Here is a 121,896-nt window from a genome sequence, read left to right as displayed (position 1 = left end):
GTCAAGAGGGCAACACCATGGCTCTGCCCCACCAGACAGGCCAGCCAGGGCTGCAGTGGCTATGCATTTGAATTGGGTGCTATCATGTATAAGGAAGTTCTTTTCTACAAGCATCTCTGGAACAGAGGTCGGCAAGGCTTACCGGGCATGGGTTGGATCACTCCCGCGGAGAACCTCCATGGGCCAGACCGGCGCAGTGCGATGCCGGAAATTGTGTCTGCGGATGTCCGTGGTGCCAGAAATTGCTTCTGTACATGCCTAGATGCCGAAAATCACACCAGTGCAGAAGTGATTTTCAGCGCCACGGACATGTGCAGATGCGATTTCCAGAGCCGTGGAAGAGAGTCCCCATGCTGCACTACGCCGGTCTAGCCTTAGGTTGCCGACCTCTGCCCTGGAACAGCCTCTCTCCTCCTTTTACTCTGTAGGTCGGCTTATACAATCAGCAAGATCAAATGGTAAAGCTGGGGTTGCTGACATTTTGGAGCCCACGGGTACATCTGCAAGCAGAAGAAATCATCATGGGCATCACACACACACGGCAGCCAAGCACGCAACACAAGCTATTAGATTGGCTACAACAGAATGCATCTTCCAAGTCTCTTTTCAGTGGAGCAGGGGGGGACTGGAACCCTGGAGGTGCCAGAGAAAGTCTTAGTGTTCAGATTGGCGACCCCCGATTTCCTGGCATATGTCATTCCAGGTTGCTGTGGCTTGGTGGGAAGGATCGTAGCTCAATGGTAGAATACCTGCTTTGCATGCAGAAGGTCCCAGATTCAATCTCCAGCATGTTGTCTGTCATTGTAGACAATATTGAGCCAGATGGACCTATGTCCCTGCTGGCTGGTTTAAATATTATTCAGTATTGAAGAGAAGCTCCATGAATGCAGAAATAAAAGGTATGTCATAGAGAAGGCTAGGATTGTTGGGCTAATGAAGAGCCCCAGGACAGAACTTCTCTTCTGCAATCTCAGACCACTCTGGGAACTTCCACATGGAGAAACTTGTGTGCACTGAGTGACATGGCTTCTTCCTATGTGAACACCACCAGAGCAAATAATTGCTTAAAGATGGCCAGGAAACATTCATATTTTTTTTTTAATTCACACCTGTAATAAAATTGCATTACATTTTTCATAAAATAAATGTTCCAGTTTATATACAGAAAAAACAGACTGTACAGAGCCCTCCCCCAAATACCCCCCCCAAAAACTCACGAACATACAGGCAATGCAGTGCTCAGCTAAGCAGGCACAACTGTACATCTAAAATTGTAACTGCTTTGTGTTGTGGGGAGGGGGGAAAATACTACAATGTATAGAGTCCTTTGTGGACTGAGAATTAAAAAAATATTGCAGGCAAGCTGACAGACGCCCTTCACTGCTAGTGCGGCTGAACGTCCATCCCACAGTGTTTCAGCAAAGCAGGGTTTGTTATTGAACTTGGGGCTCAAAGCTCCCGTTCAGCTGCCCCTCCTCATAGTCCATCTGACACAAGATCATGTTGTTCTTCAGGAAAAATTTGTCTCCCACGCAAAATCTAGAACACAGAAGAAAAAGAAGAGATCATTTACCTAAGGAAAGAAAAAATAAGAATCTCTTTTTCCTGACCTTGAGTAGGCAAGTAATGCATCATTTTTAAGGTCTTTATGTTTTATCTTCCATTGGCTTTTGAGAAAAACAGAAGTGGTTATGTTGTGCGTCTTTTTCCTCCCCACCTGAAAATATTTAATTTATTTACAAATACTTTTCTATTACCACCACATCAGGAATGAAAAACACTTCTCAAAGAGATGAACATATAATCAACACAAAAGCAAAAAGCTTTTTTTAAAAAAGGGGCAGTGGGAATCAGAAGAACACAAAACTGGGTCGTATGGCAGGGTAAGCTTGTATAGATAAAAATGCTCCACAAAGATAGATTCAGATCACTCTTTTTGAGCTGCTATGAGCTGATTAAGAAACCCAAGAAGGGGGATTGGCCCTAACATTAGGCGAAGTTAGATGATTTGGTTCAAATGGCAAGTTTTAAAGGGCATAAAATGATCACTAATTTGGCTTATGATCATATTTTTAAACACCAAAGTGAGGGGTAGGAGAGAAGAATGTCATTAAGATTTTCTGCCTCTAGCATCAAAAGGTCCAGAGGCCTTCAATTATAACTGTTAATTGGAAACGTAAAATTAACCTGGTGATCTCAGGGGCCACAAACCAGGCTTATTCAACTTTTTTGGCCCTGAGTTTGCAATGCATCAGACGCTTCTGGCAATCCTTTAATAAATCAGCCCCTTTATGTTTAGTTACACACACTCTCTCAGTGACCTATGAGAGGTCCAGTATCAGGCTGAGACCTGCAGGTGAGAACTGGAAGATTTGCCCAGGTAGTGGGCAGGTGGGGGAGCCAGGACCATGGACAGCTCATTGTGGAGCAGGATGGAATTCCGGCCCAATACAGATTCAGGTCAGATAGGGCACTTCCATACGGTAATTTATTGTGGACTCAGGGCTGCTCCTGCATGCAACTTTTGCACAGCATCCATATGACAGTGATCTCATAAAAAAATGATGTTCCATATAGTTTTTACAATTTAATCTGGATTTTCCATTTCTGTGGGAAATCTGATAAGTAAAAAAATAAAAGAATCACAAATAGTAAATGCAGAATAAATTAGGGAAGTGGGGAATGGGAGGGCATTTCGATAAGGATGACATTATGTGGCGGGTGAGAAAAGCTTGCAGCACAGGGTCCACAGTAAAAGGCTGTGTGGAAGCATCTTAACTTGTGTTATGGTGTTTTATGTCCAGCCTGACTATCATATTCTGCAGTGAGCTGTCCGTGGTCCTGGCCCTTTGCTTATATACCTGCTGAACACGTCCAGTGCTCACCTAAGGTCTCAACCTGGTACTGGATGTAGGTGGTGCCTTCTGCCTTTAAATGCAACTGGGTTCTGTGCACGCGCGCGTGCGCACACACACACACACGAGTCCCCATTCTTTGTATCACCCATCAAATTATAAAGGGTCCAACTTATGATCTCTAAAAGTGTAACCCCTCGCAAACACTCACACCTTCATTCCAAGTCTGCCATAAATCTGCAAACCCCTGTTGGTATTGAACCTAACTGAATTTGCTAAACCTTAAAAAGAAGGATCTCCACTATTACATTCACCTGATATGTAGTCTAGTTGACAGAAACAGTAGTCTGAAAGAGCCATGGCCTATGCCTAAGTTACCAAATGAGAACTTGCAATGGAACTGTCTCTTCTCTTAGCCTCTTCCCATCTTAAAACTTAATCCATGTCTAAAAGGTAAAGGTAAAGGACCTCTGACAGTTAAGTCCAGTCACGAATGACTCTGGGGTTGCGGCGCTCATCTCGCTTTACTGGCTGAGGGAGCCGACGTTTGTCCACAGACAGTTTTTCAGGGTCATGTGGCCAGCATCACTAAGCCACTTCTGGGGAAACCAGAGCAGTGCACAGAAATCTATGTCTAGGTAATTTTTTTCACATTATATATGGAATATTGAACCAACATAATATGAGCCATGTGCTATTTATTGACTGTGAGTCCTGGAAGACTCACTCCAGGTGCAGAAGCTGAGGCTGCTGACCATACTCTTGGGCTGGGGGTGCTGTTTATGTGGTTTTGCTGGGTGGGGGTTGTTGCCGTTATTGATATTAATTTTTTTGTATCTTTATTTTTGATGTGGAAATTGTTCTGTTTGGTTGTGTACTTTTTGATGTTTTATTTATTGTTTGACTACTTTTGTTATGTATGTGATTATGCATTTTTTTTTACATGTTGCAATTCCCCCTGAGCATGGTTCCAACTATGGAAAGCTGGCATACAAATAAAATGATGTATGTATGTATTTCCTTTGACATTCATGTTACTTTTGATGAATGATGAGTAAGAAATGCAGTCTCCCAAAGCACAATTCTCCCACCCACACATTAAGCAGAAATGCTGAAGGGAGAGCTGGATCATGGCAGCTAATCTTGTCCCTATAGGTGTACCTTATCCCCAGTGTCTTCACATTAAAAACAGGGCTATGCACACGTAGCAATGGCCACTTGTGAGATCATTTAGGTAAGGCTGAAATAACTTTGCCAGGCCTATAACAAAGACTAGCAGCTGAACTATGGGCACCAAGGCAAACTGTCTTCCTACTTCCTACTTTGCTGGGATGCAACACTTGATTGTATTCAGGGCTGTGCAAGAGGCATAATTTGAAAGGCAAGGCTAGAGAATACTTCATGCACGCCAAGTGTATGACTGGAGTGGAGGTGTCAGCCTTTGCACTTTGGTGGATACTTAATGCATTTTCTCTCAACCGAGGGACCACACTACAAGGGAACTTGTTCTCTGGCAGCAAGAAACTTGTTTATATCACCAGAGAGTCATGCTGCTAAGTTTTGGAAAATGAATTTGCAGTACTCAGAAGTAAGTCACACTGTGTTCAGTGTGGTTTACTCCCGAGAAAATGGACTTTGGATTGCAATTTTAGTTTCACTGGGACCTACTTAAACTTTGGGCTCAAGGAAGATTCACACATTTATCATCAAACACGTGTTGATGAGGGCTAGAATTATCCTGCACTATAAAGAAAAGTGAGGTGTCGTTCCATCAAAACACCTTCATGGAATGCATGCTTATTTTTCTCAGTCCTAGTGTGCACATGACTTCAAACGTTTGAGAGCTCCTGCTCAATAGTCCAGTCCCATTGCAATACAGATCGAGGTACCATATCCAGGAAGCAATAATCATGGTTCCTTCTCATTGAATATCACCTACTGAAAAGGGTAATGATCGTTCATCTGGCTTAATGTGGGAGACTCTGATCAGCATGTACGTGTGGACATCGGCATATATGCAGTTGAAGCAGCAAAAGAATGTCTTCCCCTTGTCCCCTGTCATCAGTTTCAAATAATGCCTAGGTCAGAAGTAGTCAACATGGTGGTCTGCAGATGTTGGGCTGCAACTCCCATACCCACAAGCAGCATGGCCAACAGTCAAGGACGATGTGGATTGAAATCCAACAAGCTCTGCAGGCCACCATGTTGGCTACCCTCAATCTGGATGTTGCTTGAGAAGGATGGAACCAGAGAGAGGCAAAGCAGTTTTCATGCTGCTGCAGAAAAAAATTATAGACTTCACAGAATAGGAAATTAAACCCTCCCGCAGCAAACTTGCACACTGGGGAAATACTGGTTCTACTTAGAACGATGAAGTATCAGCGGTCTTGGTGACAGCTAATTTTCTTCTGACCCTCAGGTTTGCTGGCAGCTTAATTTGACGACAATAGGCAAGAAGCTTATGGGTTCAATGGGGAAAGGGTTAATTAATAGATCAGGTAAGATTCAGTTTGGTGCCCTATATGTATTAGCCTTATGAGAATTTCAAAACTCCTTTCAATACTACTGAGCTCTATGATTTTTGGGTTTCTATCAAGGAGATATAGACAAAATAATTATCACACCAGCTAAAATCCGCACCTCAAAATCTGTTGTGAAAAGTGCAGGGCCTCTCCAAGCGTTTTGCTGAATTGGAAAGGTTTCCCTTGCTGACTGAAAAACAGACAGCTGCTGACTCGCTACATATTTTTGCCTTAAACCAAGAAGCAAAAAACTGAAGGAGTAGTAATGCAAAATGAAGATTAAAGTCTTGCCACCGGCACAAGTGCAGCGCGCTTGACAGCTGCCTCTTGCCAAATCAGCGGAGGTTTCGAGGAGCAGGGATGGAAGACCTCGCAAAGCATGGAGAAGAAATGTGTTATGTTTTAGAAATGACATTTTGGAAGCTCCCCGACTAGAATTTCAAAGTGGGGTCAAACTAGCCCCCCCCCCGGCAGCTGGGCTGTGTCATATATTACATGGCAGCAGATGTGGGTTGGACATGGGGAGGGGGAGAAATTCAGTCAGTTTGCATTTTTATGCAAATCTACCTAATTTTCACCTTCCAAACCGATGCACACTACTCTGAATTTTGCAATGTAGTTGTCCAACCCAAAAATACATACAAAAAAGGTGTATATTGGGGTAAAGTATGCACCAAAATGCAGGTCTTAATCAAAATCATATACAAAAATGCATTATATATGGGGACATTGCTGGTAAACACACACCAATGAGTTTATTTGGCATGTAACAACTCTGGATACTCAGTTATAGTGTAGTGTTGATAATGCCAAGGTTGCAGGTTCGATCCCCGTATGGGACAGCTGCATTTCCCTGCATTGCAGGGCGTTGGACTAGATGATCCTCAGGATCCCTTCCAACACTACAAATCTATGATTTCCACGGTATTCACTTAAATGGGTTCATTTGGAGAGAGTGCAGATTTTCATGCAGCCTGGGGCATCTATATCATGTGAGATAACTGGTGTGCCTGAGGACTTGGTGAAAGGAACCAGTACCAGATGCAATGAGTAACCATCCACTTTATATGCTTACTCAGAAGTTAGTCCCACTGAGTTCAGTGGGGCTTACTCCCATGTAAGTGGGTGCAGAAGTGCAGCCCGAATCACTTCAGAATCAATGACTTGGACCCTAACTGTCCATTCTGCAAATACACGGCTCCAGAATGGCATCTAGCTCTCTGGAGCAGCTTTTCAGAAAGTGCAGAAGGCAGGGAGAATCAGTAGAAATCATTTATTTTCATTCTGCTGGCATGAGCTTTTTTTTTTTAAAAAAATGAGGTGTCCCATTCGCAGTCACTTTAGGAACCAATGTTTAAATTTATAACATTTGTTTAAAGCAGCAGGTAAATTGCCTTCAGGATCCTTTTAAACACTGCCTACAATTCTTGAAATGAGGTTGAGGATTTAAAAGGATTTTTTTTAAAAAAACAACCCAAAAAACCCAACAACAAATAAACCGAACAAACCCAGCTCTCATCTAACAAATTGCAATAGAGTTATTGCCAGGAAATATTTTAGAAGTAACAGTTAACGCTGACAGTAACACTAACAGTGCACTGTGGAAGATAATTAATGGAAATAGAGTGCTGAAGTAGTTTTGAGTTTGTGGTTTTAAAAAAACAGTGTGCTAACAGCACAGACAAGTCATCTAAAATGAGTCTAACTTTTGATCATATATCTGGGTGACATATATTTTAGGAAACCGGGGGGGGGGGGGGGGACCTCTTCCATGACACACTTTTTGACATTTCTCAAGCACTGGAGTTGTGGGGTGTGTGTGTCACGGGTGTGTGTGTGTGTAAAGGCTATGACTTAAGAGAGGGGTGGGAGATCTCTGGCCCACCAAATGTTGCTTGACCATTGGCCAGTGTGCCTGGGACTGATGGAAGTTTGAGTCCAACAATATCTGGAGGGCCAGGGGCCACCCACCTCTAACTTAACGCCCTAGAAGTAACATTCATTCATTTAATTTATGAAGCGCTTCCCATGAAACAAACTTGAGGAAATTAACAACCAAAGCATCTTAAAAAATGATTATTAAAAACAACACCATCAATAAAAACACATATAAAAACAATTTCAAATCCAATTGACAAGGTAGTATCTGATTTTGTTTCCATCCCTTCAGGTCTAAGGAACTTCATTATTATGTGCTTATCTCCCCCTTCCCTTCCAAACTTTGGAAAATATGCTCCACATCCAGGTTTGGATCTACTTATGAACTGGTTTTTAATTGTTTTTTTTTTTTTAAAAAAAAAAGAATTGTTTTCAATGCTTTACATACATGGAATTGCTTATATGGTTCTTTCACTTCCAGATGCAATTAAGAAATGGAATCAAATAAATACAGAAATAAACATTAACCTAGCCTTTTCTTCATTCAGTAGCACCGAGAAACTACAAAGTATGGTTGCTGGGGTGTTGGTCTTGGACTGGGGAGAGCTGGGTTCAAATCCAGAAGAGCTATGCTAAATCCTCTGCAGGTGGGCCACTGTTGCTTACTGCATGCTGCAGACCTGGCTCCTCCCCAGCCGGGTCAGCAGGAGCACTAGATTGGTGCTGCTGGCACATTTGCACCCCACTGACCTACCTGCCCCTCCCTCTCCCCATTTAAGCAACAGTGACTGGGGCGCTAGCATGGCTCCACCCTAACCAGCAAGCTCCTTCTGCTCAAATCTCTGATGAACCATCTTTGAAGATAGGGGATATCATAATCATTGAATGAAGGGTTGCTATGAGGATAAAACAGAATAGCTCCATGAATGCTTGGAAGGAGACGATATAATTTTACAAATAAATAAATAAATGGAGGATTGTGATGCTTAAGGCTGAAGCTGCAGTGACTGTGAGTACAAGTCTATGTCTGGGAAAGTCGGAAAAACTTCAGCTTTGCCTTATTTCATAGAATGTCCAGACCATCAACTCAGCCAACTTTTCTCTTCATTTTTAATTAGGGTTGCTAAAGCTTTGTGAACAAGCCTCAGAAACTCCACTGTGTACTAAAAAGGTCTGCTGCGATGAAAGAAAGTATTTTTGTTACCATCATAGTACTAAAAAAACAGTCAATACGTTTTCCTCACACAACTTTGGTAAAGGCCCCACAAACACATTTAAAGTCGGGGCAGACAGTAAGATCCTACAACATTCTAGCATTTTTCAACAAAGGTGGACACAGAAATGGGGATATCTATCTGAACCCACTAGATGTCACTAGAACCTCAGTGGAATAGCCTATCAAATGGGACAGCTTGATTTATTGAGCCTGCTTCTTTCATACAGAAAGGCAGTCTACTCCAAACAAATAATGCCAGCTTCGTGCTTGATGCAGCCTTTTCAATAACAGCCACCCAAAACGACAGAATTCCTGATACTCTTAACTTCGGGTATGTTCTGTTCCCCGCACCTTTCCGTCAGGGGAAACTACACTGACTTCACCGAAAAGCTAAATTATTTCATAGAAATGGTTGAGAAGAAATGCACTGGGTTTGCACTCAAGGGAGCCTGCATGGATGTGGAGCCAAGGGGTTTTGAGTAAAGTGAATGGATTCATCATGATAATGATGTTCTTTATGGCTGATCCACATGCCCACTGGTCACTGCTTTTAATATGATGTGGCCAAAAGGTGAGCACCCTTCACTTATTAATCTGGCGAGGGTGTTTCCATGGGATTACCAGGGAGCAGGGCCGTGCTGCTGTCTCTGCTCCCTGACTGTTCACCGATTGGTGTGGACACCTGCACTGTCAAAGCCTATGTGTGACTGGTTGCTTATGCGCAGGTGCCCATGTGATTTGGGCTCTGGAACACATGGAAGCATACATGAAAGGAGCTACTTTGACAGTGCAGGTGTCTATGCCAACATGTGGACATCCAGAGGGCCAGCAGTGCAGCTCTACTCACCGGTAATCCTGTGGAGACCTCTTTGTGCACGAAGGTCTGTTGTCCAAATGCTTCATCAAGCAAAAACGGATTGGGTTTGCTAATTCCAAACTTCCTTAGTGTGGTGAAGCAACAGCAGCAGTATGTCAAGCTGCCGATGAGCTGAGCTTTTTAGATTACCTGTTTGGCACATATAAGGCTTAGAGGTTTTTTAAAAAGTATATTAAGAGGTAGAAATACAGTTTATCTGGGTTAAAGTAAGGTATGCATATGGATTTGTTGTTTGAAAGCAAGCTTATGCTAGGATGCCAGCTGAGTGGTTTAATTGTGTGCAGGAAACAGGAAGTGCTCCCACTTCCTGTCCTTCAGGCTTCTTCTAAATGTCTCAAGTTTCAATTAGACATTCCCCTCTGTGATGAGATGTGCGTGTTTATAAATGTGTTGAAATTTGGGAGCCAGACTGAGATGCGCAACTTCTCTGTGATGCTCCTGCTCGCAACTCTGTAGGAGAAAGATACAAAAGTTACGAAGAACTGTAGCGATCAGGAAGCTTAAAAAAAATGTGCTTCCTTTCCCCTCTACATGGTGTAGTGTCTGGAACTATTCCAGGAGCACAATCCTATACATATCTATTCAGAAATAAATCCCATTGAATTAAACGGGACTTAAGCACAGGTAAGTAGGCATAAGAATGGCAGACTTAACATGGTTCCCAATTCCCAACACACTGATGTTCCCCTTTATTTAAAGCATTTTTATGGAAACTTGATTCTGAATTTCCAGTACTGCTACATTTGATATTGGACATTGTCAGATTCTGTTTCCTCACAGTTATCTGTACCAACCTGGTGGCCTCCTAATGTTGTGGACTACAATTTCCATAATTCCTGAGCACTGACCATGTTAGCTGGGGCTGAATGGAGTTGTAGTCCCAAACATATGTGGAGCACCAGGCTGGCTACCCTCATTTGCAATTTCTGTAATTTTGCAAGCAGCCCTGCCTAGATTGCATGCTGTCTTGCTCTTGAATTTGATCTAGCTTAAAGCCTAGACCAAACACCATCTTGAGTGCAAAGATCATCTGTGTGGCAAATCTCAATATGTACTACGAGGGTGTATATAGCAGGGCAGCATTGTTTGTAGCTGCTTCATAACTAACAGATTTCCCCCTTATCCTGCCTTTGGAAACTCACTGAAACCTGAATCTTTCCCAAAAGGGTTCTAAGACCAGGCTGGCCTTGTGTAGAGTTTGGAATTTTAATGTGACAGGACTCCTAGGTTTGATGGTTATATGTCATTGGGAAATATGGTTGTTATCTGAGAGAAAAGCTCCAGGCCCCAGCTAACCCTCCTCAAATTAAACCTTAAGTGGATACCCTCCGTGTACAACATACAAGTCGACCACGGTGCATTAAAAGCTGCAAGACACTTCAGTACAATGGTGATGCGAAGCACGCCAGAATAGCGACCGCACACTTCATTATATAGCCTCTCCTATTATAGCTTGCCTTTTAGGCACACATGATATGTCCCACTTAAAGCTGCGCTCTGAATAGACCCTCCCGACCGTGCGGCGAGCTGATGGGGCTCTGCGAGGAATTATTCTGAAGAGCTCTTTCCTTTGACTCTTCCCAGCCCGGCCTCCGAGCTTGTCAGATGCCCAACTTAAGTAACCTCGATTTAAAAAGTATTTATGCCAAGCCATCCTCATATCAATGGATGTGCAGCAGACCGACAAGAAGCTTGGCTTTGAAGCTGCTCATTCAGTTGCCTCGGTGCTGCTTAACACCACCTGCTAGCCTGCAGCACAGCACTCACTTTGTTTGTTTGTTTGCTCCTGCCACAATCCAACCTACCACCAATTCCGCATGTTGGCCTATCAGGGGAAAGGCTCCAGTGTTCCATTAGCAGGTAAAATGACTCACCCAGCAGTGGCAATTTGAAGGCCTGGGAGAAGGTGATGGATATCAAACCGTGAGCCAGACTTTCTTGTTCCACTGGGATCAGGGGTGGGTGGGGGGGTGGGGAATAACTTGCATTCTTTCTTTCTTTCTTTCTGTTCTGTTCATATAAAAGCCTCATGTCCTCACCTCTGGTTGCAAAGCTGGCAGGCAAAGCAGTCCAAATGGTAAACATTATCTCTGGCCCTCATCACCATCTCAAAGGCAGGGATCAGCTTACTGCAGGCAGCACAATTCCCCGTGGTCCCAAAGAGCCTGCCAAGGAAGCACAATCATTAGAAGCCGTTTTAATTAAATGGCGGAAGGACTAATTAAGTGTAATTAGCAGTATCAAATACTGTATTGCACCAATAAAGAGAAGTTGCCGTCCCTTATTTCGCTGACCAGCCAGTGTGGGGGAATGTGGGCTGAAATGGCACGGAGAAAAGAAAAAGGGAGAAGGAAAAGAAAGCTGGGCTCCTTTGCTCGGCTTCTGAGCCTCCTGCTAATTGACTGCCTAATAAAGAAATGCATTTTGCACACAGAGCACTATTTTGGGGCTTCCAACATCTTAGTCAAAGCAATCTAATTGCCCCCCCCTTATGCAAATTAAGAGCATCTTTGCAGAACATCTTTACAGGCCCCTCTTTCAGACCTTCCGCTTTCTAATTTGCTATTCTTTCATCAATTCCTACTGATTTGTTAGCTATACGGGTGTGTGTGTGTGTGTGTGTGTGTGTGCCGGGTATGTTTTTTTTTTTTTTTTTTTTTGAGCACTGGATGTAAACATGTTCCCTGTGGGCCACAATTTGCCTTTGTTATAGGCAGAAGTTGGGTGAAGTTAAGATACCTGGGAGGCAGAGAGAGCAAAGTTTATTCTACATGATACTTAATTTTTTCAGACTGGGGGTGGTGGTGTCGGTGGGGGCATTTTCATTCTAGAACTAAACACTGAAATAGGATCCTATGCTGATGGGACCCCAGGGTGATATCAATCAATGCAAGTTTGGTTTGGCTCAAAAAACGCATCTGAATGATTTCACATTCAGTCATTTAGTGCTGAATTGGAAATGCAAGTTGATCTTTCCAGTGCAGAACAGATCCCATGACTGCTTCCATGTGGATCAAGATTACTATCTACCACATCACTGGAGGATTTTCTAGGACGTGGAGGAGTTGTGATCTGAACATACATGGGCATTCGCAAAAGCTACTCAGCCCATCCATATCCACTGGAAGAGTCAAGTTGACTCCATGTAAACCATGTTTACGTGGCCCAAAGTCTCCCTCTGAGAAGAGTCCAATCTTCCCACAGTTAAAATGTTAAGAATCTTAATTGGAATCTCAACCTGGAAATGAATTTTGGCAAAAAATAGTGTTGCTTCCCTCTTACTCCTTTCTCTTCAATTTCTCAATGAAAGTAATTCTTCCTCTACATCAATTGGTTCCACCCCACCCCCACCCCTGGTCTTTGGAGATAGCTTTTGTGTCAACACGAATGCTTTGCCAACTTTGTTATCTGCTTCCACAGATACTGGCTGCTTTCAGAGCATGACACTCCAAGAAGTACGGTTTGCTCTTCCAGGCCCACCTACAAGTCCTTGAAGATCGCTGCAGCATCACCAGCACATGAAGAATGCATCACAACAACTCTTAAAAAGAGGCAGGGATCTCTTGACAAGTACGACACATGGGAAGTTCACCGTATCTCAGACGTAGACCACAAGTTTTGTACTCAGAAGGTCCTGTATTTTCAGGTGAAAGAACCATAAGTAGCAGGGCCTGCAACCTTGGGGAGCTATGGCAAGTCAAGAGTAGAAAATGTGGGACTAGATGGACCATTGGACAGACTCAATATAAAGCAACTTCATACCCGGTCAGATTAAGTTCCTCTTTAACAATAAATGTAGGCAATAAATAGCTTTATTTGAAAGGCAATAGGTTAGATCCTGATTGAGCGGGTTAAACTTTTAAAAATCAGTGGGATTCCACTCTTTCATGTCTCATTTTTCAGGCAGATTTCAATGGGGCCTAAGTACAACTAACTTACTCTAGATCCAATATGATTTATTATGTAATTACTACAGCGGTGTGGAAGACAGCATTCTGTTGCCTTTTCCAACACACAAGAGCTAAACCTCTGTAGTTTGCAAATGACTCCACTTCAAAGTTTGTATGACAATGGTGCCAATCAATTGCTAGCTACACTTTAAGTAAAAAATACTCAGTAAAAACTACAAAATACACAGTGTGCTGATTTAGTATGCGAGTATGAGTCTGTGATAAGGTCTCTCTTATGTGTTCAAAACCTGGGGAGATGCATCCGTCTCCTCCTTCATTGTCGACTTTCAGGAGGAATCGAAAAACATTCTTGTTCACCCTGGCTTTTGATGACTGAAAGATACTGGCCGTGGCAACCTTGAAATTAGCAGCTGTGATAGTTTGCCATTGTGTTTTTAGATGTTCTATATACTTTCAAATGTTTTAGTTGGTTTTAAAATCGGTTTTGTTTTAAATTGTATTGTTTCAACTTGTTCGTGTTTGCTGCTATAGAAATGTAACAATAATAACTGTAATTGATGCTTACATCTTTTATAGATGTAAGCTACCTTGAGGGGGAAGGCTCTTTAGGGCCAAATGAGTAGATAGAAATGCTTGTATATATAAATATTAATATGGGTCTAGTGCTATTGCTAATATTTGTGCTTTTAATCCTGAAGAGAAAATTTGCAATCTTCACTGCTTTCATCCTCACAACAGACTGGCAAGATGGTTCATTACTATTCTCATTTTACAGATGGGGAGCTGAATCTGAGATTTGTTGAAGGCCACACACAAGAAAGCTGTCACATGGATGCTACTTAAACCCAGATCTGGGTTCAGCTTTTCATCAACCGTGACGCATCCTTGCTTCCATTATAACTGAGCTCAGGCTGTAGTCTACCTCGACAGAGCCTTGAGAATCATGTTCCATCAGCGACTGGGTGCCGGAGTAAAAATATGCATCATAACCTTCTGATGACCTACTTCTATACGGTCTCATCATGAGGTGATGGGAAAAGTTACCACAAGGTCAGAGGAAAAACATTGTCTAGATCTGCGTGAAACCAGAGTTTCCTGTGCAGCCTGTTCTTGGAGAAGTGGGAGAGTATTTGAAGCTTTTGTCTCTTTCTCAAACAAAGTTAAGAGTATTTGTGCATGACTCTGAAGATCCAGAGTCTCTTTGTCCAGAGTTTTAGTGTCAGTCCTCTAACTTGCACTTTAAAATAGAACCAAGCAAAAATGGGGCAGCTGGTTCAGTGGTGGAGCAAGCTGATTGGGAGCCTGGAGAGGCGTGTGTACCCTGCACCCAGGGGCTGGGCCAGCCGCCTGTGGGGCAGGGAGAGCCAGGTCAGGATACTCCACAGGGTCTCTGAGGAGTCTGCCTGCCTCCTCCCACTTAGCTGCCCTACAGATGAGGCGGCGGGCGGACCGTTTGGGGCAGCATGGAGACTGTGGGCACCCAAGCCACCACATCACTCCCAGGAGAGACGCATGGCTTTGGCATGCTGCAGGCCTTGCAGTGAGTGCCGCCCGGCATTTTGTCACCCCCCTCAGTGGTGACACCCGGGGTGGCCTGCTCCCACCACATCCCCTTCCTCTGCCCCTGGGCTGGTTGGCACAACCTTTAGCTCTTTGAAAAGTCCTCCTCTGTTTCAGTAGTATTTCTTGGGGGAAGGGGCACACACATATGAATGGGACAAAATAGCACCTGGAGGACACTACACTGGTTACCCCTACCTAAAATATTTGAGAGATAGCCTTTTCTGATGCCCCAGCAGTGAAGCCATCACTATCTTCAAAGGTTAGATATGAAGATCAATCTACTGCATGTTTACTCAGAAATTCATCTGTGTTAGCTGGATTTAGGCCTTTGGAAGTGTGTTTCGAATTCCAGCCTAAGTCAATTGATATGAAAGGTCTTTATTCGCATTAGTTTGTTGTAATGACTACGTTGAATGGATTTTATCCTATTGTTACTTTACATTGTTTTAGCTCAAGCTGTTATCTAACTTAATGGCCGCTATAGTGAACAACAGCTTTAAGCAAACAAGTAGAAAGAGGCATTACCGGTAAATGAATTTTGCAATGAAAGGGAAACAAAGCCAGGAAATGACTATGCTGGCCATTTCACATCCCTCAAAAGTCATCCCACTGAAAAAGGAACCCCACAAATATTTGAACACTTTGAATCTCACATGAATTTGTTCAAACAATGTGCTTTATGGGGTCAGCTGAATATGATTTTTTGCCCCAAACAGTGTGGTGTAAAGGATTCTAATCTTTACTCAGCTATGAAGCTCACCTTGGGCCAGTCATTATTTCTCTAAACATAACCTACTTACAGGGTTGTTGTGAGGTAAAAAGGGGAAAGGAAGGACCATGCATGCTACTTCCAGCTCCTTGGAGGAAAGGTGGGATAATAATAATAATAATAATAATAATAATAATAATAATAATAATAATTGCTGCTACTGAATGACTACTAACGCATCACCTCTCTGTAGGTTTTATGAATATAAATGGCCTAAATCAGTTCAGGAAACTATAACATTGCCTCATCTTGATTTGGTTTGTGCTTTAGAAAGTATCCCCACTTCCTTTATCTTTGAAATGAGACTATACTTGTTTATCTTTAAAGGGACAGTAGTTCTATGAAAACTGGGAGGTAACACACAATGTGTTTATCAGACAGTTGCAAATTTGTGTCAATTTTGCCAATAAAATATAAGTATCACTGATGGATGCAGCTCACTTAAATTGCAAAAAAATGGAGGTTCTCAGCATTTTATTGCTGCACTCATATTAATCTGTGTTACTCTTCCAAATGACAAAGTTGACAAGTTGCTTTCATCTTTGAAATCAGAATGCTACCCTTCTGATCTTTAAAATATCCACATCGGTTACCATTATAAAATAAATAAATCACTGCCCTATATCCAAATGGGGAAATTAGAAGCAAGCTAGTCCTAGATTTGTTCAGAGCGCAATGCCACTCCATGTGCGAATATAAAAAAATCCATTATTCATTAGCATCACAGTTGTGTGGAGCTCAATCTAGATTAAACAAAAAAAAAGGGGGGCAGACAGCACCATCTGCATTGTTAAACAGGCACTTTTTGTCACCCTTTGAATTAGCGGCTTCTCTAAATGGAAATGATGGGAAGTTTGGACAGATGTTCACTTAACTATTTAAACAGTCAGCTTAAGGAACATGAAAAATGTATTTTTTACTGGATTCACCTGCCTCCTTCCAGGGGCTTTGGGGGTAAGACAGTGTTAAACAGCTTTGAATGTTTGCATAAGATTTAAGGCTTATGTTCTGTCCAGCTGAAATCATGTTGCTTTTTAATGTCTGTAACAAATATAGCTCCCAGCTAGTCTGCATGCTAATCTCGTTCTCGGCCTCGAACATTTCTTCCCACTCTTCAGTATATGGATATATCTCACTTACTCTAGCACTTCCAAGTTCAAATTGTCTTTTGTGGGAACGGCACAGAAGGGTAAAGTTGCTTGCATTAAAAAATGTCCTAGGATGTTCAACGAGCAGTTAGGTAATCTAAGTGGGGTTGTCAACATGAACTAAGGGACATAAACTGAATACATCTGCTATGCGTTCTAGACTGAGCTCTTTGGTATGCACAGGTTATGTTCCCAGACAATTGGTCATGACTTTCAAAATGATGTACAAGCAGAGTTTGAGGGCAGAAAACAAGCTTTGATTTTTCAATGCATTGGCTTGCATCCTAGAATAACTTACCTTAAATAAGTTCACAGAAGGGAAGGTTTCCATGACTTTCTCCCCATTGCGCCGCCACCACACCTATAAAGCCACTTTGGAGCCCTCTTAAACAATGTGGAATGGGGTCCCAGAAGATTTTTGGGGATGAGAAGATGGGTGAACTTCCTTAAGTTAACTTAGTTTAGGAGCCAAACTTTTCTTCCTTTCTTCTCCCCCACCCCCAAGATGAGGTGAGGTGATGACCACCAACTTGGATGACTTAGACTGGGGGAACCTTTGGGCCTTCAGATGCTGTTGTACAACTCCCACCATCTCTAACTATTGGGATATTCTGTCTGGGGATGATGGGAGTTGGGGGTCCCAACAACATCTGGAAGGTCACAGGTTCTCCATTCCTGGATCAGTTACAATTAGTAGCGACAGCTAAATGGTTTGCTATTTTAGTAGCAGGTTGGGGTGGGGGCACCAAGAAATGATCCGCACCACACACTCCTTGTGAACTTCCTATAGGCATGCAACTGGCCAAAGCTGGTAACAGCATGTTGGAACAGAAAGACTTTGATTTGAACCAGCCTTCCACAACCGATGCCTTCCAGATGTTTTGGACCACATCTCCTATTAGCCTGAGCCAGCATGGCCAATGGTTAGAAATTATGAGTTGTAGTGCCAAACATCTGGAGGACACCAAGTTGGGGAAGGCCTTCTCAACAACAACAACAACAAAAAAGCCTTTTCTTATGTCCCATTCTTCCCTTAAGGACTTCATCTGCCCCTTAGATTTTTTTTGCAACTCCATTTTCAAAAAGGGTGAAAGTGTCCGGATGTTTGCCATGTACCCACAGTTTGGTAATATCAGAAAAGCCATCCATATGTGTTCTCAAGTGAAGGAGGGGAGCATGTCTCATGATTTATATAGCCCTGAAGGCAAGGAATGTTTCCCACCAATAAATGCATTTTCTTTTGATAACATGACCAGTTGTGCTCCTTTCCCTAGAGGATTTACAACAGGATATTGGAGGTGGTTAGGAGTGAGGGACGTCAGGATTTCTTCCAGCAATAAAAATCCTCATGACTTAAATGTATCAAAACAAGGGACAGGATCCTCAGTCCCTGTGACACCCCCCCCCCCCCGGTCTTTCATACAAAACGCAATCTTGTCACTCATATCAATAGATGGCTCAGACATATTAGTGCAGTATATCATAAGATCCTCAATACTTAGCCAGCGTGATCCCAACAGGAAGGAATGAGTCAGAGACAAGAGAAGCTTTTATCAGCTTTTAAAAAACTTTTTGTAAAATAAAAGTTGGCAAGCAGCAAATTTTTAAGTACAGATTTATTTTCCCTTATGTAACGGAAGGGCCTAGCCAGCTTGTAAATAAGCTTAGGCGATGCAGATTTAAAATTTAAGACAATTAAACTTTTACCCTGTGGTAGTAATTATGCTTAATGGCTCTTACTCTGAACTTAACCATGCCTATTGTCGTCAGCCAATCTGAAAGCAGGAGTTTAGCCAAGGACAATTTTCTGTAGTTTATAGGCACACTAAAATCCTGCGAGCCTAGAATCCCATTGGCTGTTGATGTCATTGTGTATAGTAAAAATTAAAGCTAATTGGCACAGAGGACTGGCAGTGAATACGAATGAATTGATGGGAGAAAATGGAATAAAAGGAAGCACGCTTAGCGGCGTGTGACTGTTGAAGGCGGCTTTTTATTTAAAGACTTCTCTGTTTAGAGCAGAAATCTTTTGTACAGTAGTTTGTGCATGTTTCGGGGGCTGTAGCTATGTCCCAAATCCATGGCGGGTGTGCAGATTTACCTAAGGTTTGGTACTTTGTCCAAAAGGATGGCACAGTGAGCAGGTCCTATGATAAATATGGCAGGCAGGCTGGCTTCTTCCAAGCAATAGTAATTGATTCTTTAGAAAGGCACGTTAGATTTAATGCAATTCACTTTCTTAATGAGGACAGTGTTGCTTTCAAACTCATCTCAAAGGGTGTCTTCTTTGTCCCCCTCTCAGCCCCACCTCTGTGCCTTCTGTCAGGATGCTTGCCATGTCTGACACTGCCTCACTTTCTCCACTAGAACGGGAACATTCATTATGGCTCTCCACATAGCATGCCTCCAAAAATGGCTTCCTTCTGCCGTTGTGCTCTGCCCTGGCCAACATGCGCAGGAGCTGCACAAATATAAAATGGGGGACAGCTGGCTTGCCGGTAGTACATGTGAAGAGGATCTAGGGGTCTTTGTAGACCACAAGCTTAACATGAGTCCACAATGTGATGCAGCAGCAAAAATATCCCCAATGCTATTCTAGGCTGCATCAACAGAAATATAGTGTCCTGATCAAGGGAATTAATAGTACTGCTCTTTTCTACCTTGGTCAGACCATACCTAGAGTACTGTGGGCACCACAATTTAAGATGTTGACAAGCTGGAACGTGTGCAGAGGAGGGCAACCACGATGATCAAGGTCTGGAAACCAAGCATTATGAGGACGCTGGGAATGTTTAGCCTGGAAAAGAGGAGACTGAAGGAAACAGCATAGCCAATCTTCAACTATCTAAAGGGCTGACACATGGAAGATCTCCTGCAGTGGAGGGTAGGACCCAAACCAATGGCTCCTAGTTATAAGAAAGGATATTCCAACAAAACACCAGGAAGAACTTTCTGATGGTAAGAGCTATTCAACAGTGGGATGGACTCCCTCAGAAGGCTGTGGACTCTCCTTCCATGGAGGTTTTTAAGCAGAGGTTGGATGGCAATCTGTCATGGATGCTTTAGTTGAAATTTCTGCATAGCAGGGGACTGGACTAGATGACCCTTGGGGTCCATTTCAGCTCTACAGTTCTATGATTCTATGTACCTGAGATAAACAGACCAATTATCATAGTGATATTCCCAAATATAAAATGTGATGCTGCTAACAATAATAATAATTTAAACACAGAAAGTGTTTCTGTAACCGAATTGTCTCAGTAAATAAGCAACAGCATCAACATCAAAAGAAATTTATGAAAGTGCCCCAATATGCAGATTTCAGTATGAATAGTAATAATAAGTCTTACATAATTTCAATACTACTACTACTACTACTACTACTACTACTACTAATAATAATAATAATAATAATAATTTATTATTTATACCCCGCCCATCTGGCTGGGTTTCCCCAGCCACTCTGGGCAGCTTCCAGCAAAACACTAAAATACAATAACCTATCAAACATTAAAATCTTCCCTAAACAGGGCTGCCTTTAGATGTCTTCTAAAAGCTTGGTAGTTATTTTTCTCTTTGACATCTGGTGGGAGGCCGTTCCACAGGGCGGGCGCCACTACCGAGAAAGCCCTCTGCCTGGTTCCCTGTAACTTGGCTTCTCGCAGCAAGGGAACCGCCAGAAGGCCCTCGGAGCTGGACTTCAGTGTCCGGGCAGAACGATGGTAAAGTACAAATGATTTTTATAATATCTCATCTCTTTCACTATTGTGAATCTAGATAAGGAATAGAAATTGTACTGGAATTACTGCATAAGACAACACATCACATTACACAGCATCTCTGAAATGGGACAAAATTTGACCTTCAATATGTGCCTGCTTAAGAGAAAACAATATTCACATGGCATATCTCTAGGGATTGACAGATCTGCCAATTTTCTGGTTCCTTTCTTTCTTAAAAAAATCTGTTCTCCATCAAGTTCCTTATGAAAATTCTTCAGTATCTTAATGTGAATTTCTCCTAACAAGCAGATTTTTGTATGTACTTGACTTTCTGGAAAATCTTCCAATGGGGGAGGGGGACTTCCTCGTCAGAGACATATTTAAAAATATCACAGATTTGCTATTGTAATGATGACATGCCTGTCATTGATGCACTCAGCCGCTGAATCTAGTTTTCAGCAGAATCCCCATTTGCTGAACCATGGTATTTTCAAGCTCCAGTTTATCAGAATTCATTGTGCATCCTCCATAGAAACACTACAGCAGCTTTTATGAAGCTCTGCCTATCCAAAGGATCTAGTGCTCCTTGGGCTGTTTGGATAAATATTTGCGTACTTAATTAACAGGACAGCAACCAATGAATTGTAGCATCAAGAAAGTGCAGTGTCTTGTTACAAGCTTTTTCTGTGGTATGATAAAAGGTGACCTAGTTTGAGAGTCTTTTTTACACTTTTCCAGTCCGATGAAGAGACAGACGCACAGATGGAACAAGATACATATGCTACCTTTTCAGATTCACTCTTTGGCATATGTATGGTAAAGCTCTATAAGGAAGAACACTTACTTCCCTTCTACAAAATAAATTGCACCTTTTTAGTTGTGCTAAATGGCAAAAAAACCCCACCAAGGATAGGACCCTGGGCAGCTGCCTTGTTTCATATGAGATCATTTGTCCATCTAGCTCAGGATTGCCTGCAGCAGGAATGACCAACCTATGGCCTTCCAGTTGTGGTTGGACTACAAATCCCATCATCCTGACCACTGGCCATGCTGGCTGGGACTCCAACAACATCTGCAGGGCTACTGATTAGACACCCCGACCTACATTTACTTCCAGTGGCTCTCTGGGGTTTCAGACAGGAGTCTTTCCCTGCCCTACCTAGAGATACAGTGGTACCCCGGAAGTCGAACGGAATCTGTTCTGGAAGTCTGTTCAATTTCCAAAATGTTCAGAAACCAAGGCACAGCTTCCAATTGGCTGCAGGAAGCTCCTGCAGCCAATCGGAAGCCGCGGAAGTCACATCGGACATTCGGGTTCCAAAGAACGTTCGCAAGCCGGAACACTCACCTCTGGGTTTGCGGTGTTCAGGAGCCAAAATGCTCGACTAGGTGGCATTTGGGATCCAAGGTATGACTGTACTTGGAACTGAACCTGAGATCTTTGGCAAGCAGAACATGTCCTCTGCTACTGAGCTGTAACCCTTCCACATGTATGCTGTTTAATTTACCTGGATAGTATACATCTTATAAAAGAGCAGTTTTTGCTGGGGAACAGATAGCTAATGGTTGCTACCCTGGGGTCTGCTTGGAATAGTGATCACCCTTTGAGACAAGCCACCCAGAAGGGGAAGACTCTATCCTTAATAGATGGATGGGGATTGAAGCAGCAGATGTGATTCAATGTATGCAAGTGAAAAGTGAGGCACATTGGGACAAAAAAAACCAACCCTGCCGTGGGTCCCATGGTGCCAACCAAGATAGATGGCCAGCAGAGGAGGAAGAATGAGAGGCTGGGTGTGGCAAGAACTCAAGTGGTGACTTGGGAAAGGGTCCTGCTACAATATTGCCAGAAGATACCAGGGACTGTCCTGAGGAGGACTGCACTGAGGAGGAATGGTGGGAGCCTCCCCCTGCTCCTGATCAGGATCCTGAATCTTCCCAGGAGCAGGAGGACAGTATAGATTTGGAACAGTGGTTTGCAGAGGGACATAGTTCAGAAGGCAGAAGCTGGGAAGTAGTGGATGGGGAACAGCTAGGAGAAGAAGCACTGGGAGAGAGAGAATTAACAGATTCACTGTCTCTGAGAAGCATTCCTCCGCCCAGCCCAAGGACAAGAAGAGCTGATAAGGTGGCAGAGCAGAAAGCACAGTGGTTGTGTGATCAGCTTACAAGACGCGGTAGTGACATGGGTGACTAGGGAGGAAGTGGGTGGGACCCTTCATTGGGAGCACCTTCATTCCTAGGAATGGATTCTTTGTTCTCTCGCTGTGATCATAAAAGTTTCTAACTGGTAAGAGACTCCTTTTCCTTTGTTCTGCTTACCTACTGCCAAGGGGGTGGGGTGGGGAGTGGGAGAAAGCTGATTCCCAGAAGTGCCAACTTGGATAAAATATGGGAGGGACCCCAGGGAATTCCTGCCACACATAATCAATCACAAGACACGGCGCCCACACACCATTTGAATGTCAATGCCCATCATTTGGGGTGCGGGTGGCCCTCTCAATTTTATTGCGGGTGAAGAGACCTTGGCCCCTAGGAGTTGGCTCTTATGCCAATGACACATAAGGCGAGGAGCCAGCTGTCCAAGATTTCCATGGTAGCTGAGGAATCATAGAATCATAGAGTTGGAAGAGACCACAAGGGCCATCGAGTCCAACCCCCTGCCAAGCAGGAAACACCATCAGAGCACTCCTGACATATGGTTGTCAAGCCTCTGCTTAAAGACCTCCAAAGAAGGAGACTCCACCACACTCCTTGGCAGCAAATTCCACTGTCGAACGGCTCTTACTGTCAGGAAGTTCTTCCTAATGTTTAGGTGGAATCTTCTTTCTTGTAGTTTGGAGCCATTGCTCCATGTCCGCTTCTCTGGAGCAGCAGAAAACAACCTTTCTCCCTCCTCTATGTGACATCCTTTTATATATTTGAACATGGCTATCATATCACCCCTTAACCTCCTCTTCTCCAGGCTAAACATGCCCAGCTCCCTTAGCTGTTCCTCATAAGGCATCGTTTCCAGGCCTTTGACCATTTTGGTTGCCCTCCTCTGGACACGTTCCAGTTTGTCAGTGTCCTTCTTGAACTGTGGTGCCCAGAACTGGACACAGTACTCCAGGTGAGGTCTGACCAGAGCAGAATACAGTGGCACTATTACTTCCCTTGATCTAGATGCTATACTCCTATTGATGCAGCCCAGAATTGCATTGGCTGACGAACTAGCAGAGCGGCAGCTGACGAACTAGCAGGGCTGCAGGCAGGTTCATCTTGCTGGCTTTCCATTGGCAGCTGGCTGATCAGTGGGGGAACAGGATGCTGAACTAGATGGGCCTTTGGTCTGATATAGCAGGGCTCTCGTTATGTAAGATTCAGCCTAGCCACTGTGCCCTTTCAGCTCTCAGTCCTCCTCTCTTTATGGCAGACTTTAAGAAATCAATTACTAATTTCAGACAGAAGCCGTTACATTTCAAAGCAGTAGATTCAAACCAGTGGTGATCTCAATATAAAGCTTCTCATCTCTGAAGAAGGAAGAATTTTACTATCGGGCACTTTATTCTCCATGTCCTCCAGAATTTGCTAGAGCCCGACTCCATTTCTTTTGAGGAAACCGTGTAACCATTTTACAAAAGAAATCCAGTAAATTTGTACAAATTTGAGTGCTTCATATCAACCACAGGGTTTTGGCTTGCCGGCCACAGTATTAGTATTACGCAGGGGAGACACCTGGGGTGTAACTGCTGCAACGAGCATTAACACACAACTTGAGTTTCACAGAGGCTATGCAAACACACATGAACAGAGCAGAGGTCTCTTTGGAGAGTTTAAAAATTATCAGTAGCAAAACAGCAAGTCTGAAAGTGCCAGAGGCAGGTTGGAACATCAAACGGCTGCAAGATTTAGTCCACGCAAGCTTTTCACTTAATCACAAGGCTTTAGGAAATAATAAAAAAGTCAACTAACAAACCAAGTGCAATCTATTTTTGCCTTTAGAGTGTGGAACTTCGACTAGACGGCCTCAGTTAAGATATCATACTTTGGGGAAGGTCTTTGCTTCAAAGTTGCAGACAGTGCAATAGAACTTTTATGCGACCCATTACACCAAAGCCAGTATGCTCTAATGGGATGACTGCTACATCTGAGCATGGTAGAAATGGGCAGCTGTAAATTTCTGCTCAGATCTTTCGAGCCAAATGTAGGTTAAATGAAAGGAATAGGGAAATCCTTTTTTAGAGATCACATTATTATAGCAGTGTCTTCACCTTACTCCTTATCCCGGCATTGCCATTCTGATGTGGCAAACCCATATTTCGTAGTAAGTCTTGTAGGATAGTATCACAAAAAAGGGAATGAAAAGTGCTATAGCTTCCCTAGCATTTAGGGAAGCATGCTTAGCACCCAAGTGAGTTGTAGACTCGCTTGAGATAAATAACAAAGGCGATGCAAAATTCCTGCCCACATTTGTGGTGTGTGCATGTGTGTAGCTGCTTATCTGGAGAACTCATACAACTGCAGGGAATTCTGTGGAGAAGACAGTGTCTATCTCTTTTTTTGGTGCTGGAATCCAGCCAGCCAGGTGCAAACTCCACACCTTGGGACTGGGCAAGGATACCACTTTGAGAAGTAAGAAGAGTGAGACTTCCCCAATAGCTTGTTTTGAGGGTGCCTCATTATGGGAACTCAAATTTCTTGGGACCTAATCAATGATACCTCCAGATATTGGGGGCGGGAGGGAAAATGGTCAGTACAATGAACCTCGTCTTATGATTTATTAATTGCATTTATATCACACCTTTTCTCCAAGGAGCTCAAGTTGGCATACATGGTTGTCCCCCCCCCCCCATTTAATCCCCACAACAACTCTGTGGTGTGCGTTAGGCTGAAGCAAGTAGGGCCAAGCAGGGATTTCAGCCCTGGTCTCCCACTCTAACCACTATACCATATTGCTTTTGCTTCCTCTGAAATTCTACCAAGAAAGCTGGATGGGGTCATTTAGTTCCTGCCGCTTGCTACACCAAACCATGGAAGATATTGTGCAAAAAAAAAAAAAAAGGTTGTGGACTTTTCCCCCACCTACACATGTGTCGTTAGTGGCTGTGTGTCAGTGACATCCATTGGGACTGCTAGGGCATAATGCAGGAGGCCAGCAGTAGGGGGAGCTAGAGCCAATGGCAAGCAGAGTCAACTACTTTGAGCTTTGTTCCCATCTTCCTCCCTGATGAGCTCAGTGCAACACTGAGACTGAGGATGAAGCTGGCAGCAAGTGCTACCCCTAAACTGGTTGTAAGTAAGAAGGCAGGCAGGTGGGGGGGGGGGCTAGCTGGAGACGCACAGAGGTTAGTGGGGCAGTACCTATTTTGCCCTAATGGACGCCCCCTCCCCACTTCATGTACGGTTCTTGTTTCTACCCTCTTACATAGATGTACACCTTAAAAAATATGAACAGATTGATTGCCATCTTTTTTTGGGAAGTTATATTAATGATGTTTCCATCAAAATTCTAAAGACTGGTGCTTTCTATTTAAAAGTTCACTATTTCTGTCCAGTGGTATTTGTTGCCAGTGGCCACAAAACACGACATCTATTTGTGGAAGAAGCACCATTTGCCTTAAAACGATTCTTGGTTTTACCAAAGTCCGTTCCTGAACACAGAAGCTACAGTCACTTGTATTCATCACTTTGACAGAGTTACTTGAGTCTGACAAGTTTGACATGCGTACATGCGACATTCAGGGTCTATGTGCAGATCTGTGGTCTGACCATTTAATTTGGTTCCACTGCCCTTGCCTCAGAATGGTAGCCTGATGAAAACTAGGTATTCCCAAGAGCAGCTCTTCTCCAGGTAGAAACGGCACGCTTCCAAGAATCAAGGTCTTACTCTGCACAGACCGTAATCAAAGGAGACACTGCAGCTACTGTAAACACCTTTAACCCACAGTGCTTATGAAGCACTTTGGAAACTGAAACAGGATGTCCACAGAACGGTTGCTGAGGACAGACTAAAATACAGACCGCTGCACTATGCAACTGGCTGAGGGTAGGAAACACAGAGTATTGCTGTTGAGCTACAGTTATGGTTCTTGAGCAATAAAACTTATCTTCTCAGGACATGCAGCTAATGGCCAGGATGGCTCTCCTCATCACAAAGAGAAAGAAAGTCAACCCATCATTTCTTTAGTATCTACCTTAAGGACTGCCTTCCTCAGGTTACCTTGGGTACCACCTGAGCCCTTATATCCTAGCTCAGTCACTGAGGGTTCATCCATGCCTCCATTTGCCCCACTGTCTTTCCCCAGGAAAACCCATAGTTTAGCAGTGAATCAGAACAAATGGCAATCGGCTATTTGTTCTGGTTTAGCACCGAAGAGCGGGTTTTTCAGGGGAAAGTGTTGGGGCAAAGGCAAACCGCTCCGACCCATGCTTTCTAGGCACAGGGAAAGTGTGGCCAAGCCCTGAGATCATCCAGAGGAATGCTGTTAGTTGTCCACCATGTTACCAGTAGCAGACCTTGGACTCAGCTATACAGCTGTATAGCTGAGTCCAAGGTCTGCTACTGAAGCTGCAAATAAAATGTTTTAAATGTGCTGTAAAGTGCAATATACAAATGTGATACTAGATGGCGAAGGTGAGCTCAATTCAATACGTTTTTGAAAAAAAGCATTTTCACAGCGGTTTTTTTATATGTGTGTAGATTCCACCCTTGAGGTCTCAAATTTCAGTGGTGTCCTGTGTGACGCCAAAATATAGCACCCTCCACTGGCAGCACCTCCGAGGCTTCTCACCCAATGCAGCTGAATAGGCCCCCAAATCTGTGCTCCCTCGGATCCGCCTCTGATGTTACAGACCCCTGACTGGCTTCAACTTGTTCTTGGGCACTGAGTGCTACTAGTCCAATGCCATGGAACACTCTTCTGTCACAGATTTGACAGACAATCCTTACCTTTTGACACTTGGGCGTCTCTTGAAGACCTTTTTAGGCCACCAGGCCCTCACAGTCATTTAAAACCCTCTTGATTAGTCAGTCATTTAATAATTGTTTTGTACTGAGTTAGTGGTGTTTTATGTATTTTTGTATACATATTGTTATAGGAATAAATATATATTGTTAAATGAATAAATACTAATTTATTTGAATATATAGATGTTAAAAGAACTTAAAATGCTGATGAATTTCCACTATGTTTTATTTAATTAAAAAAAATTAACAATCTAATGTGGAAATGTGGAGAACTGAATTTAAGACTGGGAAAATGGGAAACCAAAACTGACAGATTTGCCTATTCCCTAGCTGCCCTACCAGACACTGTCTTTGTTTGCAGAATATTAGCAGCACGGCACCAGAAGCCACAACCATTAGATCTCCCTATATCACAAACTGTTCACGAAACGGTGCCTCGTGCTTTCTAGCTGTTTTACTTGCCTCCTTGTTTCTGGATATAATGGCATCTTTATGGAAAGGCTCTGAAACTGCATCTCAACCGGCATATTTTCCTGCTAATGTAAATTTAAATGTTAACCTTGAGAATGCAACTACTAATTTTCTGTGGGAGCCTCTATTTCTGTCCTGAATGGAACAAGCTTTACAAGGCATATGACATTCCAATAATGTGCCACTCAGCCATTTAGAGGCATTGTCAGAATACAGAGATGTGTATCCCTCTGCTTTCCCTTCCTATTCCTGCCTTCCCTTTAATTGCAATAAGCCAAAATACAAATAATAATAATAATAATAATGGTGAATGGAACTGAAGTGGGCTAAGGCTGGCAGGAAAGGAACATCAGCTCCCTGAAATCGTATCATACAACCTGACCCGCAGCCATGACATGGTTCACGGTGATTGTTTACATGCTTCAGTACAAGAAGCCTCTCCAAAGTATTTATTTGAACAAATAAAATGGACGTTTGCATAAATCTATGTTCAGATAGCAGGTCTGTGAGGTTCATTTACAATAGCTCCTACAAGAAAGAGCGAGGAGTTATTCATAACATTCAAAAAGGCATTGGGCAGAATCCAGGAAAAGCTAGTTGTGACTACTGAAATGGGACTTGGCTGTGATGAACTAAAATCCTATTTATTTCCATGAGTCTCAACTGTGACAAGTTTTTTCTGGGTTGTGGGGCCATAGCTAGTAATCAACTAACCATAATTCCATTTGATAGCTAAGAAGAGCAATGCAAATGACACTCAAAATGGAAGGAGGGGGAGTATGCATGTTGAGATCACACATCTCAATGGAAAAAGGAGACTTGCAGATCTTGTCTCACACAAGAAGCAGGGAAAGTGGAGGCACAAGTCCCTCTCACGGTTGATGCCCTCTACTTCCCTGAAACGCCAGTGCCTTCTTCATTGCAAGCCAGTGTGGTGTAGTGGTTAGGAGTGATGGGCTGGGACCTGGGAAACCAGTGTTCAGGCCCCCCCTATCCAACCATGAAGCTCACTGGGTGACCTTAGGAAAGCCCCCATTCCTCAGCCTACAGGGTTGTTGCAAGGGAGGAAATGGGAAGGAGAAGAAGAAGCATATATGTCTTCTTAAGCTTCTTGGAGGAAAGGTAGGATGCTAATGTTACATTAAAACAAACAAACAAAAAACAGACAAAGATGCCAGAAGATGAGAGCCAGTGTAGTATAGGCACCAAGGGAATGATTTGTAGACCAGAAACAGTTTACATTTGTCTATTGAGAAGACTTCCACAGGGAGGAGTGTTCAACAAGTCTTTGATGGATGAGTCCTTTTCCCAGATTGCATCTGTACTGGAAGTATTTTTAAACTGTTTTTATATATATGGAATTGCTTTCAAATGTTTGCATTGTTATTAGATGTGACATTGTTTTAAACTCTTTCATGTATTGAACTGTTTTTACATTTTTACGGCTCTGTTTTATTTATTTTATAAATGTATATTTTATTGCTGTAATCCGTTCTGGAACCTTATGGTACAGGCCAGGTAAGAAATCTAATAAAGCAAGCAAACAAACAAGATTTTAATTCCATACAGTGCTATGATTCTAATTATACCCAAAGGTAAGATTTCGAGACCTTTCTGAGGGCTGATTTAAAATGAGGATTAGTGGACATTTTAGTGTGCCAAGGCTGCATTTCCCCTCCAAATCTGTGGTGATGATTTCTCTCTGGAAAGAGTCAAGATTTTCAGCCCTAGTCTTGATACTGAGGGCCAAGGTGATGATGCAAAAGATTCAAGCTAACAGGGAGTCACACCTCCAGAGTGTCAGTATTTTGCAGGAGGGATTCCAGTGCATACCGGAAAGGTAAGTTTGCCCAATTAAAGTGGGTTAAAGGACTCTGTCGCCACGGAGCAACAAATCTATTTAAGAAACAAACAAACAATTTTTTTATGGTTAGGAAAGTGACAGGAAATGTGCTGAAAAGTGTGAGCAGAACTAACGATCAACAGAAAGGTGTATAATCACTGTGCAAACAAAGAAGAACGGCTGCTCGGTAAAGACTGGACGTGGTCTAACCTCTGCGTAAGCTTTGTGCAAGCAAATCAGGACGGATGCTCAATAAGCAAGTCATTTGCAGAATCCCCCAGTCTTGAGTGCTACCCATTTATGCCTTTGAACTGGAGCTGGAACCAGGCCACCTTCCCTCACTTTCACCTATGCTGGCACGACAGCTAATAGCCGATTCCGCCTGCAGTCCCTTGCGTGCCACCTGAAAGGACAGAGAGGTCCCAAATCCCAGAGCTCTGGTACAAAGCGATGCTGGCATTTTGTAGGAGTAAAGGGAATGGCGTGTGTACGTATGCTAATGGATTTGAAATGGCAAGAGGGCCTGAGCGGGACAGTCCCGTTCCACTTGCCCTACACAGGATGATGCCTCTTCAGCTACAGCACGGCAGGCCTCTGTGCCAGGGACCAATGCCCTGTTGCAGTGCACTAAGAGTGTCGGGGATCCTTTTCAAATGGTATTTGAAAGCTTTTCTGACATATGCTTTTTTTAAAAAAACCCACCTCTGTTATCCTACATGGATACAGCATCATATTTAACAAATTTATTGAGCCTCGCGAGAAAGCTGAAGGAGCCATTCAAGCCCACCTAATCCACACAACGGGGCTAAGAATGATTCAATGCATATAAAACATCTTCAGCAAAAGTTTATCCACACACTTTGTATAGGCTTGGTTCACACGATGGCTGCTGAGGTGGAAAATGGCAGTTTTGGAATTTGGAAAGCGGTGTCAGGTAGGACTGTTTACAAGAGCTACGTTATTATTCAGCCCGTATCTGGAAGCAAGGTAAAACCATAGTAAGGCATGCATACCTTTCCTTTATTTCATGATACTATGAATGTTTTGTACAGCCTGTGCTATTTTTCTAGAAAAAGAGGAGCTGGAACTCACCATGAACATCTCCCTCATTCTCTTAGAATGGCAATGGTGCTCACCTGAGAGGTGCTGGAGTTGAGTTATGACAAGTTCTGGTTGAAAAAAAAGCCCCGCCTACAGCACAGGGATTGGGAAGACCATGGTGCCCCGTATATTGCTGGACCACAGCTCCCATTATTTCAGATCACAGGCCATGAAGTTTGAAGTTCCTGGTGCACAAAATCCAACATCTGAAGGACCACAGGCACCCCATACCCGTTTGAGTGTGTGTGTGTGTGTGTGTGTGTATCTATCTGTATTATCTGAGTATCAACCCCATAGTATTTTTGTTGCTGAATTTCACAGGAAACTGATGGTATCTCAATTGTTACTAAATTATGAGTAAAACTTATGTACTTCTTTTACTTTTATTCCCCTCACTGCAGGAAAAAGCAAGCAGTGAAGGGGGAGATCATATTGTTTTTTGAGTGTGGGAATTCTCCTCCTTACCCCGGGCGAGAAAAACCATCTTTTGAAGGTTTCTCAGGATCATGGGGGATTCTGCATTCAAATAACTGAGGGATTCCCCTTTGGCTGCTCAGTACTTATGCAATTTGGGGCAAAAGAAGGGCAAAGGAGGGAACGTTTGCAATCCCAATTCATTTCCCCAATCCCTAGCAACTTTGGCCAAAAGAAATGAGAGACAAATAAGGTCCAACAGGCTATCTATTTTACTTTACTGCTGAAAATCTAAGCATAATTTCCTTTGAAGGTGCATCAGAATAGAAAATTAACTAAGAAACTTAGGGTGTGAATGCATTTCATGTCTCTTTTGTTATTTAAATAGCAGTTTGTGGCTTTTGGGGGGGGGGCAGGTATAACCCTTTCCTCCTGTACTATGGTTCCAACAAAAAGCACCCCACCAAAGTTATTCTTCCCGAGAAGTTGATATAGGTTTGTGTTGTGGGGGTTGGTCTTCTTTGTACAGGTACGCCACAGATTTTCCAAAAGGAAATAAAGTAAACAATAGAGGTACGTCTTAAATGCCCCTGGCAGGAAGAAAAAGAAAGCAGTTTATCGAGTGAGATGCTTATAAGCAGGTGTGGCATAAAACCTAACTTACCTCAGGTAATCTCTGCGGCAGAGAATGAGATTTGCCTTTGTGTAAAGTGTTGATCCAACCTCTCCCAGGCGACAGTCGCAGCAGGCGCACTTTAGACAATCTTCATGCCAGTACTTATCCAAGGCCTTCAAAAGGTATCGGTCCTTAATCTTCCGGTTGCAGCCAGCGCAGCCCTTTTGCTTCCCTTTCGGCTGGACAGATAACATTGGCACACCTATGAACAACAAAGCACACCCATGAGGACGTTACAGGTAACGTTACTGAGCAGCTTCCGGCTAGCTCTCTGCGGAAATCCCCAGTACAGAATGTTGGCAGATTCTTGGTGTTTTCTAGCCGGTTGTCCACTAAGTGAACAGACAATCTGAGTCCCATTTTTTTGCTCTGAGCAGCACAATTAGTTACAGGGATATGGCCATAATTTGCCCCCATAATCAAATTGGCTTGACACCATGGAATTTGCTTACATCAAGGGTGGGCAACTTGCGGCTTTCCAAATGTTGTTGAACTCCAACTCCCATCAATCTCAGCCAGCATGTCCAACAGTCATGATGGGACCTGGAGTCCAAGGACACCCAGATGTCCACAGGTTGCCCACCTAGTTGAGGTTAACCTCTCTGCTACCTCTACTGATTCTTCTGCCTGACTTCCAGAACTACTCCAGTGAGTCTGATCAAAAAGCTTCATTGAGGGGGGGAAACATTTCAGAAGACAGGCTTTATGCAGACACGACAGACTTTAATTTTTGTTGATTGGTATTGTCAGGGAACTGCCATCGGAGCCAGAGGGAGAGGGAGGGCTCCAGAGGGATTCCGGAGAGCGTACCAGGAGGGAGAGAAGCAGCCCATCTTCTGGGGAAGGAAATCAGCGTAACACTAGTGGAGAAGGGGGGCAGATGGGGGAATCGGAGAGGTGGCTCCATGACTCCTCGCCGGAGACCAGCGGGGAGAGCATGGGTCCTCCGCTGCCCACACCCTCCCTGCGCAGAAGACTTCCGCGCAGTGAGAGTAGGCGGAGACTAGGCGTCAAAGAGCTTCTTTGCTGGAAGAAGTTCAAGAAACGTCCACTGACGGATTCTGCCAGCGATTGAGACAGCCACGGGTGAGTGGCTGTCCGGACAGAAAGGGTTCACCCAGGTAACTCAGCCAAGCGTGGCGCCGATTTACGCACGAGCAACCCCTAGAACCATTACAGGTATGATCAACTTGTTGCAACTTTTTGAAAAACCGTCAAAATAAAATAGAACAAGGAAAAGAGGTAAGTAGCCTCTCCCATTGATCAGGGAACCAAGAGCTGCTGGGATGTTGCACCTTTTGCCTCTCAAGATAAACATCATTGCGAGGAGAACACCAGCCTGGCCCCCTTCATTGGGCAGAGAAGGAAAAGCTGCAGTGAGAAGCTGAAAGGCAGCCATAGTGGCCCATAAGCTGAGGCAGGGCCACTGAGCCACTTTCTGGATGATGTTGGTGTTGTTGTACCCTACCTGGACGAGGCTGGGGTGGCTGGGGCTGCACAGCCTGTCCAGGTAGCTGGAGTCAACACAAGTATTGGGGAGTGGGCAGCTGGGCAGCTTCACCCAGGGCTGCTACGGAAAGGCAGTTATGCTAAGGAGGCCGGAGGCGAATTCTTAAAGCATCTGACAATGTTTGGCCACAGTCAAGTAACAGTTGGCCAGCTGACAATATTTGGTCAATTGACTGGCATGCTAATCCTAGATGCTTCCCTGGAGCTTCAACCATCAAGGTCAATACCTGAAGCTGCTTCCAAATGTAGTGATCAAGTAGTATGCCTCTCAGCATATCATGAGAAAAGGTATCACATGGGCATTCTACAAGAACGGGCCTTTTCTGCAGTGGCTCCCCGTCTATGGAATGCTCCCCCCAGGGAGGCCTGCCTGGTGTCTTCATTAGGCATCTTTAGGTGTCAGGCAAAATTGTTTCTCTATAACCAAGCTTTTGGCTAATTAAATATTCTTTGGCATTTTAAATGTGTTTCTCTTTGGTTGGTTGGTTGGTTTGTCTGTTTGTTTGTTTTATGCATTTTGTGTTCTCATTTTGCATTTTTATGCTGTGAACCACCCGGTGATCTCCGGACTAAAGGCAGTACAGTGGTACCTCGGGTTAAGTACTTAATTCGTTCTGGAGGCCTGTTCTTAACCTGGAACTGTATTTAACCTGAAGCACCACTTTAGCTAATGGGGCCTCCTGCTGCCGCCGCGCCGCCGGAGCATGATTTTTGTTCTCATCCTGAAGCAAAGTTCTTAACCCGAGGTACTATTTCTGGGTTAACGGAGTCTGTAACCTGAAGCGTCTGTAACCTGAAGTGCGTGTAACCCGAGGTACCACTGTGTACAAATTTAATAAATAATAGTAATAATAATAATGATACCCATTCTGAATACTATTCTTTTATTCTTGGGGTGATCCCAAAAGGTCCCATTACATAGACACGAGGTACAAAGAAGAAAGCAAACAGCACTGTCAAATTCTGGTTGCAGTGGATCCATATATAACTATACCTCAATTATAGCAGAGTAAATAAGTTAGCCAACTGTGTGTGAGGATTTCCAGGGTTTGTGTTTTGTTTCTTAGAAAATAATAATTTCTTCCCTTGCCCCTGGTAACAAATGTCTTTGCTCCTACTCCTGAATATTTAGGAACCATCAGTATCCCTGTTAAAAATGCTTGTTTCCTTGCACTAAAAACAAACTCAACCCCAACGCACTTATTTGGCCTGAGATGAGGAGAGAAGGAAATGGTTGCTAGTAGAATAGTCAAAGGAAAAACTCTCTTGCCAAGTTGAAGTAGTTTTCAGACCAAAGCAGGATATATTATGGAATTATTAACAGACCCTTAACCATAGTGGTTCTAGTTAATCCCGCTATGGCAAGTGACATTTTATGCTTTCCTTAAAAGCAAGGGTGACCTGAGGGTAGCAAATGCTCAACACATAAAAACCACCACTCTTACAGTAATAATTGCTTTGTCAGAACTGCAAGCGGACAACAACAGCACTTAAGACACTTCAAGACAAACAGGGAGGTATTGATCCATTCGTTATCAAAAATGGCCTCAGTACTATGGAGACAGGTCAAGTAATGTTCAAAAACCCTTGAGACTTAAAAAGAGCCCTCTTCACTGAGCCTGCTGGAGTCACAAAAATCCACTTTCAGTGTTAATGCCAGCAACTTTTGACTTTTTTTTTTTAAAAAAAAGCCTACCAAACTCATATTACTAAGGAAAAATACAACCATGTTCTCAAAAGACAGCACACAATCAATAGTGCCACTCAAAATATGTCTGTGACTCGAAATATATGGATGTATGCATAGGCATTACACAAGATCTCCCCTGGGTAGCTCCCTGTTATTATTTATTTGTCAACTGTGTGTATCCTACTCTTCCGCTAAGGAGGTCAGAGTTGCACACAAGATCTAGAGAGGTTTGGAGAATTTGTCCTTTGCAAATTCTTCCGATGAACTGACCTGATCCACAGCTTCCAAAGTAAGGTGTGGGTCAGAGTGTAGCTATCCTTCAGATTTCACTCTCCCGTGGATGTAGTTCTTGGGCTAAAAAAAATGCATTTACCCAGCTATGGCCTGACCAGTAATGCTCTTGCTTGATCGTATTTTACTGACAATTATTTATTTTTACTGAGTGCTGTTGTGTTTTATCAATGGTATTTCTCTTTGGTAAATGAAAAGCTTTAATAATAATAATAATAATTATAAGAAGTCCACATTTTCAGATAAAATATGTTTGAATACACATAGTTTTGAGTAAATAATAAGTTTAGAAATGTGTATTTTGTGGCAGTACTTCACAAATACATACTTTGATGCACTGTTCTTTTTCAAAAGCTTACACATGTACGTATTAATGTGCAAATGGGACAGAACAGACTTAGGAATGAATGTACATGTTGGACTGAAACATATTGCCTCATGACCACCCGGTCAGCTCCAAGGCTGTACAGGGAGCTGAATCCAACTTTCTCTTTACTGAGTTCATCAGTCTACCCTCTAACTGTACAGCCATTGTCTGCTTATGGATGACTTTGTCCATGTATATTTAGGCATGATCCCAAGTAAATTAGCTTAAAAGTTCCACTGAAATCAATAGGAGTTATTTTCAATTAAATCTGCTTTGGAAAGGACTCAGGAGTCCATTTGCAGCTGCATTGCTGCATTTACCGTGATATTCAATAATTTTAGTTTGGCTAATAAAACCAACAGCCCATTTCCCACAGAGTATGGTCTTCAATTAGACGGCCTACTGGGTGTCTTCCAATTCTAAGACTCCCTCCATATGAGACCAATAGTGAAGTGGAAAATGCTGAGACAGGACTTGAGACCGGACAAAGAAAATTGTCTGCCTCTTATTGGTTGCATCAGTTACCACCAGAACCGCTACATGGACAGCTGAGGGATGCCGAGGCTGAAACAAGACACTCCAAAACTATTGACCCAAGAAGTGTCCATGTAAAGGAAATAATGCTTTCTTACTTCTCACAGTTGAACCCAAGGTATGTCTAACACGGGCCACTTTGTATCAGACTTTATGACATTGAAATCCAGTTCAATAAATAAAACCCAGTAAGAACAGACCCATATAGGGATTGGGATTTTTGTTAGGAGTAGAGTGAGATACTTAGCATTTCTCCAAAGCTAAGAGTGCAGCCATCCATTACACAACGAAACAAACAAAAACAGGGTTGCTGTTGGGGAGGTGTAATTCAGTTCATATTTTGTCTTGGCAGCATCTTGCAGTGAGCAATTGCCTCCCAGTGGCACCAAAATCTGTGGGGTAGGAGTCAGAAAGCACTCAGTATGACGACTCCGGAGCATGTGGTGACTTTTATTTATGGGCTAGATTTTTATCCCACCTGTTTTGAAAGGTCAGGGCAGCACCCTCACAACTGTTACATTTCTCAAACACACACACTGGTCTTGATGATGCCTCCCTCTCCCTGAACAGAAGACATGGCTTTGTTGGATGCTTCCAAAGATTTCTGGGGCAGCCCCTGCCATTCGCATGGCTGCAGAGCAAGGCAGCAACATTTCAAGGGCAGAGGGTCACCAGCAGGACTGATCCACCAGCCTTCAGAAGGCAGTAGAAGGTACTTTTGAAGCCATGTCTTCCCTCCAGCCAGTGTCCAGGTTTTTGGCTTGACCTCTGCCTCACCTGAACACGACTACAGCACCTATATCTGCTACTATGCGAAGAGGTACCACAATCACAGCCCACTTCCTTGGGAGCCCACCTGCAGCAGGGCAGTTGTTTGGAAGAGAGGATTTCAGCAGCTGTAGCTTTGTAATGCAAGATATACCTACTGAAAAATCTCTCTTCAAACAAACACAACTTTTTAAAGGTACACTAGCCCTGTCCCCTTTTGGGCACCCTACTCAAAGGTATTAAAACTATTTTCTGTTACCAGAGAAGTGGCTCACCTACAGAAGATCTTGGGTTTCACTTCCAAATTTTGTTCACCTTTGTTACTTTTGCCAAAATAGATTTGTCCCCCCCCCCCCATCTAAATTTTTGACACCTTTTCTGTTTGGGGTGGGGGAAATGCAGTAAGTGCTTGAGCCAACGCTTTGAGTGATAACAGGCTGTCTAATTTCAACATCCTGAAATGCTTCATTATACAAATCATCCCACCCCCTCCTCATGCAGTTTGAGACACGTTTTGGGAGGGCTTCTCGACTCCTGTCAAGTGAATCAGCATTCTGGCAATTTCTTCCAAATCTGGAATAAAATCTCATTTCAAAATGTCCACAAACTGCATGCAGGGGAGCGAGATCCATTTTCAAAACAGAAGCTTTAGTGGAAATATTAGTTTCATTAGCTAGGTTTGGAAAGGAAAAGAGAAAATAGTTGCCGGGATGACAGTCATGCACCCAATACAAGTTGCCACCAGTGTTGTGTTGAGCTGCTACTGAAGTTCATATAGGTTGAAATGTTATGTCAAAGGGCAGGAGGGGATCTTTCCTAGTCTGGGTATAGTATTATTGAGGGCCTTCTCAGTGCTGTTACCAGACTCTGGAACTCCCTCCCTGGATAAGCTAGACTTGCTCCCTCCTTGTTGTCCTTCACCAGCAAGTGAAGAACCTCTTGTCCCAACACACTTTTGGAAATTGACTGCTTTTAATGAAAGGGCTGAGGCCATACTGTTTTTATTGTATTTATATATATATATATATATGTATATAGTTTTCATTTTATTGTTTCATTGTGTTTTAATTGTGTGTTTTTAGCAATTCTTGTTTTTATCTGTAAGCTGCCTTGAGTCCTGTCAGAAGGAGGCCCACAGAGAAGGCATCAGCACGACTTCACCAGCACTCAGGCATAAGAAAAGTCTCATCGAGCTTCATTCCTGTCTTTGAAAATAAAAATGGAAGAATCCATAGTAGCCTTTCATTTTTCGATGGGGGCAGGTGGGTGGCATTGAGGCTGTGAATGCATTACCATTCCCTCCACCTTCAGTATGGTGCCACCAGATAATGTTAGCCACAATCCTTTTGTAGCCTGTAGCTTCTTGAATAATAATAATAATAATAATAATAATAATAATAATAATAATATACTGCCCTTCATCCGAGGATCACAGGGTGGTGTACAATATAAAAACACAGAAATGCACAATATAGTAACAAACAAAAACAATACCCCCCCCAGTTTAAATGACCATTAATTGGCTAATTAAATAAAGGTATGGGAGAAGAGGAGCTTAGCAAAGCTCCATCACTACACACACTCTCTCTCTTCTCTACCCAGAGAAGCAAATGGCTTGAACAGAATTCATGGACAAATTCAAGCCAGGTAAAAAACCTCAAGGAGGGTGTGGAGGGGCTGCGGAGGAGATCAGCTAGAGAAAGTTAGAAGGCTGCATTCAGCCCATGGCCCTGTGAGTCCAGAAACACAAGTTATGGATGGCATTAAACTAGGTTAAGGCTGTGACTACAGTTGTTTAGTTTCCCTTCCTACACACACAAGTGCCTTAACGTCAGACAGCGGAGAATTTCCAACATGCGTAAATGTGAGTGGACATAAAATAGCCGTAGTTTTACCCTTGGGAGATGTCACACCTTAACCATGACTTTTTCCTATAAAATTGTGACTGGCATGTACCTTCACTTTCTCCCCCCTCCAATCCATAAAAGTCTCCTTTTAGAACAAATGATAAAAAGCTGAATTAGAACAAGAGAAGGAAATACTTTTAAGAATGTGGAAATTGGTCATAGGCAGGTTTCTTGCCTCCAACATGCCTAGCAGACAAAAACAATTCGGATTCTTTACTATTTTAGAGACACAATGGTCTTCAGAAAGGCTTATGAGACAGGTAAAAGAGGGACACTTTCTGATTTTTCTTCTTCTCCCTTCTAGTTATTCGTGAAAAAGATCTCTCTCTCTCTCTCTTTTTTTTTTTGCAGTTATCTTTGCAAGATAAAACACACACACAGACACATTTGGTCAGTTTTCAGCAGGGGGTTTTCTAATGAAAAAAAGCAACCGTTTCAGAGATCATATGATGTTCAAAGCCGCTATTCCCACTCAGATAATAACGAGCAAGGTCAACCCGTGCCAGTCGGGTTCAGTTTTTTGAAATTACATTTTGGTCTGGAATGCTTTTGTCCCCGACACCCGAACCAACCTGGAGATGGAACAAATAGAGATGTAGAAAAGTTGGGGCTGTAATTAGCTGGCAACTGGTTGATGTGGGAAGGGCACTGAGAAACAAATTTCAAAACTGCCGGCATTCATCACTGTGGATTTCTGTGGCAAATAACAAGCGAACATTGTCTCTGTGGCATTGTAACTTTCCACTCCTACGTCTCTGGAGACATGGCTCAGAGCAGGTAAAACCACTGTGCTTATTCGTTTTGAGGGCTGCTCCAATGCCACAGAATTTCCACAGGGAAACGACTGTCCGCAATCTGCATATACACCATCACATGTGCAATAATGAGTCACGTGTGCATGTTGCTGTGTATCCACAGGTGAGAAGCTGCAGCTAATGGGAGCTTCTCACCATGTATATGTTGTACACAGTAAAATGCATGTCCCTACACATGGCTCAAAAAATTGCCCTGCTTCCGCTAGAAGTTGGACACTCAGTGTCACTGTTCCCATACGGTGGAATACTCTTCTAGCAGAGATTTAGCAGTCATCCTCGCTAATGCTCAGACAGAGGGGATCTTCGAAAAGGTAGGGAATGAGGACCACATGACTATGGGCCAGTCAGTTTGACATCTATACCAGGAAAGATCCTAGACAGATAATTAAACAGTCTGTGAGTACTTAGAAAAGGATGCTATGATTATTAAAAGCCAGGATTGGTTTCTCAAAAACAAATGATGCCAGACTCATCTTATTTCTTATTTTTTGATAGAGTTACAAGTTTGATGGATCAGGGGAATGCTGTGGGATGTAACGTATCTTGATTTCAGTAAGGATTTTGACAAAGTCCCCCATGATATTCTTGTGGAACAAATCTGGTAAAATGTGGGCTAGACAATGTTACTGCTGGGTGGATTTGTAGCTGGTTGACTGACTGTGATGGCCTGGGATTCCGATTCAGAGGATGAACCAGAGGAATCCCAGCCAGGGCCGGCTGAACTGGGGCAGGGCCTTGATTCTGAAGCGCCTGCACCTGTGCCGGATCCTCAGGAGCAGGCACCAGGTGATCCCACTCTGGCTCCAGAGGTAGTTGAGGACTCAGTGCCTGCAGGTGAGTCTCCCCCTGGGCCCAGTAACCCTTTAGCCTCTCCTGAACTGCAGAGGCTCAGGGCAGAGAGGCGAAGGGAACTGGTTTCTCCCAGGAGGAGTGCTCGCCTTAAGGCCAAGAGAGGCGGGTCTGCTAGGGGCCGGGACCGCCCCTGGCCTCAGAACAGATAAAGGCCAGTCGGCCCGGTCCCAGGTTGTGGGAGCAATGTCGTTGTTGAGTACCTGTTCCTGCCCGGACCCAGACCTGACTCTCCAGTGCTCCTGTCCCCGCCTGGCTTCCTGCTTCGGACCTCGCACTGCTCCTTGTGGACTGATTCCAGGCTAGTGACCCAGGACCGGACTTTGACTACGCCTATGGTAACCTTCCCCCCGGGATCAGCACACTGACTGAAGCCAATGAATGCTCACTCATTATCCTGGAAACAGTGACAAGTGGAGTGCTGTAGGGTCCTGTGATGGGCCTGCGGTTCAACATATTTATTAATGTCTTGAATGAAGGAGCAGAGGGGATGCTCATCAAATTTGCAAATAACACCAAACTGGGAGGGGAAGCTAATATGTCAGAAGAATTCAAGTTGTTCTTAGCAGATTGGAGAACTGGGCCTAAGCTGACAAAATGAAATTCAATAGGGACAAGTGTAAGGTTCTAACTTTCTGATGGCAATGACTGTTTGACAGTAGAACAGACTGACTCAGAAGGTAGCGTCTCCTTCATTGGAGGTTTTTAAACAGAGGTTGGATGGTCATCTGTCATGGATTATTTAGCTGTGATTCCTACACTGTAGAGGATTGGACTAGAATGATCCTTTGGATCTATTCCAACTCTACAATTCTATGATTCTATCTCCTGAATACTTAAAAGAAATGCTATAGGCCTATTCGGTTGTTAAAAAAAAATCAGGATGAGCTAATCATCCTTATGATTATTTTATATTGTTTTATGGTATCTTATGTTTTATTTGTATATACTGTTTTGCACTGCCTTATGCGTGGGCGGTGTATCAATAGATATAAGGTGGATGCTCATTCCAACATGGAAGTACTTTCAAGTTCAGAATGTTGTTAGCATTTAAAGCAGCCCCTGGCAAGAAACAGAAATCTTCAGCATGGAAATATAAAGGCTGCAGTCATCTCTCCATTTCCAGTAGCTTGGTGATCACCACAGTCCTTGCAAGTTAGATACAGTGAGGGCCCACCTATATCGTATTTATTTTAGAGCAATTTAATTATCATTCTGATAATTATTATTCTGAGACTTGTACAGACAATTCTGTAAGAGACCCCTAGCCATATGCAAATAGAGTGCTCAGGAATTAATTTGTGCCATGGTTGAATAGGGTTGGGCAACCTTTTTTTTCTGTGAAGAGACACATTTCCTTACAGTAATCTGTTAGGGGCCAGCTCTTGGCACTGGACAGCCCCAGAGGGAAACTGATCTGGGTTAACTAATCTAGAATGAAAAGCAACTGGTTTCAATTTGCATCAAGGCTACCCAAGATTGGAATTTCCAGTTCCACACTGGCCTTCTCAGAAGTGAATCCTGCAGGGTTTGAATTGCTGATGGTTTGTTGTTGTTGTTCTGTTTCTGTACAAAGGGCAAATAAAACTACTATTCTGGAAAGCACCTGAAAGCAACTCCTTTCTGACTTTAATGCCACAAACATAAAACAGCAGAAGCCTACTATTTGATCTCAGGCAGCTAGGGGAAATACTTTTTGACCTCCAGTCATGCTTTTATATATGTAATTTTTTAATATATTCAGTGTTTTGTGTTACATTGTACATTACTTCAAGATGCATCATAGCAGGTGATTCAAAAATAAATGGATAAAACGTAGGCTGCATGTCATTGACCAGTGGGTAATGGTAAAGAATCCCCAGTCTTCAGGAGTGAAGGGTTTTCAGATCAGAAGATGGCGTTTTGGCACAGACTTGGTCTCCCCGCATCCCTTTCTCTAGGAATGAAAGCACTGCACTGCCAAGATTCCCCAGGGCAAGGGAAGACTGCTAAACTAGCTTGAGATCTGCCCTGCACATAATTGTCCTCCATAACATACACATTCAAAAGCCTCGTCTTTGGTTGGAATCGGAAGATTTCGATTCCTTCCACCTTCAGCAGTCATCCAAAGCCATAAGTCCGGAAAGGAAGGTGAGGGAAAAGTTTATTGCATGCTGTTATGTGTTATGTGGTATTTTATCAAAAAGAAATAAACAGCCTGCCAGAGGTACAATTCCACACGGAGAGAATAAGGTAATAGTAGAAATGAAACCACGTATTTGCAGTAACAAACTGATACTTGCTTGTTTAAATATGTGATCTAGACGTATTACACAGAAAATGTTGATTGAGGAAGAAGGCTGGTTTCCAGGTTCCTGTTTCATACACACACAAACACAAATGCCAGCAGGCTGGGGCACCTTTTTCTTAAGATCAGTGGATGAACTTTTTCTATTTTTGGTGACCAGTCCCCTTCCCCCCCCCCCTGTCCTTTCAATTTAATAGACTTGCTGCTGGTAAAAACAAAAAAACAAAACCTGTTTGGAGCGCTCACGGCTTCAGCGTACATTAAAAAAATTATGGACACCACCTCTGGTCATACTGAAATTTACGAGGGTGTCTAAACAGGCTGTTATTGTACTAGGTAAGCTAGACTTTACCGCCGTTCAAAGAATGACAAACTGGCTTTAATCAGCCTAGGCCTTCCATGGCAAGAGCGTTCTGTTTGAGTCACGCCACTAGCACCCAACTTTGTTTTAAATTGGCTTTTTGAGGTGGCCTTGAAAAGGTAAAACCATTTGCATGTCCCTTCCATCGCACGAGGCCAAAAACATGCCTGAGACTTAGAGCAGACACAGGAAGGGTTGCTTGCCTGCACTGCACAGCCACACAGATTCCCTAGACGTCAAGCGCAAACACCCCAGTGTCGTCTGCTCTGGAAGAGGTTTGCTGCTGCTATCTGAAAAGCATGGAAATTCACCATCTCATTTCTTTAATGCAACTCTAAAGGTTAATTGGTCTGTGAAAGAGTAATGTGGGACTGCTGGCTAATGAAAGACGCCTCGAGGCTTCCCTGCCTTCTTGTGTTTTATAGGAACGAGTCCAGAGTTGAGCCCGCTGTCGAGATCGCCAGAATCTCAGTCGCTCTCAATCACCTCACAATCAACGTGGATTTTTTTTTAATAAAAAAGGGGGGTTGGGGAACGGAAATGCTTCACATTAAAGCAACAGTAGCTGAAGGCAGTTTAGTTCCACCTGTATTTTATGCCTTGTTAGAAGGGGCTCCGTCGAGTGCGGCAAACTGGCTTCCTCATTACCACCGCGCAGAACTAAAAGCAGGCCTAATTAAAGAAGCGTGCGAATATTCTGTGTGGGAAAAGACGGCCTCCCACATCCCATAAGGGGATCCGGCCAAAATCTTCAATTTGCCAGTTATGACAGCTAATTAGTTATTCTATTCAAAATCTTTGCTTTAAATAAAAGAACTAATTATACACAAAGGTCAGTCCCCCACCTCCTGTGAAGCACACATAATTGGCTTATTTCCCCAACATTGTGTGTGTTTTACACAATGCTTTCGGGCAGATGGCTTTAACTCTTTCCGGCTGCAACTCAAGTTGGAGCGGTTTCCACCCCCAAGACTTGTATGTGAATCCTAATAGCCACTCTTTTTTTTTCTTTTTTCTACTCAAATGTATCTCAAGATTCCCTCCCTACTACACCCGCACCTAAAATCAGGGAGCAAATGCTTCATTCATTGTTGCTTCAAAGATAGAGACAATAATTATTGCTTGTCGTTTCTAGAGCACTTTTCGCGTGCTTTACCACCCATATCTCATCACACAGTTCATTGCACAAAAGCGTGGGTTTGCGAGGTAATTCTTTAGAAGATCTTGTGAAGAAAACGAAGACTAAAAAAACAGACTTAAATGATTGCATAGAAGACAATAAGCAACAGCACTGAAATGGGAGGAAAGGGGAGTTACATAACTTCCATTTCCCCCCAACTATTACCGATTTGAAATGGTTGAATCCCATTATAAACAAACTCCCTTGATTAACCACAGGCCAGGGTTCAAGTGTCATGTCTGGATTTCCACTGTGGACCTTTGTAGGTTGCAAGTGGGAACGTTGAGGAGCAAACTGTATTTAGCAAAGGAAAGGAAAATCCATGCTAAGCTTTGGAATTCATGCTTTGGAATGAAATTTGGGCTTTGTGGGGAGGAAATATTTCTGAAACGGCGAATAGGCTGGAACGGAACAAAACCATCCACCGTCAAGCTTTGCTACCAAACCTTATAGCTGTGCAGCAATTCTAGCACTGAGGTACAGAGACGCACTCGAACATTTCCTTCCTTATATCAGGGAAAACATTCTTCCCTACTCCTTTAATTGCTAATCACTGGGAAACTAAAGGTTTAACTTAATTGCTACATAATCAAAACAGCATGGCTTTCAATGTGCAGATGTCAACGTGCAATGTGAGGAATGCAACCACCATCCCCACCAAAGGCCATGTGTGAATATGGCTTTCAGATTTTAGCTTCTCATTGGGAGCCCAAAATGCCTTGCGGGCATGTTTCTCTGGTCTTCAAAGCAAGGACCTCAGGAGTCCCTGCCCCCCTGGTTTTCTGGGTATGCTTCTCTGCTCTTCTGGAACGCTCCCCCTGGTTTGCTGTCTGATTCTGTAGCAGCTACACTAGTCAGCCTAAGCAGTTCACACACAGATACGGCCTGTGCATGTGCTGAGGAGATTTTTATGAAGACTCATCCAAAGAGACCCGGAAGTGGCAGTGAGTGAGCATGTCTCAGAAATAAGTGCTTCCACTAAGCGCTAACCATCTCTCTCTCCCCCTGCAGTATTAATATATCATAGGCATTCCCTCAGCTTAGACACCACAGTTTTCTACTCTTTGTGAAGCATCCAAGATCGCACTAAGTACTGGAGTTAAAAAAATAAACAAATAAAAACCCAGTCTTGAAACACAATTACACCCACCGTCTCACTGGCATTCTACTTATTCAGAGAGAATAACTTCGCACTTCTTAAGAACCGAAGTTATGGCCGGCAATCAAAAAGACTTTTTAGTAATGTGTGGCAAAAGTGCTTTCAATATGTACTTAGCTCTCCTGCTGTCCTACCCCCCCCCCCATTCCGATTGCTCATATACACATTGGAAACTGCTTCCCAGAAGTTCATCAGCCCTTTGGGGGGGGGGGAAAGCTTGCTAGGCAATATGTAAGGAGTTTTGTTTCTTTATTGAAGTATTTATTTATTTAAAGGCATTTACATACCACTGAATCGTTGGCATTTTTAAGTGGTGTGCCTAAAAACAAACCATAAGGCAAGTAAAGCGATAAAAAAAAATCACCATAAAATGAAACAGTAACCAGGACGCTACCCTAAAATGCCCACTAGAATGTGACTTTGTCATGAACCTGAAGTTCATCAAAGGGGAGTGCCTGTCAAATCTCAGGTGGGAGAGAGTTCCACAGGTACGCGCAGTTATAAGCCGTGCCTCTTGAGACATGGGAGAGCACCAACAGAGACTTGCCCCAAGATCTCAGCGACTGGTCAGGGATACAAGAGATGAGGTGGTCCTTAAGATATCCTGGGCACAGCATTTTGCATTAGCTGGAGCTTTCGAACCAGGAGCAAGTGTAACATCATACGGAGAAGAGGGAGACATACAACTGTGCATGCAGAGTGCCCTATGCAGATCTAGTTGGTCTATGCCCAAATTTCTGTGGTGAGTGGTTTATTGCATGACCAGGTGTAACAGCCCCAGCCCCCAGGGGTCATAAGAAAGGAATAAAGACTCTGACGATGTTATGGAATTAAAATTAGGCCACAACTTTATTAAACTTCCAAATGTAGGAAGACCTTGGCTTAGGCCTTGGGCGTGCATCCCTCCCAGCCCCCCAGCCGGGGAAACTGGGGCACATCAGGGTAAATGGGATATGGGGGTGCTCTGTGAGATGTAAGTATAGCAGGCAGCCCAGTCCATATCGCCGCATGCAGGGTAGTTCACTGACAACCTTTCAGTGTATGGCCAGTGACACCCATTATATAACCCCTTTAAGAGGGGACCCTGGAATCGCCACCACTTCACACACACACCCATTATAGGGAAGAAAAGACTAAAGGATTCCACCCAAGGCCACCCAACTGCCAAAGTTGTGATGAAGTGCTGTGGGGAAGACAAAACCTGCCATTGCAGGACAATTTCTTCCTGATCCTTTAACAGCAACCAATCAAAGATCATAGCAGCACCCGCGAAACATGAATAAAAAGTTAACCTGCAAGCAAGAAAACATTAAACAAAGGGTGGGTAGGGAGGGTGAATCTCCAGAGCCGGCTGCCTGGTTATCATCAGCTCCACCCCCTATTTATAAATGGGGCTGGTCCCGCCTCCCAGCAAGAAACTCGATTACTGCGGCTGGGCATGAACCTCCAAATAATAACACTGAGAGGCAAGCCAGCCCCCTCTCTACTAGAAACTTCCATGGGAACTGTAGCACCATGCGTGATCCCGCAAAGGGCACCCACATTATAAAGTGTGAATGTTTATTAGTTAATTTAGATCTTTTTACGGCACACTTGAGGAGTTATCAGGGAGAAATCCTAGTTTCCCAGGAAATCTCCCTACCTTTCACTTGAGAAAACCTGACTGCTCATTCATTATTATTGACATTTTGGAATGTGAAGCACTCTTCAGTCCCATTCTTCTCAAGTTATGCTCCTGTGAATTAAAAAGTACTGGGTGAATCAAGGAAACATGTATAAGAACGGAGTCAGGCTCTGTAACGGCTGCACCTTTAAAGCAATTTATGGTTTGAGGTCAGAGACTGGGAAGATGCAGCATGGCATTTGAGAGCACAAGCTTTAAAAAGGTTTAATTCCAGCATTTATAGTTGAGCCACCTCATTCCAGTAAAAGACTGGCATCTAGGAGTCTGGCAAAATTAAATGAATGGCAAAGTAATCTCATTAACTTTGGTCAACACAATAAAGAAGCAGCATTTCAAAGTTGTCTCCAATGGTTGTAAAATGGCAGACTCGCCACACTGCACAAACAGAAGCAACTGCTCATCTTCTGGCAGTAATTAAATAATAATAATAATAATAATAATAATAATAATAATAATAATACACTATAGTCCAGTCTATAAGTAAAATTGTCTTATTGTTGACATACTCTCAGAATATATATATATATATATATATATATATATATATATATATATGCAAAAGCACATTTATTGGTATACAAATCATCTAGGAGCAAAATCCAAATCTGATTCAATTTTTAATGCCAGTGTCCTGCAAGGATTTCCGTAAAAGTATGCACCATATTCACTCTAAATTTCAAAGAAACTCATGGAAGAATATTACTTGTGAACATTTCCTTATGAGACAGGCCATAGCTCAGCAATGCAGCAAATGCTATGCATACAGAATGACCCAGGCTCAACCCTTTGCCATTGCCAGTTAAAAGGATTTCAAGGTAGCAGTGCTAGAACAAAAATCCCTTGCTGGATACCTTGGACAGCCGCCATCATGGCAAACTGGACCACAGGTGGGTGGGCTCTGGTTCCACATAAAGACAGGTTCATGTGACAATAATGTAAGGCATCAGCACTGTCTTGTTCCTACAGAATCTGTTTCCCAAACAAGAAAACGGAGTGTGTTCTTATTAGAAGATCCTGGAAGGCATTACTCTGATCACTCATGGATCGGGGTGAAACAGAATTAGAAGCAAATTATCATTATAGCTCCCACGTGTAAAGAAAATTAAGGTCACATAGTCTTTGGTATGCAGAGTTGTTTGTGTGTGTGTGTGTTTGTTATTGCAAATAATGCAATGGGTAGAATGGAATACACTGAAGACCTAACACTGGGCTGCAACCAGACTTAGGCCACAGCTGCACTACACATTTAAAGCACTATTATTCCATTAGCAGTTATGGCTTCTCCCAATGAATCCTGGAAACTGTAGTTTGTTAAGGGAGCTGAGAGTTGTTAGGTGACTTCTATTCCTGTCACAGAGTTACAATTCCTAGAGTGGTTTAACAATCAATCCTTCTTACCAAAGAACTCTGGGAATTGTAGTTCTGTGACAGGAACAGAGGCCTCCTAACAACTCTCAGTATCCTTGGATACTACAGTTCCCAGGATTCTTTGGGGGAAGTCATGACTGTTAAAGTGGTATCCCAGTGCTTTAAATGCATGGTGCAGAGGCGGCCTTTGTTGAGATTAAAGTAGATTCATTACTAAAAGCTTGACTAAGTCTGGTTCCAGTCCATTAAAAGATAGCCAGCTGTGGTCCAACCTTAACTAAGCTTGCTTCCAGGGTTAGGACTCTTCACCAGAGCTGACAGTGTATTATAGGCAGTCATTCCCATGAAGTCGAATGAATAAGGTGACTGCTGAAATAGGCATTGGTCTAAACCACTGAGCCTAGGGCTTGCCGATCGGAAGGTTGGTGGTTCGAATCCCCGCGACGGGGTGAGCTCCCGTTGTTCAGTCCCAGTTCCTGCCAACCTAGCAGTTCGAAAGCACGTCAAAGTGCAAGTAGATAAATATGTACCACTCTGGCAGGAAGGTAAATGGTGTTTCCATGCGCTGCTCTGGTTTCGCCGGAAGTGGCTTAGTCATGCTGGCCACATGACCCGGAAAAACTGTCTGTGGACAAACATCGGCTCTCTCAGCCAGTAAAGTGAGATGAGCGTCGCAACCCCAGAGTCATTCGTGACTGGACTTAACTGTCAGGGGTCCTTTACCTTTAGTATGCATCCTTCCAAAAGAGGAAGAAATTTTGTTCATCATGCCTGACATTGATTTGGAACTTAAATGTTATTTCATGACTGTCATCTTCGTATAACTGTTTAAGAAGTTATAAACTTTGATTATTTTAATCCATTGCAATCACTGTATCATATACAAGAATATTGCTTAACTGTATCCCCACCCCCACCCCAAATCTCCATGAAGTTATAGCTTTGGGTATTAGAACTTTATGACGTCTTTGGATATTCTTCAGCTGACTCTTCAGTTATTGTTTGTAAACCCACCCATGCTTTCCAGGTATCTTGTCTCTCTTAATTTTTTAACAAACGTAAAGTTGTTCTGAAGTTAAAAAGGTCTATCATTGCAAGGAAGACATTTTTTCTCCTTCTACCCTGCAAAACACACACTCACACACAGTGTGTATCAGGCTCTACCTCCCAACAACCTTAATAGAATTTCAGCATTCACTGCCAAATGGCCATCTGATGTTCTCTTCTGTGTACAAAGATTAAACCAGTCTGTCACAGGAGCACTAATGCAGTCAAATGACAACTCTCCAGCTTCAAGCTTTTACAGGACTACAGACATTTCTGAAGACTTTTGGAGCCCAAAATAATGGGAGGGCATGAGAAGAAGTCTCTTCCCACAGATGCCCCCGTATCTTCAGGTCATCATCACATCATTGCCCTAAGACCAGAAGGTTTTGGTGCTTTTCGTGAAAAACGGTATAACACTTTCATTGTTGCAGGTAACAATGCAGGTTTGGGAAGAGGCGGAAGAATGGAGAAAAGCCAAATCCGTTTGGAAGAAATCTGGTCAATTGCATGATATTTCACACTATTACTGAACTGTTCCACGTACAGCCTCAGGATCTAAAACAAAGCCTTAAAACCTTAAAATATATTTGTCTAAAATCTGCTTATCCTATCCAGAAATTACAACATTATAACTGGATTTGCAGCATGGGGCTGTGTGCACCAGTCCTGCTCCTTCCACCAAGGTGACAAGCCCCCCCCCCCCCCAAATAAATAAATAAATATTGGAGACGTTCTGGAATCAGAGTTCTTGACCACAGGAAGGTTTGCAAGTGTGTCCAGACTTTGCTACTCAAGGTGACAGTGTCTGGATAGAAGCATCGTAGCCCAGCACACATGGTAAACACAGTTTAAACCTTGCAGCTTCTGAAAAGGACTTATGTGGATCTGACCTTTTTTATTATTCAGCTTTTCAAGATGTGCCCCATACAATATCTAATGGTTGTAGAGTCATTTACACTTCCTCTGTATCAGAAAAGGTGAATGACAACCCCTTTGAAGTCTGTATTAATGGACTTCCTAGTTTATTCAATTCGTGCATCATGAAATGTAGGTCATGAAATACAGACCTCCGACGATTCAAAAAGACGCTGCTCCCTTCCACACTTAGCCTCTTTATACCTTTACAAATAACAGCAGAACCAAAACATATTCTATTAAAAGTTGGAAGAGATTTTTTTTTTTAAAAAAAAAAAACTTTTCCTCTCCAGCTGAAAGAACGAACAGCCTCCCTCCCCACCCAGTTCTTTGCAGGAATAACTACAGACCATTTGCATGCTGAGCTGTCAGACCATGCACTTTCCATTAAAGAGATAACATCCTTTTTCATAAGTCCATTTGGGATCCATTTTAGTGTTATCTAAAAATCAAATCTACACGGTAATCCTTTTAATGTACTCTTGACTTTTAAAAAACAGCTTTATGTTCCTTCAGGAAATGTTTTAAGCCATTACTTGGTAATTACTATTCACCCATGAAAACACTGATCTTTTACAATATATAATCAGTTTGCAGACTCAAAAATAAAGCAGGCTAGAATTTTGTCGAGTGAAAGCAAGGGAGAACAACCCAAAGGTTATGGGAGTAAAGTCATTTTCTACTCAGCAGTCTAAATATCAAAAGTGGTATATTTCTCCATTATGCAAGAAAATTGTGCCGTCGTGGCAGAGCTTCCAAGGCTCCATATGAAGATAGCTTGATGTAGAGGGGTCAACATTTTGTTTTAAAGTCAAGTTTTGCAAACAAAAACAGTGATCAATTCTCTTTCACTTTATATGCAGGAAGTGTTAATATTTCCAAACATAGCTTCTGCTTTGCTGTATGACTACAACACTCAAAGGGTGTCAAAGGGCGAAAACAATAGAAACAATATGTCACAGGGCGTGGTCTAAAGGCGCATGAGGCCAACTTCCATTATAAAGCTAAAGAGGTTTGGGTCTGGTCAACACTTGGATGGGTGACCACCTTGGAACCACATCTTCCATGATGGAAGAGGTGTGGGATATAAAGATAATAAAATAAATACTAAGTGCTTATTTCCTCTCTTTCAACTATTGTTTCTGATGCAGACTCAATGCACAACCACCACTCTGGGATCTAAATACCTCCACTACAGGTAGCCTTTCCCACTCCTTTTTTCACCATTCTCATTCTTTTTCCATCTATCATTGCCAAGTCCAATTTAAAGTGATGGGCATTGATCCTTAAAGCCCTATATGGTCCTGGAGAATGTTAAGTGAGTATCTGCCTGTGCCAGGTTAACCTGCCCAGGTCTTAAATTCAGCCCCTGCTTGCAGGTCCAACAATCAGATTGGCAGCCACAAGAGTCGAGGCCTTTTTGGTGGTGGGTCCATATCTGTGGAACATCTTCCTACAAGAGGTACCATTTGGCTCCCTTCCTGTTTTCATGTAGGCAGACTTAAATACCTTTTTATTTCAATTTCCCTTTGATTAAAGGGCGTCAGACTTTAAATTAAACAAAATTCCTTCCAGTATGGCAGACCAACACGGCTACCTATCTGAGACTTTAAATTGTTACTGGCCTTTGCTTTAGATTGTTTTTAAAAATGGTGATATTGCTGGCTGTATTTTGGAGTGCTGTTCTTTTACGCTGCTCTTTTAGTTCCTATATTTCACATTTCAGTGTGATTTTTAAATGTTTTTTTACTAACAGTAGGGCACCTTAGGAAAACTGTGTTTTGAAACATAAATCCTTGAACATAAATATAAAAATATCCCTACAGTGGACTACTGCTGTAAGAGGCTGCCACATAAGGCATGCTTGTTTCACCCAGACCTGCTAAATCCCATAACGAGTGCTCCAAATTTAGCCACTCCCCAAATATTTTATCCACTCGGAAGCAGATATCCCTTTCACCCTCCTTTCACAAGGAAAGGAGGAAAAATTGGTTCTGAAAGTGGTTGTGAATACCTAAAGTGCTGGCCCCGAGGGCACCTTCTACTTAAACACAGTCCTTAGGCAAAATCCTTTCAGCATCCTCATTTAGCCTACCCTGAAGTCAGAGACTAAAACACAGATCATGACTAGAGCAGATTTTGACACATTTGGTTCTGGAAATCCCAATAACTTAGGGGCCTTTCAAACTTCCAGTTACTTTAACATGCACCTCAAACCAGGGGGATGTGTTTACAAGTGCATTTTTAAGTATGGGAAGATGGAATCCAGCACTTTGGATATTCCACTGGGCTGCCCAGGCTTCGCAAGGTGGCATCCATGCAACAATTTATTTGCAAATGCAGGCAACATTCAAAGGAGGAGAAAAAGTTCCTGAGTGTTCCCCACTGCTTAACACCTTAGGAGTATAGGAAGCGGCCTTCTACTGAGTCAAGCCATTGGTCCATGTAGCTCACTATTGTCAACACTGACTGCGAGCCGCTCTTTGGGTTTTAAGACATGGAGAGATTCTTAGTCCTACCTGGAGACACCATGGATGGAAGCTGGGTCCTTTTGCATGTGAACCATGTGCTCTACCACTGAACCGCAGCCATCTTCTTCAGCCCCAGCACCATTGTCTTCTGAGAAGCTCAATGCATAGGATCGGATTCAGTGGAATGCAAGCAGTTCTGCGTTCTGAATGGAGTTTTCCTGACTCACCCTTCCCATTGCACAATCCTGCATCTCTCCCAGAGTAATTCTTGGTGGTTCAGCTGGAGAGGGATTAGGGACCCCCTCACACCAAGAGAAGTGATTTGTGCTTATGATCCAAGCCATTCTCTTTTCTTCCTGTTTGAAGAAATCATCTGACTTTGGGCCAAATGCGATGTGACCTTAAATGCAAATCGGCAATGAATACGGAGGCTGCAGTGATACTTGCTGTTTTATTTTCACCTCCTTTCCTAAGTATTCCCAGTTTTAAATTGCCCTTTTCGCTGCTTCTCTACGCTGAGCTGGTGTGTTTAGTGAGCTCTCTATGACTCCAAAATCTCTTTCCCGGGTGCTTCAACCAATTCATACCCAATCAGCATACATGAAAAGCACTTTTTTTGGTTCTGTTTGTGCATCACCTTACAATTCTATCTGACCAGTTTGAATGCAGCTCCTTTTACAGTTATTTAAGATCCATGTGATTATTTTTTTTTTACCATCCTGTGCTATTGGGTTTCAACTGCAAACTGGTCCAAACGTAAATATATTTTGGTCAAGGGGGTGCCACTGTTTACTTTCTCGTTACAAAAGGAATTTCCGATTGTGTGTAGATTCAGCGCCTCTCCCCCCCGAACCCCTTTTATACAACACATAACTTGTTTATAAAAGTTATTATCATAACATGTGATGATAGCCATTGAAAGGTGTGGGTGGGTGGGTGATAAATTAAGTGAATATCAGTGGATATTTGGATATCAGCCACGAGTCAAATGGGGCCTCAATGGATTTCACATGCAATGGAAATGTGGCATACTATCAAAACAGCATGGTATAAACTCCTAAGAGTTTTCCATAATATAAGGCAAGGATGAGGAACTTGTGGCCTTCCAGATGTTTTGGACTCAACTGCCATCAGCCCCTGCCAGCTTTCCAATGATCAGGAATGATGGAAGCTGTAGTTCGGCAACATCTGGAGGGCTCACAGTTCCTCACTTCTTATATAAGGCCAGACACAGACATGGACACTCCTGATATGTGGCCAAAGACAGAACTGGAGACTAGAAAGACCTTTGCTCTGCCCAAATGAAGCAATTTTTAGCTCCATTTATCCCTAGCCTCGCTTACTGCCTTTAAATATGCAGTTCTATAGCCATTTACCTAGGAGTAAGCTCCAGTGAATTCAATGGGACTTACTTCTGAGTCAACATGTTGTAGTAGAATTGTGCAGTAAGGCAATTACAGATCCTTCAGAGGACCCATCACTTTATTCCACGGCTGTTAAGTTCCTGTAGTGTTTGTTGGATTTTTGAGTGCTGAAGGGAACTGGACTTACCAAACTAATAAAATAAGGCATTCTAAGCACCTTCCAATCTTTTTAGAACAGTCCGATTCTCTCGGCAAGTCTCAATTTCACTGCCTCAGGTAACTGTGTGCCAATGCACTGAACCAGAAAGCTAGAGTCTAGCAGGAGTTAGAGACACATTGCTAACATCAGGGTTATTTTAGATTAGGGTACTTCAAAATCAATTTTGGATTCAAACTTTTAAATGCACTCACTCTCCAGAACACAGAAAACGAACTTGCAATAAGTGGGTATTTTCAAGGCTAATTTGCTACAGGCTTCAGTGCAACTCAAAAGTTTTCTAAAGAAAAGAAGCAACTTGGAACCTTTTGGTGCTCGCAGGCCTAAATCAAGTGTGTGTATGTGGTGGTGGGGGATTGGATCTCAACAATTCTAGAAAGCTTGAGGCTGACTCGTACAGTAGTTCAGGCAGCCTAGGAGAACCTGCGCCATTTGAACGTTCATATTACCATGTCTTTTCTTGCTTTGATTGGCACCTTACTCAGTTTCACTACTAGAAGACTAGAGAAACTTAAATGGTACTGTATATAATGAAGCACATACCCAGAAAATGCAAAACAGGAGATGAAACAAACCCATAGGTGCAAGAAATTAAACTTCAACAATGCAAAGTGTGTTATGTTTCAAGCCACACTGTTCAGAGACACTTGCATAGATTTTATAAATACATCTAAACCATTTTTAGCTCCTGCTGTTGTATTAATTTATGGGTTGAATACTATATATTGGATCAGTGTAAGCTTTGTGTAGTCATCTGATTTGAAAAGTGGGATAAGTATGTTTAAAAACCACACACACTTCCAGAGCTTGTCCCCAGGGGTGATCACAACAAGAACAACCCTTTCAGCATCTGAGCCTACCTGAAAGGTGATCCCACGTCTTAAAATGCCTGCATGGGAATTCTAGCTTCAGCACAGGAGCTCTCTTGAGATCAGGCAATGTCTCCACATGTACTATAGGTAAAAAGGTAAATGTAAAGGACCCCTGGATGGTTAACTCCAGTCAAATTTGACTATGGGATGCAACACTCTTTTCCAGTTTCAGGTTGAGGGAACCAGCATTTCTCTGTAGGCTGCTTTCTAGGTCATGTGGCTGGCATGACTAAGCTGCTTCTGGTGCAATGGGACACCATGACGAGTGCCAGAGCACACGGAAACGCTGTTTACTTTCCCGCCACAGAAGTACCTATTTATCTACTCAGGCTGGTATGTTTTTGGGATGCTAGGTTGGCAGGAGCTGGGACAGAGCAACGGAAGCTCACTCCATTGCGCGGATTCAAACTGCCGACCTTATGATCGGCAAGCCCAAGAGGCTCAGCGGTTTAGACCAGAGCGCCACCCACGTCCCTATACTATATATAGGCATGGAACAGGCTATCTTGCACAGCCACTTCTTCTATGCAGCAACTAAGAGCAAAAACTAGGAGCCATGAGAAGCATATACTTGGCTTGTTATAATAATAATAATTTAATAATTTTATTATTTACACTCCACCCATCTGGCTGGGTTTCCCCAGCCACTCTGGGCGGCTCCTAACAGAACACTAAAAACAGAATAAAACTTCAAACGTTAAAAAATTCCCTAAACTTGGCTGCCTTCAGATGTCTTCTAAAAGTCAGAGTGTTGTTTATTTTCTTGACATCTGATGGGAGGGCATTCCACAGGGCGGGCTCCACTACCAAGAAGGCCCTCTGCCTGGTTCCCTACAACCTCACTTCTCACAGTGAGGGAACCGCCAGAAGGCCCTTGGAGCTGGACCTCAGTGTCCGGCCTGGACCATGAGGGTGGAGACGCTCCTTCAGGTATACTGGACCAAGCCTGTTGTTGTTCAAGATACAGCAGCCCTAGGGAATCTCCAACAGGGATGTGGTGTGTCAGGAAGGGGTGATTTTCTCCCTGTGGTCCCAATTCAGATCAGTCCCCTCCCCACAGCTGCTATTTAATAAACAAAAACCGAACACGCAATGGCCAACCCCGTACTTAACATCACATCTCCCAGAGAAATGGAACTGTGTTTACGTACTTCCGATATTAACAGAGCCCAGCAAGCACAGACACCATTGTGCTGTGCTTCCAGCATGGACACAAACTAAAGACAACCTTCGGTTCCCACGGGTCTTTGCAGGACAACATGCAGGCACACTGCAAAAGCTGCACTTATCTAACCCCCTTTGTAGGCACCACTCAAATAAGCTTCATTTAGAAGATGCAAAGTCTGGATGAAGTCAGTCTCAAATGGCAGGTACATTTCTTTGCACACAGTAAATCACAGAAGTTGGTAGTACAAGCCAAAACCAAAGCCAACCCTCCCCCAAAGCACTTGAATAACCTTAAACTAATTCATGTGATTATACAAAAAAAAAAAAAAAAACCCCACTCAAATTATTTCAGATGAGGCAAGAAAATTTGCAAGACATATAGATGAGAGAACTGAGGTCAAAGGTCAGCCCAAAAGCAATTAAGATGGCTAATGCTCAGCAACTTGACACAGGTTTGCTTTGTATTCAGAACTAGCACTAAGTATCTCAAGAGATTGTAATTAAAACCTGTCAAGCTCAAATTAAGTTATTTAGAAAGACTCAAGAAAGCTTTTAAAGCACTAAACGCCTCTGCTAATATGGAAAAAGTCACTAGATAGAGATTAAAATGGTTTAAAGTTCTGTGGGCACTTGATTTTTTTTTTTTTTAAGAAGCAGCAAAAATGAGGCAATTAAGAGGAACATACCATTCAGAAGACTTTGAGTTGTGAAGGAATTATTTGAATGGACTTTCAAGATACAATATAAAAATGAATGGATGTTCTCTCAAAACTGGGTGAATCAACCTTTATTATCTACCCCTCAATTTCTGCGTCTATTATTACTACCACAAATAAAGAGTCACCCTTGTTCTGGATAAAAGGGGAAATCAGGAAAAGCACGATTCTGCTGCTGGTACCCTTTGGGCCAAATCTAGCCTCCTGTGTGGTATATTCTGGTGCACAATCTCCACAGTGGCAAAAGATGGACACAGATGGGCAGCACCGGTGGCAAACAGTCCCTGCAGAAGACCTTTTTGGAGGGGGAGAGGGTGGGCATGGGCCACACCCCTGTCACACACACTTCCTCCATTTCAAAGGTGGACTGAGGAAATAAAAGGGTCTTTAAGCCATGACACTCTTTAATGTTTTGGCTGCAACAGACTTAGGCTGGATCTAGACACATCAAAGAAGCGTTTCTGTTTAAAGCATTGTAAATTTAAACAGGGAAAACAGGTAGAGAAAAAAAGGGTCTCAACATCACCATCTGGTGGCATAATGTTATATCGCACATACAACGCATATCAATTGCTTTTTCTTTACCAGTCTAGCTGAGTCCTAACACAATTTACCTCTAGAAGCTACCACTTTGTATAGTACATCACTGGCTTTCAAATTGTGCTGTGAGAAATGCTGGGGCTCCTTAGAAGCTTAGCCGGTATTTCTCAATGAGATGACAAGTAATGATGAACAGGCATCCCAGTTGCTCCTAAAATGTGCAGGCACAGGACACAATCTCAGCTTTCAGAGGCAACCAGGAATCATAAGAGGCCCGACCTCTGTGTGAACTGACTGTGAGCCCAAAAACATTTCCTCAGAATCTTCTACACTACTGAGTCTACAACTAGGAGTTGAGAATGAATACATGCTTATTTGCATTTAAAGGTCACCCTATCAAATTTGCAGTTTCCAAAACAATATGCAAACCAAAACACAGACACCCTTTGGCATCTGCACGTCTCTGAATATTGCAATACAGTTCTCAAGCTAAGCAGTGTACAGAAATGCACAAGCTGTGCAGAAAATGCATATATATTAGTGAAAACAACATACAAAAATGCATCATACTACATCAGGGAGAATGATTTTGCAAAACTGTATATTATGCAAAACTGAATTAAAAATATGTGTACCCGAAAATGCTTACGGATTTTCATGAGGACTGTTTCAATTGCAAACTGATGTGGAAATGTCGAGAACTGAGCTTACGACTGGAAAAATGAGAAACCGAGAGAAACCAAAATTGAAAGATTCTGATCTATATTTACAACACAGAGTTTCCATAGCAGATGTTCCTCAGCGGACAGGAACATAAAAAGAAAAATTAAGCCCTGTGTAGGTTTATTACTACCTGAGATTTTGTTACTTCTGCGCTAGACAATCATGTCAGATTCCTGTTGGCAACTACACCATGTGCTAGAACACCAAAGTGTTTGGAGCAGAGTACAGTACAGACCCCACCTTGGCTAGCCAGATTATCGTCAGTGTTTTCCTTTTTACACAAACATTTGCTAAGAACTAATGAACCACGGAGAAATGACCTTGCTCTTTACTGAACAAAAAAAGGAATTATCCACAAAATGTCAAATGGCATCATGAACTAATCAGGCAATATATTAGCCCACACAAAAAAAGATCAGCTACAGATATTCAGAGAGATTTTGAGAAAAGTTCATGGATCATAAGTGTCTGGAAACCAGATTTGAAAGAACAAAACCGTCTCTGGGGAGGAGGATGTTGCATAGTCCATTTTATTACTTTTGAATTGTGTTAGGTTTTTACTCCTCCCTCTCCTCCCCCCCCTCCATTTTATTAAAGTGAACTCAGTGCTGGGAGAACAAGCTTTTAATGGACTAAGAACAAGGGAGGAAGCAAGAGACTTTACCAAACCCAGTCATAACGTGTGTGTTTTTTCCATTTTTGGAGGGCAGTTCAAGTTCATACTGAGGAAGCACAAACTGCTGTAAAAAGGAAACATTGCTGTACAAAGACAAATATGGGAATATACCTGTTACCATAGTCTTTTCTCTCACTCGTGGGGTATTCAAGCTAGGTATTTGTTTCTCTTAAGTTTCCCCACCTCATGCATCTTAGTCTTACCTTCTCCAGTTCCATCAAAACACACTTGAAATACTGAAGGAAGTGCCCAAACAAAACACAAATCTCATGTTTCTAATCTTTTATTAGCTCTAGCAACTGAAGAGGTGTACCCGAAAGTGACTGGCTGAGTGTCGTGTGGAATATATACGAGTTATAGATATGGGTTCAAGCCCCAATTGGGCAAATGCTGTTTTCTTTTGTATACTCAGATTCCTGACTTACGAAGCTAGTATAGTGCCTTATCCTTCACTATAAAAGGGGGCAAGTAGGAGATGTTCTTATGGCCATTGCTGTTTTGAGCGCTCTGCACACTAATTTATTTTCTTGCAGGGAGGTGCTTGAAGGCATGGATGGAGGAGGCATAGAAGTTCTGCTTTGAAGAGTGACCTTCCTCTCCCTAGTGAGCCCCCCTCCTACTGTGCTTACCAGTGTGGGGCGCCTTCTCCCTGAAGCCCCAGTTGCAGAAGTAGTGTCAAGATTCCTGGTGGGTGCTTGTATTTTGAGCCCTCGGTTTACCTGCAAAGGGTTGTGAGGAGATCATTGTTATCTTCCTGTTACCTCTCTCTGCCTCCTGTCACCCATGCAATTATATTGGGTGATCATTGTTTAAATGAAGTGATCTCTTTCTGGAAAGTGCTTAATCACTTAGGTCTTCACTTTTGTATAGGGGCTCACAAGGGTCTATTTGCTTGGCCTATATGAACCCTCACAAAGGTTTGAGCACATCTGCCAAATGCCTATTTTCCCAATATTCAGGGGCAGATAAAAGCAGCAGTGGGCAATCTCAGGCAACTTTTCCTGATGGGAATGTGGAATCCCAGAATCCACTGCTGAAGATGTCATTCAATAAAGTCCTTTCCAGTTCGGCAACAATGAGGTACTAAGAGCCAAGGAGGCTAGTTTCTTCCAACATGAAGCCAGAGTACAAATGTTTTTGACTAAATTTTCATCCCCCCTTTTTTGCAATGTGTCCGACAAACCTATTGCTGTAGTCTGGGGACATAATTCATTTATGTCCTGCTGTTTTTGGTGCTACTGTAATTCTATTGCATAGTGGTTTTGCTGTTAGTTTAAATGCCCATGATTGGTTACACTATTTTGCTGTATTGTCTTTTATCATGTTGTGCCTGACCCTGTCCTCTATGAGAGGAAGGGCAGGGTATAAATAAAATAATGATGATGACAAAATGATGGTGTAGGAAATTCGATTCAGTTTGAATTTAAAGGCAAACTTACGTAATTCACACTTTTCAGAACAATGTGCAGACCGAAACAGCCATCTTTCAAAATCCACACTCTGCTGAATTTTGCAATGCAGTTCTGTTAAGTAACGTGTACAAAAATTGACATAGTGTGCTTAAAAAGTGTGCTTAAAAATGCACAAATTGGGAAAAATAGCATACAAAAATGCAGCACATAGGGGGAAATGGCTTTGCAAAAATGTATATTAGGCAAAATTGCAAAACAACAACATGGATGCACTGAGAGAAATTTGCACATGAGCTACAACATGTTATTGGTTAAGAGTCACTATTTGATATTCTCTTTTTAATTCAAATTATAGAAACATCAAACCAAAATGCATTTAAAACAAACACACAAGAGTTTTCCTGCTGTGTAGGAATGTTGGAATGTATATATACATTCCTGCTGTGTGTGTGTGTGTGTGTGTGTGTGTGTGCGCACGCACACACACACACACACACACCTGGCTGGGTTTCTCCAGCCACTCTGGGTGGCTTCCAACAAAATATTAAAAATACAATCAAACACCAGACATTAAAAACTTCCCTAAACAGGGAATGTCTATTCAGAAGATGGGTAACTAGGATTGTGCTGTTGGGCTGCAATCTTGTACCCACTCACTGAGGTGCAAGTCGTATTGAACTCAATGGGACTTACTTTTGTGTAGACATGTACATAAGTGCACTATTAACTTTTAGTTGATTAATCTGCCAATTAAATTATACAGCCCCCTCCATTTACGACGCATCAAACAAAACAACAGCAGTGCCACAAAAGCAGAACTGTGTTTAGTCAATACGTCTACATTTCCCCCAACTCAAAATTCTTATGTAATATTTTGAGAAGTGAGTAAATGCACTGCTACTATGGGACATACGTTTTAACCTTATATGTTCATTATATGTGTGTTTGCGGGTACAGAACCAGAAAATAGGTATCTTCACACATAACATATAACAAATTTTTATCCCGGAGAAGCTGCCCCCAAGGTATTTTAAGCATGGTTTTCACTTCCAGTGTACTGATGAGATCAGTGAGACTAAACACAGTGCAGATTTAATAATATATAAGGTGTAATACCATATTAGAATGTCACTGGCAAAGATGAGTCTAAATATTAAACACAGCTGTACTTTTTAAAAACCTAAGATGCTGCTGTGATGTATGTGTATTAAAGTCATTTCTAGAGTCAGACAACCCAGTTTATTCCATTTGGCTGCAGTTCTCTAGAGCTGGACATTAAAAAAAAAAAAGCAATTCTCACACAAACAGATTACAGATGCGTTAGGAAAACATTTGTTTTGCATGAGACATTCATTAGGATGCTTTCGCACGGCTGCAGAGGACAGTGGCAACAAAGGTCGCCAACATTCTCAACGGGTGCATGAGTGTGTACAAGCAAACGGCTTCCTCAAATCTGCAGAACGGTATTTGGAAAAGGCAGGCAAAAAACCACATATCCCCACCACCACTACTTGGTCTGCAGTAGAGAGCAGCTTTGGACTGGCTCCGTAAGCCTGAGTTGTGCCCGAATCTAAGGTATCTAGTGTGTGAACGTGAATAAGCATCCATTTCAAGCATTATAGGAGAACTGTAGAAACAGGGAGCGCAACTCAGGCCCCATATGCACTATACATTCAAAGCTGTATCACACCACTTTAAACAGTTGTGGCTTTCCCCAAAGAGTCTGGTATCTTGGTTTTCTATTAGCACTTGAAAGGGGGGGGGGGTATCCAGAAAAAGTGGTAGCCCAGTAACAGGCCTGTCACTTCATCTCAAAGTCTAAGACCTGACTTAAAAAATGGAAAGTGCTTCTGGTATCATACGTTATCTATTGCTTTTTCGCAATCGTGGTACAAATTCATGGTTTTATGATGGCCCTAGAGAAGATACACACATGTGATCTGAACTGGTCTGCATTTGTATTGGTGCTCTACAAATCACGCTTTTACATACTTGCTGATACATATCACCATAAAGGCCACTGGTTTTGAGCTATCATTTCAGACACCATTTCTCACATATGCCACACTTGTTTTAAGGAAGAGATTTGGAAACTACACTTTGTAAAATATATTCCTTGTGGATAGGTGCTGGTTATGTAGAGCTGAAATTGCATGAGCTGCAATGGGATAGGAAACGCTGTTTTATATGCTGAATTTTTTATGCCTTTAAGGAATAAATGCATTCAGAAACAGAAGCAGAGGCCTCCTTCCTTTAAAAGCAAGCAAGTAAAGTAGCATTTACTATTCTCAATTAATGGCATCTTGATGGGGAAGGGGGTGGGAATTAAAGTTATTTCTGAGTAGCAAACTTAGATGGATTGCTAATGTGTAAAGGCCTCTTTTTTGGTTACAAAAAAAGTCCACACAATGATCGAAAGACTAAAATTTATGCTGTGGCTCAGTATAGACTAATTTTACTTCAGACACATTCTTGAAAAGAGTGTTCCAAAGACGACACTCCATTTTCTTTATTATTTTTCAATGATGTATCAAAATGCAGATTAAAGTATCTCAACCACTGCAGAACTTTCATAAAACTTAGTGATGATCACAGTCTACCATATCAGGAAGCAGTAATACATCTTGATCATATTCTCCTATGGATTATTAGGAAAACCTAATGTGGTAGAACACAGCGTAATAGCTACTTTTTTAAAAAAAGAAGCAGCAGCTTTAACATACTCTTCTTTAACTTATACATAAAATATAATAGGACTGGATGTTAGCTGGATCTCACTTGCAGTGGTACCCTTTCCACTGCCAGCTAAACAGTAGGATGAATGGGCAGCATCTGTTGCAATGGCAACCAGCCGCTGATGGAGGGACCATCTACCTGCAAAAAAAAGGATGGAGAGGCAGGATGCACTATGGGGTAGCAGAATGTGGGTTGGCTAGAATATCCTGAAAAATATAAGGTAAAGCCAATGTTCAAGTAAAGCTGATCAGTATAACGAACCACTTTTTTCCACAATGCCTCTTTCCTACCAAAGGACAATTTTTGGTAATAACTCTCTGTATGAAAACACACATTACAGGTCAGAAATTGTTTTGCCGATTGAAATTAACTCAGATCTTGAGATATTGACGACTCATGCTTTAGAACACTAAATTGTCTACAGGCCATTAGTAATTGGCCTATGAGATTTCATAAAACCTTTAAAGAGAAACTTTGTACTGGCTTTAGATTGGTTCTGAAACTGAGATTAGGGAAGCAATGTTTTAGGAAGCAATTTGACGGTAAGAAGCAGGAGAAAAGGAAAGACCGCCAGCAGTTAGTGAAAGCCTGTTAATAGCACAAATATGATAATTGAAATGGGCTTCACTGAGTATCGTGAATATTCTAAGGTATCTTTCTATTAGCACAGATGTGGATACAAAACAACATCAGAAGTAAAGAGGTGGGAGCCAGCTGGCATCTCTGGTTAAAAAGGGTCAAATAGCAGGTAACTGGTAAGACTTCTGGTAGAGATTCTGGAGAATAGCTGCCCAACAGAGCAGTCCATCAGGTAGATGGACAAATGCCCTGAGCTGTCACAAGGGAGTTTCCAATGTTCCAAAGAGGACAGTGCAGTCGGTCCTGTCAAATGGTGACAGCTATCAAGGTGGGCCCTGCAGGAAGTCATAACTGAGTGCAATTTGCTACTCTGGCCTTTCCTGTTTCCAATCAGTTTCTTCTAGGAGTGGGCAAATAGATCTATGGATTGGGAGCAACTAGATCAGTTAATCACTACCAATGCAGACAAATGCAACAGGGTAGTAGTCACATGCAGGATAGTCATTCAAGAAGATATATGGAGGCTGGCCTCCTTTACACATCCTCCATTTGCATGCTCAAAAAGTAAACATTTTGGGGGTGTAAGAATGAGACATATCTCCAGCTTTGATTCAGAAATAAAGGGTGCCTTCAGCTATCAGAGGTTTTGAAAACATCGCAAAACAGCGGAGGATTCGAGTAAAAACATGGCCTGTTTAGAAACCAGACCCTAAGAAGGGCCAATGAGTGGTTGCTGATTTCCACATCGCAGCAAAAAAAATGACAATAATATACCAGTTTAATCAAAAGTGCAGCAGAAAATTCCCCCCCCCCTTTTAGTGCCAAAGAGAAGAGTAGATTGGCTAAATTTCAATTTGCCTCTGCAAAATGTTAAAGACATGTCATTTTCTGATACCAGAAAGACAAATATGAGCAACTAAAAAAGACAGCTCCCTCACTTTTAAGTGATGGAAAGTCAATTTGCATCATAATTACAAGCAAGTCTGTATAGCGGTGCGTTTAGTTAAAGCAGTAAACTACTATAATAAAAATGCACCTGGGGAATATTTAGAGAAAGCACTAATGATTTCTTCCCTAGTGGTTAATAAATTCACTTCCAGATCAATTTGTTCATGATAGAAACTTGAGAACATAAACAGTTACACAGGCACATTAGAGTGTGTCTTTTTCAGTATAAATGATTTATTACAATGATTAGCAGCACATAAACAATTTAAAATACAACTCTAATTAGTTTTTTGGAAGAAAAGGAGAAAAACCTTCCTAACTCTCTCTTCACATTATGTTTTACTTTTCTAAGTGTGTACTTTTTAATTAAATCCAAATGTCACAATAAATTTAAAGTGTTTTATTACCACTCCGACTAACTAAGCCATTCATGCAAACACCCATTATATTAAACCAGATGCAGGGCTGAGAGTGGCTGGGGAGGAGAGAGAGGGGTGGGAAAAGAGGCAATCATTTCTGTATTTGACAAGAGACTTTACAAAAGGTTTAAATACCACAAGATTTTTGGCAAGCATTTTCAATTTTACCCGAGGAAGCTGGTCAACTAATTGATGTTTAAAACCATTTCCAAGTTTGAAAGCGTCAGACTCCATTAAACTGTCCCTTCTGGGGTTGGAGTTGCAAGGGAGGGAAAGAGAAGAGCCGAAAAGAGTGACACTTCTGCCTAGCCTGGGAGTTTTGTCTTAAATGCTTCAGAACTTTGGTTGTAAAAGGCTGCCTTGTGGCACACATTAAACTTAGTGTCTGGATAAAAGGTTCTGATGTCTTAACAGTGGGTGGATCTGGTGTTATACAGGAAGGAGCAAAATGAGAGAAGCGAACTTTCTCCTTTTGCACTTTTGAGTGGAAGGTTGGAACGTTGCATCTCCTGAGATGTGACATCGGAGGTGTCAAGGAAGACACACTGATGGCTCAGGACGAGTGTCATGCTGCTAATTTCTTAGCCATACTGAAGAGCTTAGGAAAAGTCCACAGGACCACAGGAACCACTCCAGCTTCAAAATTTGTTTCAATTTAGCCCTGCCGCAGACTCAAGCTACATTCACACTATGTTGCTACTTTAAATGGCCATGGCTCCCCTCCTCAGAAGAATTCTCGGAGGGTTAGTTTGTTAAGGGTGCTGAGAGTTGTTAGGTGACCTCCTATTCCCCTCACAGAGCTAACATTCCCAGAATGGTTTGACAATCAAACCCTCTTGACAGCCAACTGGGGGAATAGTAGCCCTGTGAGGGAAGAGACCAGACAAATTAGGTCATGCACTAAATAATCATTCAGTAACCCAGCAGCAAAGTTGAAGCAATGTACAGTGGTACCTCTAGTTACGAACTTAATTCGTTCTGTAGGTCCGTTCTTAACCTGAAACTGTTCTTAACTAGAGACGTTATTTTGCTAATGGGGTCACTTGCTGCCGCTGTGCCGCCAGTACATGATTTCCGTTCTCATCCTGGGGCAAAGTTCTCAACTCGAGGTAACTCTTCCAGGTTAGCGGAGTTTGTAACCTGAAGCGTTTGTAACTCGAGGTACCACTGTATTGTCCAGTACCACCTACCAACTTAAACATTTTTGAAGAAATTAACTTATATTTATGTTATGTTATATTTAAGTCACTTTGGGTTGCCTTGGGCAACCCAAGAAAATATGGATGTTTCCCTAAAGCAACATGGATGCAAAGTGTTACATACTAACCAGCTGTGTTAGTAGTCATATATTTAGAAAGATATACAAAACCAACACAAAGAGATTAATACGTAGTTAAAGTAGACCTCATTACTAATTTGCTTGGGAAGCTAGAATCTTGATTGGGAAATTCCCAAATATGTCAACGTAACTAAAAAACCAAGAGTAGCATTTAACAATGCTTTGCTGAGGAAGAATCAATGAAAGTAATATTCATAGCTTAGACATGCTTATTTAAATGGGCCTACTCTGAGTATAACAAAGTTGAACACCACAAGTTTTTAAGTGGAACCAAAAAGTTATTATTTAAAAACAAGTTTCAGAATCAGGGACTGAAAACTTTTAAGTGCTACTAACATGGAAGAAAAATTACAGAGAGGTCCCTCACTTCAGAATTATTTTTTCAATGTGCCTTTTCAATCTCCCTTTTCTTAAGGAAGAAAAATGTATTTTTTTTAGAGCACAGAATTAAAAGAATAGAGAAAAGCAAACCTCTGAACATACATGTATTGAGAAGAGGTCATTTGCCAAATATACCTCCTGCTAGCATCCATACTGTTTGACTGAAAAAGCCTATTGAGAACTGTAAAGGACGTGACATAAAGGATTTCTAACACAGATTACTTAACATTGGAGGGAGGCAGAAATACTCTGTATGCAACCAACTTCTTTCAGATGGGTTTCTCTTGAGCCTTTCTTTTGCTCTTCTCCGTCTACCTCCCCAAATTCCAACAATTAAAACTGTGTTCCCACTATGGACTTTCATAGAACAACTTTGATAAAGCACAGCGGAAAGAATAGACTACTGTTTGCAACAAGGACTAAAAAAACCGCCAAACCGTTCCTCAGGTTTTGCGACTGAAGCTATCCACCCACTGGTGGAAATCTAGGGTCAAATCCTGTTTTAACACATTCATTTTAATTGAGGGCTAAACTAGATACAGTGGCAGCAGTTCCACAGGTTGGACCCTAACCATGTGTGCTCACAAGAAAGCCCTTATTCAATTCACTAGGCTTAAGCCCCACTGATTTTAGCAGGCACCAAGTGCCAACTAACTTGCCATGCCATCCTATGTGTGCCCACTCAGAAATAAGCCCTAGTCGTGACTCCAACTATGCTTACAACCTTATAGTGCAATCCCACACATGTATACACAGAATAAATTCCCAGAGTTCATGGGGACTTAGTAATTGCAACTATCAGGTGGAAAGGTGATGGCAGAGGATCAAATTTTAAAAGCAATGGGGATTTGTGGAACCCTTCCCTCAATACCCACTATGTGCTTACTTCTCTACATCTCTTTTCTCCCAGTCAAGACCACTACTTGCTTGGGCTTAGGAGAAAAATGTCTGGAAAGAGAAACCAGCAGGAGCTTCTATACCCTCTCGGTCTGTGCAATTCTTTTGTTTTTTAAATACTGTATATATATTTTTTTCTATTTTAAAGGCCAAGCTATTTTTTTGTGATTTTCCCCCAGACACTTTTCTAAAATAAAAGCTATGTGAATGAGGTGATGGGAGGGTGGGATGGGTGCTTAACCCTTTCCTTATTTCCTTATTGTTCATTGCAATCATGGTATTGTTCATCATTCAGCTGTCCTCCCCAACACAGAGAAAAAGATATGGGTTCAAAGAATCCCCCCCCCGCAGCCCCAGGAAGGAGTGGGGAGGGTTCTGTGCAGACAGCAGGAAAATGGTTAAGAAGCCCCTCCCTCTGCCAGTCTTCTGCCGCTGATTTCAGACTCCCATTGCTGCTGCTGCTGCTGCTGCTGCTGCTGCTGCTGCTGCTGCTAATAATAATAATAATAATAATAATAATAATAATAATAACTGTTGAGAGGATGAATAGATTAACCTTAGAGTAGGAATGGGTGAATCTGTCAGCTTTGGTTTCTCTCCATTTCTCATTTTTCTAATCTTATTGTTCAGTTTGTTATTATTATTTTTCAGACATTGCAGAAATACAGTTCCCATCGGCTCCAGCCAGTATGGCTACTGACTAGGGGTGATAGGAGTTGTAGTTGCACAGGAACACAGATTCTAGAGGGCTGCAAGCTAGCTTCCCCTGCCTTAAGTGAGAAGAGTGAAATGTGTGAACATCAGGGGAGGGGATGGAAACGTTTCGTTAAATTTAGGAAAATAACCAGTGTGTTGGGTTTAAACTGGATAATATTGCAGGTCTATGAACAACAATACAATGTCACATGCTTCCATCAATTTTGAAAAGATACGTGCAAACGTAAAATAGCTAAGCAATGAAGTGCATAATTATAATGTACAAATGTATAATGCATATTGTCAGGAACAGCAACACATGAACTTGTTTACTTTGTTAACTGAACAGTGGAGGATTATATGGACATGTTTTTGGTTTTTTTAAAATCAAATCAGTTTAAAGAAGAAAACGAAAGGGGTATTTTGTTACACATTTGTTACTATTGTTGTTCTTTTTGTTGTTGTTATAACCCACTCTTCCTCACATGTGAAGATGTTCCATTTCAGCTTTCACTCTATATTCCACATTCAATTTCACAATCAACAACTTTTTTTGCATCAAAGCAAGTGGTAGTACTATCTATTAAAAAGAGTCTCTTGATACATGTTTTACCAATGTATACATTTACTTCATGAAACATCCCATGGAAAACAGACACTATGAAGGACCCCGGCTCAGAGGAGCAGAGCGAGCTCGGACTTAAAAGATGGAACAGATCCATCGGATCAGTGACTCAAGGGGCAAATACAGGAACCAGCAACGCAACCAACTATCAATAGCTACTAACTCTGATGGCTAAGCTGTAGGTCTAGGGCCAGAGCCAGCATGCCTCTGAATACCAGCTGCTGGAAATTGCAGGAGGGAAGAACGCTCTTGCATTCAGGTCTTGCTTGTGGGCTTCCCATAGCCATCTGGTTGGCCACTGTAAGAACAGGATGTTGGACTAGTTGGACCACTGGCCTCATCTAGCAGGTTCTTGGCCTGAGTCAGAGCCAGAGCAGATCAAGAGCTCTGGAGTGCTCTGCCCTCCAATGCTGTCCCCCCTCCTCAGGAACTGATCTCTCCATGCCCATGTCATTTCATCAATGCAAGGATGTTTTGGAATGGAACAGTGTCTGGGCTGAGCTCCATGCCAGAGACCTGTCCCTTTACAGCCTCAAAGATGCCTAAGAGTTGCAGGGCAGTCCAGGAGTTGCATCATCTCTGAGTGGTAAACCTGCTGTGAGAGTATAAAACCTTTCAGTCCACTCTAAGACTTGCTGGAGCGAGCTGCTTACTTGGAGTTCTCCTAGACACTGCTTCTCCTGGACTGCCCTGCCCTATTGTACCATGTGGGTTGTTGTTGTTGTTGTTGTTGTTGTTGTTGTTGTTGACAGGCTTTTACCATGCTTTCTTCCTCCACTAACAACTGTTCCAACACTCTAGTTCCTTATGTTTGGGGGTGTACCAAATCTGCCTGTCACTAATTCTCTTTGCGTACTGACTTCACGTTAACCTCAGCCTGCAGGTGAAACTTAGTAGCAACTTCACTTACATCAAGAACTTTGCTTCCTTATGTTACTGGGCATTTGCACACGAGAGAATCTGAAGGAAATTTAGCTGGGGGGTTCTGCTGCCCAGCAAGTCAATAAGGGGTCGGGTGTAGACCCAAAGGCTCAAGCAGGTTGAGTTACGCTGGCCTGAATTATGGCCTCTGTTCATCCAAAAACTCAAAGGAATCATATATTTGCTCAGAGTGCTTCTTGATGGAGCTACAAGATTGCATTCTCGCTTGATCATTGTTTTGTATATTTCTAGGACACCGTTTCTGTTTTAAAGAAATGTGTAAACCATATACTGTAAAGTACATTATAACTCTTATTTGCAGTTGCTCTGACTCAGCTACTGTCAGCATCTCCATCAAATGAGAAGAAGATGGAGCAAAGGCATAAACAAAGCCTCTTCTCTCTTCCCCTAAACAGCAAAACAATGCAAGGAGGAAAACAAGAGACATTTAATTCACGAAACGGCATAACAGCCAATTTATTCTTCCTCACAGTTCTGAGAGACAAAGCCATCTTCCTCAACGACTATCAGCACCTAATTATTCATGTCACAAACTGAATCAACAAGGATGAACCAAAATAATGTCAGCTTTGTTGCATTCTTTTGGCTTATATGTTGGATGCAAAATACATCCTTTCTGCTGTCATCCCAGTTCCCTAGACTGGCTGATGAAGAACCCCAATATTAATGGTGCTGTACAGATAGCATATCCATCAATGGTTTTTGTTTAGTTTTGTTTGTAAAAATCTATTAGGACTGGTTGAGATTTAATGCTGCACTTGTTTTAACTAGTAGGGGTGGCCTATGGGATCTTACGTTAGAAAACACTCAATGCAGAAAGCTTGGGATCCTGGCTATGTTCATAGCAAGGCATAGATACTTTGGACTGTAACACCCATCTTGAGGGCACTGGGTTGGCAAAGGCTGGCACAGGTGATCCCGCAACTTGATCCTGATTCCTAAACCTGGTTTCAGCATTAAGTGTAAGCCATCTCATAGAAAGAAAATGGCAAGTATTAGGAACTAGTCTGGCAAATGCTGTGTAGCAATCACCTTTATTGCTTCTATATGACTTAAATAATAAGCTGTGGGCAGCAGTTAAAAAAGGAAACAAGCTCTCTCTCTCTCTCTCTATTATAATATTATGTAGGTTGCTTCCACACTAGGATCCTGTGGGGCTGCTGAAGCACTGCTTTCCCCCCAATCAGCTGGAAGTGCAATTATAATTGTGGTTCCACAAACCATTTAATACAGCTCTATATTAACACCCCACAATGCCTGTCTCCACAGCAAAGGCAAAAGTGGATGATTGCAGCCTTCTTGTGAGATCTTAAGAACGTTTTACTCTGAAGTAAGCCTCACTGAATGCAATGGTACTTATTCACTGTAAAAATAATGCGCTAAGGAGTGCTGCCTTTTCAAAAGTTATATATATATATATATATGAAAATCTACACCTTTTCCAAAGAAATGCCAACAGCTGTGAGTTAAATTTAAAAGTTACAGGGAAGGGACAATGCAAGGTGCACAGGGTCTAGATTACCTGCTGTGCTAGCTTATGGCTGCAGAGGATATGGGGATGGCAGCAAATGGTGACCCTGGTGCTCCCCAACCCCAAGATTGTACCATCCTGTCCAGGCATAGCACTGGGGGGGGGGGGGAGAGAGCTGGCCACTGAGACAGATGTCCAAAATGCCAAAAAGCTGCTGGTGCTCAATGAGATTATGCCCCCATCGTCTCTGAAGTGCAGAAGCTGGAGCAAGAGGCAGATGCTCCATCTGAGGCTGCACAGTAACATGCAGGTATATGTCACAGAACAAGGGAATGGAGAGTTCCAGGGATGAATGAGGGCACTTTCTCACTGCCTCTACCAGCATGCAGGGTACCAAAAACAGCCCTTGCTCCTCTAGGAATTTGACTGACTCGAAGGAGGGGGATTTCTGCTTCTCTCCTTTAACTTTTCTTCCACAACAGCATTGCAAAGTATGTCACCCTAACTCATAAGCCACACAATAGTGCATCAATAGCACTTTAATAGTTTATACATTAAAGTGAGGTGCTTAAACGCCACAGCAACTTGGAAAATTCAGATTCATTTTTTTAAAAAAGGACAGATAACTCAGGGAAAAAATGGAATTCAATTAGCTACCAACAAATTAGCATGGATTCTCTGTACGGATGGCTGAAACACTATACTTCAGATCTATGTCTATTTCATGTGTTCATTCATAAGACCATTTAGTCTCATTTCTGAATCAATCTGCATTTTCTTTTTTAAAAGTATCTATACAAAAAGTTGTACTTATTTTAATACATATGTAAATAAATATTTTATCATAAACATGCACTTAAATACAGTATGTTATTTCATCTCAGTGGATGCATTTCTAAACATTTTTTACCCTAAAAGACACATTTTAAATACATTTTTGAAACAAAAAGTGCGGTGCAAAATTCAAAGAAGTGCAAAACCTGAAGGATAATTACATTCTGATCTGTGTACTAGCCTGTGAGGCATGAATTGTGTCAGCTCACTTTGAAAAAGCAGACCAAACAAAATTCTCCTCCATCTCTAATTCCCTGTAAATTTCTCTGGCAATTCCTGGGAATGAGGACTCACATGGAAGCAACCAGAGACAGACAATAAGGCAAGGGGAAGGAGACACAAGGAGAGGAAGAGCTGAAGGCTACAATGACAGTTCTTCTTAAAGATGGATATTCAAATGCTGTTTAAAAATAGAAAGAGATGGGGTGGTGCATATGTGAGAAAGAAGAGAGAGAAGAAGAGAAAGTAAAAAGAAACAAAGACAAGCTATACTGGCGCCATCTTGCCATGTGTGTTGCTGAGTATCCATAACTGCGGAGCAGTAAGCATAGCACTAAATGGAAGGCCCATGTGTATTTATACTATGTTAACAGTGGCTTCTTGGAGAATAGCCCAATCAGTACTACAAACAAAGTAGTATTTGAATCAAACCTAACTTAATCCACAGTAGTTAGGCCAGTGTCAATCTATTGACCCTTTCAAATCAACAGGGAGCTTACAGTCCTTGCGCAAGATCTTCCTGCCTCTAATCAGATTCTTAGTGAGTTCTGGTACCACATACATCAGTTTGTAAACTTCTCTCCTGTGGAAACCAAGATTACTTCTGAGCTGCCCAATTATGCCATCCCAGAAGGTGTGTTTTATAGTCATAATCGAATGAACTGTAGAGGGAGAGACAAATTGCAATTACAGTCTAAAGCAGATGGCGGGAGCCTCAAATATCTTGTCCAAGCAACATACAGACCATAAACTCACTGACATACCTATTTATCTATTTGTATTTTTAGGCCATGCCTTGAGGCAAGGCTCTCCAAGATACTAACAGTAGCTTGGCAAGTCAGGATGTTGATTCCCCTCATGTGATCTCTCCCTGTTTCTTTTTATCTTAGACCAAACAAACAGTATTAACTGGTTTTATTTTAAAAATGTGTTTCTGGCAAGCACACATACACACCTCTTAAAGTCAATCAAAGCACAGCAACAGTAATAATTTTAAAAAACCCATGAAGGAGAATCATCTATCAAAGAAGTAGAAGAAAATCCTAAAAGCATTCAGTCACCACACTAAAACGCCATGTTTTGACAAAGCCACAAAAAGAACATAAAGATGGGTGCAGGTAAACTACCCCGGAGACAGGTTTCCACACCATCGGTGCCACAACTGAGAAGGCCCTGGCCTGTGCAATCACTAGTCATATATGATGACTAATAATGCTCGGGACTAATGGGAGAATAACATGTTTTCCCAAGGGCCACGTTTACCCTTGAGCAAGCCTCTGGGGATGGACTCATTATGCCAGCAGTGTGTGTGACTAACAGTGGATCTGGTCACCGTACACTTTCCCATGCATTCAAAGCTGGCCACACATGCAAATCAGCAGAAATGGGGGGGGTATCACCCCCTCCCTCTGCTCATCAAATGATTGATCTGATGACTGGGGATGAGGCAATCTGCACTGCCGTCAGGGTGCTGGGCTTTATATCTAGGCTGGGTCTTGGAGGGGATGTAGAAAAAAATTCATGTGGGAGGCCAGATTAGGCCCCTGAACCGGGTTTAGATACTTCTGCTTAGACTCTGGTGTCTTGCCTTCATGTACTATAAATCCTTTGTTGCCCTGCTCAACTTTTCATTGCCCTATGTGTCCACGAATGGAAGCAAGAACCAACACCATCAGCTCTGAATGTTTAGTTATCGTTCTCCACCTGTCCCCATGCATATTAGGAAAATATTTATGCATATGGATTTCCTTTGTATTTGCAGCCTTATTAAAGAAGACTTAAGGTAGAATGATTATGCATTTATATGCATCTCGGTGATTATCATTTGACGGCCTACAGCTGCCAGCAATGAAAACTATTTGAGCTCTCATGGCTTTTGTTACACAGGCAAGGAATTATTCAGAGCTAAGGGCACTAAGGGATGGACATGAATGTGTGGACTCAGGCTGAGAAATAGTGGCTTGTCCACAGACAGCTAGTGAACTTTTCAGGTGAACACAGATTTGAACCTGGATCACTCATCCTTCAAAAACTTTAGCTATATTCTGGTGTTCATCTGAACACACAATATGCCACAGCAAAAACGAGAGAAGGCACAGGGTGTGCCATCATCTCTGGTCATGGTCCTTCAGATCTTTATGTGCTGAGCACTAAGGTCTGAAGAAGGGTTTTTAAGCATGTTTGACTGGATAGGCTTAGAAAACACATGAGCAGATACCCTGACTTTTTAGGGTCCCTGATGACTGGGTAAGTTTCAAAGTGGTTTCAGCTAAAAGTACTCAAAAACCTTATCCAGATCTTTGCATAAAAACTGAAAAGCAGCTGGCTTGCCTTGGAATTTTATGCCTGATTTTTCACTGTCCAGGAGTCCCCCAGTTGCTCGCTTTGCATGTTAACATTTAACATTAATTGTGCTCCATTGTCCTCCTTTCTTCAGGCTAGGTTATCAATTTGAAGCTATTTGACTTCATCTGCATGTGGCAAGAGTTGACATTTATGGAAGGCTAGTGTTTCAACCAAGTGGGATGCAGGTGGCGCTGTGGGTTAAAGCCTCAGCGCCTAGGGCTTGCCGATCGAAAGGTCGGCGGTTCGAATCCCTGCGGCGGGGTGCGCTCCCGCTGCTCGGTCCCAGCGCCTGCCAACCTAGCAGTTCGAAAGCACCCTGGGTGCAAGTAGATAAATAGGGACCACTTACTAGCGGGAAGGTAAACGGCGTTTCCGTGTGCGGCTCTGGCTCTGGTTCTGGCCAGAGCAGCGATGTCACGCTGGCCACGTGACCCGGAAGTGTCTCCGGACAGCGCTGGCCCCTGGCCTCTTGAGTGAGATGGGCGCACCAACCCCAGAGTCTGGCAAGACTGGCCCGTACGGGCAGGGGTACCTTTACCTTTACCTTTACCTTTACCTTTACCTTTACCTAGTGTTTCAACCTAGTTCAACCCTAGTGAAGACTACAGCAGTCAATTTATGCACTCACTCTGTGTGACGATACATTCAAATACTATCACCATGCAAAACTGATGTAGTGAAACTATGGGATGCTGTTACCATGTCAACGAGTTATATATGAATCAAGCATCCAGGATGATCACTTGGGGATGACGTGGAAGGTCTTTCTTTTGCTTATGAAGTTCACTCAGATCCAGGTTGCCAGCCCTCCTATTTAGCAATATCTCCTGCAAGGGAAGAATTATGGTCTCCAGTCCAACAGAAGGCATTGCACCTAACTGCCTAAGCATTAGGAATGAGGCCAGCGTTCAAGTTGAGGATCAGCAAGTCTGGATTCAAGGATGAACAAAAAGATCTGTTGCCACAATCACAGAAAACCCCAGTCTTAAAAACAAGGTAGGGTGTCAGTTATCAACAGTGGGAAATGAGAGAGAGGATGAGGAATGAAAAAAGGACAAATACAAGTATGTGTACAGTGCCACTGTTTCAGCACTGTTTGAATATCATGTTGAACCATGGTTTAATGAACCATGAACAAGCCTAGCTTGCTCTTGGGCTTCTGTCCCACCCCACTCTGTCCTTTCCCCCGCCTCCTTGTGCTGCTGAGAGGAGAAGGTTTGGCTTAACTAAGAGTAGCTTAAAACAAGCCAACTTCAAGTCACTTTCTAATGCTGGTGTGTTTAAACCATGGTTAGCAAAAACCATATAAACCAGTTTGGATAACATGGGAAGCTATGGCAAACCCAATGCAAAAGTCAACATTTCCAAATTCCTCCTGGCTGTAGGGAAGGAAGACAAGAAAAGGGGGAATGACGGAGCCCAGAACAGGCTGAGCTTGTTCATGTCTTGCTAAAGCAGGGGTGTCTAATATTTTTCAAAGGGAAGTGCCTTATAGGAAACCCTCCAGGGCTGCATGCCATAGTGGACAAAAGTGGACGGGGCCTCTCTCTCTCTCACAAACACACACACACGCACACACACACACACACACATATACATTCGTGCGCATACCACAACACATCGCTAACACAGCTACACCTCTGGAAAAGGTTTACTATTACAATGGAACCTCTTCAACAATTAACCTGCAAACTGGAGAACAGACCACACACCCCATTGTAGGTTACACACATCATAACCCAGATGGAAGGCCATCTGTCATGGATGCTTTAGTTGAGATTCCTGCACTGCAGGCAACTGGGCTAGATGACCCCTGGGTCACTTCCAACTCTACAATTCTAAGATCTTCCGTCAGAGTCCTTGGATTTCCAACACCCACCAGCCCCAGCCAGCAAGGACAATGGTGAGAGATGATGGGAGCTGGAGATCCGCAACATCCAGCACTTGGGATCACTAGTTCCCTCACCCTGAGATATGCTGTCTTCTATGAAAGGCTATTCATTTCAGCCTTGCATAGCTAATCCAGGATCTTAGGTAACATTACTTTTAGAATCCAAGATTTACCTTGTCCTGTATTTTGAAAGTAATGGGTTTTTTTAAAAAAAATAAAGCGAAACATCAAGCAGAAAAATAAAATAAACATATCTTCAGGCTGCAATGAAATGTGCAGGGTTTTCCCTGCCAAGTGAATTTTGATTAAAAATATTGGTTGTATCCAAACAATAAGGCCATTCTAGAATAGCAGGTTTGAGAGAAAAGCCCAAGGCTACGAGGGATAGGCTTCCTAATTTGATGCATTTGCATTTAAGCTGTGGCCAAGTGGCGTCAAAAGGATGGCTAGGGACTCTCACCTGCTTTATGTGCAAAGATATCAAGGTGGGTGATTTGTAAAGCATGCTGAAAGTTTGTTCTCAGATTAAAAATAACTCTACTGTTTCTTATCGGCCCTCACATTTGAACCATTTTTCCCAAATACAGTGGTACCTCAGGTTACATACGCTTCAGGTTACATATACTTCAGGTTCCAGACTCCACTAACCCAGAAATAGTGCTTCAGGTTAAGAACTTATCGTGCTCCGGCAGCACAGCAGCAGCGGGAGGCCCCATTAGCTAAAGTGGTGCTTCAGGTTAAGAACAGTTTCAGGTTAAGAACAGACCTCTGGAACAAATTAAGTACTTAACCCGAGGTACCACTGTACAAAGTTTTAAAGCAAATAAAGAATTACCTTTGTCTTAAGTAATAAAATTAGGTCCCGATCCTCTAAATAGACAGAATCCTAAGTGGGATCCCTTTCTCAATCTGTAAAATTATGCCCAATTTAAAAATGATGTCGAATATTTACTAGCTGTGGGCAGGAGTCCTGCACTACAGGGGGTTGGACTAGATGGCCCTCAGGGTCCCTTCCAACTCTACAATTCTATGAATCTATGAGCACTTTCAGGAATTGGATGACAACCTTTACAGGTCACTTTATAGATAAAAAGGCACATCAGTCTCACCTAAGGATCAGTGAGTGTGCAGATGTGTTCGTAGATCTGTGGAACACAGACGACACAGGGATCCCTATTGATTTCAGTGGAGGGAACTGATCAAAGAAACATGCAAGGATAGACTCCTAAGACAAGGCAGAGTATCATGTGAGCATTATTTCTCAGGCACTCAGAGGAAGTTGCTGATAAGCAATTAAATGTCTGCTGCAGATAACGGCTACACGATCTTCGGCAGTTGGGTATCCAGACCAAAAGTGTTGCTAGCTAGCACCAAAGGTATGGCAATGTTGGCAGATCAGTTATAGCTCCTAAATGTTTGAAACTGGATCATAGTTTGTTTTTTAAAAAAAGAATAATAATGTATACATTTTATATTTTATAAACCTAGTAGGACAATTCAGTCCCTGCCTAAACCTACCCTTTTGAACACGAAAGAATGATGGCCTCCAAGTGTTGTTGGACTACAACTCCCATCATCCCCAGGCAGCATAGCCAATGGTCAAGGATGATGGGAGTTGTGGTCCAACATCTGGAGTGCAGCACTTCCTGGGCCTGAGCTAGTCTTTCCCCAAACATATTGACAACCAGTAGGGAACAAGAAAAAGGAACAGTAGAAAGGAAAAGAGGAAAGAAAAATGGTTTAAGGGCAGGAGGAGAAAAAGGAAGAGGGCTTATTATACCAGGGTTCCCAGATGGCCTTGGGCCGCAGATGTTGTCAAACGATATTTATTTATTTATTTAATAAATAACCCACACTTTCAGAACGTAAATCATACAGCATACACAATAAAGCCAGTCCACATGCATCTATAAAGCATAATTCAAAACATCAATGCAAAATGGGTAGAGACTGGCTGGCTAAAAAGAGGAATTCAGATTGTGAAGGTGTGTCTAAATATTACAGTTTCCAAAGATGTCTGAAAGAAGGCAGGGATGGTTCCTGGCAAACCTCTACTGGTACGAAGTTCGATGGGCAAGCCCTCCTGCACTAAAGGCTCAGCCCATTATGAAGTCTGACCATACCTCAAGGGTGTGGGCAATCATGAGAAAATGCCCCATCAGGGAATCTCAATGATCAAGATGGAGTACAAGAGATCAGATACTTGGGGCCCAAGTTGTTGAGGTCTTTGCGAATTGACAAAAGAATCTTGAATGTGCAGCTGTCTCAGCAGTGGAATTACATGCTGCCAGACCTCAGCATTTGGTACTAGTTGAAGCTTCTGGACCAGTTACTATAACTCCCATCACCTCTAGCCAGCAATGGTCAAGGATGATGGGAATTGTAGCCTAACAACGTTTGGTGACCCAAGCTTTAAGAACACTACATGATGCCAAGCAATTCAGAGTAGATGTCATACGGGCACAACAACCATGTTGCATTTTAGCTGTCGCCGTTTTAGGTGTTTGCTTTTTAATAATTTTGCTCTGGCTACCACCTGCACAGACACAGAAGAACACTTTGAAAGAAGAAAATGTATGGAAGGCTTTGTCTCTCCATCACGCCAAACTCCTCATGCACTGAACTGGCTATTTTCTTAGCTACCTTGGAAGTTATGAAGGCAGAAACCAATCCAGCTATTATAAATTCACATAAATAACCTGAGATCTTAATTATTAAAACCTGCTCTTGCATACCAGGTACATTTTTCTTTAAAAAGGAAATGGTATGCAAGGTTGAGGCATCATTACACAGTATTAAAATGTTAGAGGTCCACGCTTTCTGTTGGTTAGTCATACGTTACCCAAGAACCACTGATGGCAGCCATAAAGCTTCCCTTAAATTATTAAGTATAAAACACCAGACTGTAATATTTTGCTAAACCAAAGTACAGACACAGACAAAGATGTCATTTCAATATTTGAAGCCTGCAAGTTTAATTTAAAATAAGAGCAAACCAATAAGCTCAGAAAATAGCACTGTGTGAGAGGGAAATTACACTGCTAGAGAAAAAAGGGGGAAGAACTTAAGAAATTTATAAAAGTAATCTCCAAGTGGAAATTAGAAATCAACCCCTAGAAACAGAGTAACACAAAAGAAATATTACTGTCCACTTTCTAAATCAATATAACACTGCTACACGACAGAATTACCATGGTAACTCAAGTAAAAAGAATAAAGCAATTCTTATTATTTCAAAATAAAATCACAGCCTGAAGCCCAGCTTTTATTACAGCTGCTGATAGATCACTGGCTTGTATTTATCTGAAATATTGCTTTTCAATCAGCTATTTTATGAATGTACCTATTTCGCTGAGCAGCCCACTTAAAGAGTGCACTTTTTTCCAAAAAGAAAAGGCTAACAAATGAGTCATATGGGTGTGTGTGTGCCTGTGATCTTGACTAGGAATGTGAGCCCAGAACTTCACCAAGGAAAGTATCAGAGTGCAAGGGTGTAGGATTAAAATCAAAAGGAGGCCTAGGTTTCTTAAACTTTGGGGGTTGTGGGCCCGAACTGTTACAGGGGAAATATTGTCAACAATGCTCATTAAACTAAACACTGATCACAAGAGTTTGACCAGTTGGAAGCTATTGCTTGTTTAAACAACTTAGCACGTGTTGGAAGTGTTTTGCATATAGAACCACTGGTGTCCATTTCTAACAAGATTTCTTAAAACCACCAGATCTTAACCAAGCAGACTTATGACTCCAGAACATCACACATTCTTTGCCCTGATTGAAAGCCAGGGGTTGACTTTCTGGTCTTCTCCTGAGTGTCTTTTGGGTCTGCAAAGGAGCACTGATGAAGAAGGGCTCACAGCAACAATCCTCTCCCAATTTTTGATTCTGCCCAATACTTGATTGAACAAAACATATGCAGACGTGCAAAAGTATTAGCCAAGACAGGAACAACACTAGTTTGCACTCTTGATTCATCAGTAAGGATACCCATGAATTCTTTTGATAAATTATATATTGAGGCCAGAGATAGACAATGTGGTCCCCTCCAGATGTTGCATGACTACAACTCCCACTGCCCTTGGCCATGTTGACTGGGGCTGATGGGAGTTTTAGCCCGGCAACATATAGAGAGACCATGTTGGTCTCCCCTGTTCTGGGATTTATTAGCATTTGACTTGAGTTTTCTCCCTCTATGAAAAAGGGGGGGTGGATATATTCATAGGAAGGCGATGAAAACATACTGCTTTGTATTGCTCCCTTCCATGCAAAGTAGCAGGACAAAGAAGGAATGTCTCAGTCTAGGAATCTAAGTCATAGTCAGATTCATATATTTCCCAAATCTTCCCTCTTTGCCACAAAAGTAACATAGAAGCTGAGGTCCAGGAGGTTGTCAAGAAGTCCTTCATGCATTTTCTCTTTCCAAAGGATAAGGATGTCAGAGGGCTCCCAAAAATTCTTTTTTGACAAAGAGGATCCAGCGCCTATGTTATTTTTCCTATACAGCTACAGTGATTAAATCCACTTTGAATGCCTGATTTTTGAATGTATGAACTAGGACTAAGACAATAGTTTCGGCTCCTCCTCTCAGAATTGCTCTTTGAAGACACTGATAAGGTTGCTCCATTATTTCTTAATACTATTTCTTTTGAGTCTCATCAACAAAAGCTCTGCATGAGGGCTTTTCCCAAACCCTAAAATTGGATCAGGAGGGTTGGAAAAACACCCAGAACAGCATGCGGGGGGCGAGGATTGTTCCATCTGGTAAGTAGCAAAGCTTGTTCTGGTGACACATTCTCCACAACATGACACTGAACTCCTTCCTAAATTTATATCCCTCCCTTGCTTCCAAAGGAGCCCAAGGCAGAAAGCAAGTGGTAAAACAATAAAACATTGTATAAACAATTCCAGTAGTAATGCAGACTGGAAAAGATATCAACTTAACAGGTTTGTTGGAAGACAAAGGCCTTCAGGGGCACCGAAAACATAACATAGGTGGTGCCTGTCTAATACTGAAGGGGGGGGGGTTCCAAAGAGACCACTCTATGGAGGCCACTTGATATCTACTCAGTGGCTTTAACATGCAGGTCGATTTGCCACACCATGGTGGACAAGGAGAACCCAGCTGCCCTGCATATCACAGCAACATGGAGGCTATTTCCACTGACTTCTGTGTAGTGGTCATGATGTCTATGAGCCCTCAGTCTTTGCATTCTTCATTCCGCTAAGCTTATTTTACTAAACATTACAATACAAACCTTTCGCTCTACACTGCTACAATTTCAAAGTTAGACCCTTTCAAGCTCCTAGTGGCTTTAATAATTCCTTGTGCTTGACTTGTGCCTAATTATAAAGTTATTTGCATATGTCATTACCTTTTGACATGAAACAAGAGAGGTGGAAGTTAAGAATCTACATTGCACACTGACCACTAGCTTACATCCTCTCCTTATTTCTTATAAATTGCCACATACAATGGTCCAGTAGATAGCACTTCACTCTCTCCTATCAACATGAAGTTCAAATCAGAGTTCAATCATTAACAGCTCCTAGACAAGCATCAATCTCCATTCCTCTCATCTGTAAAACTGGAATCACATTTTATTTATCAAGGATGAGCTAAATATTGCAAATTACTTTTAGACTAAAAACAGTGAAAAATAATATTTGAGAGTTACAGCATGGAATTTGAACTCTAGGTGTCAAAACTTTGTATCTTTAAAGTATGGGCTTCAGTTGCTCCTTCTTTGATGCCCCAAGAGCTTAAAGTATTTATCTGTTGTACTCTACTGAACCAGCTGAACTCTAGCTATCCCAAACAACTTGTTTCATCCTAGCCTTCCATATGCCATATGCACATAAGCGCTCTACCAAGCTGCACACATGCGCAAGACACCTCCAGTTGCAAAAACCTCAGGATCCAACCAGAGCTCCGGAATGTCCGCAACCAGAGGTACCACTGTATCTATCTATCTATCTATCTATCTATCTATCTATCTATCTATCATCTTTCTATACTGCACATTCATGAAGATTTACACTCATGATGCTGTTGGGGCAGATATCCTGTAATTGCCTGCTAAAATCCTTGCTTTTGTTGTGCTGCAACCCCTCCTGACATAAATCCTGTGGTAGCGTTGGTAAATCATCATAGAATAACTAATAACATAGGTTAAATCCACTGCTAATGTAGTATTAGCCCTAGTATTGTCAATAACATGTTGCTGAATGTACCCTCAATAAAACACCAACCTGAAGGGCCCCCCAAACCCCTCCCCCAGGGAAACTGGCATGGTGGAAGCATCTAACCTACCCTTCTCCCTGACATGCTGGGATTTTTATTGACTGATTTTGTGTGTAGAAGCACTTTCAATCGTGCGAGTCCACAACTGCTGTTTAAAGCAGTACAGTTGAATCTCAGGTTTACCACCTCAGTGGAAATGAAGCCATCTCTCTATATTTAGAATGCTTTCTAGCGACTTAAGGCACCTCGCCTCTCAAACAATCAGGTTGGGATTAGAGAAAGTGCAGAAACCATACGGGGTGGGGAGGATGAATTCTGCTCCGTCTAATTCACTAAAGACAAAAAAAGAAGAAGGGGGGGGAGAGGTAGAGTACGTCTTTCAGTGACAAAGGCACAGAGCAACAGAACTAGTTAGAGCAGTGGTGGTTAAAGTCTTTATTCAAATAGGGCCTCTCCCCCAGGAGATGGGAGAGCAAAATCTTGAAAAACGAAGACATGAATTTACATGCATTAAAAGCATCTGTGTGACACTTCTTTTTAGGCAAGGAAAAGAACAAGAACCGCCCCCTCCCCACACGCCCCTTTGTTGCTGTGCACGACAAAATAGCAACTGAATGTTTGCTTTGATCCCAGCGCATAAAGGGTGAAGCTTTTAGGCAAGGAGCGGCAGGTGATCTCAGCTCTTCTGCAAGTCCTAATGCTCCTAAAAGCCACTCTTCCAGTTTCTGTAATTGGGCATCAGTAGTTAATGTAGTATTGACTGCATTACATGCTCCTGTGCATCCTCTCTCTCTCTCTCTCTCTCTCTCTCTCTCTCACTAATGCCAGTTGCATCACCTTGTACATTTACCATATTGCTTAGCCAATAGCTGTTAAAAGCAATTCAAATCATGAATCATATAGGAAACTTTCAGCAAGACACGACATCCAAAGGAGACAATTTACAGTTGAGTTAATCTGGGTACATTAGCGAGACATGGATTCAGGAAGACAGACCAATTTATGTTACTTTAGTTTTACCCTTTATTGCTTTGTATAGGCAAATGAATGGAAGGGCACAGAGTAAAAACAGACATCAAGGAGTCCTTTGCAGAGAAGAGCTCTGTTCTTTGCAGACAGGTCAAAAGGTGTAAGGCGGCTGCCCACTGTTGGCTTCATATCTATAGCAGAATATTTATAGAAACCATTTTCCTTTCAAAGGATGATTTTTTTAAAAAAAGAGAAAGAAATCAGATTCATCTTAAGCTTACGCAACTATAAACACATTATAGGGGCCAAGGAATAACTAGTGCTCAAACAAGGCTCATTTTCCTCTGAGCTACTGGATAGGTTTCGCCAGCCTTTGGTGCCATTGCAAAAACCTTCAACCGCTTATTCAACCTTCAACCAAAGAGCATTGAGCTGAGTAGGTGCCATTGCATATTAGAGTTCATTAGTCCCCCACCCACGAATAGAGACCAATAGCAACAAAAGTCCCGATTACCACAATTGTTTGTACTCGCTGATGAACTTTTCAAAAATAGGTAGTGTGGCTGAACACACAAATCTGGCACTTACTGGGCATGGATGTATGGAACAAATGCTAGTAAACACCTACCAGAATACCTCTAGTATCGAACAATGACTAAGGAGCAGAACCTCAAAGTCATCTCTGCCATTAATTCACTTGATGGTCTTCAGCAAATCACTCCATCACATTTTCCATCTCTAACCTCTACCTTCAGGGCCGGGTGCAGCATCTGGAACCCTCAGGCAGGTGCTGAGGCCCACAGACCAGAGGGGGGTTGGGGCACTGTCACTGAGGTTGAGCCTTCCTACATGCCTGTTCTCCCAGTGGTAGGCTAACCTTGTGCCAGCAGCTGGATCTGGGAAGCTGCCTGCCATTTTAAATGTCCCACAGTGCCCTGCAGCGACACTAGGGAACTGTGTGAAATTTAGAACAGCAGGCAGCTCACAGTCATTTGGCACAAACTGTGGCACTTCTGCCTTTCACTGTGGGTAAGCCTGCTGTGATGGGGGAGAAAGGATCCTGGGGAGGCCAATCCAGTAGCATTTTGCTAGGGAGTCCTCACACCTAGAAGTAGCATATATGGGTCCTAGTGGATTTACACAGTTGCTGCAAATATTACAATATAGGAAAAGTGATTTGAATACTCTTAACTTCTATATAAATGCTAAGTATTATTAAAGGGCCATCCACAATCTTGGAATATATTACACTTTTCCCCCTCCCCGCCCAGCAAGATGACAGTCTGTCACTAAAAGCCTGCCAAGAACTCATGGCAAAGCAGTGGCGTATTTCGTGCTGGTGTTCCATTCCACCATTTTGATTACGTGTCATTAGTTAAAAATTAACAAGTGGAACTCTTTAGGCTGCAGTCCGGAATCCACTCACAAACAATCCTGGTACTTTAATTGTTAAGTGGTTTCAAAACTGTGGTTTTATTAGGAGCCCGAGGCTTAGAGGTGTTACACAGAGAATGCGCTCCTGTCGGAATTGTGACAATAGAAAGCAAATCCACCCTTAAAAATAATCCGCAATATTGGCACTCCAGACCTTTAAAAAGCCCATTTAATAAGATCCAGATTTGTCTTTAAAAATATCTTGGAGCTCCCTTGAAAGGGCTGCACGCCGGGCTACTGCCTAAACAAAATTGATCAATTTAAACAGCTGTGGTAAAGCTGCAGCCATTGGCACCGTCATTAACAATTTAAAGCATGGCTGCCTTTATCTTCCTTCCCAGTTACACACTCATTATACTTGCTTTTATTTATTAGAAATCAAGTCCACTGCAATATGTTTCTGTTTCTTCCGTCCAAACTGAACACAGCTCGCGAGATCGCAGCTCTTGATCATTCCACGGAAGACACGAAGGTAGCCGCTCACATACTTCACATCCAATCTCTTTCACTTGAAGCATATAAGTATAAATCTTTTTAAGAAGAGAAAATCCAGCTCAAGGAAGTATAGAACAAAGAATTGCTCTACCAAACCCCTTCTTTTCAGTGACTTTGAGCCATACCTTTCAACACTGTCCAGGAATAAATCAAGTGTTTTTGTTTTTTAAAACCTATTCAATTATGCGTCAGTACTGCCGAGTGCTATTCTTGATAGAATTTCTTGAGCCAAGCGGATAAAAAATAATCTCAGGATGTGTCTTGGAAGAAGAAGAAAGGAGGACAATAATATTAACCTAATAGATATGGGAAATAACAATGCTGACAGGTACTTGCAGACCTGAAATGAATAACAGCACTTGCACCCACAACACACACTGGCTGTGTCTGGACATTATGGTCGACTATGGATTATTGTGAGAGGACTGAGCCTAGGTGATCCTCAGTCCATGCACTTCTCCCATCTCCTCCTCCAATGCAGCTTTCAGTCGGAAGTTCTCATTCCTGATTTCATTTAACTACTGTTTACAATGTCCCATCTGGGGTTGATCTTACATATCTTTTGTTGAAACAAGTCAGCTTCAACTGTGGGTTTCAAGAAACTGGCTTTCATAACCATGGTTGAAGCTGACTTATTTCAGCAAGCCATAGTTAATGCTACCTACGGTGATTGGGTTCAGGTGCAACAAACTGTTTTAAGTGCAACAGCTTTAGAATTCCTCTTTGTAGCTACATCTGAAAAGGGAGAGGGTGGGACTCGCAGGGGTATTGTGACTTTTTCTAAACACAATAAATGAATGCTTATCATTATGTACAAACACAGGCACTAACTGTTTCTTGTTGCTGTTTGCAAGCCCAAAAGCGGCTGAAATTAATTTACGTACACACTGCCAACTTTACTAACATCAGTATAAATAGGTCTTGTTAACTTCAAATTCCATACTGAAATCTCACCTGGAGGTTATAATGATGCTCTTTCCATCATCTAACTATTTTAAAGTGTTGCGCAAGTGTTTGGTGCAAGTAGATTAAACAGTACTCTTGAATGTGGGAACCCAGCCTCAAGATCCCGGCACTTTCTGGGTGGATTCGCGTAGCCTCAGTTGCCCCACAGGGTGGTTGCAGGACTAAAACACCATGCTGATCTCCTTGGAAGATAGCTGGAAGGATACAGATTAATGAATATACAAATGTTCAGTCCAAGTCAGAGGCGCGCTTGCACTGGGAGGTGGGGGGTGAATCAAATTCATGATCTGATGTGGATTAAACAAGAACTTCCAGTAGGAAAGTCACATTTACAGAGCACAGCTACCTCTGAACTTGAAATGTGAAGACCTAAAATGCTTCCCAAATGAAATCAATTAATCCTCCAACCGTGATAAATTCCTTAACCATTTGAGAGACAGATATTTCAGACTCTCTGACCCTTTATCACCAGACCTAATGGACTACTTTATTAATAATGTACTGCTCTTAAAAGGAACATTTTTTGAAGATTCTGTAGTTCCAGTGTTTCATAAGAGCTGCTACAGCAAAGAGATTGATATTTTATCATCTCTTGTGAGTGCAACATGAACACTGAATGCAAGTCCATAGAAAGATAGTGTCTGTATCCCTGCGCTTCAAAGATTCTTCCATACTACAGTTAAAAGTAAACCTTTAAGTGCATATTTTTCATACACATTCATCCCCCTTCTCCAGTGTTTAATGCTAAAACAGAGTATTCAAACTGATCCCAACAGCAACATCTGGGAATTAAGAGCACAACTTGAAGGAGGGATCCAGCCTCAGGTTTTATTTATTATGTGTTTGTTCCCTAGAAAAGTTCTAGGAACTGGGTTTGCAAGCATAGCCATTCAAATGATTGCTGACATCCTACAACAGCAACATACATGCAATTGCCGTTGATTCAAATGAACCTTAAGCATAGCCCATAATCACAGGATTACAGCCTTGATGTTACCTTAAAATAAAGGAAAGTCTATTCCAATCAATCTTTTCAATGGCATGCCAAGCACTTGACAAATTTCAGCTCACTCTTCCTCACAACCACCCTCTGAATATTCCAATGTTTTAGAGTACGAGACAGAAAATATTTACTTGCTCACTGTAACCTAGGAAACCTGTGGCAAAGTTGTGCTTTGAACCCAGGTCTTACAAAGCAAATTCTCTGTCCAGTGGATGATCCAGGCTCTCTGCTGTCACATGTATTCATTGTTATGGCTCTTAGAACACCTCATTTTCCTTTTGGGTGGAGAAAATAGATTGGTTAAAGTACCACTGACTCAAGACCCTGAGGAATTAATTTCTGTCCAGACATACTGTATGCTTCATACATTTGAACTGCCTGTTCTAAGACTGTTGTTCTAAAAAGACAGTGCTGTACTTAGGGTGGGACCCCAAAATAGCTATGTTTTTAATCACATACAACTATTCAGTTTATTACATTCAGACATGTGCCACCAGCCTTGTTCACTCAGGTTAGGTTGACTTTTACTTTTAAACCAAGAATTAGTTTTAAACCAGTTCTACCAGTTTGACATGTGATAATCCCCAATATTTAGTGATGAAACTGAATTGTGTGTTCTTCTAAGATGTTGTGATGTTACTACCACTACATAAGCGAGATGCTTTGGTGGCGTTCCTTTATGCTATACTAGAACGACAAACTTATCTATTTCTGCTTTTACCACTGCTAAAACTACCTTTTCTTTTCTCTTTTCTTTTCTGGCATTGCCAATGATAAATACAATTAATAAACTGATACTCTTAACACTCATTTTGAACAAAGTATCTTCATTCTTCCTAGTAGACTGCATAATTTTCTGAACTAGGTACATTACAGAGTCCCTCAGCAGCAATGTATTTCTAATTCTTTTTGCAATTTGCCGCAGGTAATTACAGATAACTTTTAGCAGGATATCTCCTGGAAATGCATCTATTCCAAAGCAAAGAGATTTATCATTATAGGAGGACTGGTGGGACGCACAATATTCAGAAGTGCCTGTTCAATGGCTCCATAATGTTGCACATGCATATCGTTTTCTCAAAGTAGAAAGCAGTCAGAGTGGTGCTTAAGGTGACATTTTAGAGTGAGTCACTTGCTTTCCCCTCTCATCCATTTCTTCACTATCAATACACCAGATATCTCCCATTCCCACATTTCAATACCGTCAACACCCCACTTCAGGTTTGTTTTTACTCTGTAAGTGCCTTCTTAAATGCCCGTAAGTGTGCTGCTAATGGTATCTTACATCAAGTGGATTGTCCCTTCTTGATCAATTTATCTGCAAGCTTTGACTTTCACTATTATTAGAGAAATCTACCCCAACATCAAGTGCCTGGAGTTCTCTAACTAATCTTGATGCTTCCTGCTACTGTGACCTTTGTTCTGTTCAAGAGCTATGGATGCTACAATATGCTGATCAATGTCTTGCTCTATAACTGGCCGATGTTTCCAACTGCTAACAACCTTCATCCGTATCTACTCTCCTTTACATATTGTTACTTTTACTTAAAAAAAAAATCATTCAAGAAAAACACAGTGCTAACTAAACAGTACACCAGCGATTTATGCCTTCTGCAATTCCAAAATGAAATGAATTAGAAGCATCAAACTGAAATCTACATGCAAAGGCGGAATTTTCAAACTGAAGATTCCAACACTAGGATCTTAAACTCAAATACAGGATTTGGAGATTAGGTATAAATAGTGCTTTTCACAGAATCATAGAATTGTAGAGTTGGAAGGGACCACTAGGGCTTCTAGTCTAACCCCTGCAATGCAGGAATTATTTGCCCAATGTGGGGCTCTAATCTATAACCCTGAAATTAAAGGTTTCATGCTCTACCAACTGAGCTATCTTTTGCAGAAGTTTATGCTGTTGATGGAGTGTTTTGGGGGGATATGCTCACGTCTCATGACAGGTGTATTTGGAATTCATTTACCATATTGGCCTGAATATAAGCCGCCCCTTTAAAATTCAAAGGGGGGGGAGACAATACCCGAATATAAGCCGCTGCCTTAAAATTCCACAGGCACTCACACCCATTTTACCGTATGTTTGTTTCAGCAGCGAAATTGTAAAAGCCAATTTTTGTAAGGTCGCAAATTTAAGCCGTACTTTAACTTTTCGATGGTCAGAATTGGGGGGGGGGGGAGTGAGACTTATATTCAGGCCAATACGGTAAATTTGGAATTTTATTTAAAGTTCTGGAGACTCCATTTAGGAGCAAAATTCAAATATAAATACCAAATTTATATGAATTCCAAATATATTCACTGTCATGGTGATCATTTGATCTAAGCAGTTGACCACCTTTTTGAATGACCAACTCATTTGACTTCCCTTGCCCATCAGACCTTATATACAAACAGGGACTGGGAAGATTCAGGGTTTGATCTTTGCAGTTCAGGTTTCTGCTGTTTCATTCTCTTCTTGGTATTAATGGGTGTAGAGGTTTGCACCATTTTGTATAATAAGTATTTTGTAAAGGATTGCAAAAGCAGTTAACCTACCCATTCCTCTAAAAATTATTTGATATTCATTACTCCAAGCATCCAGCTTCCAGCAAACTCCCCTCTCTTCAAAAAAATAATTATTATTATTTTAAATGTAAACAATGTGGTCCAAGGCTATCAGCAAATCAAACTAGGTAGTAGAGGCAGAGTAACTGTCCAAGTTCCTTTATTAAGGAATGGTTTTAAAACAGATTTATCAAAGCACTTGAGTTTAACTTGATATGTGGATATTTAATTTGGTGGCTGGAGTGGGGTGGGAGTTCTATTATTTCTGAACTGCACTCCTCACTTACCCCTTTTACATATGAAACAATGTTTCTAAATTCCTGCACACAACTTCATTTTGTTTTCCTTCATGTATTAGTTAGATTACACCACCACCCAAAAAATCTAGCAGAGATCTCAGGCACTGTTATGCAAGTCCTATTGATTTCAGAAAGGCCATCATGTCATGAAATATTTTTTTTTTTGGCTTTGATACCAAACTCCATCTCAACAGTGCAACACCTTCAACTAAGTGTGAACTAAAAGAAACAACAAGAAACTCCAACCATAGAAGATGTGCTTTCCTCTGAACACTTGAAACTCTGAAGGGAAACAAAGAAATCAGTACAGTTATTGTGGACGAGTAAAAAAATAAGGTCAGCCTGCCAAATATTTCTTATTCACATGGAGGTTTGGACCTGATCCTAATCATGTATACTTGGAAGTAAGACACATAGGCTACAATGAACCTTCCTTTCTGATAATAACGTTTAGAATTATAAGGCAACAGCATAATTTATGCACTGCTTCCAATGAGCTTACTCTTCAGTAAGTGTGCATAGCATTGCAACCTCAGTACTCTTATGATGTGCTTCCTTATGTATGCAGAGCTTACTCTCATGTAACTAAATTTGTTACGTTATATATATATATATATATATATATATATATATATGCCATCTGTTCTGTGAACAACAATAGGTAAAAAGGTAAAGGACCCCTGAACGGTTAAGTCCAGTCAAAGGCGACTATGGGATGCAGCGCTTATCTTGCTTCAGGCCGAGGGAGCTGGCATTTGTCCATAGACAGCTTTCCGGGTCATATGGCCAGCCTGACTAAACCGCTTCTGATGCAACGGAAGCACCATTTACCTTCCCACTGCAGCAGTACCTATTTATCTACTTGCACTGGTATGCTTTCGAACTGCTAGGTTGGTAGAAGCTGGGACAGAACAACGACAACAATGTTTATTCAGCAAGTGTCTAACATCAGCAAGCACTTTGAAATACCTTTGCTAATTCTGCCAGTTTTTTCAGGGGGAAAAGAGTGGTCTGATAGAGATGCTGTTGCCTGTGGTGTGTGCACTCACCCCTTACTGGCTCCAGGAAACAGGATTTGCAGGTTTTGCAGTGCTTCAAATACCTGAAACACCTCTTTGACCAAAAACAACACCGCGACAAAAGAAGTAAGTGGAGTTTCTGGGGTGCTTAACAAAAATGAGTGATACCACTTTCAACTCTCTTTGCAAAACTGCTATCTCTAACCTATACTAATCTATTCTAAATAACTATTTTGTTCATAATTTTAAACCACTTTGTTATTTGAAGCCATATCTATTGATTTATTAAAGAGAGGCTAGAACAAATGTTGTTGGACGACTTACTTTTTAAGCACCAGGGCATTTTCATAAAGTCAAACAGAACTGGTAGAAAAACTTCTGTCATCACACATGTACAAAATTCTAGATGGCAGCTTTTACTCGTGCATATGACTGACAGCTCAAACTAAGAATTTTAGTGACACTGTAATACACTTAAATAAACATCAAAGGAGTTTTAAAAATACAGTAAGGTTGCATACTTTCCTGAGAGTACGTCTCACTGAACTCTGTGGAACTCTCTTCTGAATAGATATGCATAGGACTGCACCGATGTAAAGCATTGCACTGTTAAACTTATGTAAAGCAGATCAAAACAGTGTATGCATTAAATACTGCAATACTTTTCAGGGGGGGCTCCCTGCATCCAAATTAGGTACACCCCACTACATGCCAAGGAGAAAGACCTAAAAGATCTCTGGGCAGACACAAAATTTCAAAGAACTTCTGTCATCCTGAAACACACCGGTGCATTAACAATTTTCTTAAATGCAAGCGTGTTGCTTTTTCTCTGTCCCACCCCACTCTCATGTTAACTTACCTTTGATAAAAGAGACATGAATGGTGCAATCCTATGCATGTCAGAAAGAAGCTCCAGCAAGTTCAGCGGGACGTATTCCCAGATGCTTGTGTAAGACTGCTGCCTTTAAAAAAAACTGAGCTAGCCAATGTTGTAAATAGCAACCTTATGCAATCAACACTGCTTTATTTTAATATTCAGAGCTGCCTTAAATAATACACCAACTGCATGAAAAGTTATGTTGAGTACTTTCTTCAACAGCAACATTATTTATCATCCTAAGTGGGCTGGAAAAGAAAAATAATGCTGTTGCTGATATCCCCACTGAAAACCTGGTCATATCCAGTGTGGGATTTTTTTTTTCACTCTCCCCATTCTCCTCCCCACTCTCACCCTAACACATACCCCAACCAACATACATGCTATTCTGCAACAGATAGCAGAAACAGATAGCAGAAACTGTCTGCTGTCACTTGGTAAATGGAGGAGACAATGTGCTTAAATGAAACCACCATATGAAGAAGTAATATTTAACCTAACACACAACTTCTCCCTGGAAGTATGTTCTAGTTCACTTTGTGTCATTTTTGAGAAAATGAAACAAACAGTAGAGGGGAGGGAGGATTCTGAGCTCTCACACTTCTTTTAACTTACTAGCTGCCCCTTCGCATTCCAAGCGCAACATTTCATACGCTACCCTTAAACTTGACCAACGATAATCTGTATCACAGGCACACCAAGACTAGCTGAAGCAGATATATCACACACACACACAAACAATGCTTGTAAACAGCATGTCTTTCTCACTTACCGTACTTTTCCTAGAAACCACTAGCATTAAGTTGCGTCTCGCAGGTCATTTCACAGTCACACACAACTATGCCACATCTGCCTTTGAACCCTTTGCTGTACTTGTATGCTATTCATTTACTCTTTGCAAGGGATAAGTTAGCCTCAGAAATTAAAACAGGAGGAGTTCCAAAACACACACACACACACACACACACACACGTTTATGTTTACAGAAATCAACTATTTCCTACCAAAATGTTTGTTCCAAGAGCCATTTAGTAGGTGCATTCACAACTGTAATTATTAAGCTTATAGCTACAGAGAAAGAGAGGCGTTTTAGAGATGCAGAGTTCTGAATACTCTCTCAAGTAGCAAGCAAGGGGGGGGAGAGAGAGGGAGAAACTACACTAAGATGACAAAAATAAATTCAGCAAGCAGGGTGGCAAGTAAGAGGGGGGACCCTCCCACAATTATTTTAAAATTAAACAGTTTTTAACTTGTTAGCCTTCACTAGAACCAAAAGTAAAGCAGCGTGAGTTGCTTCCCCCCTTTGCCGATCAGCCAGAGCAGAGGAGGAAGCAAGCTGTTATATCAGACAGGGTCATAAAATGAACGGGAGACAGGAGACTAAAGCACGCTTAAGGTTCATTCGCTGCATGTAAGCAGCATACGTGAATATGCTGAGTGATGCCCACAAAATCTCAGCTCACCTACCGTCCTCCTTGTCCAGCACCATCATCTCAGGGTTCAGAGGAAGTCGGGGTGCAGATGCTCTGTCTCCAATAGCCTCCACTCAAGGCAGAAAAGAGCTAGTCTACGTGGGAGCCAAGATGAGCTGCCACGTACGGCTGATTGTCCTCTAGCAGTGAGAGAGCTCTAATTATCCAGTTGTCCAGCTTTTAACCTAGATTGCACTCAGTTAGAATTACCTTCAAAAATGAAGCACTTTGCAGATACAAAAGCAGTCTCACCTACTTTCGTACCTTGGAATTGCAAGGAACTAAAACTGCAATTTAGAAAAAAAGGGGGGGTCAGAGCTGTTTCTTTGGTTCTCACCTTCTAAATGGCTCAATTTGCACAGTATAATCTGTTTTAATGTAATTGCATTTGATAGCCCATAACCTTGGCTGTTGCAACTATACAGCTTTCAGCCTTATAAAGTGTTTTCCCCCTGGATTTAAGCTGAATCTCAATCTAAAATTACACTCAAAGAGAGGGAGGAGGGGGAGAAAAATATCTGAGCCTAGCTACTGCTGCCTCTGCTTCTCCATTTGTGTGAGCTTTGCACCCTTGCTGCTGAATAAATGCACTCATTTCCCAGGGACACCCGCTTATTCTTCTGTTAGGTTTTAATGGAGAATTTAAAGCTTTCCAGCTCAGCAGCACCACCTGCAGCACCGTTTGCGCTATAACCAGAGAGCACCAACTACGTTGCGTTTCTATTAACTTTGTCGTTTTGATGCTCTCCATTTTCATTACATTGGTTCATTTATTTGATTGAGTGCACCTTTGATATGATGCTCAGTAGGAGAGGAAAAAATATCCTTAATATCTGTACAGTAAACTACCATCTGCATTATTAATCGTACTTAGACACACACATCCCCCCCCCCAAACACACTTCTCTTTCTCTCCTGCTTACTTTGAAATAACTGGTTGCTTCTAGCAGGTCATAGTCTATCATTCAGAAACACAGTTCTGTACACTGTAGGAGAATGGAGGTTTCAGGGCAGATCCCCCCCAATTTCCCCCTCTCACTTTATTGAGATAGTAAAACACCCTCGGGCTGTTGTTTTAATATACAGTGTGAAATAACTTTTGTAGTCTTACATGTGTGGCTGTGCATGGGTGCTATTTCACATGCATGGGTTGCCACAAAAAAATTAGGTGGTAAGTCATTATGCAAAAGACTTTATCATCTGAATAATATATATGTGACTCTTCCACCCTAATCCTACAGTCATGTTATATTTCTATGTTTGAAAGCCGTTCTGGCAGCTTCCTCTGTAAAATCACTTTGTTTATTTCTAAAACACATCCCACTTTGACATTTTGACACAACACTGAACACAAAATACAATATTCACATCAATATGCTTTAATCTAAAACTTGAACTCTTGGATACAGGGGAAGGTAGTGAATTGGAAGACCTTTTACCCATTATTTTTTTCACTAGTAACACCTAGATATGATGAAGATGGGGAATCCTTTACTAGCTGGTTCTCGTCTGCAATTCATTCTTTCCACATTGTCTCACTATGATAGTTTACACTGCTGGTGCTGAAACCAAAATCTGAACCGAAACGCTCCCTAGTTGCACACATATAACGTACTCTCAGAAGAAGCGTTCAGATTTTTCTATCACAAGAAATAAGGGTTACACTTACAGGATGAGGTTCTTAAGTACTCAGTGCTAAAGAACAAGTTTCCGACTGCCTTTTTAATCCCAGAAAACATTTCATTCCAGTTTCCGCTATACTTCTCCCTCTACTTTACAACAGATACAAGAGTCATCTTTTAAAAGCACGATAGCAAGCTCAAGCCAGATACCCTTAATACCTATTTTAATTAGATTCCTTATCCTCAACTCAAATGGCTTTGCCTTTCCCCTTCATTTTGAATGCTTAATCCTAACAGTCCTTGAACGTATTTGATGTTAAATAGATCATTTTGCATAGAGAATCATTTCATTCAATACTTAAAACTTCCCTTCTCATTTGGCCACTGCCCATCTACAAACGATAATTTTTTTTTTTTTTATGTTATAGCATGAATGCCACAACTGTCAGTGGGATTTTAATGCCACAATCCCAAAGGCACTTCTTTTCAGAAGGCATGCCATTATCATTTCCAGCAATCCTAAGCATCCATGGTTTTAGATCTGGTCTTTAAATGCCCTCAGAAAGCATCACTTTTACCAAATTGAAAAAAGTATACACAGCATCTATTTTGTCAGGTTTCATCCTGTTCGAGGTTCTTTTAAATGTATCATAAAAGCAAATATAATACTTCTCTAACACATTGTTAAACTTTAATAGCTATCAAATTTTAAGTTTCTTGAAACACTGCTTCCCTCTTTATATCACCACAGATTTCCTTCAGCAGTATCATTTAAGAGATATCCAGACAGAGAGAGAGAGAGAGAGAGAGAGAGAGAGAGAGAGTTATTACGTTTCATGGGAACAGGAGACTTAAATGTCCCCTAAGCCCATCCCATTATTTTAAACCTCAATTGAAACTACAGTGAGAAGCAGTACGCCAACACAATCCCATCTATTAATTTTACCCAGTTCAACATCTCCTCCTCCACTCATTCTGTTTGGCATCCTCGCCCCCCCCCCCACGCTCTCTAAAATGCTAATAAACTAAGGACAGGATCCAGCCAAAGTTAAGCATTTTTAAAATCCCTTTGATCTCAATGGAAGAGTGAAGAGCCTGCTTTAAAATCTCTGCTCCTGAAATCAGTGTGAGTGAAAAGTGCTTAACTTCGGCCAAACTGTAGCCTCAAATTATTAACCGAAGCACCTTCAGTTAAACCAAGGTTAGAATGGGTCATATTATTCTGCACCGAATTGACTCAGTGAGCAGGACTTGAATCCTTTGCAATTCAAAAGCAGTCTGTCCATATTGATCCAACTTTGGATCTACACCTGGCACTGAGTTGGTTTGAACAGGCATAGTCACCCAAGAAGGAATAAAGATAAAGAAAATGAAATTCAGTTGTAACCTAGTCCACGTGAGTATAACTTGAGTTTCTATACATTCCAGGTCATAGAATCTGCTCCTTCAGCCCTAATTTTTGACCTTTGCTTCTGTCCTAAAATAAGATTCCCCATCACTACCTCAATATCACATTCTATTGCATCAATCTAATCACATCAGATCACTCTGGACTTATAGGACATGATGGTACCTCACTGACACAACTTGACATGGTGCCAGGAGACATCAAATCAAGACTGTGACAGTTTTGTCTTCTTGTCCTTTCACGTATTTGGAATATTATTGAGTCCTATCCCACAGAAATAGACTTTTGCCTGGATGTTAATTAACTAGTTACTTATACAAAAAATGAGCATTTGCCAAAAACACAGACAAAAGCACTGACAAAAAATATCAGATTTGAAAGAACAGCAACTGTGCAAACTCTATGCTTCCAAAGGTGGGATAGAAAATTTGAAAATAAAATAAATATGAAGCCAGTTCTCCTCTCGTGCTCCAGAACTAGATCTGCAGAGATCTTAGTAATACAGAAAAAAATCAGTGCACTGCAGTCTTCTCCTAGCTAGAGAACAGCTTTTAAACCATTAGTGTTGCTAGTTTCCTAGATGATATCAAAAACCAAAGTTTGTCAAAGGACAGCCCATAATATTAATGGCCACTCCAACACCCACTTTGAAGAGAACAACTCTTATTTCAGAATTTGACTTTATTAGGTTTTTTTAATTGCTGATACTTTATGAGATGAAATGATAAGACTGTTAGAGGTAAAGTGACAATTTGACCTTCTGCCCATAAACAAGACTTCCTAAAAGTATCATTAACACGATCTCTCCACCTTAGTTTACAGAGGAATACCAAAGGCCAATAAAAACTTCCACTTCTCTCACTTTTAATGTAGCAATAGGACATTCCCTTTAATGTTTGCAGATTAGCAACAACTGGAGCCCAATCAAGAAGAAAGAGAAATATTAGTGTAGAACAGCACGCAAACCCCCAATGGAGGGGGGGCAAACCTTCAAGTTTCTTTTCCCAGCTTCTGCCCTTAATTTCTGAGACACATTTCAACAGACGTAAATTTCTCTGCTGGAATAACTTCCTTACAAACAATTCTGAAAAATTTCCCAGGCGCCGCTTCAGTTTGTTACTCTGATCTCCACATCCCTCTCATCAGGGGTTTGTTCCTTAACATTTCTTCTTTTTAAGTGCATCCCATTCTAATTTCCTCTTTACCTTCACTACCATCCCTATTATTTCCTTTTATACACCCATTCGTGAGAGCTCCTGGAAGGAGGGTTGTTGAGAACTGTCTGGATAATCAATGTTTCTAGTTTCACTTCCTTACACCACCATTATTCCAGCCCCTGAGCTCCTTATGTTTAATGAGTATGTCTGCAATACTTGAAAGAACCCAAATACCCCCATTAGGAATCTCTCCTTAGATCTCAGTCTTTCCTAGTAGCTCACCTGCTTCCCTTACTACCTCTGTGGAGGCAGCATCATGCTGTTTGACCCGTCAATCAGATTTAAACAGGTATAGGCTGGAAGGCTCCCTTTGGCAAAAAAAAAAAAAAAAAAAAAAAAAAAAAAAAAAAGGTAAGGGAGGACAGAATGTCACCCAGCTTATTATTTAAAAGCATCAAGAAAAAAAAGACCCATTTTTTTGGTCTAGTAAAACAAAATTTGTAACATTTCAACATCACTCGGATGATTTGGTGCAGTTCACACTATCAAAACCAGAGCAGATGGAAATGCAAGTAAAATCCCACAGGAACAAAACAGCAATGAATTAACCTTGCTTAATTATACTGACATTAGTTAACCTCTTACATCTTTGTCTTTAGGGGAATAGACAAGGCGGAGGCTTTTTAAAATTCATATGTAGTTACTATGGGGACCCAAGTCCTAAATGAACTTGTTCATAGATATAGCCATTATTTGTTATGACGGAAGGCTAAGTTTTGATGACTGGGAGGGAAAACCTCAATTGCTAGAATACAAGATTGAGACAACAGTGTTTAAGTTTCAGATATCTGCTGGTGGGGGGACGGGGGACATGATAGCAACAAAAGTTCCAGTTTGGGCATATAGACAACTAGGCATACCTATCCTGAAAAGATTTGAGATCTCAGTACAGGGGACAGAAACATATGCCACATTTCTCTCATAGAGATGAAAAGATATTTAATTCCTACCTGGTAATAACAATTTTAAGAGCTTTTAGCAACCAGGAGCTAGGGCTTGATTGATTGATTGATTGATTTACTTTGCCCCTCAGCCTTGCTCTATGGCCTTACAAATAGCATATAAATTTTAACTATCATGCATTTTTCAATGTATGACAGCCAGATTCCTCTCCTGATTAGTGCACAACCATAGATGGGTTAACCTCTGTAAGTGCGCAAAGTTCTGCCCTCTGGTATTAAGGCAGAGTCATGAAACAGGCACAGGATTGTGCTCCCGCTCCCCCCCCCCAGCCCCAGTTTATATCGTTGGTTCTCAGCTTTCATAACTGGGTACATCAGTTAGAGAAGGCAGTGCTTCCATTTTATTAAGCTTTACTCAGAAGATATATCCTTGGAAATGGAAAGTGTATGCAAAGCAGGAGGATGAAACTTTTCTCTTACCATTATGTTCTTGCAGAACACATAAAGGGATGCTACTTTAACAGTACTTTCATGGGGGTGGGGGGTGGAATGGGATGGGATGATGACTTCATGTCCCAAACTTCACGTTCTCCCATAACTTTATCAAGGCCAAAACATCAGTTTACATCTAAGGACAGCATTTCTCTTTCATGGCCCTGAGCATCTTTTGATGCTTAAAGATGCAATGTAATGTCCTCTTACTTGGAAGTAAGCTCCAATGAAGAAAGCCTTTCCAGCCCTATAACTGAGTAACTAAGGAGAAATTATGAGAGAGCGCAACTCTGTGTTGAAACACCGGTGCTGCAAAGGGAAAGCATCAGTGCTCCCTAGCTAAGCTCTGTGAGGGCATATTTATGCCCTGATGCTTCGAATGAAAACTCAGAAGAGGAAAAGGTTGCTCATGAACGTGCCATGCAAAAATGGTACAGCGCCAGACCCTCTCACATACTAAAAGAACAGTTTCACGTATTAGGCTAGGAAACCATGGGAGGGGAGAGGACTTTCCTGCCTGGCCACTGTGAGAACAGGATGCTGGACCAGGTGGGCCAATGGCCTGATTCAGCACTCTTCTTAATGTTCTCATGAGTTTGCAAGCAAATTTCACCCTCAGGCAGGAGCCACATCCAATCTGGTTTTCATGTGTCTGTGCTGTACATGGGTTTTTGGACACCTGTTTGTTTACAGTAACACTTGCACATGTTTTAGGTGTACACCTTGAAACCTTAGGTGCACACCTAAAAAAACCAAAAAACAGCAACCCAACACATGTTGAGATGCAGTGATATCCAAGGATGCTGCATTCTGAGAAATATACAGTACCAGCAATCTTTTTTCCCAGCTGCAAAAGCAGAAGAGAGATTTGTCTTATAAACTTAAAAGGATGCACTCTCACGAAGCACGTAGGTTTTTCAAAAAAAAAAAAAAAACCAAACCCAACAGTAATCCTTGTGCAACGAGCAAGAGAAGCTTTATTCGGTTTGTGCTGACAAATAGTTTTGTTGTAAAAAGAAAAAGCAACATATTCTTGCGGGAGAGGGGGAAAACGAAAGCTCAAGCTTTGCTCCATGACTTTATTGTGGTGTTGTTTTTAAAGTGCAGCTGGGACAAAGGCCGCCTCAGATGGTTAACTCAAAAAAGTGCTACAGCCGGGTCTGACAGCTAAAATTACTACTTAAGTAGACGCCACTGTTCTTAACTTATCCTCGCTTCAGTCTCAACACACGCCAACTTCCAGGAGCCTATTTACCCCTTGCGAGAGCTCCCTCCGTCTCTTCAGAGGCGACGTCCCTTCCTCCTCCTCAGCAATTGCCCTTTTCATTAGCTTATATAGTCTTTTTAACTCTCGCCTCAAACTCCGGCCTTCCCTCGCTACCCCCAAGTGAGCCCTGCCTGAATTCCCAGCAAGTCTTGACAATAACCACACGCTTCTTCGAAACTTGCACGCAGTTACCACTCTCCTCCCTCCCGCCCGCCCTCCCTCTCCTCTCCACGCACACACCTTGTCCCCTCAGCTCGGCCTCAGAAGCGCTCTCTCGAACATTTAAAAGTAGCCCCGTTTCCCCGTTGAAAACACCCGGGAGCCTTTTGGCGAGGCCGTTTAGCCAAGTCGGCTCTCCTCAATAAGAGGAGGCGGGGGAGAGAGAGCGAGGCAAGGTGGCGACATTATTTCGCGAGAGGAACTAATGGGTTTTTAAAGGACAGGCGAGCTAATCCGGGGACGGGAGAAGAAAGTGGCAGAAGCAGACGCAGCAGGCGGGAGGGAAGCACGGGACTGGCTTCCCTTCGCAACATGACAGTTTCGGGGTCCTGTGAGGGGGGAGAGAGACAAGAGAGCAGCACCCGGGCAAAGCGAGAGAGAGAAGCCGCGGGCTGCTTCTTTGCACAGGCGCCGAGGGGACGGGCCGTGCACTTTGCAGAAATGTCCCTCAGCCAGCCCCGCGCGCGCACGTCGCCCGGAGGCAGCCTCTCTCTCGCTCTCTCTCTCCCCGCTCGGGCGGCTCTGGTGCCTTATTGCCAGCTGCACAGCAGCAGCAGCAGCAGCAGCGAGGAAGGCACGGAGGGTGGAAAGGGCAAGCGGGAGCCACGCTCGCTCCTCGCCACAGCTCCCCCCCCCCCGCCGCCGCCGCTTCTGCTGCTGCTGCTGCTGCTTCTCGCCCACCCCGCCGCACCCGCCACCTACCGTCCTCCTTGTCCAGCACCATTGTGGCGGGGATCGGCTGCCTCCGCCGCTCCGTCTCCGTGGCCGGCTCGCCCTCCAAGCCGCCGGTTCGCTGTTCCTCCGCTCCGTTGGAAAAAGGGCAGAAGAGGAGCGCGCGGGGGAGAGAGAGGAGTGTTTGCAAAGCGGGCCGCCCGGGAGGGGGAATGCGCCCGGCTCGGCGTCCTCCCTTCTTCTTCTTCTTCTTTCCCCCCTCTCCCCCCCACCCCGCCCCACACTCTCGCCTTTTCTTTCCTCCGCTCTCCCCCTGCCGCCCACCCCACCCCCCTTTTGCACATGCACACCCCGGCCAAGCCGGCTACAGTTGCACGACTTTTAACCCAGATCGCGCTCAGCTAGAATTACAGGAGGCGAACCCCCGAAGAGCCAGCTCGCTCTTGCTCGATCGCTTTCCCTCTCTAGCTTTCTCTCTCTTTTCCCCAAGGCGGCGGCGGCGGCAGCAGCAGCAACCTCAGAGACACCCACCCTCCTTCTGGGGCTGCAACTCGAATGCCAGTTTGGAAATGGCACGCATCGAGAAAAGGAGGGAGACGAATCGAGGGCGCTCTCTTTCTCTTTCTCTCTCTCTCTCTCTCTCTCTCTCTCTCTCTCCTGCTCGTCCCTTTCCCCGTAACCTCCACGCAGTCGAAATAATAACAATAATAACAATCGGAGCCCCCTAATGATCCTAATGCAAGCGCATGGGATCCTCCGCTAAACCCTCTTTGGCTGTTGCTACTGCAGAGCCGGACAAGCTTCTAAAGTGCTTTTCTCTTGATTTCACTCTAAATCTAAAATTATATTCAAAAGAGGAGCGGCGGCCGGGGGGGGGGGAGGCGGAGGAGAGGCTGGAAAGATGCGAGCCTATCGCTGAAGCAAATGCGCTTGCTTGCTGCCCTTTCTCTCAATTTATGTGCCTGCACTCTCTCCTGCTGCTGAATAAATGCACACATTTCCCAGGGACCCTCAGATTCCCCTGTTAATTAAATCAATTCATTATGCTCAGATCTGATTAGCAACCCCCTTCCCCCCCTCTTTGAATCAATTATTCAATACACAAACATAATTGCCTGTGCCAGAGGTGTCTAAGTATTAGCTTATTTAACTCCAAGGACACTAATTACCCCTAGGGCAAGGGAACTTTTCTCATTAATTCTGACAAAACACAAAAGCACAGTTAAAGTGGGTGTGTGTGCGTGCGTGCATATACGTGCGTGTGTTAGAGAGAGGGGGGGAACGGGGGGGCAGAGTGTGTGTATAGCTGGGGGAAAGAAGCACCGCTGACACACGTGCTCCAGTATAAATAAGCGCTATTTTCTGCCTACCTATTGCATCCGATTATTCCCCACATCTCCCCCCCCCCACGCCTTGCTTAACTTTCTCGAAGTACAAAGTTAGAGTTGAATTGCAATGAACTTCGGTGACATGGTTGGGTTGGAAAGCGTTTGCAAGTAATATTTGTTTTTCTTTAGGGTCTAAGGGAGGATTTCAAAATAGTTGTTTATCAGAGCAGACAACTGTGAAAAATCTCTAAGCTTTCTGTTACAAAAAACCCCCGAAAAAGCCGTGAAGGAAATAGCCCTATGAAAGCAACAAATGACACATAATTTAGCATGTAGTGGTAACAGTAGTGAATTGTTTACAATCTGAATTAATGTCAGTGCCCACTATTAATGTACTTGCTTCCCACGTTTACCATATAATGGGCTTGATTTTCCATTAGCAGAAACTAAAGTGCTGAAAAGAGACTAGGCAGAACTAATACAAACTGAAATCAACAATTATAGGCGAGCACATACACACTCTTTCGTCTCCTCTTTCTCTTGCTCCCATAGTCTATTTTGGATATAGAACTTGGTGCTTGGAAGGCACCTATTTCTTCTTCTTCTTCTTCTTCTTCTTCTTCTTCTTCTTCTTCTTCTTCTTCTTCCTGTGAACTTCAGTCATTAAAAAGGAGCTGCAATTGTCTCCACTGCTACCCACCTTTTTGCACCCAATTAGGAATTTCCTCTTTCTATTGTTACTGTCCCCATTGTGCACAGAAATATGGAAGGTACTCTTTTTGTTTCCTGATGCAGTGCATGAGCTGATCCATTAATCCATTTGGCTATATATATGTATATATAAACCCCTAATATTAACTGCTCATCCCGGGTTTTAGAGCATCTGCCAGCCCTTTAGTTTTCAACTATTGGTTCAGGATGGTTCCTCTTGATGAACCACGTTCCAATTATGGACCACTTGGAAAGAAGGGGGGGAGGAACCCACTAATTGCAGCCATTGCAGCTTAGGTTTTTGTTTTTGGTCCCCGACCCCCAATCCCATATTTTCACATTCACCCATGTCAGGACTTCCATGATTAAACCGGCTCATTTGGCAACTCTGCCCATTATCTTTAAAGCACACCTTGTCCGTATCACTTAAAGCCAAGGAGGAAAAAAAGCTGGCAAGATAGTTGCCAAGTGAGCTTAACTGAAGTACACTCATTGCTTTTGCAAGTATAAATATGACTTGGAATATAGCACTGTGTTCCATTAGCTCAGGATGTGTTTCTAGGAGCATGCGGATAAAATGTCTTCAGCTTTGTAACACAACAAACCCTGTTAATTTTCTGGTCTTTAATTTCCAGTGGATGGCATATACTGCACCCACAGGAACTTGACCTGCTTAACTCAATGAATCACATTTTGAAAGAACACAACAGAGCTGGAGAAATACCAAACCGTGGAGAAATCATTTTGCAGCAGGCTCTTTTACAATAGGATAAAACTTGTCGGGTTTGAGCCTTTCCAGGAAACTTTCATTTGGACTGTAGCAATGACTGATCAGTATATAAAAATTCACTCTCTTTCTTTGTGGTTTGCTATAAGCAGTGGTCTTAGTGAGATGCTGTTACCAAAGCTGGGATATCTTTCATAGTCACAGTGATGTGGAAAAGTACTATTGCAAGTTCTACTCTAGGCTGCCAGCCTTCTCCAACCTGGTGCACACGGCACTCCATAACTTTAGGGATACAGTTCCCATCATCCCTGACCATCGGCCATGCTTGTCAGGTGGATGACAGTTATAGTATGAAAGATCAGGAGGGCACCAGTTTGGGGAACCAATCTAGGGCCTAGGCTCAAAAGGCAGCGTGGCTGAACACCAGTTGACCATGGTCAATGCTCAGAGATTAGAGGAGCTGTAGTCCAGTAGCAGCTGAAGGGTCAAAGGTTTCGCACCCTTGTTCTAGGGCAGAGTTTCCCAAACTTGGGTTGCCAGCTGTTTTTGGACTACAATGCCCATCATCCCTGGCCTTTGGTCCTGCTAGCTAGGGATGATGGTAGTTGTAGTCCAAAACTGGGAAACCCTGCCTAGGGAATATGAATAAATGAAGCAACCTCATACTGAATTAAGGGAGGCAGGTGGCGCTGTGGGTTAAAGCCTCAGCGCCTAGGACTTGCCGATCGAAAGGTCGGCGGTTCAAATCCCTGCGGCGGGGTGCGCTCCCGCTGCTCGGTCGCAGCCCCTGCCAACCTAGCAGTTCGAAAGCACCTCCAGGTGCAAGTAGATAAATAGGGACCGCTTACCAGCGGGAAGGTAAACGGCGTTTCCGTGTGCGACTCTGGCTCGCCAGAGCAGCGATGTCACGCTGGCCACGTGACCCGGAAGTGTCTCCGGACAGCGCTGGCCCCTGGCCTCTTAAGTGAGATGGGCGCACAACCCCAGAGTCTGTCAAGACTGGCCCGTAAGGGCAGGGGTACCTTTACCTTTACCTTTTACCATACTGAATTGGACCATGGGCCCATCTAGCCCAAGACTATATACTCTGACGGGCAGTAGCTCTGTTGCAGTCTCAGTCCTATGATCTGAGATCCATTAAAGGAAGATGTCACGGGCTGAAGCTGGAACCTTATATACATAAAGTATGCATTCTGCTTCTGGGCTATGCCTCTTCCCTAAGGGAGAATTCAAGTTCACAATCTCATGGGCGGAAACATACTTGAAACTACAAACTGAGTAGTGTTGCATTTAGTCCTGTTCTCAGATATGAATTTGAATTCATCATTCAAGAAGGAGATGCTTACCACCAATTTAGACTGACTGAAGTCACAAAGGGGCGTGGGGAGAGAATAACTAAAGCATAAAATGAGATTATTCTAACAGCTGTAATTACATAATTACATTGCCATTTGAAATGCATACCCTAACCTCTGCACTTCCATTTAGAAGGAGTTTTAAATACTCTATCTTTACTGCATTCCAATTTATTGCATTGATGAATGCTTTAAGATCCTTCTGTACACTACATGTACATGTACTGCGCAAGTTTATGAAATTTTAATAATCAATTAAATACCCAAATATCTGTAGGCTTGGGTCTTTCCACACTTCTGGAAAGACCTGGATTTTCAAAGGGAAAATCTTTGAAACAAGTGAGACAAAACTGGTGGGAAGTTTGAGAATGAGGTAGAGATATTTTGCCCATTCCCAAGGTAGTCCTGACATTTTGGCACTAGAGTATATTTTCATAATCTCTACAGGAACATTATGATAATACAAGCTGGGGATCTCCAATAAATTGTGCAAGGAGGGGAATTACTAGAAAATCCCTCTTCAACAGCAGAATAGTGCACTGCTAAGTTGTACTTACAGTAGTCCTATTGAAATTAATGGACATAACTTAGTCATGTTCATAAATTTCAGTGAATAAGACTTAGTTGACTTACCACCCCTAAGATATAGAACTAGCTTCCTGCTCCCCTAGCCCTGAACTTCAGTAGCCTAGCCTTATAGTAAAATTGCTTTATCATGTGACTACTAAGGTTCAAAGCTGGGTGAGTATTAAGCAGCTCACCAAGATCCAAACCTGTGTGGGGTGTATTCATCTCTGCCTCCGTGTAGTATGTATGAGTCAGAAGGAGTCAGCAAGAGGGGTTCAGAAAGCAATCCAGGAGGCAAAGACCTGGATGCCATATCATGAGTGGTTGATACAAATGGGCAGTGCCATGTACCTGGTCTCCTGACAGCAGAGGCACTGCCACTTACTGGGCAGGAAGTCAGTGTGTGTGTGAGAGGGGGTGCATCAGTAGAGCCTATCTGTTTCTCTTCACTGATTGCTGCTAGTATGGGTGTCAGGAATCGCTGATGATTAGCCCTTGTGGTGAAGCCCAGAACTGCAGCTTTTCGGTGAAGAACCTTCCAAGCTCTAGACTAGCTCCACCCACCTGATTGGCCATCTTCTGGGCAGGAAGTAGTGTAAGAGTTCTTCCTGTCTAGGTGGCAGTGTTCCCGAACAAGTGGTTTTCTGTCTAGGTCTTGCTGAACAACTGGTGTGCTTCTGGTCTAGCTCTTTGGTTCTGCCTCTTGGTTCACTCTCTGATCCCGATTGCTCTTTGACCCTGACTCATGGTTCCCATCTCTGCCGCTCATTGCCCTTAGCAATGGAAGAGTTTGGGGTGGAAACTGAGGCGTGTGTGAGATAAATTAGGACTGGAGAAACTGTTTCTTCCGTCCATTTTGTTCATAGGATTTATACTCTGCTTTTCAAGAAGGCCATCCACAGAGTGGCTTACACATTTATTTTAAAAATACAAATCCAGCATCTATAATAAAACATACAGTCAGCAGCAACAATAATAAAATCAGAAGTAGCACAAAACAACAATAAGAAACCTCCATTTATAACCCCACATTTAAAGCTGCAGAGAAGAACTAAGTTTTCAAGGCACTTGGATATACAAGAGAAGAGGGGTGCCTGATCTCTAGAAATTGAAGGTAACTTCAAGTATTCAGAAACCACTACCGGGCTCTTGGGCATTCCAGCTTTGCTGCCCAGCTTAGAGGCATGATCAGAAACCATGCCTTATTCAGTATTAAAAGGAAGGGAAACATGTGACTTGCTAGATACTGTTATTGTTTGGTAACAGCTTTATTGATTTTTAAAAATAGTTCTGTATCCCGTGTACAGAGAAACAAGAAATGTAAACAAACCCCATAATAATAACAAATAAAGGAAATGACAATAGATTATCACAATATTGTGTCTACTATAATCAAACTTTTCAGATGCGGTTGGACTTTATCTCTCATATTCTGACATCTGGCCATGCTGGCTGGAGCTGATGCAAGTTGAAGTTCACAATATCTGGAGGGCCACAGGTACCCTCCCTCCCCTGCAGTATGAGAAGACGCAAATTATTCACAGCAAAATGTTGCAGGGCTCCTGGCAGGCTAGAACAGGAATCTGATGTTGCTGTTCAGGGCTCGCAAAAACTTACATCTTTCCGAGCATCTTCCCCTGTCCTCAAGCTGCATTCTGAAGCCTTTGCTTTTGAGGTTTCCAAATCTAGTTGGGCCTGTGATCTAGATATACGTTGAAGAGTTTTCCTGATAAGATATAAATACATATCCAGCCTTCACAGACTGGATGAAGTTAACTCAATTCAAATATCCCTTTCCTTCGGAGTAATATTCACACAAATCCAGCCTCATAATGTTCTCCTGACTTTATCAATTGTAGCTTCAAATACATCACACCTCCCACAGCCTTCTGGTGGATCCCACAACCTCCAACCTTTCAGAGAACTTGGATGAATTCTGAGCTCAGCTTCAGAGTTATTGCTTGGGCTACAAATGATTCTATCAAATCCCTCACTTTAAAGTAGTCCTGTTAAATTCAGAGAAATTTGTGTGCATTATACAAAATGTGGCTCTTTCAGGTGCTCTAAATTTCCAAAATCACATGCTATCTCACCTCAGACTGGAGTGATCTTAGGCAGGTCACAATGTTAGGCAAGTTCCCAAAAGCTATACAGTTCTACACTCACTCAAGTTCCATTGAACTCAATGAGCTTATGTCTGAACAGATACTTATATGATTGTTCTGCCAGTCCCATCTTTGCACCATGGCATGGGGATGACTTATTCTGCAGTGTTTTCTGTAAGGGAATACTGCAGTCATGGATGTGAAGCACTTCAAACACTCTGAATCTATATAAAAGTGATGCATTATTTCATCTTGCATTTGTGTTTTATGGGCAACACATATTATGGCTAGCGCATTAGTGCTGTTTTCATGTCGGAAAACTTTTTCTGAAGTGTTTGCTTTACTATACTGTTCACTGAAAAAGGCAGATTCAGGTGGGGGAAGTAGGGTGGAGAACTGTCTGGGAAAGGGAGAAAACTTTCATATAGTACAATCTTTCCAAATAGAAAGCTGCCTCAGACCGAATGAAACCATTGGTCCATGTAGCTCAGAACTGTCTGCAACACCCATCTCCAAGCTGGTGTCATTCAGATGTTTTGAACTGCAACACCCATCAGCCCCAGGTCAGGACAGGCCAATGGTCAGGACAGATGAGAATAGTAGTCTGAAACATCTGGAGGGCATTAGGTTTGGGAATGCTGATCTACACTGGCTAACAGTGATTCTTCGTGATTTCCAGTAGGAGTCTACATGATGTTGGCATACCTCTCAACTGTTCCACGACACCCCCTTTTTTTTGCACAAGAGTATGGCGGTCATTTTGGGTGCCCTGATCTTGCCCTAAAAAAAGGCTTTTCTCGGTGCTGTGATTTCCTCCTTATTATCCCCTTTCTTGCAAATGGTGATGGGACTGAAGCTGGCAGAGATTGGCTTGCCAAAGGATGCCTAGTGAGTTCATGGCAAAGGTAGGGATATCCTAGTAGCTGAGTCCCTTAGCTACTAGTCTGCACCAGATCTTCAGTAGCTCTGCCAACTCATGAGAACTAACCGCTGTATTTTTCAGGGACTGTGTAAGGGAAACGCTTTATAACACATAACAAGATCTGGTCTCAGTTCAGAAAGAACTTAAGACATGTATAAGTCTGTTTCTCAGTGGGATTTCTGCAGTGCTAAAATACTGTCCTGTATGAGCTGGGGTTTGTGTTTTTTAGCTTACCACCAAAATCTACTGTATTTAATTGCATATGGAATTTGGACTTGATCAGCTAAAAATGAAAGAATTCTTAAATCTTTAAGTACAGAGTATTTTCACTGAATCACTTGTGTCACAGTGTTATTTCTGACACTCCAAAAAAATTAAAATGTGAAGGATAACTCATAAAACTAGACCCTCTAGAGAATGTGTGTGTGATGCCTCTATCGGAAAAGGTAAAGGACCCCTGGATGGTTAAGTCCAGTCAAAGGCGACTATGGGATGCAGTGCTCATCTCACTTCAGGCTGAGGGAGCTTGCATTTGTTCATAGACATCTTTCTGGATCATGTTGCCAACATGACAAAACTGTTTCTGGAGCAGCAGAACATCGTGACGGAAGCCAGAGCGCACGGAAACACCATTTACCTTCCTGCTGCAACGGTACTTATTTATCTACTTGCACTGATCTGCTTTCGAACTGCTAGGTTGGCAGAAGCTGGGACAGAACAAAGGGAGCTCACCCCGTTGCAGGGATTTGAACTGCCGACCTTCTGATCAGCATGCCCAAGAGGCTCAGTGGTTTAGACCACAGCACCACCCGTGTCCCTCTATGACATAAGGCTGGCATATTGGCTCGTAGGCTGTGCAATCTATGGTGACCTTCTCTGGGAATTCACAGGTATTAAACAAAGTACAGGATGTGGCTTCACTACAGCTCCCTGAGTATCTGCATTATGATATTGGAACCAACTTAAACTGTGGTAGGCGATATTCTCAGAATACTCACACATGCACAGGCATGGTAAAATTAACATTGATGGGTCTGCACCAAAGAACATGCTCTGTTAATTTATTCAGTGGCTTAAAACTGTACCAAATAATAATAATAATAATAATAATAATAATAATAATAATAATAATGCTGCATATTGGATTGTCTTTTAAATACTGTATGCATTCAATAGGATTACATATCCCATAGTTGGGTGAAGGAATAAAGAGAATCTGTCCCACCCAATTTGATACATAATGTGCAGTCCCCTGAGCTTTATCTCCTGTTTCCACCAAAGTTTTTCTTTTTTTAACCAAGAGTTAAAAGGCTGTGTCTCCCCACACTCTGGGCCAACTAATCAATAGATATCCCATATAAGGCATGTTCTGTACTCAATACATATTAGGCTGTTTGCCTATTTTTTAAATTTATTTTTTAACACCTCATATCCCACCGATTTTTCTAAAGAAAATCAAGGTGGCTAACAAACCACCAAACATCACAGAGGCATTGAAATATGCACTCATTCCCCATTCCAACCCTAGTCATAAGATCAAAATATGAGTGTAAAGCCACAATAACAAATTCTAAGACAGTCACACCAGAATAAACCAGGAAAAGAAATGAATCAGCCAAATGTCTTTTTAAAGCTCCATGTTTTAACTAGCAACCTAGAGGCCTGGTGCCCCTCACTTGGTAAGGAGTTCCACAGGGCGCTGCTCCAACCAAAAAACCATGGTTACCTGCAGCCATTCCTCACAGAGTTGAGGAATCTGGAGCAGGGGGCCTCAGCTGATGGCTGGAGCATGCAGGGAAGAACCTACAGAAGAAGGCGGCCCAGGTCTCAAGTCTTTGGGGCTTTAAAGGTTAATGCCACCTGTTGGTATTTTGTATTCTAGCCCACGGTAAGTAGTGCAGCCACATACCAAGGAGAACAGGACTTCTTAGGAGCCCATTAGTAGGGAGATTCCACCAGAAGGTTCTGCTATCAGCCTATAATGAAGAGCATTATACCAATGGCTCAGCAGTACACCTTTTGAATTTCTGTAGATATAATGTAGTTACCCTGATAGGAAGTCACACATGACCCATATGCTGGCTGTGGACGGAGTACCGTTGATGTTTCTTTTTGCTGGATTAAACATTGGGGTCCTGTTGCCAGAATTTAGTTTGAATCTGAAGACATTGGATCCTCTTGATCCATTAGCTACGTTGGGGAGGAAAAATACACCGCTTGTGACTGCAAGTAGTCATCACTGTTTTCCCCAACCCAAGTATCAGATTTCTTTCCACATCTGGATTTAGAAAATGAGTGCAGAAGGTAGAATAAGAAAAGAGCACTGACATTGGACAGCTGGAAGCTCTGCAATTTGTCAACATCCTACTGGAAGGCTTAGAAAGCTATATGGTGTGTGCCTTGCCAGTGATTCATAATAGACAATGGGTGCACTGAGATGGGGATAACGTTGATTGAAGACTGTGGGGCAAGACTTTTAGGATTTTTTTAAAAAAAATCATGAATTTAGTGTCTTATTTGGAAAGCTTTAGTTCTGCTCCTCTCCTCTCTTTTCAACTGGGAGCTTGCACTGAAAAGCTTGCCATGCATCCCATGGCATTTGAAAGGCACTGGTTATCTGAGTATATCAATGTAGTTGGATTGAAGGCCAGAATGGTGCAGAAGGAAGAGAGCTGAAGGTGGAAGACTGCAATGCAATGCAGTTCTGTCACTCAGCTGTGAAGCTCGATGCTTTGGGCAAGGCAGGCACCATTTATCAGTGCTTTGTAGGGTAGTTGTGAAGATTCATGGCATGATGTAACTGGTTCATCCAATCCTACACTAAATCTCTAGCAACAGTGAAAGTTGGAAGAGGGCTGGGTGAACTTAAAGAGTTTGCACACTGCAGTGTACACCCCAGTTTTATACAAGCCAAGCCCAAATACCACCAGAGTTTGGCCCTGGCTCATTAAAAGTTTGCCCTAGTGCCATCACTCCCAATCACTGCAGCAGCGATGCCTCCCCTTTCCCCCAAGCTTATCTGGCTGTGGCTTCAGAGAGACCTTTCTGTTGGTTTCCATTCCTCCCTGCTTGACATCTGGAATGCTGACATAGAGTCTCCCAGGCTAGTCCAATCTAGGGATGGTTCCAAAATTCTCTTCATCTGAATTCTCTCCCAATTTTGGAGTTCCGAATGAACTGGTTTCAAAGTGGAACCAATGTATAAGGAATTCACTAACTGTTCCTCTTTTATTTTGGCACATGCACTGTGCTGCAGCTTTTGGTTACTTCCATTAATTCATGATTTTCCCCCCATACTCCTTAACACACGTTCAACTGAAAAATGGAGACTTCGCTGTAATTGTACACATAATGGGCAGGGTATAAATAAATTGTTGCTGCTGTTGTTGTAATGAAAAATAAGATGGTTTTTTGCTTTTTAATTGCAAAATGGTGGTTTAATAAAGACAAGGAAAACCTTCTTGTATCCTGTACACTTGTATGCTTTGGTAAAGTACCGCAAAAAGCAAACTCAATGCAACTGCGTGTGTGCTTGCACCAAGTTGCCTTTGTGGGATCTTTTGCTAAGGTGCAAGAACTCATGAGTGCACCACACACAAAATAATCTTAATGCAATATTATTTATTCATTTCAAATATCCAAAGGGCTATCACATAGAAGAGGACAAAGGACTTGCTCTTTGTCACCCAGGTGGGCAACTATGATTTCAATGGAGTTTAGTCATAGGAGAGAAGCTTGTGTTGAACATTCGGACAAACTTTCTAATAGTAAGAGCTGTTAGACAATGGAACCAATAACCTGGCAGTGTGGGAGGACAGCTCTCTCTCCATTGGAGGTCATCATCCGGAGACTAGATAGCCGTCTGTTGGGAATGCTCTATCTACAAATCTCCCACATTGACCAGAGGCCTTCAGCTTCATGGTTCTGTTCCAAACATTTATATAGCACTTTTCAGATACCTTTCAAAGGTGCCTCTCAAAGCAGTTTCAGGAAAGTCATACAAAACATAATTTTTAAAAATTAAAAGCCTCTGCCAGGACAGAGGTTAACTTAAGAAGTTAGAGTAAGGAACGGTAACTATTGACCCAATGAAAGAATATAGAACTTCTCGACTTTGCTTAACCCTGGAGCAAATTACATGTCAGTAGCAAACGTTCGAGAAACACAAAAGTGATGCAAGCCAGCCAAGGAGATTGTGGGTTCCTCTTAATTATATTCTCACTCCTCTTTAATTTTCTTCTTCTCTGTACTCTCTACTGTTGCGTTAATTGACAGTTCTTCCTTGTTCCCCACCAAAACTGTGTCTCCATGAGCTCCCCCCCCCTTCCCCCTTTACTTTTTGACTGATTCAATTTCTTGCTGTTAATTCACCATAAGGTCCCAGGGTGGGTCACAGACATCACATAACACATTCCAGAAAGCCATTAAATAAAACAAATAATTAACACAGCACGATAATTAGAAGTCAGATAACAAAATCCCACCATAAATCAGCAGTCTCAACACAATATATAATTAGCAAATCAGTAACACAAAACCTAGTGGTTTCAAAGGCCTGTGCAAAAAAAAGTGTATCTTCAGCTGCTGCCAGAAAGACATAATCATGGTGCAAGATGCTCCTCTGGAAGTAGATAGTTCTAGGGGTAAGGGGCCAGCACCAAGAAGACTCTCTCCCTTGCATCCATTCCTTGTACTGCAGCTGCAGTTGGGTCAACAAAGAGGGCCTCTCCTGAAGCTCTTAAGGCACATGTACTACCAATACTAATTTATTTATTTATACCCCGCCCATCTGGCTGGGCTTCCCCAGCCACTCTGGGCGGCTTCCAACAAAACACTAAAATACAATAACCTATTAAACATTAAAAGCTTCCCTAAACAGGGCTGCCTTCAGATGTCTTCTAAAAGTTCTTGCTCTTCCTCTATTCCAATTCTTCAGCCATATTTGCTTTTTCTGGAACAATTATGTCCTCTTCAATTTTGTGCTTCCAGGGGATGAATGGGAGTGTAGATTTCTCAGAAGGAAAAGTATGTCGCCACATTTTCCGTAGGTATTTATTTTGAACTGTTTATTGCTCTTCATATTTATGCTAAACCATATTAAGAAAAAAAACTCCCAAAAGAAGTCCAGTGTGTGTGTATAAAATAAAACCAATCCAGCAGACCACACAAAGATCTGTGGACAACCGTAAACAATATCAACATTTTGGAAGTGCCTGGGCAAACAGAAAAGCTTTGAATGGGCATCAAGACTCAAAATGGCTGCCTTACTTCATGAGTCAGAGCATTCTACAGAGCAGGTGTCATAATGCTACAAGCTCTACTTCAAGCAGCAATTAAGTGAATCTGTGGACCCTGCAATACCATTGGGGCAGGGAACTGATTTTTCTCAGTGAACTAATGAGTCTGTAGAAGAGAAAGTGCTTTCTTAGGCACCATTATGCCAGTACTCATCTGTCCTGTGTGAGGCATTTTCCATGCCACTTATCTGTGTGTTTACTTTTCAGGTTCCAAAGAAGCGATAAACAGACAAAATGGTAGAAATGCTCTCCTCTTTGGTCCCATCCATCCTGCAGACAGGTCTCAGCTTCACTCTGTTGGGATGGCAGGAAAATGGCCAGGATCTTCACCAGAAAGATTGAGTCGGGGCAAGAAGGTGTTTCAAAGTGCATGTCCACCAGTTTCCTACTATAACATCCCTTTTAAACCAAGCATGCCCGTAGTTGGGCTGGTATCAAATTCGCATTTACAAGAAGTGCAAACATAAATACAGGGCTTATTTCAAAACACCCACAAAAATAATCTAAACCTTAATAATTCTCTTTTAGCATACACTGCTTGATGCACTCAGTGTGAATTTGCACTATAAACACCCTTGCAAACTATCTATAGCGGCTTGGAAGTCTCTCCAATTTGCATAAATATACCTCAAATATTTATAGATCACTAGATATAAATGTGCATTTAAAGATGACGACCAAAGTGCATTACAACAGAAAAAAGCTCTTACACATCTTCCAATTAATTCAAATAATTGCACGTTGGCTTATTAAATTACACATTAGATAGATAAAATACGGCTTACCGTCAGTTGTGAGCACTAAAACACTTTTAGAGAGAAGTGTTCCTGCCAAATAGCCGGTAATAGCAAGGGGGGAGTTGAAATGCTGCTTTAAGATCATGGGACAACCAATATTAAAGTGGATCTTATGGACACAGATGCTTTAAAACAATTTTTCTACCACTGTCAAATATTTCAGCTTGCCTTCCAACGTCTGAAAAGCTACAATACTCTGTCCAGAAGAGGTCTGGGGTGATGGTGCAGTTGACAAGCCCAATCAGCCAACTTCTCCCACGGAATACTTGGTGGCACCAAAGATTTTGTGACAGTATATTTCCCCACATATAGATGTAGTGCAGCTCTCTAGATCTGACTCCACACAATTTGTCCACTGGAATTTTAAGGCTTTCAAAATGTGAAATATATTGGCAATGATGCAAGATTCAGTTTAAACAGGAGCAGACCATGGATGGGATGGAAAGAGACCGTTAAAGAGTATGGAAAGGGTTTCTGCTGGCACGTGGTGTAATGGGAATGCAGGAGACCTTTGTGTTGTGAGGAGTAAGTGTTATACAGCAATTGCTCCTTTTGCGCCCACACCTTTCCTTGGAGTGGGGGTCTGGGTGAGAGAGAAGCCACCGCTGTACAGCAGTTAGCCAGCCACATTTCTTGTGTTCAGGCACCTGCTGATAAAGTGGCTAATACATTACCTATCACTTTGTCATGGGAAGCTCTTGGCGGGGCTTCAAGGTCAGCCACCTCTTAAAGGAGTGCTGGTGTCTAGTCACATAGTCTCTGAGAAGGTTTATGTTTGTAAGATATAAAAGGGGCTTGGGAACTCTCCTCCATTAACCTCAGCATAGACCAAGACCATGGAAGGTGCTACATACTGACGATTACAGGAGTCACATTCAGTGCTGGATTTACGTATAAGCTAAATAAGCTATAGCTTTAGGGCCCCACTCTGTTGGGGGCACCCAAAAAATTTAAAGGGGAAAAAAACTGGATGTACATTTCCAAAATATAAGATAAAAAGCAAATAAAACCTACATACAGCAATAGTGTTTTGTGTTGTGTAGGCTCCTGTGATGTAAGTAATGGGCCCTGCCTGCTAGCCTGCTCCCTAAAATCTCACTGTTTTGCTCATTTCTCTATCAATTACTTTGATAAAATACATATTGTGTTATGTGCAAATGGCTTTAGATACCTATTAGGCCCATAAATTACCAGATGGCATATATTCAACACAAAAAACAGTGACAATTTGTTGTTGACAAAGGACAGCTGGACATCTAAAGGGCCCTGTTACCTTCAGTAGCTTTGTTGTAAATCTGGCCCTGGTTGCATTACATGAGGGGGTTCCCAGCAACTGAAGTGATGCAAGATGTCTCCTTTTTTGCTTTGCTCTTGGTTCCTTGTTTTCCTCTCTCAAATCTGTTTATTAAGCAACGCATCCTATGCACTCTTTGCCTTGTTGGAATCAAAAAAGAGCATTTGATATTGGCAGAACAAATAGGGAAGTGATTGCCCCGTTTTCTCTAGCTACCATAGACTCTTGAACCAAATCAAATCGACTGTGTTTGCAAAAGGTCTCTTGATGCCGAGGAGCAGCTTCTGAGTGAGCGCGATAGAGATGGTAATGCTGGACATGGTCCTTAGGATTCAGTCCTGTATTGCTGGACAAAGGGCTCATCTACACTTCTGGCTGCCCTGCCACTTTCCTCTGGGAAAACCCACTTTTGACTGCTGAACAGAGCAAACTTTATTCAGGTTTTCTCCGGATTGACGTTTGCTATCATTCAGGACTAAAAAGTGGGTTTTCCTGGTGAAAGCAGAGGGGCCAAGGCAAGACTGCTGGGATCTGCGCTTTCTAGTTATGGGACAAGCAACAGTGTGGACGAGCCCAAAGTGGTACAACTGTTGATTTAGCACAACTAAATCTTAGATGACTAAAAATTCAGCACAAACTTGCAATTTATTATACCTATGGGGCCCATTCAATACACCATGTGAGTGAGTCCATTTTGTGAGTCCACAGGAACCTTGGGCAGATAGCCTCCCTTCTGCTCCTCACTCCTTCCCTTATGCGCCCAGCTCACAATCCTTGTCTCTGGCAAACCGCAGTTGATCGTTTTTTCTTACCAAGTAAACTATGGCTTACGTAACTGAATTGAACATTGATTCAGGTGCTAGTCTTGCCTCTCCCTGACACTGAAAAAAAAAGTTATAGCACTTTATGCATGTTTATGCATTTCATTCTTCTTCCTCTCATAAAAAAAATCACAAAAATGCATGATATGGTGTGTTTTTTTTAAAGCAATTGCTACAAACCAATTCAGAATTTGGGGAAATTGGCCTATTACAAAGAACCTCCCAACAGTTCCTTCTGTAATGAATCTTCTGCATTCATACTCTACCGTGTTGAAAACCTAAATGATTTTTTTTAAGAGCTCATATTGGAACATTGGTACTTGTGATCTGTTTACAAAGCAGTAAAACTGCCTCTGCCATTCACAGCAGTACATTTGTATGCATCCTAAGGCCACAATCCAGTCCAGATTGAGGCACACTTAAACTCATTGAAATCAATGGACTTATTCATCCACTCATTCATTCATTCACTCACTCACTCATGTGTCTCAGCCATAGCTCCCAAAATGGTTAGGAATCAGTCAGGACAAAATAATAATGGAAAATAAATCAACAATAAATATATATGGGTTTGTGTGCGGGTGAAAAAAGGCAAGCGTCATCTCCGCACACCTAAGATTATACTCAGCTATACTCAGAGTAGAGCCATTTCAATATTTACTAAGTTAGATCCATCAATTTAATGGGTCTATTCCTAAGAGGGCTCCTGTTTTGGATTGTGGCCTAAGGAAACTAGTATCCTATCACATATAATTTTGTACATCCCCATCAAAAGCAAGAATTGCCTCATTTCTCCAGCTGCTTATTCATTTCCCCCATGTGATTCGAAATAACACTACACACACACACAAACACCCTTTTGCTAGTTCTTTTTATAGAACTCTTTCTAAATGAAAGTGCTGCTGCCAAGCAGAAGTTACAGAGAAGTTGTAAGAGCAGCAATGTATTTCCCCCCACCCTCAGGTTGGTACCACTTTAAAGCTTTTATATGCCCACAGATGTTAGTGGAGGGTAAATCTAGCCTTGCTTGAAAAGCAGTGATTAAAGTTTTTAAGCAGCACAAAGATTTTATACAGAGTGGTATCATATTCGAGACCAATTAAATGTCATCTTAAGTACTTAACTGAAGCATTTTTATGTGTTTGGAATCAGTTAAGTGGAAGGTGCCAAATTAAACTTGCATTTAAATTTTGTCACAGAGTTAATCTCAGGAGATTATATACCATATTTCAAGAATGATTTCAGAAAGCTTTCAGTAAGTCCCTGTTAAGTTTGCTTAAGGAGGCACAGAAACTTCTGTAAAGAAAGAAAACAGAAGGACAATTCTCTAGGTCCTTCTTTCATCCAAGAGCGAGTTAAGTGTTGATAACTAGACAAGTACTGTAATTACATCCTAAGTAATGCAGGTGGCATCACATTAGGGAAGTCTTGGCCAAGTGACTCACGATAAGGACATTAGCGTTTACCATTTTTCCTTCAGAGCCAAAAAAAAAGGGGGGGGGGGAGAAACATAGAAAGAGGCTGGGGTGGGAAGGGGGAATAGTTTGGTGGTGTTGGTGTTTTTAAAACACTTTGAATTTGCAATGTGTTAATCCTGGTATTGTAAAAGAAGCTTCATTCAAAACAATGCCATCTTATAAATTTCTGAGATTTCTAGTCTTTTTAATAACATTTTTACAGTATGCAAGTATTTTACAAGCCCTGTCTTATCACAACCATGTTGGAAGCATGGCATTAAGCTAAGAGACAATAATTTGTTCAGTCTTATTCAGTGAATTCTATGGCAAATGAGCTATTTCTGCATTCACCTACATCCAGTCCCAATGCCGACAGAAATACATTTACATGGATAAGTTTCTTTCCCCAAGTCCTGGACTAAAATCTACATTGTTCTTCTAAATCTTCCATACAGTTGTACACAAGATTGGATACTGCCATAATTTAATTAACTTCTCAGTATGGAAAGTATGTTTATTCTGTTACTTCCAGTAGGCTAAATAAGTATGCACAGTTTAGAAACTTCGAAAAGTGTGTGTGTGTGTGTGTGTGTGTGTGTGTGTGTGTGTGTGTGAATCTTCCTATATTCTCATGTCAAAGGGACTTGTGGTAAGCAGTCTAGCGGAGTGCATAATGCTCTCAACCAGTCAGATTTCAGAAGTAAAACAAGGCAGAGTAGTTTTGCCAGATTCAATATGAAACTTTACTCTGTATAGTTTATTATTGTATACAAGAGAGTATTTCATTGGGGACAACTACTCCCATTTCTGTGTTGAAATGGTAGAAGACACTATCATATACTGCTATATACAATTCTTTGATATACCAGCCCTATTTTTGTTGAACCAGGCAAAGCAGTGGGCAATTGGCATTGAAATTACCTTCTGCAAGGTTGCTTCATGCTTTGCTATAGTTAGGGACATTCATGTAGGGCTTGAAGCTTCCATATGGCTAGTGCACTTTAAGATGAGTTGTGTAGCGGCAGGACCAATCTTCCTTTTCCTCCTATCCTGAGTCTGCCTTACACCTAATATGTGAACGGAAACAGAGGTGTCCTTTGAAAATCTGCACTTCTAATTTTGCAATGCAATGCAATGCAATGCAATTTAAGAAGAAGAAGAAGAAGAAGAAGAAGAAGAAGAAGAAGAAGAAGAAGAAGAAGAAGAAGAAGAGCTGTGTAGACATCACAGGCAAGGTCAATTACGTATAGTAGGGTTTGTTAAGAATTCCTTGAGGAATCATTATTGCATGGGATCTGAAACAAAGGACTGTTCTTCTCCCTATCATTAAAAGATACCCCTGCCCATAAGATATAAACCTGGTTATTTTTTTTCTCTCTCTCTCATTTTAAATGTCATGTAAGCAGTGTGAACCTTGCTGTTGCATATGATGCCAATTCCCTGTCTGTTAACTTTGTTTGGGTAGCATAGCCTCAATTACAAACTGAAATATTTGTCAAAATGAAGCATGTGGAAAATTTATATTTAAGTACAGGAGAAGTATGTATAATTTATCTCAAACAGAAGGAGTAGAGCTCTTTCTTCAGTCTATACACATAAGGTTAAGAGCTTCATATGCATACTTGTTACGGCTTTCATGAATCATAAACCTCACTCTGGCTTCTTGGGGATAAATTATTTCACTCCACTTATTATATATTCTTTGGATAAAAGATACAACTGCACGTGTTTAGATTCGTGAAGCCAAGGACAAAATTGTATTTGTGTGTCTGTATCTCCATCGAGCTCATAGTGCTTGAATATGGCGCTTTGCTTAACTATAACCTCACTCTCAGTTTGAAAATCCCTGTTTCCAAAATGAGAGACATTTCCAAACAAAATGAGGAGCATTTCCAAACAAACAGAGGTTTGAAATCTTAACTACGGGCTTCATGTCTGGCTACAGGGCCCCTCCAGAGGTGGAAAGTCCCATTTCATTAGCAGGACCCCTGCTGGCAAGACAGGTTAGTTGAATCCCACCCAGAATTTTTTAAGGTGGCATTCAACTAAGTTTTACTCAGAGCAGACCTATGGAAATTAACAGCTCAAACATAGTCCTGTTCCTTAATTTCAGTGGATCTACGCTGAGTAAAATATGGTTGTATACCCCCGTGATATACTTCTCACTGATATGCTTTCATTATCAGTTGACTTCATTTAACTTTAAGAATGTCCTCATATGGCTAAATCCAATTGATCTTGAAGCATTGTGACAC

The 121,896-nt window shown here is 42.2% G+C and overlaps 1 protein-coding gene across 6 annotated transcripts; it reads right to left on the bottom strand.

Moving 5' to 3' along the window:
- Window positions 1-1,080: 1,080 nt before the first annotated feature.
- Window positions 1,081-102,549, bottom strand: LMO1 (LIM domain only 1). 6 transcript variants are annotated; one of them, XM_079971508.1, is made up of 4 exons: window positions 102,291-102,549; window positions 31,904-32,117; window positions 11,388-11,513; window positions 1,081-1,539 (listed from the first exon to the last, which is right to left on the bottom strand). In XM_079971508.1, exons 1-4 carry the CDS (start codon window positions 102,310-102,312, stop codon window positions 1,434-1,436), a joined length of 468 nt encoding a protein of 155 aa, XP_079827634.1. In that variant the 5' UTR covers window positions 102,313-102,549; the 3' UTR covers window positions 1,081-1,433. The 6 variants fall into 6 exon arrangements, with proteins under 6 accessions (XP_079827634.1, XP_079827637.1, XP_079827633.1 ...); XM_079971511.1 differs by lacking the exon at window positions 102,291-102,549 and adding an exon at window positions 94,453-95,047; XM_079971507.1 differs by lacking the exon at window positions 102,291-102,549 and adding an exon at window positions 94,457-95,047.
- Window positions 102,550-121,896: the final 19,347 nt, after the last annotated feature.

The sequence above is a fragment of the Podarcis cretensis genome (genome assembly GCF_951804945.1).
Source record: "Podarcis cretensis genome assembly, chromosome: 1".
In the NCBI taxonomy this organism is placed as follows: Eukaryota; Metazoa; Chordata; class Lepidosauria; order Squamata; family Lacertidae; genus Podarcis; species Podarcis cretensis.
This window is presented reverse-complemented; position numbering and strand designations above follow the sequence as displayed.

Bases quoted from the DNA above. Each gene is read 5' to 3' on its own strand.
- LMO1 (XM_079971506.1), bottom strand. From the start codon at position 94,030: ATGCACCTACTAAATGGCTCTTGGAACAAACATTTTG. The intron at 32,118-93,993 runs GTAGGAAATAGT...TGTTGTTCATAG, and splicing joins CTCTTGGAACAAACATTTTG to GTGTGCCAATGTTATCTGTC. The intron at 1,540-11,387 runs GTGAGGACATGA...TCTGTGTTCTAG, and splicing joins TGCCAGCTTTGCAACCAGAG to ATTTTGCGTGGGAGACAAAT.